The following is a 136,462-nucleotide window of genomic DNA, read 5'->3' on the forward strand; positions in this document are numbered from 1 at the left end:
CCGATAACTAAAAAATAAAAATATTAAAATTCTCTCTCTCTCTCTCTCCCTCTTTAAAAAAAAAATATAAAAAAGGGCTGCAGATGTGGCTCAGTGGTTAAGTGCCCCTGGGTTCAATCCTTGGTACCCTCCACCACCAAAAAAAAGGACTAGAGATGTAGCTCAGTAGTAGAGCATCCCTAGGTTCTGAAAAACCAGACTCTACCTCAGAGCAAAGCCTGTCCAAGGAAGGGACATGACCTTTGTCCTTGAAAGACCCACAGAGCATTCCTAGGCACATTCCCACCCTGCTAAGTGGTTTATCTTCAAATAACAGGAGAGATCTGCTGTGCCAGGTGTCCCTGACTCAGTCAGGCTAGGTGGGGATCCATAGCAACCCCCTAGCAGCCACCAATCAGCATGAGACAGGGAAATACCTGAGATGCCAGATGACCCTCCCAGTAGTTTATGGTGGTTGATAACGTGTTGGGAAATCATGTAATTCAGCATGAACATCCCCCTTGGCTTAAACCAATCAGTTCAAAAGAATACCCCTTTTATACTGACCAATCACCCTTACCCAACTTGTTCCTGCCAGTGAATGTGCTAATCATGTTTTAAGTTGTTATTTGATTTTCCTGCGGTGTGTGAAGATTTGCTAAGAGATGCTATGATGTATGTGGGGGTCTCTGCCTTCTCCAAAGAATGTATAAAATTGCTGCAAACCCTGGGCTTGGGGCCTCTTAGCATCACCAGTTGCTGTGTGCGCAGAGGACCAAGCTAGCTCGCAATAAACACCTCTTTGCTGCTTATATCGATCTTGGGTCTCTGGTGGTCTTTTGGGGATCCCGAATTCGAGCATAATAGTTCAATCCCTAGTACTGCAAAAGAAAAAAGAAAGTAAAATACAAAATTTTATATAATTTCCAAATTTTAAAAAATGCTATACAAACCAACTGAATGACAGAAGTACTTCTGTCCCAGTTGGCTCTGGCTGCCTTAACAGAATACCATGAGACCGGTGACTTCACAACACACACGTTTTTCTCTTGCTTCTGGAAGTTAGAAATCCAAAATCAGTGTGCTATCACAGTCAGATTCTTGGTGAGGGCCTTCCTTGGTGCTTGCACAAAAAAGGCGAGTGAGCTCTAGTCCTTTCATGACTAGACATGAATGGAAGCTGAGGATACAGCTCAGTAATATGGAGCTTGCCCTCATGGGTCTTCCCCTGTAGCATCCTCTAAACCTAATTACCTCCTAAAAGCCCTAAATCATAATACTACTCCACTGGAGTTGGAGGGGACATCTGGCACATGAATTCTGAGTTGACACAAATATATAATCTGTAACATTATCTTGAACCAGATTTATGCCATGGCATGTCCATTTGTTACCTCTGGGGTTAATGGATTTCTCTAAGCCATCTTCCTGCCCACCAGCACCCTGATATATTTCTGCCTTCTCAAGAAACTTGCTATATTGATCAATCCTTCCCATTTCTATACTTCAACCCCTTTTACTTGTTCCTTCTCATCAGCATTTTTATTTATTTATTTATGGTGCTGGGGATCAATCGTAGGGCCTCATGCATGCCAATCAAGCACTCTTCCACTGAGCTACATCCCCAGCCCTGTTAATAAACTTTTGCATTGTGTATGTGCTTTCTTAGGCCCATCTGACCCAATGGTAAATTTATAATAAAAAAAATTGCAAGGCACAGTGGTGCACACCTGTAATCCCAGCGGCTCAAGAGGCTGAGACAGGGGGATTGTGAGTTCAAAGCCAGCCTCAGCAAAAATCAAGGTGCTATAACAACTCAGTGTAGACCATGCCTCTAAATAAAATACAAAAAATAGGGCTGGAGATGTGGCTGAGTGATATGTGCCCCTGAGTTCAATTCCTGGTACCCCCCCAAAAATTAAAAATAAATAAATACTTCAGGGATAGCAATTAAGTGATACCAAGCATATTTAAGAGGCTTATGTGAACCTTTTCATAGGTGTACAATTGATTCACATTTGAAGCATATTGAGTATTGTGTGAATGTCAGCTTAGGAGAAAGTTAGATCAAATACTACTGATACAAAAAAAATTAAAAATAAAAATAAAATTGAAAAAGCAAATACACATAAAAATTCTACTGATGCAAACAGTAACTAAGGAATGATACTAACCATCAGGAATTTTGACTTAAGAAGCACAATATTCTGGGCTGTGAGTGTAGCTAAGTGGTAGAGTATTGGCCTAGTATATCCAAGGCCTTGGGTTCCATTACCAGCACCAAGAAACAAAACAAAATCCCAAACTCAATACCAATTATGTGTTCCTCAAAAAATTAAAATCAGAACTACCATATTACCAAGTGTGGTGATATAGCCTCTGATCCCTGCTATAGGAAAATCGAGGCAGGAGGATCACAAGTTCAAGGCCAGCCTGGGCAATTAATATAACTCTGTCTCAAAATTAAAACAACAACAAACTCCCCCTTCAAAAAAAAAAAAAAACACAAAACAACTTTTGGTACTTTCGCATTTCTCACAACTAAGACACTCCAAATGAACTGGGCTGCACGAAATAACCACACAAGAGAAAGAGATACCTTTTTCTGTGGGTCCTGTGGCAGCTCCTATGACAGCTCCTCTGACCTTAAGGGTCCACAGAAAGAGAGAGAGAGAGAGGGAGGGTCAGGTTTCAGGGGGTTGAGTCTAGCTTTGGGATGTCTGCTGACAGCAGGTTGACTGACATCTAGAAGGCCACGTCAGAGCCAGAGAAGGGGGACACACAAATGGCACTTCCATGGAACATTCTATCCTAAACAGGGCAAAGGGGTAGTATTACAAAGGAATAGGAGAGTATAGCTCCTGAAGACATGCCTTCTACTTCCTGGGCTGGGACAACGCCCAAGTCACCATGAAATGTAGTGATTGGTCAGAGCCTCCTGCTTCAGGATGAAAGGTTTGGGTCATTCAGAGTGGCTCCCCACATGGTACAATCCTAGAAATCTCATTTCTGGGTATATATCCAAAGAATTGAAAGCAGGGTCTCAGATATTTGTGTACCCATAACCCATGTTCCTAGCTGCATTGTTCACAATAGCCAGGAGTCCACTGACAGATGAATGGATAAGCTAAATGTGGTACACATACACAATACTATATTACTCATCCTTTTTTTTTTTTTTTTTGAGAAAGAGAGAGAGAGAGAGAGAATTTTTCAATATTTATTTTTTAGTTTTTGGCGGACACAACATCTTTGTTTGTATGTGGTGCTGAGGATCGAACCCGGGCCGCACTCATGCCAGGCGAGCGCGCTACCGCTTGAGCCACATCCCCAGCCATTACTCATCCTTAAAAAGGAAAGAAATCTAGTCACAGTCTACAACATGCATGGATGAAACTTTGAGGACATTAGGCTAAGTAAAATAAAGTCATGATGACTTGTATGAGGTATCTGGAGTTGTCAAATTCATAGAGGCTGGGGAAAGTGAGAGAGAAAAATGGGGAGTTATTGTGTAATAGGTACAGTTTCTTTCTTTCTTTTTTGGTAGTGGGGATTGAACCCAGGGGTATTTAACCACTGAGCCACATCCCCAGCACCCCCCCCCCACCTTTTTTTTTTTTAGAGAGAGAATTTTTTTAAATATTTATTTTTCAATTTTCGGTGGACACAACATCTTTATTTTATTTTTATGTGGTGCTGAGGATTGAACCCAGCGCCCCGTGCATACCAGGTGAGCGCATTACTGCTTGAGCCACATCCCCAGCCCCTCCCCAGCCCTTTTTAAAAATTTTGAGACAGGGTCTTGGTAAGTTCCTGAGTCTGTCCTAGAATTTGTGATCTCCTGCCTTAGCATCCCTGAGTTGCTGGGTTACAGGTGTGTGCTACCGAATCTGGCCCCTGTGAATGCACTTAATGCCACCAAATTGTACACTTAAGAATGGTTACCAGCGGGTGTGGTGGCACATGCCTGTAATTACAACAGCTCCTGAGGCTGAGGCAGGAAGAACACAAGTTCAAAGTCAACCTCAGCAAAAGCAAGGCTCTAAGCAACTCAGTGATAAAATAAAATAAAACACAAAATTGGGCTGAGGACATGGCTCAGCGTTCAAGTGTTTCTGAATTCAATCCTCCATATCGGTATGCCCTCCCAGCCCCCCCCCCCCAAAAAAAAAATAGGCTACCAACTGGAAATATAGCTCTGTGGAGGAGCAATTGTCTAGCATGGGAAAGGCCCTGGGTTTCATCTCCCCCTACCCCAGTTAAGATGGTAAATTGTATACTTTTTTACCATACCATTTTAAAAGCAATATCTGAGGTAATGAAACTCCACAACCAACTCAAGACTGTGCTGGAGGTGTCTTTCTGAAGCTGCTGGTATTCCAGATCTGGTAAGTGTGGGCACACTGCATATCTGTGGGTGCCAGATGCTTAAAGCTCTGTATCCTACACTTCAATCAACTCTACTGACATTATATGTTTTACTCATCAAAGATGCTTTTGAATCGCTTAGTAGGATACAGGTAAGCAGTTTTCATAATTTACCTCTTTAGAAAGATCCATATTTCCAATTCCCTTGGGGCCTGTCAGCATTATCTGGTCTGTGCAGCCTATTACCTGCTGTGGCAGGGAATTTTCAAAGAGCTGACCATTCCAGAACAATCAGTCATATTCCTCAGATCAAAATCCCTTTTACCGGCACGCTTGGGCAAGTGTTCTGCCAGTTCCAAAGCGCACAGCATTCAGATTGCATGGAGTCAGTGTTCAGTGATGAGAAGATGGCTTGGAATGAAAGGTCACAGGCAGAACAAACACTCTATCTTCGCTGGGGAACTAAGCGATGCAGCGCCTCTGGAAACATAGCTTTTTCTTTCTTTCTCTCTTTTTTTGGTGTGGTATGGGGATTGAACCCTGGGTCTTGTGCATGCAAGGCAAGCACTCTACCCAGCCCAAGACATAGCTTTTTAAGGGATTCTTATCTTTTGCTCTTTCCTGTTTATCCAAATGACTTAAGTAATTTATTGCGGGGAGCATGCCTCACTACACCCAAGGGCTGGAGGGGACCCGCCAGGAGATAACTCCAAGGAGTTATGCTGAAGCCCCTCACCCTCCCACCTGGCCTGAGCAGGATGAAGAGGACGCAGAGGCTTTTGAGTAGGCCCTGAGGACAGGGATGTGCGTCAGACTTGGGCTCCAGTTTCCCCTCGGTCATTTACATCGGTGTTACCTGGGGCCAATGGCTTATCCTTTTTTTTTTTTTTTTTTTCTCTTTGCTGCGTCCCGAAGCTAGGACCCGGAGCACGGTAGACAAGCACTCCTCCACCGAACTAAATCCTCCCTAAGTCGGGTTTCCTGTCTCCGGAATCGCTAATTTCTGCCCTCCCTACTTGGGGAGGTAGGCAGTGCAGGAAGGGGCGCCTAACACACTGAAAAACCTCCTGGGACAAATCCTGCCCGCAGAATCTCCATTGCTGAGCCAGGCCCCCACGCGCGCCGCCGCCGGCAGAAAGCCGCAAGGCACGTGACCACCCACCCGCGCCGGCGCTGCCTCGGCATCTGGGCGTGGCTTCGCGGACGACCTCGCGGCCATTGGCAGGGAGGCGGGGCCGACGGCGCGCGCTCCAAGAGAGAGAGGTTGGGGGCGTGGTCAGGAAGCCCGCAGACGGCTACGATTGGCCGGGGGCGCTCAGGGCGTGGCCGTGGACCAAGGGTTGCGGGTGGGGCAGCAGGCAGCTGGAGTCGCGGCTGCTGAGCGTGCACCTGAGATCTGACTCCTGGGTCACCTAAGCTGTGTGCAAACGGTCTCTGCCTCCATGAACCGCTTCAAGGTGTCCAAGTTCCGGCACATGGAGGCCCGGCTGCCCCGCCGCGAGGTGAGCCTGCTCCGCTGGCCCCGAGCCCATGCACCGGCCCCCTCGGGCCGCCCTCCCCCTGCGCCGGCCCCTCAGTGGACGACCCGGCTTGCCAAGTTTCCCAGCCCTACTTCCCCCGGGCTCTCCCTTCAGGCCCAGGCGCCCGGGCCTCCCCGTCGCTGCTAGGAGAGCAGACGTGGCCCCGCTGTTCGGTGATCCCGGCGGCCTGCCTGGCCCGCCTGCCTAGCTCCGGGACCTCTGAGGCGAAGTATCCCTTGCGACTGGGGCCAGGCTTGAGACTTTCGAGGCTGCCTCCCTTCCCTGCTTCCGGTCGGCCTCGTTGGGGAGCTGAGATCTGGAAGCTGCTGGAGCCTGCCCGCTCCTCCCTGCCGCCGTGGACCGTCTCTGCCCGGGGCCAGGCTGAGGGAGAGATGCGTCTCTTTCCCTGGCCTGGGCGAGTCCGAGTATGGCAGCTATAGAAGGGCGCCGTTGGCCAGAAGCGGGCCCTCCCTCGGGTTTCCGCCAGCGCTTCCTTCTTTCTCTGCTTCAAGCTCTTCCTTTACTCGTGGTGATGCTGCCAGAGCCTGGGTGGGGCCTGGGGAAGCCAGAGCAGGTGGAGCTCAGAGGAAGAGCTGAGCCCAGTGCTGTGTGTGGGGGTACCTCCGACCTCCGGCAGGGCAACAGGTCTGATGAGGGATGTGCTGCACGGATGATGCCAACCTTGGTCTGCTACTCCCCGTGTTATTTGGAAGGCCTGGGAGTGTCCTCGAATAATTGGGTTAGGCACTGATCTCTAGTGGCCCAATCACGGCCCAAAGCTAGCCAGGGCCATCGAAATGCAACCGAATTTCCCTTTCTCTCTTGGTCGCACTGATAGCCACATGAAGGAGATAGCCAGCAAGCAGAGAAACATATAAGGGCATTGCAGGTTTTGTTTGGGGGGAAGCGCGGGGTACTGGGGATTGAACTCAGGGGCACTGGACCACTGAGCCACATCCTCAGCCCTATTTTGTATTTTATTTAGAGATAGGGTTCTCACTGAGTTGCTTAAATCCTGGCTTTTGCTGAGGCTGGCTTTGAACTCCTCTTTCTTGCCTTATCCTCCTAAGCTTCTGGGATTACAGGCATGGACCACTGCACCTAGCCACATTGCAAGTTTTAATAAGTGCATTGAAGGACACTCATGAGGAGCAAAGATGGAGGGTGATGATGTGGGGGTTAATTTCAGTAGGGTGATGGGGAAGGCTGCCTGGATTTCAACTGAGGCTCAAAGGGTGAGAAGTGAGAAACAGTCTGGTGGAGGACTGAAAAGAAGGCAGGTGGATGGAGAGCAGTGATCAGGGAAGCTTAGTGACAATTAAGTGCAGAGCTGTTCTGCCAAGTCTGAGGGGCTGTGGAAGAAGTTGGGTTTTGTTCTCAGTGCAGTGGGGACCCTTTGAAAGGCAGAGGGAAATTTTTAGTGTTTAAACTTGCATTAAGACCATTGCTGGCAGTGCAGTAAGTGCTCCCCAGGGGGTCTGGAGAGTACTTGGCTGGCCCTGGTCCTGAGTGGGTCTCAGTCCAGCAAGGTAAAGTGCAGAAAGGGGTGCCTAATGGAACCATAGATTGCAGTGAAAACTTGAATTTATATTAGGGAGACAGGAGAACAGGCAGTCTGTTCTCCTTTTCAAAGAGACTGTCTGTCATTATGCTTGTATGGTAAACATGAATTGGGAGGGAAAAATAAAGATGGTACTGATATTCTACTGGTGGCAAGTGAAATTTGAAGTAAGAAATTTAGGTGTGATGCTGCAGGTGGTTGGACTGGGAAGTTGGGTGCTTTGTCATTGGAGCAGGAAGGAACAAGGAGCTATGTTTTGACACCAATAGAGGAAATATGAGGGCCTTGTTGATCTCGTTTCAAAAAAAGCACCCCATGCCTGTGGGGGTAAGGTGTTTACTCATTTAGGACACTTAATGGAAGGGCATATTCTGATAAGGCCAAGCCTCAGTTTTCCCTGTTGAGAGTGGGTGCTTTTCTCCCAGTGCTTAGAGGGGTCCTTGAATCCTGGCAGAGCCCTCAGCAGCACCATTGGGGAAGCTGAGCCATCTTCTGTCTTAGCTACTCACTCCTCCTCCTCCTGCCTCCCTCCCTGCTTCCCTTTTGAAAGAAATAGGCTTCCTTCTGACAGCTTCTTTATCCTTTTTAGGGAACTGACTTATAAGCAAAATCAGTCCCCTTAGTGACTTAGGTTATTTCAAGAACATTTTGCATTTCCTAAAGGACTGTGTGAATGGGAACAGGGTTTGATCTAAATAATGCATCTCTAATGCTGCAGCTTTAGAGTAGAGTTTCCTGAACTGTGGCCTTTGCCGACTGCTTTAGTCTTGAGTAGAAATCTGGCCTTTACCACACGTTTCTTATTCTTTATTTTCAGGCCTGGATCAATGACATTCGTGCAGGAACCACCCCCTCATGTGGGAACCAGATTAAATCAAGCTGTACCTTGATTGCCTTCAACTCTGACCGTCCAGGTATGGGGTGGGCTTGGTTACAGGGAGGACATGGGACTTGGCAGACCAGAGATTTGGAGTGTCTTGGGGTAAAAGGGCTCAGGTGAGTGCCTCACAGGGCCTTAGACACCTGTTTACTAGTTGGAATGCAGTAATCTGATCAATTTAAAAAAAATACCTTATTAGTTGTTGTTGACCTTTATTTTTATGATCTCAGTGTCTTACACATGCTAGGCTCTACTACTGAGCCATAACCCCAGCCCAATTTTTTTTCAAAATATTTTTTTAGTTATAGATGGACACACTATCTTTATTTTATTTTTTATGTGGTGCTGAGGATTGAACCCAGTGCCTCAGGCATGCAAGCGATCTGCCGCTGAGCTACAACCCCAGCCCTGATTGATTTTAATTAAGGTGTTCCTGTTGTTGTTTTAAGGTACTAGGAATTGATCCCAAGGGCACTTTACTACTGAACTGCATCCTCAGTTTTTTTTGTTTTTGGCCAGGGATTGAACCTAATGCCTTGTGCATGCTAGGCAAGCACTCTGCCAGCTGAGCTACTCCTCAACCCCTCCTTTTTATGTTTTATTTTGAGACAGGGTCACCCTAAGTTGCTTAGGGCCTTACTAAGTTGCTGAGACTGGCTTTGAACTTGTGATCTTCCTGCCTCAGCCTCCCAAGCCATTGGGATTACAAGTGTACGTTACTGCACCCGGCCATCCCCAGTCTTTTTTATTACTTATTTTTTAAAATTTTGATACAGGGCCTTGTTAAATTACTGAGGTTGGCCTTGAACTTGAGATCTTCCCAAGTCACTGGGATTATAAACTATTAATCCTGATAATACAGTGTACTTTTATATAAACCAGTGATTGTGGTCATCAAGAGTATGTCCAGGGGCTGGGGTTGTGGCTCAGTGGTAGAGCACTCACCTAGCACGTGTGAGTCCCTGGGTTTAATCCTTAGCACCACATACAAATAAATAAATAAAGTAAAGTTATTGTGTCCAACTGCTGCTAAAAAATAAATATTAAAAAAAAAAAAAAGAATATGCCCAGGAGGGTAGAAAGAGGACTGATGCTTCTGTTTCCCGCCCTCCCCATGGGGTACTTATTTCTTGTCTGTGGGCCTGGAGTAGCTGGGGTTAATAAGAGTGCAAAGATTTAAAAAGCCCTTGCATGAGTTGGGACACCCTTGGCTGTTTGTGATAACCTTTTTGGCTTGTCTGAGAATTCAGGAGCTTTAGGCAGAGCTGTATCCAAAGATTTATATATACTGTTAGCCTCAACCTCTCTCTTAGTCACTCAACACTTCTACTTTGGGGTATTGGTTTCTTTTCCAGGTAAAGGTGGAAGAGGTGGCAGCCAGTGGCCCCACACTGACCTTATTATTATTTTTTCTTTTTTTTTGTGGCACTGGGGATTAAACCATGAATGCTAGGCAAGTATTCTACCATTGAACAACATCTCCAGCCCAAAGCTGATCTTTTATATGGCTCACAATGTAAGAAAAAGAAAACCTCTTTTTTTCAATGGCATCTGTGTATCTGATGCACAGATGGTTCTTGTGTGGGGTGTAACCTAACTCTGGGCCACTATGTTCAAAGGGATATGAACTTATAGAGGCTCTGGAGAAGTCCTAGGCTGAGTTTTTGGTTTTTATCTTCTCTGGGAGCCCTGAGCAGGGAGGTAGGTAGTCCCCATTAGTCTCAGAGTCAAAGAGCCCTGTGTTTGCTTAACAGGTATGTTGGGCATCATGGCCTTGGAAGGCCAAGGAGAAGACAAGAGACATGTGGCCTACCTGGGCTGTCATTCAGGTGAGTGGGTGCTTGACCCAGGAAGCCTAGAACTGGCTCTTCCTAGGGTCAGGGATTGCTATACATGTGGTCCCATGGCCCCCTGGTCCCATAGCTTATAGTCCTCACTGTGTTCTGCAAAGTGGCTGGACACAGAAAGCTAGTTTAGAATTCTGGCCTAGGAAGAGAGGTGGGAAGCTGGACATTCCAGGTTTTCTAAACTGAAGGAGGGAGGTGTGCACTTCAGGGTCCAGGGTTAGGCTGGCTCTCTGTCACTGTGGATAGAGACACGATGTGGGGGATTTACTCCTGTGTGCCTCTTAGTCCTGTATCTTCTCCTGGAGCCCCGTGGGGCACCTCTCACTCCAGGCATCCTCTGCAGTCAGGCCACTCAGGGCCTTCCAAGGAGGTGGCCACGCTGGGCTGCTGGGTCAGAGGTAGGCCCTCACACAGAGTTGATGTCTGCTGCAGCTGCTTCTAGGGCGCTTGGCAGCCTGCCCATTTTGAGGAAACAGTTTACTTTCCTTAGAACAAGGCAACACTGGCCAGACTGGCTTTGTCTCCTCTGTCCAGCTGCAGCAGCTCTGGGCCCAAGCACTCTGCTTTGTTCCTGGAAGCCTATTGGGAGGCCTTGGGATGAGGGAAGTGGGGAAGATCCTTGATTCTTTGACTGGGTAGGCTGCTCACTGCAGGAATCCTGATAGTGACAATGAAGGCAGTTAATAGCCATAGCCAATATTTATCTAGAATACTAGGTGCTAAGTTGTCTGTGTTGTGTTTTGTTTTTGTTTTGTACTGGGGACTAAACCCAGGAGCACTTAACCACTGATCCACATCCCTAGCCTTTTTTGTATTGTACTTAGAGACAGAGTCTCACTAAGTTGCCTATGGCCTTGCTAAGGTGCTGAGGCTGGCTTTGGCCTTGTGATCCTCCTGTGTTAGCCTCTTGAGCTGCTGGGATTACGGAAATGCGCCACTGTGCCTAACTTCATCTGTGTTTTCTGATCTAAAATTTTTTTTTTAAATTTTTATTTATTTTTTTAGTTTTCGGCGGACACAACATCTTTGTTTTGTATGTGGTGCTGAGGATTGAACCTGGGCCGCATGCATGCCAGGCAAGTGCGCTACTGCTTGAGCCACATCCCCAGCCCTGATCTAAATTTTTAAAAAATATTTTTTCTAGTTGTAGATGGATAGAATACCTTTATTTAATTTATTTATCTTTTTATGTGGTGCTGAGGATTGAACCTGGGCCGCACGCATGCCAGGCGAGCGCGCTACCGCTTGAGCCACATCCCCAGCCCCTGATCTAAATTTTTAAAAACAACTATTGAGGCATCATTTACATACTATATAAACATTGCCTGTTTTAAGTGAATAATTGATGCTTTTTATCAAAGTTTTAGAATTATGTGTACCACAGTTCACTTTCAGAATGTTTGTATCCTCCCCCAGAAGATTCCTTTGGGGTCAATCTGCTTCCACCTTGGGCACCACAGCCTCAGGCCACCCTTGATCTACCTTCTGCCTCTGTAGCAGACGTTTGTACATTGTTGTCATATCCAGCCAGCCACCTGTTTTCATAAATAGTTTTATTGGAACATAGCCTTACCCGTTCACTGACTTGCAGTTTGGGCTACTTTCTTGTATTAACTATGGTGTTGAGTAGTTTTGCTTTGCTTTGTGCTGGGGATTGAACCCAGGGCCTTGGGCACACCAAATACCTGCTGTATCACCGAGTTACACCTCCTGCCTAGAGTGAAGTAATTGACAGAGACTGTATGGTCCTGAAATGCTAAAGTACGTAATACCCTACCTTTTTTCTTCCCCTCAGTCCTGGGGATTGAACCCAAGGACACTTTACTACTGAGCTACATCCCCAGCCCTTTTCATTTTTTTATCTTAAGACAGAGTCTTGCTAAGTTGCCCAAGATGGGATTACAGGCATTTGCCACTGTCTGGCATAAGGTCTTTTTTTTTTTTTTTTGTATCTTGCAATAATGACTAATAATAAACCAGTTCTCAGTACTGGAGTGATAAGAGCTAATCTAAAGATATCAGTAGAGACCGGACCATGAGGGCCAAGATTTTTTACATTTTTGTTTTTGTCCACATTGTAGATTTTGTTTTTGGGGGTTTTGGTTTTTTGTTTTGGCACTGGGGATTGAACTCAGGGGCGCTTAACCACTGGGCCACATCTCAATCCCTTTTTTGTATTTAGAGACAGGGCCTTGTTGAGTTGCTAAGTGTTTTGCTAAATTGCTGAGGCTGGCTATGAACTTGCAATCCTCCTGCCTCAGCCTCCTGAGTCTCTGGGATTATAGGTGTGCACTGTGCCTGGTTCAGGTTATAGCTTTTGATTGAGAACATTAGCAGTTTGTGATTTTTTTCCTCTACATTTCGGGGATTAAATAGCTCAACTAAGATGACTGAGTATATGGATTATGATTGCTCTGGTGCCCAGTTTTTCCCACTTATCTAACAGATGGACCAAGTGGATTCATGAGTCCTGCCCAGGTGCCATCATTTTCAGGATCACACATTTTCTACCTTGTTCATTTTATAGCATAACTTATCCTGTGTGTGTGTGTGTGTGTGTGTATTTGTTTTTTTGGTGGTACTTGGGTTCAAACCAAGGGGGTCTCATGCTAGACAGGTGCTGTATACTGAGCTGCATCTCTGGCCCTTCTTAAATTTTATTTTGAGACAGGTCTTTCTAAGTTGCTGAGCCTGTCCTTGAGTTTATGATATTCCTGCTTCAGCCTCCTCAGTAGCTGAGATTACAGGTGTGCACCACTGGACCTGGCTTCATGTTTATTTCTCGATGCTTTGTATCCCTGGTGGAGCCTCCCAAGTTGGTGGGTGATGTCTTTGAAAGGTGGTAAGCCCCGCCATCACTAGCATTCTATAAACAGATGCTGGACCACTCGTCTATGGGTGGGTGGTAGCATCATTGTGATGGCCATTCCTCAGAGCCTTTTCTTGCAAGAGCACCCCAAGAAGCTACCCTTGAGGGTAGCTGAGCTCCAGCTCTCTCAGAACCTGCCCTAGAAGGACCAGGTATCATTCACATAAGTGCCATTGGTAGGAGAGACTGGGCCCTGGCTGCTGCCCCGCCTCTGGGGGCTCCCCACTTGCAGAGGCTCTTCCATTTTCTCATCTCAGGGGCATGTCTGCCCTTAGCCCAGCAGCCAGTGAGGTGGGGCCACTGGGACACCTGCAGTGGTCCTGGGGTGTGGGTGGTGTGATAGAGGCTGGATCCTATACCTGCTCCAGCTGGGGTAAGACACTGTGACCTTCAGCCACACCTACGCCCTTGATAGCTGTGTTTCTCTGGGTGGTGATATCCTTATCCTCCAATTGGGGCGATGTTGCCTACTGCCTATAAAGAATTGATGAAGTCTGTGCAGGTGAGGACTCAGTGCAGATGCACTCAGACTACTTAGCTATGTTACCACATCCCTTTCCAGTGAGAGATGCCAGGCTGCCCACACCATCTGCTATCTGTGGCCTAACACCTGCCCTGCCCAGAGAGGAGCCCCAAGATCAGGGTAGCAGGGGTTCTTGCCTCTGGGCCCAGGGCTACTGTGGGCCTGCTGGCTGGGAATACAGGAAGGGCTGTCCAAGGGGTGCTTTTCCATAGCTATCCTCTCTTGTCTCTTCTGGCTATGAGGAAACTGTCTTGCTCAGCCCCACGGCAGGTAGCAGGGATGTTGGCCCACAGTCCTGTCCATCGTCCACCCTCCAGCTCCAACCCACATCACCAGCCTTGTTTCCCTTTTGGACTCTGGCTGACTTTGAGTGCCCCCATGTCCTGTACTAGCAACCTGAGACTAACTTCTGCTTGCTTCAGCCAAGGAAGTATTTGTTGGGTGACTTGGGACCTTTTGCAACTGAAGTCTGTGCTGCCTTGAGAGGCCTGGATTGGGCCACTATGTCCACACAGATGCCTGGTAACCTGAGGAGCTTCCTGCTCATTTTCCTGTGAGCCTCCTGATGCCTTTGACCACCCTGGGACAGCAGGGCTGTGGTGGACATGTGTCACAGGAGGGGCCTAGGGCATTTGCTCCCATGGTGTCTAGAAGGGCTCTCGCTTTTACCTCTGTCTGGGAAGAAGGTGTTACCTCCATAGTCTTGAGCTTTGGTTCCGGCCTGGGGTGGATCCTGCTGAGTTGGAAACAGGACATTACAGCAAGTTCATGTATTCTTCCCCCACAGACCTGGTAACTGACTTGGACTTCTCTCCCTTTGATGATTTCCTTCTGGGCACGAGCTCTGCTGACAGGACGGTGAGTGGAGCCATTTGGAGCAGCTAGTCAAGTCCAACCTACCCCAGCTTTCTGAACTCCCACAGGGTCTTCACTTGCTCCCCTTCCTCAGGCCCTTGGGCCCTGAGTACCTGCCCGCAGCTGTGGTGGTGAATAGCCTTTACACCATATTATTGCCCGAGGGAAGGAGTCTGGGTGATGTGAGAGACTGAAGGGGACAGCAGAGTCCCTGTCCCCACTCTGACCAGCCTTTGGTCACACCCTGTGAGCTCTGAACGGAGTTCCCTCCCTCCCCAGGACATAGAATATGCAGCCCCCAACCTGAACAGCTGAGGTGGGCGAGGTGCCCCTGACCAGCCAAAGGGTGTTTTCTTTGTGGACTGGCCTTGTTCAGCATGGGACCTCTCTGGGGCCAGGGGCAGCCCTGGTTTACAAACTCAATTCTTCCATAGGTGAAGCTGTGGCGGCTGCCAGGTCCTGGCCAGGCCCTCCCCTCAGTGCCTGGAGTGGTGCTGGGCCCTGAAGCGCTGCCAGTGGAAGTACTGCAATTTCACCCCACCACAGACGGCGTTCTGGCGAGTTCAGCCGGCAGAACCGTGAAGGTCTGGGACGCAGCCAAGCAGCAGTCTCTGACAGGTAGGGCCTCCCTGGTGCCCTGGATAGCCCTTCCTTTCCTTGTTGTTGTTTTATTTTTTTTTTTGGTATATCCCCATCCCCCGCCTTTTTAAAAAATTTTTGTAATAGTAGATAGACAGGGGCTGGGGATATAGCTCAGTAGGTAGAGTGCTTGCCTTGCATGCACAAGGCCCTGGGTTCCACACCCAGCACCAAAAAAAAAAAAAAAAAAAAAGTAGATAGAATGCCTTTATTTTATTTGTTTCATTTTTATGAGGTGCTAAGGATTGAACCCAGTGCCTCACACATCCAGCCCCCTCATCCCTTTTAAACCTTTTTTTTATAACTTTATTTTATTTATTTATTTATTTTTCTATGTGGTGCTGAGGATTGAACTCAGTGCCTCACGTGCTCTGCAAGTGCTTTTCCACTGACCTGCAACCCCAGATCCCCTTTTAATTTTTTGAGACAGTGTCTCACTAAGTTTCTTAGGGCCTTGCCAAATTGCTAAAGCTGGCTTTGAACTTGTGATCCTCCTGCTTTAGCCTCCCAAACTGCTGGGGTTACAGGTATGAACCACCATGCCTGGCATGTTGTTTCAATAATATGACTTTTAAAATTTGTATTAGGACCAGGCATGGTGGTGCAGTCCTGAAATTCCAACAACTTGGAGGCTAAGGCAGAAGGATGACAAGTTCAAGGCCAAACCTTGGCAACTTATCAAGACCCTCCCTCAAAATAAAATTTTAAAAAGGGCTAGGAATGGAGCTCAATAGTAGAGTGCCCCTAGGTTCAATCCCAAATACATAAAAAAAATTTTAAAAAGAAAAAAGTAGCAGGGTTGGTTGTTTAGCTCAGTGGCAGAGCACTTGCCTAACATACATGAAGGCCTGAGTTCCATCCTTAGCAACACACACACACACACACACACACACACACACACCCTAAATTTGCTAGGCGTGGTGGCACATGCCTATAATCCCAGAGTCTTGGGAGGCTGAGATGGGAGGATCGCAGGTTCTAAGCTAGCCTCAGAAACTTAGGCCCTAAGCAACTTAGCAAGACCCTGTCTCAAAAAAATGAAAAGGGGGCTGGGGTCATAGCTCAGTTGTAGAGCACTCGCCTAGCATGTGTGAGGCACTGGGTTTGATCCTCATAAAAATAAATAACTAAAATAAAGGTATTGTGTCCCTCCACAACTAAAAAACTTTTTAAAAAATGAAAAGGGCTGGGGATGTGGCTCAGTGGTGAAGCACCCCCTGGGTTCAATTCCTTGTATCAAAATATAAAAATAAAAATTAAAAGTATCAAAATAAAAAAGTTGCACATAGTGCAACTTCTGTAAGCCTTATGATAAGCATCTGTCCCTCTCCACATAGGCATCTGTTTTCATTTCTCAGCTATTTTATTTTCTGTTGTTTTCCTCCATTTTTCTACATAACTTCCTTATACTGTTATTGCTTGAAAAAAAATTTTATAAATATCTTTCTTTTTGAGTGTGTGTCAGGGGTAGAGGGTTGAACCCAGGGCCTCTTGCATGCCAGGCAAGCACTCAGCCGCACATTCCAACCCCTAGAACTGTTTTCAGTGTTGAAAACAAACCCCTGCCTTCCCACCTGGAAGCAAAGGTTTTTCTTTAAAGCACCCCTCCCATGGGTGCTTGTGTCTCCTCCCTCAATCCCCATGGAGAGGTCACAGTGCTGGGTCTGATTCCTCAGTGTTTAAGTGATGGTGATGTTGGTGGCCTGCAGCTGAGCCCTGTGATATGCCAGTGTTGGGAGTGGACTGAGCTCACCATAGAGAGCTGTCAGCACAGCCTGTGTCTTAGGGAGTCCTTTCTGATGCCTCAGTTACTGAAAATTCAGCCAGTGCCCACCATGAAGTCATTTTGTGCCATGGGGGAAAAGAAAAGTGAAATATAAAGTATAGGTCTTGCCCTGGTGAGCCCCTGGGGTGGCCTAGAAGACCAGCCTGACCCTGGAAGTGACAGTGGAGGTGATGAGGCCTGCCTCTTGTTAGGGAGCAACCGCGGCCATACTACCCCTCCCAGGCTCTTTTTGTGTGCCCGACATTGTGCTGAGGGCCTGCACATCTGTCTGCACAGCAGCTCCTTTGGAATGTGTCAGTTCCTGCTCAGGAGGTCAGATAACTTGGCCATGGCTGTGGCACTCGTGGGTAATAGAACTGGGATTAGTCCAGGGGAGGGAACCTTGGTGGTTATCTATTGCTTTGGAACAAATTACCCAAAACTAGATACTTAAAACAAATACAAGCATTTATTACCTCAGAGTCTTTGAGGGGCAGGGATGTGGGAGTGGCTAAGCCTGGCGGTTCTGGCTCGGTTCTCCTGAGGATACACTTGTCTGAAGGCTTGACCTGTGCTGGGGGAGCCACTTCCATGACAACTCACTCACAAGGTGCTGGCTGTGGACAGGAAGGCTCAGTTGCTCCCTTGTGGGTCCCTTGATGGCTGCTCGAGTGCCCTGAGGGAACAGAGAGGAAGCATAGTGCATTTTCTGACCTGACTTGGGACCCAGGTCACACACCAACATGCCTACCAGCTTCTCTATTTTGGAAGAGAGTCACTAAGTGCTCCTCACACTCAGAAGTGGAGGGTATTAGTGTCTAAGACTGCCAGTGTGAAGAACCACAAATGGGGTGGTGTAAAATATCAGGAGTTATTATCTAACAGTTCTGGGGTTTAGGAGGCAGATTGAGGTGTAGGCATGATCAGCACCTCACGAGGCTGTGGGAAGGTCTGTTCCAGGGCTTGCCTCTAGAGCTCCCTGATTTGTGGGTGTCTATCTTCCTTCTTTCCCTCCATTCGTGTTTGTCTTGTTCCCATTTTCCCATTCTCCCAAGTTCCCATTTTCATAAGCATACCAGTTATATTGCATTATAAAGAAACAATATTCCTTTTTCTTTTCTTTTTGGTGCTGGAGCTCTAACCCAGGGCTTCTCACCTGCTTAGCACAAGCTCTACCCCTGAGCTACCCCAACCCAAAAGAACCCAGTTTCAAATAATGTCACATTCACAGGTACTAGGACTTAGGACTTCAGCATCTTTTGCAGGGATACGATTCAACCCATGACAGGAAGAGTTTCAAAGAACATGTGGATGGATGTATTTGAAAACCCTTGCTAGGGGGAGAGAGTGGAGTTGGCAGGAGCAGAGGTCCAGGGCTACGGTGACCCAGTAGGGATGGCAGAGTAAGCGGAAGTAAGCCTGGTAGGAAGTGAGAGCCAGACCGAGGAACAAGGAGCCACAGGAGGTTGTTGAGTACAGATGCTACCCAACAAGGGCAGAGTTGTAGGCAGAAGCCCCTGGTATACATGCCTCTGACTGGAGGGAGCTGCTGCCTGTTACTTCCTAGCTGAGTGGGACCCTTTTGCTGCTGCTGCTGCTGCTGCTGCTGCTGCCTTAACCCTGGGAGTTACCCTACACCAGGCCTGCCCCAGGCCTGCCCCAGCCTGCTTCTCTGGTCCCCTTTGAGCTGGGGCCTGACTTTGGCTGCTTCTCTGCAGAGCTGGAGGCCCATGGGGACCTGGTGCAGAGTGTTGTCTGGAGCCGGGATGGAGCGCTTGTGGGCACGGCGTGCAAGGTAAGTAGGCAGTGAGTCTGTGGGCCTCTGCACAGGGCCAGCTGTGCCTGTACCTTGCAGGTGTGGCAGGATTTATGAAGCCAAAGGGCAATGAGATCAGGTGGGACATTTGTGAGCTCCCACCCCACTTGGGCTCTATCAGAATGGGCCTGAAGAGAGCCCCATGTTGCCCGTTGCTGGTGCCTGGCCTTTGCGATTTAGCTCCATCCTGTCCTCGAATCAACCTCACACTACTGCCTTAATGGTTTATCCAAACTCGAGGCTCATGTTTGGTGGCTTCCATATGCAGGGTTCTGTGGCAGCCCCATGCTGTTGGACATGGCCACCTTCCATGAAGGGTGGTACAGATGAACGGCAAGTTGTGACCTGGGATCTACCTCTGAAAGGGAAGTGGTACTTTGAGTTTGTCAGAGAGGCTGGGGAAGCTTGGCCTTAAACAGGGGCTGTGGAGCAGAGGTCTGGGGTGGGGAGTAATCCTGGGGCAGGTACCTGGCTGGACGCCAGGGGAGACAAGCACCCAGGCCTCAGGGGCAACAGGAAAGCATCAAAGCATTAAAAGTCAGAGGGCAGGGCCGGGGCTGTAGATCAGTGGTAGAGCACTTGCCTAGCATGTGTGAGGCACTGGATTCGATCCTCAGCACCACATGAAATAAAATAAAGGCATGCTGTACATTTACAACTAAGTCAGGGGGCAGTTGGTGGTGTGAGGTGAGCAGTTTTGTTTTGAGTGCTTTCCTGGCTGCTGTGTGGACAGAGCATGGCAGATGAGCAGTGTTCAACACTGGATGTTGGACAACTTTCTAAGGGATGGAAAGAATAATTCCTTAGCCGGGGGTGGTAGAAACCAGGGCAGACACGCACAGCCATAGGGAGGAGCGCTGAGTGCTAAGTGGTGGATTGTGTAAGGAGTGGACATCATGAGACTGGGTCCTGGGCTCCAGGAAGAGCCCCTGCACTGAGACCGGCATGTGCAGTAGGTGCCACAAGGTACCAGAAGGGCACCTTGTGTGGATGTTCTGGGCACCTCCCAGAGTGATTGTTGGTTGTTGAGCTTAAGTACCTGGAGCTGTGGGAGTAAAGCGTCACCTAAGTCTCTGGCCCTGGTGGTGCCCAGAGCTGAAGGTGGGAAATGGTGGGCATGGTTTATGTTCAGAGGCCAGGAGTGCCTCCAGAAGGAAATGACAGCTCATTGGAAGAAGGATCCAAAGCCTACAAGGAGAAGGTGGCAGGTAGAGAGCTAAGGCAGGGTGGTGCCTGGACCTAGGACAGAGGGTCCCTAGCATGGCCATGCACCAGGGTCCAGGAAGACCATGGGATCTGGGGATGTGGGTGGCCTTGGTGCTGTGCCGGACCTGAAGACACTATTAGAGAATGGGTAGGTAGCAAGGGCCTGGTGCCAGGGCCGGGAGGAAGGAGTGGAAGGGGTGGCAGGGATAGAGGTGACGGGAGTTCTCCTGAAGTAGAAGGCTCCCAGCAGTAGACTCCTCTAGGCCCATGGTTCACATTCGGAGGGACCCTATTCTCTGCCCTTTTGGAAGGTGAATTTCCTAGTCCTTACTGATTGTTTTTTTCTGGGTTGTTCATTAAGCAGTAGGTTCCAAACACTGAGAGGAAATCCAGTGGGGCTGCTGCCCCAGGAGTGCCCCTCTTCACTGCCTGCCTGAGGATCTCCTGGGGCCATGGTGAAGGGGCAGGTGGCCACTAGGGGGCACGCCAGCCCCTCGGATGGATGGCCTCTGCTGCCTGCGCCTGCACCTCCTTCACAAGTCTGCTCTTGCCCAGCCAGGACAGGGCCACTGCAGGGAGGCTGCATCCCCTGCAGGGCCAGCCCTTCAGGTCATACTATGGACTCCTGTTAGGACTTAGCCTAAAAGTACTGTTCCAGAGGGCTCAGGTGCCTCCATGGGGTGCTGTGCCCTGAGCCCCAGTAACCCACCTGTGAGTGGCACTGTTGTCCCATTGTCCTCATCCTCCTTCAGCAGGCTCAGGGCTTGCCCAAGTCACAGAGCTCATCAGTGGTTTGAACCCAGGCCCCTGCCTTTTCTCGCAGCACTGTGGGGTGGAGAGGTATTTCCCTTGACCTTCATCTCTGAGACCCGCTCTCCATCCTGTCCCATTTCCTGTGCCCTCTTTGTGTCCTTAATCTATAGTTGTCCTTGTCCCTGGATGTCTTCTTTGACTCTCACTGGCATTGTTTCTGTCTCGGTCCCTGACTGTCTTCTCTGCCTGTCCCTGGTTGCACCTTCTCTGCCCTGTGCTGTCTCTCATCCCCTTCATAAGTGTGGTCTACATATGTTACCACAGGACCCGTGGAGCCCAGGTTGTGGAGCACAGAGCTGAGAGGAGCTACTCCCTGGATCCTGCCTAGTGCTCACCCTGTGTATGGCAGTTGCTCAGTAAACTGCATCCGGGAAGGCTTTGCCAGGAATGGCACAAGCCCTTGGCCCCTTCCAAGTATGCCCACAAGGCCTGGCTTTGGAAGCCCTCTCGGCTGGTCCCTGCCTCAGCTGACTGTGCTCTCCTGTCCTACTCACTACCCCATGCACTCCATCATTATACCAGTACACTCCCACCTCCACATCATGCTCGGGTTCTTCCACCTTCCCCAAATGCCTTTCCCTTGCCAGAGTAAGAGAGCAAGTTCTGCTTGTCCTTTAGGGTTCAGCTCAGGTCTCAGTTCCTCCCCAAAGGTCCCTATGACTATTCTGCAGAGTACAGCCCTTGGCTACAAGTTTAGTGATGGCTGGGCTGTTTGCTCATCTTTCTACCCCCAGCACTCAATGGGGGCTGCTCACAGCAGGTATTCACTTGGTTTTCCCCTTCTTTCTTTTTCTCCCCTAGTACAAGGAATTGAACCCAAGGCCTTGTATATTAGGTATAGCACTTTACCAAATGAACTATTTCCCCAGCCCACTTATCTAAAATTTTGAGACAGGGTCTCACTAAGCTTCCCAAGCTGTCCTTGAACTCACAAGCCTCCTGCCTCAGCCTCCTAAATTGCTAAGATTACAGACTTTGCCACTGTGCCTGCCCCTAGTCCGTTTTAAAATTACTTTTTTTGGTACCAGAAATTGAACCCAAGCATGTTCAACCACTGAGCCACCTTCCCAGCCCTTATTACTTTTTATTTTGTGATGGGGTTTCAGTGAATTGCTTAGGGCCTCACTAATATGCTGATGCTGAACTCCAACTTACAAACCTCCTGCCTCAGCCCCCTGAGCCGCTAGGATTACAGATGTGGCTCAAAATTACTTTTATGTGGGCTGGGGATGTGGCTCAAGCGGTAGCGCGCTCGCCTGGCATGCGTGCGGCCTGGGTTCGATCCTCAGCACCACATACAAACAAAAGATGTTGTGTCTGCCGAGAACTAAAAAAAAAACACATAAATAAAAAAAAATTACTTTTATGTTGAAATGGGCTAGGGTTGTAGCTCAGTGGTAGAGCACTTGTCTAATACACATGAGGCACTGGGTTCGATCCTTAGCACCACATAAAAATAAATAAATAAATAAATAGGCAATGTGTCCATCTATAACTAATATTGTATTATTTTAAAAATATTTTAAATAGGGCTGGGGCTGTAGCTCAAAGGTAGGGCGCTTGCCTAACATGTGCAAGGCCCTGGGTTTGATCCTCCGCACTACATAAAAATAAATAAATAAACTAAAGGTATTGTGTCCAACCACAACTAAAAAATAAATATCGAAAAAATATTTTAAATAAAGAAATATTTTTAAAACAAGAAAAAAGAAACAGGGTCTTTCCTAAATTGCTAGTCTCAACTTGTGATCCTCCTGTGTCAGCCTCCCAGGTTGTTAGAATTATAGGCAATGCTGCTGTGCCCAGCAAGGATCTCGGCCTTTTTCATTTTATTTTGAGGCAGTCTCTCTGTTGCCCAAGCTGATCTCCAATTTGCCATGCTCCCACCTTGGCCTCTGAGTCACTGGGGTACCAGAAGTTTGCTCCCACCCAATTTATGGTTGAACCTTTAGTGTTCTCCTGATGTTATAGGCATAAATCATTTTTTTAAAATTGTCAATGGACCTTTACTTTGTTTATTGATTTATTTTTTTAAAATATTTATTTTTTAGTTGTAGTTGGACACAACACCTTTATTTCACTTGTTTGTTTGTTTGTTTTTATGTGGTGCTGAGGATCGAACCCAGGGTCTCACATGTGTGAGGCAAGCGCTCTACCGCTGAGCCACAACCCCGGCCCTTATTGATTTATTCATATGTGGTGCTGAGAATTGAATCAGTGCCTCACATATGCGAGGCAAGTGCTCTACCACTGAGCCACAACCCTAGCCCTAGGTATAAATTATCTGAAACAGGTATTTTGCAAATATTTTCTTGAGTCTGTGGCTTTGACTTTTGATCTTTCATTCTCTTGACAATGTCACAAAGCAGAAAAACAAATTTTCAGTATTTTTTCCCCAGTGTTGATGATCAAACCCAGGGTTTTGCACTTGCCAGGCAATCACTACACTGAGCGACAGTCCAGCCCAGAAATTTTCAATTTTAATGAAGTCCAATTTGTGAGATTTTTTCTCCCATGATCATACCTCTGGTGTTAGACCTAAAAAGTCATTGCTGTATCCAAGGCCACCTAGATTTTTCTTCTGTGATATGTAACAAAGGTTTTATGGTTGCATGTTCTGTGCTTAGTTCTGTAGTCCATTTTGAGTTAAACTTTTGTGAAAAAGGTAAGGTCTGTGTAGAGATTCTTTTTTCTTTTTTCCTGAGTTGTTCTAGCACCACTTGTTGAAAAGACTACCCTTTCTCCATGGTGTTGACTGGCTTCTTTTGTTTGTCAATGGATCTTTATTTTATTTATTTATTTATATGTAGTGCTGGGCCTTGAACCCAGTGCCTCACATATGCTAGGCGAGCACTCTACCACTGAGCCACAACCCCAGCCCTTGATTGGTTTTTGTCAAACATTAGTAGACTGTATTTGGGGGGATCTTTTCCAGGCTCCCTTGTCTGCTCCATCAATTTATTTCTCTTTTTAGTAAAATTGGGTTTGTTCTCCTTTATTATTGTGTTGATTATTCTGGGTCTTTAGCTTCTTCATGAGAATATAGAATCAGTTTGTCAATATTCACACAGCAACTTCTGGAACTTTGATTAGGATTGTTGTGTGGACTCTGTAGATCAAAGGTGGAAAGAACAGATCTCTCTATGATACTAAGTTTTAATATCCATACATTTCTTTGATCTTCCTTCTTTTTTTTTAATGGCACTTTTTTAAATATTTATTTATTTATTTATTTTAGTTTTCGGCGGACACAACATCTTTGTTTCTATGTGGTGCTGAGGATTGAACCCAGGCCGCACGCATGCCAGGCGAACGTGCTACCACTTGAGCCACATCCCCAGCCCCTTAAATGCACTTTAAAAAAATATGTTTTATTAGTTATTGAAGACCTGTATTTATTTATTTGCTCATATGTGGTGCTGAGAATTGAACCCAGTGCCTCACACATGCTGGGCAAGAGCTCTACCACTGAGCCACAACCTAACCCTTTCCTTCCCCCGCCCCATCTCTCTCTCTCTCATAATAGAGATGGAATCCAGGAGCACCTTCCACTGAGCTGCATCCCCAGTCCTGTTATTTATTTATTTTTCCAGATTTTGAGATAGATCTTGCTACACTGCCCAGGCTGGCCTTGATCTTGAAATCCTTCTGCCTCAGCCTTCTGAGTTGCTAGGATTATAGGTGGATGCCACTGTGCCCAGCCTTCTGCAGTTTTTTCCATCAGAGTTTTGTAGTTTTTCTCATATTTTGTCAATACATATTTTGTTAGATTTATAAGTGAACATTTCAACTTTTTGATTCTGATGCAAGTGGTAATGTTTTTAATTTTAAATTACACTTGTTTATTTTTTATAATATGAAAATAGGAATCTCTGAAACAGAAGTAGAGCTGCACTCAGACATAAAAAGGACCTGCTAATGAGCCCCCACTGCCCCACCCCTGGTATCCAGCATTGACACCCTTGCCTGTGTTGGCCAGGACCTTCATCCTTGCCCAGAGAATATCCCAAACATATGGGAACGTGGTCACACAAATAGAGATTTTTGTTTATTTTTGACCACAGTAGAATCACAGTGTGCCATGTTATTCTGCAACTTCCTTTTTGCACTTAACAATTTATTATGGACAGTTATGGCCAAGCCTATAAATAGGGACACAGAGTCTGCCCTTTCTCTGCACAGTTCTTTTTTTTTTCTTTTCTTTTTGTGGTGCTAGAAGTTGAGGGGGCCTCGTGCATGCTAGACAAGCACCCTACCACTGAACAGTATCCTCAGCCCTCTGCCCCAGTTGTCTATGTATATACACTTGGGTACACGTACAGATACACAGATTATTCCACAAAAATGACTTGAACGAGATCTGGGAGTTTTATTTCAATAGAGTTCTTTCTTTTTTTTTTGTTCATCTCTGCTCTCAGGTAGTATGGGTCAGTAACTAAGCTGGGTGAACTGTTAGAAGGTGTTAGCTCCATTTTCTGATTGGAAGTTCAGAAATGCCATCGTCCGAGGAGCCAGGACGCCTTGTGCAGGGCTGGACATGGCTGCAGAAGCCTCCTGCTGGTTCTGGGTCTGCATTCTCCTTTTCAAGGGTCCTATTGATGGCCCCACTCTATAAAGTCATTGGGGAGACAGGAGAGGGCGTGCCTGTGACATGCCTGGTTCATAGTAGGTGCTCAGGAAGGTGAGCGGTTGCCCCCACCAAATGTGGTCTTCTGGGGGAAGTGGGCAGGAAGCAGGACCGATCTATGACAAAGGAGGAACTGGGTTGGGGCATGTAATGCCAGCCCCGGGTACAGAGGCAGGGGCCAATCAGAATCTGGAGTGAAGAAACGGGCTGACTCTAATTGTATATTTTCTGTTTCCTCTTCTTTGCTTTTGCAGGACAAGCAGCTAAGGATCTTCGACCCCAGAGCAAAGCCTGAGGCCTCTCAGGTGAGTTGTAGGGGTGGTGGGGTGGGTGGACACCTCCATGCAGGATGAGGACCCAGAGGTTGCAGCAGGTGGAGGAGGGCGGGCAGGTTCCTGGTGCAGAGACCCATGGGCAGTGGCTGCTTCTGGTAGAGCTCTTCCTGGAAAGCCAGTTCTGGGTCCTGGGAGGGCCTGGCTTTGATCACAGGGTAGGAGCAGCCTGGCTGCCCACAGGCAGGCGGAGGAGGTATCCTGTGGCTTCAGGAAGGTAATTTGAGATTTCAGTTTCCTTCTTTCCTTTGTGACCCTCACCCCCCACCACACACACTCTCCTTCCCTGGCATGGTCAGAAGAGACCAGCAGAGAGTATCCCCCAAGTCTCCCACCCTCTGTGCTCCTCAGGCCTCACAGAGACCCCTGGGGTAGGGAGGGCCTATCAGACCTACAGGACTGAGGGTTTCTGCATGTTTTGGTTGCACATGTTTCTGCAAGTGTATATTGCATGGGGGCACGTATGGCCATTTGCATTCCACATAAGGAGGCTGGGACCTGGGTTCATGCAGCAGACACAGAGTCATTGGGAGTCATTAATTTATCCAACAGACCTAGAGGCAGCAGCCAGTGAGCCAGATACAGTGGCCCTGCCCTGGGTAGTACTGGGGGCTTCTCTTTGGGAATGGATTAGTGCTTCTCTGAGCAACTGACATTGGAGCTTCAGCCTAAGTTTCATTTCACCAGGGTGACATGCACAGATGTCCTGAGGTAGAATGAACTTGTCCCAGAAGTCTGCTGAGGGACCCAGAGGGGAGGCAGGCCATGTGAAGAGCCTGTTCCCTGGGCTTTGGAAAGCCCCTAGAGTGTTTAAGCAGGAAGTGAGATGAGTGGATTTACTCCCCGCCCCATAATTTTGTATGGTGCATTATAATTATACATAATGATGGGATTTATTATTACATATTCACACATGCATATACTATAAGAATATAATTTGGGGCTGGAGCTATAGCTCAGTAGTAGAGCACTTGCCTTGCATGTGTGAGGCACTGGGTTCAGTCCTCAGCACCACAAAAAAATAAGCAAATAAAATAAAGACATGCTATCCATTAAAAAAAAAAAAAAAAAAAAAAAATATATATATATATATATATATACACACATATTTATTTATTTAATATATGTGTGTGTGTGTGTGTGTATACACACACACACACACACACACACACACACACACATATATATAAAATTTGGCCAATATCATTCCCATTATTTCCCTTTCTTCCCCCTCCTCCCCTGGTCCCTGTTCTCTAGTAGTCCTCCTTCAGTTTTCATGAGATCCCCCACCTTTTTTTTTCCTTTTTCTTTCTACCTTCTGCACATAAGAGAAAACATATGACCCTTGACTTTTTGCATTTAGTTTATTTTACTTAACATAATGTTCTTAAGTTCCATCCATTTTCCTGCAAATAACCTAATTTCATTGGATTTAAGTTTCTGATTTCCAATTTGTGATCCTCCTGCCTTAGCCTCTTAAGTAGGTGGGAATTTTCTAGAAACTGAAGTCTTCTCCCTCAGGGAGATGAAGTGTAGGGTCCTACTGCCAGCTCTGGGGAGACGCTCCCTAGCAAAGGTACACACCCACACCCTGTCCCCATTTCAAGGGCTTAATGCCCACCTAGGGCCAAGAGTAGACCATAGCTCAAATCTGGTAGCCTGAAATTTGAGTTTTGGGGGGCCAAGATGGTACAGTCAGTTCCATTCTGGCTGAAGACAGAAAGGAAGCCCTATGTGACAGGTGAATTGAGATGAAAAGTAGTTTGGTTACATTCCGCCTCTGCATCCTGGAGGGGCTACCTGGCCTCCTCCACCCAAGGGGACATTTGTGTCTCAGAGAAGTGTGGGTGTGGACAATAGGCCTCACCTGGTAGTTTTCCTTAACTCACCTCTAAGCCTTTACCCAGAAAGGGGTCCAGGCTCTACTTGGAGGATAAATTGAATCCCCCCTTTCCCAGGTCGCCCTCTGCCCAGGGCCTCAGATGCTTGGCCTGGAGTGCCTGCACTCCTACCCGCTGGGCATGCCATGCCCAGCCTCTGGGCCAACCCTGGAGTGTTTCTTCCTTCTCTCCCCTCCACGCTAACTCCTTCCAGCCCCTGCCCTTCCTCCAGCAAGGCTGAGTGGGGGCTGAGGTGGAGCTGGAGTGGCTGCTGGCCAAGGGAGTCTGATTCCTAGTGGGTGAAGGTCTGTGCCTGGAGGAGCCTCTGAAGGGGCTGCAGCCAGGAGATCTGGGAGGAGCGAGGGCGGCTCCCTGACTGCAGAGACTGCGCCTGGCGCCTCGGCCCTGCTGGTGCCTTGCGGGGGCAGTGGGCCTGGAATGCCGCCCTCCGCCTGGCCCTGCCCCCCACTTCCGCCCAGGGCATCTGGCCCACACCTGGCTTCTATTAAGGAAACCACTGCTGGCTGCAGGGGTGGGCGTGAGCCAAGGGGCCAGCTTGGGAAGTCCTTCTAGGAGCACCTTCTCTGAGGGGGCATGGCTGGGGCTCCTGGAGGATAGCATCCTCCTCCATCCCATTTCTTCCCCTCACTATCCTCGGAGCCTGAAGGCTGTGCTGTGCAGGGACGAGTCCTCCCTTCACTGTCTGGACCCTGCTTTGGGCCACCTGAGCTTAAAGCAGAAACCTTTGGGTGCCTCCTTCCTATTTACATCCCTTTTTTGTTTTTACTTTTTATTTTCATGTATGTATACATGTATTTTTAAATTTGTTCTTATTAGTTACACATGATAGAATGTATTTTGACATACATGTATGGAGTACAACATTCTTCTGGTTGTACGTGATGTATAATTAATTACATTGGTCGTGTAATCATACATGTGCATGGATAGTAATGTCTGATTCATTCTACTGTCTTTCCTATTTCCGTTCTCCCTCCCTTCCCTTCATTCTCCTTTGTTTAATCCAAAGTACTTCTATTTTTCCCTATTGCCCCCTTATTGTGAGTTAGCATCTGTATATTAGAGAAAACATTTGGCCTTGGCTTTTTGAGATTGGCTTATTTCTCATGATAGTCTCCAGTTCCATCCATTTACCAGCAAATGCAATAATTTCATTCATCATTATGACAGAGTAATATTCCGTTGTGTGTGTATACCACATTTTCTTTATTCTGTAGGCATGTATTTTGTTTTGTATTTTTCAGTGCCAGGGTTTGAACCCATGGCTTTCCTCTTGCTTGGCAAGTTCTCTACCACTGGACTTTTCCCCAGCCTTTTTTTATTTTTTATTTTGAGATAGGGTCTTACTAAGTTGTTCAGGCTGATTTCCAATTTGTGATCCTCTTGCCTTAGCCTCGTAAGTAGGTGGGATTATAGGTGTATACCAACACAGTCTGCTCTATATCTTTTCAAGATGTGGTCTCCTTTTGCTGTCCAGGTTGGCCTTGAATGCCTAAGCTCAAGCATCTTTTTGCCTCATCCTGGGACTACAGGTGCATACCACTGTGTCTGGCTTCCTCCTTTGTTTTTCGATTATGTTTATGACCACTGTAGGACTTCCACCCTGATGGCCCCCCTAGAAAGCTGGCTCTTTGGATCTTTCTGAAGTCCAAGCCAGGACACCAGGGGTCAGGATGTTTCTTTCACTGCTCCAGGGCCACGAGTAGAAGAGCCAGGCCTGTTCTATCTGAGCCCCCAGGCCCCTTCTGCTGCTCCTTCATTGAACCAAAGCCCTGGATGGGGGTTGGTGAAGCCCTGAAGTCTTGACTGTCTCAGGGAAGCAGCACGCTGAGGCTGGGAGATGCTTGGGGAGCAGTGAGACCTCAAGATCCTCCCTAGGGACAGAAAGGGGCCCAGGATGAGCTATCTGACCTCTCTTTAGTGGGGGAGTATGTGCCTCCTGACCACCCCATGTGACAAAGCCTAGGGGGCTGAGCATCTGGAACCCAGCACTGAGCTTGGCTCAGGTGAGGGTCTACCACTGGAAAAAATCTCCTTGGCCTAGGAAGGAGCCCAGGGCTTCCTGATGAGCAGCCCTACCCCACACCGTTGTCATGGTAATCCAGAAGGGCTTTGGTTGCATTGCAGTGGAATGCTGGGTATGCACACACACACCCACACTCACTGGATGGGCTGGTGCTGCCTGCCTGGCTGCACCTCCTCCTCTCCTCTTCCTAAGGCCAGGGACTTTGGTCCAGAGACTGAGGGGCAGTGAAGCCCTCTTGAAGCTTCTCCATGAGCAGATACCCTGTTGCCTGTGGGGACAAAGGCCACCCCCAGGAGGACCTGCAGCCTCTTTGCTTCTAGGAGGGAATCTCCAGCCTGGCCTCTTGCGCCAGGGTAATAGGATGCCTGGGGCCCAGCTGCAGCCTTACCTGGGGCCCAGGAGATTGAGATGCTGAGGGCTCAGAGATAGGGCTTCTCTTTTGTGAGTCTTTCTGAGGTCAGCAAAGAACTTTCTATTTTTGAGATTGGAAATCACTCTAGTGATCTGGGGTTAGAGGTGGCTACTGACCTTCTTCCCAACCCATGTGGCTTCCTGTGGCCCTTGGGCCAACAGCTAGGTGCACCCATAATGGGGAGTGGCTCTCCGAGTACTTTTGCAGGCCTTAGTGCTGTGTGCCTGGAGGCCTGGTGCCCTCCCCAGGGTGAGCTAATCCAGGATGCTTGCTGGAAGCCAGAGGGCTTTTGGGGCAGTGGTCTTCTTGGGCTCCCCTAGCCCTCTCTCTGCTGCATTGCAAGTCTCTTCACCCCAGGTCTCATGTCCTCATGCGGAGTGAGATCATGGGACCAGCTCACAGGACTGGAGGCTCAGGTAGCCTCCAGCTGCATTGCTAGGTGACTGGGGAGAGGGCTTGCTTTCTCTAGGTCCTGGTTTCTGCACCTGTGAACAGAAGGTAGAAGATGCAGGCCAAGGTGCATTTTGCCTCAGCTGTGCCTCTGAATGAGAAATGCTTGGTGACAGCCTGGCCCTGCCTCACTCACCCACCTGTTGCCTACACCAGCCTCTCTGCTTCCATCTCCTGCTGTGTAGGTGTTAGTTCTGCTGTCTACCTCACACCTCTTTGCTCAAATGTTATTTTATAATGACTTCAGTTACACTCTGATTGTACACTGTTATCATCTTTAAAAATAGAGCATTTGAGGCTGGGTGTGGTGGTGCATTCTTGTAAGCCCATCTATTCAGGAGGCTGAGGCAGTAGGATTACAAGATTGAGGCCAGCCTCCATAACCCTGTCTCAAAACAAAATAATGGCCAGGGATGTAGCTTTGTGGTGGGCCACTTGCCTAGCATGCATGAGGCCCTCTATTCAATCCCTGGTACCCCACCTCATTTGATATGTGGCAGATTCTCCTGTGTTAATGTTCCTTATGGCAGTCTTCCAAAGGAGGTCCTGCTACGGTAGTTTTTACAGATAGGGAAACTGAGGCACTGACTTTGTGACTCATTCTGGGATAGGGCCCTTGGGCAGGTCTGGGGTTTCATTCAGGCAGTCTTGTCTCAGGTTGTTCCCTCACTTCCACTTGGCTGCTCTGTGGCGCTTAGAGTGATGTTGAAGGCATAGTTATTTCCATTTGGTCTGGTCTGCCTCCCAGTGTAGATATTCCGTGGGCTTGGGGACCTTGTCCATTCTGTTCACTGTGTCTCCAGCTCCTGGCACATTGTGTGGCTTGGATAATTGTATTATGAAAGAACAAATGAAGGAGCAGCTTGATTTCACTCACATTCTTAGTCCTCTGAAGACTGCCCACCCCCACTGCTGGCTTCCAGCTTGGTCCTTGGCCTGAGGGAGGCCTCACATGTTTGTTGAATGAATGAATAATGCGCAGACCAGTTGGAACCATCCGGTTTGCTTCTTACACAGGGATATTTGTACACTGATGAGAAGACAGGAGCCCAAATGACACTTCTCACCTATTCTGGGTGTCAGGGCCTGACCCTCTTCCTGACCTGAACCCCTCTTAGGTCAGGGAGAGGGGCGTGGGGCCCTGGTTCTCAGGCTCCAGCCCTGACTTCCTGTGCTGCTGTGGCTGGGTGGGAAGGGAGCAGTGAGAAAAGCCCCTGGAACAACGGGTGGGGGAGTGTTTCCAGGTCTCCCACGCTGGGGTCGCCTCTGTAGGCTGAGGAGGGGGCCCTGGGCCAGCTCCTTGCTGGCTGCTTCCCTCCCTCATTCATTCCCAAGGAGATCGTGGGAAGCTTGGAGGAGGCTGGCCATGGTTGGGGTGAGCTATTTTTGGTAACAGGGTCCTTGTCTCAGGCTCCAGGGGCCAGGGTGACTGGGAGAGAGCTGTTTGCATTTCCTCTGGCCCCCTCAGCCTCCCCCCACCAGGGCCCAGAGGGACAAGGCTGCCTGCCCGGGATGTGAACTTCTCTCTCCTTCCTGGGGGCCTTGAGCCTTCCTGCTGGCAGCTCTAACACCGTGGGAGGCCACGAGGGGCACTGCACTGCCCTCTCTAGGACTTCCCCAGAACTTGGCCCTAGGCCTACCCTCTGGCCCGCTGGCAGCTCCCAGAGGCAGTGGTAATCCTGCTAATCCTGCGATTTGCACAGTGCTTTGCTGAGGGCAGCATGGGTACCATGAGCCCTGTTTTACAAGAGAAAAATGAGATTTTGAGAGGGTGTGGGGTCCCCAGGGTCATATGGCTCAGGGGTGTGGGCAGGGTAAGGGATGGAGTCTCAGCCTCTTTTAGGCACCTGCTTTTAGTCCAGCCCTCCCAGGAGGTGAGGCATCCACCAGGGCCTATTGACACAGCTGTCCTGGTGGGGTTGGAAGTGGGCTTTGTCCTGTGTGTATGAGGTCTCTTTTGGCTTAGGTCAGCCATAGGAAATTCCAAGGTAAAGACCAATCTGTCCCTCTGTGGGTGCTCAGATGGGTGGGTAGCAGAACTACCCTAGTTGAGGCCCACTCCACACCTCCACCCCTTGTCTAGGGCTCCAGGGGCTAGTACAACTAGGAGAGAGCTGTGTGCATCTCCTCTGGCCCCCAAGGGGCCCTGATGGCTCAGTCCTGGTTTTGCATCCTGTAGAGCACAAAGGCCCACGAGAACAGCAGGGACAGCCGGCTGGCATGGACGGGTACGCAAGAGCACCTCGTGTCCACGGGACTCAACCAGGTAGGGACTTCTCCAGCGTGAGCAGGGCACTGTCACGTAAGTCCTAGTCTAAAGGACTAGGGCGTGTCTAGTCCTTTAGACTCCTGACCTAGGAAGGTGGGGTAAGGCTGGTGGGAGGTAGGGAGCTGATGTCCAGTTCCAGGCCTGTCCATATACGGCCTGCCTCTGCAGCTGGGTCTCAGAGCCCCAGGGGACTGAGGGCTGTGGAAAACTGGTGAATTCCATTTGCAATAGCTAAGCCTGACCTTGGGAGCTTTGGTGGCCCCACAGGGACCAGAGTCCATGGAGGGAACCGCCTCTGTCCTTTGTCACCTAGGGGTTGTTAAAGGAGCAGGACATGGAAACCCAGACTCTTTCTCCTGGCATGTCTTCCCCTGCTCTGCCCTGTACCAGGCATACCCTCAGGCATTGGGTTTCAGGAGGCCCTGAGGTAGGCAGGCCAGGACCCTCTGAGCCTCTCTCTGGCCCTCCCCACAGATGCGTGAGCAAGAAGTGAAGCTGTGGGACACCCGTTTCTTCTCCAGTGCCCTGGCCTCCCTCACCCTGGACACCTCACCCGGGTAGGAGCTGCAATAAGTTGGGGGTGGGGGCTGGGACCAGAGGACCAGATGAGTGCTGAGCCCAGGTCTGGTGCATTAGTCATTGGTAAGGGTCCTTAATCCAGCTGGGCAGTGAGTCAGGCTGGTCACCTGTTACCTGGCTGCAGGTGCCTGACTGGGCTGCAAGGTCTATGTAAAAGACTGCTCTCCAGGAGTCCCAAGTTTCAACAGCAGGGGCACTGAGGTAACCTCCAGTTAGCCAGTGAGCCTGACCTGCCCTGGTAGACCCTGGTGGCAGAGTGGGTGCTGGGTCATGGGATATGGCCTAGGGCTCACAGGTGTATTTTGACATTTGGGAAGGGGATTGTGACCTGGAAGATGCACTTGATTTTGTTGAAGATATTTGTGGGACTGAGGACCTGGGAGACCTAGAGGAAGATGGTTATGGGATGGACAGGTAGAGATGTTGGGAGTGATGAGCAGATTTAGAGGGGCCAGTGGCAGATAGGAGTGGGCTTGGATTCCACTGAGGTTTATGACATTCAGTCAGCACTTGCTACATGGCTGTCCCTGTCCGTCCCCAAGTGGGGCTGGTGCCCAGGAAGCATGGGGGAGGTCCAAATACACCTTTCCTTCCATCCCCACCAGAGTAAATGGAGGAAGGTTTGTGGAAACCCTGGTGGGGTCCCCAACCAGGCCGGCAGCTTTGTGCAGAGATGGCATTGGTCCACAGTGGCAGAGAGCCAGCCATCAGGAAGCCTGCAGTGAGCACTTACAAGGGAGCAGTCGTTTAGTCTGCACGACCACCCACATTATAGCTGAGGAAACCGAGGCTTGGGAAGGTTCACACTTAGCCAAGCAAGGATATGGGGGGAAGGGGCAAGGACTTGGTCCCTGTCCCAAACTCCAGCTGTGACTCATGGAGGGGCTGGCTTGTGCTCTTCCAGGCAAGGGGATTGTGGACTGCTAGAGTTAGGAAAGAACCTTCTTATATTAAAAAAACCGAGTCACAGAGGGGCAGAGACCAGGAGCAGCAAGGGCAATGTGTCTCCCTTGGATCTTCTAGAAGAGCCCTTGGCCAAGTGTTCCCTAGCTGAGAGTGCTTCCTAAAGAGGGGGGCTTGGTCAGGAAGACAGAGACCTTCCATCCCCTCCTCTCACACCTAGGGAGAGGGAGACTGGGACGCTGTTGGCATGGCCAGTTTTACAGGTGAGGAAGGCAAGGCTGAGTGAGACTCAGGACTTTCTTCAGCCTCCTGCTGCTCTAGGCCTGGGGGACAGGGGGTTCAGGAAGGAAGTCAGCAGAGCCCAGCCTGCCCTGGAGGAACTGGCACAGCTGGGCCACAGGGTCCTACACCCATCATCTGTTCCACGTACCCACCCCAGCCCTGAGGTTGCCTTGGTGCTGCCCTGGCATCTTGTCCTCCAGACTTTCCCAGACCAGTTGACCCCTTCCCCGCAGGCCCCCAGCAGAGGCGTTGTGGGTGTGAAGGGACCCAGCATCAGCAATCAAGTGCTCACCCGCCCACTGCTTCCTGCCTTCCAGACCCTGCCCTCAGTGATAGGTCCTCCATCCCCCCGCAGAGCAACTCCCACCCAGCCCCAGCATGGCCCCTGAAAGTTAACGATGCTCAGACCCCACGGTGCCACTGGCCAAGGCTGACCCTGTAATTACAGCAGTTAAGAATAGCCTGGAAGGACCAGCAAGGACTGGAGCTTCTCAAATCACTCCCAGATGGGTGTCCAGGCCAGTGTCTTGCCCCTCCATCCCCAGCCCTGGCCCTGCCAGAACCCTTAGCAAAAGAGCTAGCACTCTCAAGCTAGTGGATTCCAGGGACGCATGCCAGCCTCTAAACTGAGAGGCGGTGGGTCCCCTGCTCCCATGCACCCTGGAAGCCAGAGCCCCCCACTGACTGGAGATGGAAAGTGCACAGGGCGTCAGCTGTAGGCACAGCTGCAGGGAGGCTGGCAGCGGTGTGCACTCAGCTGCCCTCAGTTTCTTCTGTTTTACAGATTTTCCATCTTGGTTTGGGCAGAACAGAGTGTGCTCTTAAGAGTTATAGGAGCCAGGGGTCAGGCATTCACCCCACTTCCTCCTCCCCTGGGGCGGGAGGGGCTCTATTGTGGTTCCCATCTCTGTCCTTCCTGCCATTTGTGGAGCATCTTCACTGGAGCATGCCACAGTGGGAATAGTTGGGTGTACTGGGAAGCAGGCCAACCTCAGGCCGTGTGAAAGGCTAGCGGGAGGGGCAGGTACCTGGCACTTTTTGTGTGTAAGGCAGGCCCCATGCTTTGTGCCGGGTGGAGATGGGGGATATGAGAGGGACCAGCAGAGCTCAGTGTTCAAGAAGCAGCTTTTCCCTGGTCCAGGAGACATGCTTTTGGGTGTGAAATGGGAGGGGGTATGAGTGTGAGGGTGCTGGAGGAACCTATGCTCTATCCCCTATAGCAGCAGGGGTCATGGCCACCGAATCTTCCCCTGTGGCTGGCAGCCCCAGCTGGGCCAGGGAGCAGGTGGTGGGCTCATCTTGTTTGGCCGTGAGCAAGCTGCTGCTTCATCTGCCTGAGGTGCCAGGGACAGAAGCAGAGCCCATGCAGCCCAAATGAAACTACACTTGTGGCAGGAAGGACCCAGAATAGGGGGCTGGCATGTCCCCATGGCTGCCCCTGGTCCCTGGCTTAAAGCCACCCTGGGTGAGGTCTGTACCTTTCCTGGGCCCTGCCACCCCACCCAGCCAGTCCCATGGGCCAGGTTTGCTTTGCGGTGGAAACATTTCCTTAGCAGCTGCCGTACTCAGCAGCGGCCCACAGGCCCACAAAGGTGCCTCTGATGGGGCTGCTGAGGGCAGCCGCCTAGCCATGGCTGCTTCCTAATGGAGCCCAGGCCTACAGGAAATCCACCTGGGCTGCTGCTACCGCCACTGCTGCCTTAGGAGGAAGGGCCCCACCCAGGCCCACAGCCACCTCCTCTGCCACATGACTTACACCGCCTGCCTCCTCCTCCGCGTGCCAGAGCCCTCAGCAGCCACTAATTGAATCCAGAGCCTCGCGTGGCCAGGCCCGACTCTATGTTGACATCAACACCCCAAGCCTCTGGGCCTGGCTGTGCTTCCTTCTTACTGCTGGGGTGAGGCTAGGGACCAGGGCTGTGACCTGTGGGTGGACACTGGTGTGGGGCCTCTGGGAGGCTTGCTCCAGCTTTTGCTGGGCTTCTCACTGCCCTGGGACCCACTCACTGCCCCTCGCCCTCTGAGGGTAACAGGAAGAGATGGTGTACATCCGTCACTGTCCCCAAGCTGCCTTGGGGACAAGGCAAACCTGGCCTGTGGGACTGGCTGGGGTGGGGTGGCAGGGCCCAGGAAAGGTACAGACCTCACTCAGGGTGGCTTGGGACCCACTGCCCCTCACCCTCTGAGGGTAACAGGCAGAGATGGTGTACATCCGTCACTCTCCCAAACTCAGTCCGGGCTACAGCTCTCCTACACATCCCTGGCTCTGCCCCCATCTCAACCTGCAGTTTTGGGGGTTCTAGAGTAGCTGAGTACATCCCCAGTGCAGGGGGCAAAGGGACCCCATGGAGCCACCAAGCCTAGTGCCATCTGTAAACCAACAGCCCTTTCGGCCCTGTCTCTGACCTGCTCCGAACAGCTCTGGCTGGCCCCCTCCCTCTGTACCCATCAGAATTCTGGCCTTGGCTATCCACCCTCCCTCTACCCGTACCAAAACCCTCTTCACAGCTGGATCAGAGGGCAGAACAGGACTTCCCAGAAGAGCCTGTGGGACTGTGGGGAGGAGCTGGGGCCACACATACCACCTGGTCTCAGGACCAGACAGCCATGAGACCTGGAATAAGACATCTTAAGGCACCCCCTCCCTGGAGGTCAGATGGTGAACTGCCCATGAGACCTGCCCCTGAGGAGGGGATGACCTCCCCTGGGTCTCTCTGGGCCCCATATCTGCCACAAGCATCTCTCAGACTCAGGCACTATAGTTCCTGCTGGCAGAAAACTGGATCTGGCTAGGGTGAGGCTGCTCTAACTGGTCCCCTTTCCCAAAGACAGGTGGCCCTACCCCTGCCTGGGTCTCACTTCACTCCTGACCGGGCTTCCCTTCTGGCAAGACCCTCTGTGGCAGCCCTTGAAGCCCAGACCTGATGCCCTGTGGGGAGATGTCTGCAGCCTCCCACAGAGGCTAGCCTTCCCATCCTCCCTGAACCCAACCTGTGTACCCCAGGCCAAGCCTGAGAAGCACTTACTTCATTTTGTTTTTTATTTTTTACAAAAGGCCTTCATATCATCGTTTGTCTTATAAAAACCAAAGTCCTTGTCTCTGAGTTTGAAAAACATTTTCCCAGCATAAATGGGAAAGGATTGCTTATAAATACACTTTAAAAAATGAAACAACAGAAGCAAGTCCACATGTTCCCAGAGCACCTTCCTTTCCAGTTTCCTGTGTTCCTGTGCTTCTGGGGCTGAGGCTGGGGCCACAGGGCCCATCCCCACCCATGTTCTTTCTGAGGGCTTCCTTCACTAGCCCCCAGTCTCCTTGGGTTGGGTGAGCCCAGCAGGGCCCCAGCCGCATTACCAGCACACGGCAGAGCCTGCCAGGCCCCAGGATTGCACATTGAATAGGTGGAGCAGATGCCAACCTTATAAGCACTCAGGCTAGGGGGCTGTCAAAGCTCATTACCTGGGCCACAGCAACTCACAGAAGAGATCAAGGCAGAGAGGGGCAGGGACTAGGAGTGGTCACATAGCCCTACCCAGCACATGTGTCCCTGGGATATGCACTGAGAACTTTCTTGTGTGGCAGCAGAGGGTGCTGGCTGTGAACTCAGCCCATGGCTCTCCCTGAGGCTTAGATATAGGGTTTTGCAGGGAGGGCACCTTGGAGGCTGGGCCCTGGGTAGCCCATGAGCAGCACCTCACACTCAGGCCCACCTGGCAGGGCCTCCCCAGCACCCTCAGTTGCCTTGGGGCCTGGCTCCAAAGGGGCCTTGACACCTTCTAGCTCCAGGGGCCCTGCCCCTGGTCCCACCTGGCCCTTGCCCTGAGCCACAGCTGCTGCCCGTCCCCTCCGCACACAGTAGGCTGCCCCTACAGCAGCCAGCACAGCCAGGAGCACAGCAGCCAAGGCAGGTGCAATAAGAAGTGGCAGGTTGCCCTCTCGGGCCTGGGTGACTGGGGCATGGTTGGAGCGGACAGCTGGGGGTGTGCGGGCCTCCCCACAGGCCTCTCTGCCTTCAGGTACCCGCCCAGCTCCCAAGGGTGTGACGCAAATGGCATAGGTGGCGTTGGGTCGCAGCTGGGTGACCGTGTACTCTGTGAGTGAGGCAGGAAGTCGCAGAGTCACCAGCCGCTTGTCAGGGCCTGACAGGTTGCGGTAGGTGAGGCGGAGGCTCCTGAGCTGCAACGCGCTGCCCTGCAGGTAGCGCTGCAGTCCCACACGCAGGGAGGTGGGGCTCACTGGCTCAATGCTGAGGGGCAGGGGTTGGGGAGGCCCTGGTGTGTCAGGTGTGGGGCTGGACTGCGGCCCCTGCCCCACTCGGCTCTCACAGTACAAGCCCCTGAAGCCCACAGGGCACAGGCACTCCAGGTGCTGCCTTGGCCCTAGCTGGCAGGTGCCCCCGTTGAGGCAGGTAGATGCAGGACAGTCCTGGGCCCGGGAAGCAGGCCCTTTGGTTGGCAGGGCAGTGGATGGTGGGCTGGGGGCCTTGGTGGCTTGCTCAGTCAGGCTCAGCCAGGTAGGAGCCAAGCTGGAAGGTAAGAGTGTGGGCTCCCCCACTACTGGTCTTGTGGTAGGGGCTGTGGCAGTGGTGGTGGTGGCTGGGCAGCCAAAGTCAGCATAGTCGAGCTCCAGAAGCAGTCGGCCAGCATTCTTTGGTGGAAAATGGCAGCGTGTCTCTTCAGGGCTGGCCAGTGTGATGTGGCTGTCACGTACCCAGGAGCCGAACCAGCTCAAGGGGCACACGCAGTTGAAGGGATTGCGGGCAGCTGCCAGGAGCCGCAGTCGGGGGAAGAGGCCTGCAAGGTCACTTGGCAGGGCCTGCAGGCTCAGGTTGCTCAGGTCCAGCTCCTGCAGGGCGGCCAGGCCAGCCAGGTCCTCAGGCCGCAGCTGGGCAATGCGGGTGTTACCAGCCAGCCGCAGTCGTGTCAGGCCCCGCAGGACTCGGATCACAGGAGGAACGTGTTCTAGCTGGTTGTCAGACACATCCAGGTCATGCAAGTTGCGTAGGTGGCCAAAGAGCCCCTCGTCCAGCTGCTGCAGCCCCAGGCCAGCCAGCCGCAGTGCCTCCACGTTGGCAGTATCCAGGATCCCGGGCTCCAGGGCCGGGAGGTGGTTGTGGCTGAGGTCAAGCAGAAGCAGGCGGGGCAGGTGCAGTGGGGGCAGTGCCCGCAGCTCATTGTCCTGCAGCTTGAGCTCCAGGAGGCGATCTAGTGCATCGAAGGCGCCGGGCTGGATGTGGCGGATGCGGTTCTTGCCCAGGTAGAGGCGCTCAAGGCGCCGCAGACCACGGAAGGTCTCGTTGGTGATCTCACGCAGTTTGTTGGAGGTCAAATCCAGATTGCTGAGGTTGGTGAGTGGTTGAAAGATGCCACCAGGCAGGCTGGTGATTTGGTTCTGTGACAAGTCCAGGAGCTGCAGGCCTGGCAAGCTGGCAAAGCTGCTTGCATCAAGTGTGGTGATGCCGTTCTCAAAGACGTACAGGCCTGCCGTGTCAGGTGGCACGTCTCGGGGCACTGTGGTCCCCTGGCGGGCAGTGCAGAAGACTGTCTGTGGCTGGTTGCACTGACAGCCAGATGGGCACCCCTGCACCCTGGGCCCTGGGACCAGCAGTAGAAGCAGCAGCAGGGGCTGTGGCAGAGGACTCCTGGAGCGCATCTTCTGTCCCTGGGAGCAAAGAAGCCATGAGTCAGGGCTGAGAGATCAGCTACGCCAGGAAGGGCCAGAAGGGATTTCATCACTCCCCGCCCCCAAATGCAACAGAGCCCAGTGATTATGAGTCAGGTCCCCCGGCCCGGTTCCTGGCCCATCCCCATCACTCCCTTACCATGTGACCTTATCTTTTTTTTGCACTAGGGAGTGAACCCAGGGGCACTTTACCACCAAGCAACATCCCCATCTCTTTTTAGTTTTTGAGACAGTCACTGGGGTTATAGGTGTGTTCCACTGTGCCTATCTGACCTTACAGTTATGATTTTGGCTGTTGTGAGCACTCCGTAAGCTGATGTGTGCAGATGAGCACAGGGACTGAGGGCCACTGAGTACCCAGTGACCATGTACTCTTCCTCCTCCTGAACCCAGATCTCCTACCTCTTCCTACCTGTGGTAGAAAAAGGGAAGATCAGGGAAGGAGAGAGAATTGTGTGTCATGGAGTGGCAGTCCTTCCCAGCAGCATCTGGGAGAGACTGGGCAGGCAGTCAGCCCAGGCGCGTAAGCAGAGAAGCTGGCTGCCCCAGGCTGCTGGCCCCTGGGCCACGTTCTTCATCCCTCCCTCCTCCAAGACCGCAGCAGGAAGACTTCACATGGAAACTATGGGATTGGTGTTTTTCCATTTGTGCAGTCAGACCTGCCCAGGACAGGGGCTGTGGGCTGCCAGGATGTGGCTTAGGGGGAAAGTTCCTGGAGGAGGGGCAGGCTGGCTGCAGTCCTTGGCAGGTGTCTGCTTGTCCTCGGGAAATGGGGAAGCAGGGAGCCTGCCCCTTCAGACCCATTTCCAGACCAGGACAGAACTAGAGGTAAAGGGCCCCTTGAGGTTGGGTGGGGGGCACTGGTGTGAGGTGGCCACAGAGGCAATGCCAGGCTGTACTGAAGCCCCAGGTTCACTCCTGGGCATGACACTGAGAATAGTGGGCAGCAGCACCCCTCAGCAGTGGCAGTGTGCAGCCACTTCAGGGGAAGCTGCTCTTACCACTCCCAAAGGGACAAGAGGAAAGGGGGCCCTCAGAGGTGCCAGAAGGTCTGAGCTGTAGCCCAAGGCCTTAAGGGTCTACCCCAGGACAGGGTCCACACCTTCTTTTTCTTTTTTTTTTTTTTTTTTTTAGTTGTAGTTGTACACAATACTTTTTTATTTATTTGTATGTGATGCTGAGGATCAGACCCAGGTCCCCACACATGCTAGGCAAACGCTCCACCACTGAGCTACACTCAGCCCCAATGGTGTTCTTTTTTTTTTTTTTAATCTTTTTTTGGAACTTGGGGTTGAACCCAGGACTTTGTAAACGCAAGGAAAACACTTTGCCACTGAGCTACATCCCAGCCCAGTCCATACCCTCTAGATGAAGGATGCCGTGTCTTGACTCTTGCTCCTAACTGGAACAGCTGAGACAAGATGGTCCACAGCTTGCTCCCTTCCCATAATGTAGGCTCCCAGAACAGCCTGGGGCCATATCCAGGCATGGACCTCATACCATGGGTGCCTCTGAGACTGCTGAGTCTCATCTGGAGTGCCAGCCTCTCCCCAGAGGCAGTCCTGCCAGTGGTCAGTACCTGCTGATGCTCACTCACACAAGAGCCTTTTGTGCTGGAGCTGGGCCTCTCCTTCTCTCAAGTGGCCAAAGCAGGTAACAGGACCTCCCCACCCAGCCTGCCTGCCCCAGGCTGTGGGGAGGAGCCTATCCACAAGTTCCCCGTCATCCAGGTACATGGTCCCTGGACTGTAAGAAGGAAAAGGAGTCATCCCAGGCTAGATGAGTCAGATCCTTAGGGTCTTAGGCCAGCTCTAGGTGAAGAGGGAGCCCTTATCACCCGAGTTGGTCCTGTAGGCCCTGCTCATCTGCAATGTCCCTTTGCTAGGGAAGTCATCTCCCCAAGGAGCTTCCAGCTGGGAGCCCCTCACTAGTTAGCAATGATGAAGGCCCTTCAGAGCCCAGCTGTGAAAGCCTTCCCCAACCCCCTTGAGTGCCCCCATGGTGTGACCTAAGGCCCTGTGTGCCGCACCCCCAGCCCTGTCCCCCTCTTGAGACCTGCTCCGCCCTCACTGACTCAGGATGATGGGTGGGGCCTAACCTCCAGATGTGGGCCATGAGTGGCCCCCCCCAACTGTGCGTACATGTGGGGGGTGAGGTGCCGCCCCCTGAATCAACCCTCCCAGAGGGGCCAGGCTGGGGTCAGGCCGGAGGGGACCCTACACGTGGCCAGCCTGGCCGCATTGCTGCTTCAGCTCCCTGTGGGCCTCCTATAAGGTCACGGTTAAGATTTCTCACTCCTGGCAGGCAGCTCTATGCTGAGGTGTCCAAGCTGTAAGGCTAGACTCTTGTACCCACATTTTTCATGTATCTACCTCGGACATCTCAGGGCTGCAGAGGATAGGTGCATGTGGAGCACTTAGCACTGAGTGTCCAGACTGGCTTTCAGGGGCTTGGAGCATGGCCAGGGAGGAAGCCCCTACTCTGCAGGGAGGAGGGGGAATAGCTGTGGGCTCTGGGCTTCCTAATCTGTTGGGCTTTTAATCAGCAGCCACTGGATCTGGCTTCAAGATGGCCACCTGGCTTGACAGGTGACAAGAAGGTGCATTTCAATTGGTGGAGAGATAGTAAGCTCAGAACAGGAGGGACCAAGGAGACCCAGCAAGCAGTAGTTAACTGCTTCCTGTTCCCCAAACATGCAGGGCTGAGCTCCTTTGCCAGAGTCCCTGCTCTACCAGGCAAGGGGAAACAGGAGTTTGCACTGGGGCCTTGGAAAACTCCAAATTTTCCAAGCTGTGGTCTCATGGCCAGGGGGCTCCACCATGGGGTTCCTGGCACCAAGAGCAGATGGGGAAGGAACCTGGAGAGGGCAAAGGCTGACCCTGGAGGGGACAGGTGCAGAGCAGCATGAGACAAGAGTTCAGGCCCAAATTCTGGTGAAGTAGATCCCCAAGTCCTTTCATGACTGTGGGGTTCAGTCACTCACTTGCAGAGCCAGCATAAGCATCTCTGTCTCCTTTATCCTCTGGAGCATTGCTCTTTGTTTTTTTGTACTGGGGGTTGATCTAGGGGTGCTTTACCAGTCCTTTTTATTTTTTGAGACTGGGTCTCTCAATGTGCTCAAACTTGCAGTCACCCTGCTTCAGATTAAATGCTGAGATTACAGGTTTGATTTGCTGGGATTACCATCTTGTGCCACTTTGCCCAAAGCTGTTGTTTGTTTGTAAACAGGGATTCAGATGCATGCCTGATGTTTGTCCACTTGCGGGTGGGGATGGAGGTATCTCCTGGGGTCTCTGCCGCCCTGTGCTATCCAGTGATTACAGCCCTGGCCTGCGCTTTGAAATCTGATCTGCCAAGCTGAAGCAGAGTAGGGAAACCTTTCCCTCTGCTAAGGGTGGGGGAGGGTTCTGGAACAACCCTGAGCTCTAGGGTGCTGTGAGGAAGGGAGGGCTACAGTGAGGGCCCCGGCGTCATGACACCATGACCGGGTGTCAAGGTTCCACCACTTTTCTTTGTCCTCAGCACTTATCCGGTGGTCGGTGAACATTAGTTGTCAAGGGTGTTACCTGTATGCATGGAGTCCTGACCACCCCACTAGGGGGCAAGTTTCCTCAGGAGCCCACTGTGTATCTTTATGCCAACAGGAGTTCCCTGGACCCAGGTTCAAGGCCACCACAGCAAGGCTGCCTCCACTGTCAGGATGGTGGGAAGTGTGGTGGAGTGTCCTTAGTTTTAGAAATGGGAATGGGGGTGAGCTGTCCCTTGGCCAGCCCCCTGCTGCATATGACCTCTGGGAGGGGCTCTATGAGTAAGAAAGACTAAAGGCACTCGTCATCTCAGTACCCTGAGGGACCCAGAACGCTCCTCACAATGAGTGTGCGACACACTTGTGGGCAACCACTTACATGGAGGGACGGGAACATGGGTGGGGTAGAGTCTAGGCATTTGGGTGACCACATCAGCCCTGAAGCTGGTACACCACACTGCTCCTGGGGAAGGCCATGTACCCAACTGGGCAGAGGACATTTGGACAGACTGACAGATGACAGAGCTCACACTCCCCCTCCTCTTGTGCCAGATGCTTCAGAGAAGGTGTGGGGGATGGGTGCGTCTAATCTGACCCCATGGCTCTGGGCTATTGGCTCCTGGTGCTGGCCCGCCTGGGCCTGGGCTCCACACTGCAGGCCAGGCCTGGCAGCAGCCCAGCCCCAGGAGTCTGCCACCCCCGCCCCTCCTCCCCAGGCAGGCGGGACTATTCTGGCGGCCGCCAAAACGGCTGGCTCCGATTTCGCTGACGTGTCTGTGTCCAAGAAGGCTTACAGCCCCAGGCCTAAGTTGGGTCCACCCCATCTCCCCTTCTCTGGGACACAGCAGCCCTTGGCCCACAAAGCAGGGCAGAGAGGTCAGGGGTCTCTGATGTGGGTCCTCACACAAAGGGCAGAGGGGCTTGGTTTCCTCAGAGGCTGCTCCTCAGAATGCGACCCCTCTGCAGGGGCTGGGGGCTGTGGCCCCTGCTGGTGGTTAAGTCAGGGACTCTCAAGCTGGCTCTGTTTATTCTGTCTGCTCTGTGACCTCACTCCAGCTCCCCGACCTCTCTGTGCTTCCATCTCCACCTGTAACCCTTGGGGCTTTTCCATCCCAACTTTTAGGAAGCTTTTAAAAAATTCTGATACCCTGGGCCCATCCAATAAAAAAACCATCAAGTAAGAACTTCTGGAGGTGAGGCCCCGGCAGAGCTGTATTTTAGAAATACAGCTGAGGTGAATCCTCTGCACAGCCATAGGTTTGCAAAGGGGACAGCCAGGGACATCAGCGTGTCTACCTATCCAGGGAGGAGGTTCTGGATCCCCTCACAGGTGTGGACTGGCTGGCAGCTGGGCCCTCCCCCTCCTCCTCCTCTGTACCCAGAAGGCTGGCCTAGCCCCAAGTGGGTGACTTTAGTGGCAGCATGGGTGACCTGGCAGCTGCCAGACCTGTCAGCCCAGGGCAGGGAGACCAGTGACTAAGACTAGTCCCTGGCTCAAGTGAGCCCTCAGGGTGGCAGGACGTGCCATTTCAGTCAGGAGAGGTGCCACCTGTTAGGCAAGGACACCTGTGGCCCCTGGAGCTATGTGGTGGCTGTGGCCCAACTAGAAATGGGCCAGTCCAGATGCCACTGTTGGCACGTGGCAGATATGATGCTGCTTGGCCCAGACGCTGGGCCTCCTCACCACCCTGTCCCCACCCAGGGCCATGCACCTATGGATTAAGGCTCTAACCCAGCAATTAACCCTGAACTTGCTAGAAGAACACTTTAGTCACCAATGGAGGTTGCCAGCTTAAGGTGCCTGGAATCAGAAGGGGTCTTGCCTTTCTCATTCTTGCTGTGTCCTGGGGTTCTTGGCCACATTGGCACAAGCAGCCCTTCCTGGGATCTGGGGACTGCCAATGGGCAGGTGGGCCACAGTCACCAAGCCATAACCCTGCTCCACATGGCTGTCACTGTTGCTCAGTGACTGGGGGCCCAGGGCTAGCAGGGGCCTTGGCCCCTTCTCAGTGCAAGCCAGCTCCCTCCTCCTCCTTAATGAAATCTCTCAGGCAGCCTCCAGGAATGTCTGAGCCTTATTGCATTCCCCAGGAGGAGCCCCGTGGGGGGGGGGGGGCTGTCCCCAGTCTTGGAGAAGAATTGGCCCCTTGCCTTACCCCACCCCCCCCAAAACCGAGGTGGCCTGAGGGAGCCTCCCCCAGCCTCCTCACACCCAGGGAGGCTGGAATGAGGAAAAGCGGGGGAGGCCTGTGGGCCTGGACAGCCGCTGAGGGCTTGGGGAAAGCAACCCGGCTGCCTCTGGAATGTGGAAACCGATAAAAGGAAAGAGGCTAAGCCCCCAGCTCACCCTCCCCAGTACACACGACTCCCTGAAGCACCTCTGCCCGCCCTGAACACAGCACTGCTGCAGTCACGCGCAGAGGCACACACCCACGCCAGATACACACCCACTGGGCCGAGCTCCTACACACACACACACACACACACACACACACACACACACACCCTCCCCCTTCTCCAAGAACTCACGCAAATTCCACAGCAGTGAGGGGAGCTGGTTTTGGCAACACAGAGCCTTGGGCTCCCCAGCTCAGGGAGGGGCTCTGAGGGGGATCTGGGGGTAGGCACTAAGCCCCTTCCCATGGGCTTGTCCGTGGTCAGGAGTGCCTCTGTGGTCTCCAGGCCCAGTGCGACCCACTTTCCTGTCCCCTGTGCAGCCTAGGGGACCCACAGGGACTTAACTTGCTTTACCTGGGTCTTGTCCCAGTTCCCCCAGGGATGTAGGGGGGGTTAATAACAGAAGCTGTTGGAATTGTGGATCTATCTCCTATCTGGGCATTGCCCTGGCCCCAGGGCTGCCTGCCAGAGGGGCCTTCAGAGGAGAGCACAGGTCTGAGGCATGTCTGGGGGGCTCCTTGTGCTGACTTCCTCTTGCCCCATTTCCAGAGTCGGGAGCAAGTGATGTTATCTGGACAAATGTCCCGGGACACCAGCCCCCAAGCCATCCCCATCTGACCCACAGGTCTCAGATGGCTGTCTCAATGTGGCTGTCCCTCACCTCCTTGAGGTTGAGGGTGATAGGGGACAGGCAGTGCCCAGGCCTCCAGGCTGGCATGTATGCTACTGGGTCCTTCCTCCCTGGACTGGGAGAGGCTAGATAATGGTCTGGAGGAGATCCAGCTGGGCTGCTCATTACCAGAGCCCTCTTCCTGCCTCTGACACAGTGTTTACAGAAGCTCCAGGGGCCGATTCCCCTGGGAGAAGACAGTAAACTCAGGGGACTGCTTTCCCATCCCCCCACCAGCCTATCCCAGCTCTGCTGGGCTTTACCAATAGCAGCGCCCCTATTGGACTTCACTTGCCCACTGGGCCAACTCTAACAGTTGCCGGAGAGTGCCAGCCTAGCTACCCTCTGTGCACCCAACAGCCTAGCAGGAATGGACCTTGGAGATTGGTCCATTCCCCTGCCCTAGGGGCTCCTGGCCTGGGAAGGGGCTCTAGATTCTGGTGCCTCTCTGGAGCTTCACCTGCCCTTGGTGTAGAAAGCAAGCAGGGGGACACCTGGACTCTGAGGGCCTCTTTCAGGGTGCAGACCCCACCCCTGCACCCAAGCAGGAGAAGCTGTCAGCAACCCTAGTGTAATAGTTAACAAGGGGCAGTGAGGCAGTGGCTGGCACCAGTCAGCTGGACTGCCAGTGACCACAGGGGACCTCGGCAGTCCTCAAGCCTCAGTGCTGCCAGCCCTGGGGACACAAAAGACTAGGCTGGCTCTAGGCCATTGGGTTCACAGCACAAGCAAAGCCCCTTTCCTGGCAGAGGCAGATGGGGCACTCTGATACCTGGAGCACAAAGGCCCTGGCCAGCCGAAGTCCATCCCCCCACCTGGAGGGGATGGGTCAATAGTTATCTTCAGCCGCCCCTCTCCTTCTTGAGGGCTGCATGTCTGTGGCCCCCAGTTCTGGTGTAAGTGACAAGGCCCTGAGGACCCCAGTCAGCCTGCATGCACTGGGGCACCGAACCGTCAGACCCCAGGAATGAAATGTAACCAAAGAATAAGGCTGGGCCATCCCCTGAAAGGGGTTTGATTCATAAAACTGGTCATGCCGGAGGGCCCAGCCGTGGGAGGAGGAAGCGAGGGAGGGGGTGTTTATTTTGTCTGCTAGCAGCCTCGCCGGCCGGTGAACCATACACACTCATGCACCCTGGCCAGCCGTGGGGCTCCTGGAGCCCTGGGACGGCCGGGGGAGGGGCACAGGGAACCCACCCGCCGCGCGCGCCTGGGACCGCCCAGGTGACCATGCGGGGCTGGAAGCCACCGTCCTGCGAAAAAAGTGCGTGTGTGTGCAGCCGTGGTCTGTGCGCGTGCACGGCAAATGTGCGCAGCCAGCCCGGCGCCCCGCGACCCCCAGCTCCGCAGACACTCACCGGAGGCGGCGGCACCCGAGGGAGCCGGCCGGGCCGGGCCGCGGCCTCAATCCTTCGCGGCCGGCCGGGCCCGAGGGGGTCCTAGGTCCGCGCTCCCTGGACCTAGAAGCAGCGGCGTCGGCGTCCTCCAGCCCAGGCTCCGGAGTCGAATCGAGGGGGCGGGTCGCGCTTTAAGGGACGGGGGCGGGGCCTCTTTCTATTGGTCAGGGCGGGGCCAACGGGGAGCACGCCTCCTTTTCGCTGACGGGGTCATTGGCCTGGCCTGGCCCTTTCCCGCCTCCTCCCGACCTGGACGAGGAGAGACCTTTCCTAGACTCAAGTGTCAAGGGCCCTCCTCTCGTTCTAGTTTGCTGTATGACAATAGATAGGTTCTGCTTTCTGTGTATAAAGCAAGCAAATACTGATTGCCACCAAGGGTCACAACCCAGATGCCCGTGACACTAGGCAGGTGACAGATATATAAGAAGCAGACACCAGGACCTGTGGGGGTTGGTGAAGGTCTCGGCCCTTCACGACCAACCCACCCTGCTAGAGCTAAGGATCCCCCTGCTCCCATTTGGTACCAGGTGTTGAACCCAGGTGCACTTAACCATTAAGCCACATCCCCAGTACTTTTTAAATATTTTATTTAGAGACAGGGTCTCCCTAAGTTGCTTGAGACCTTGCTAAGTTGCTGAGGCTGGCTTTGAACTCCTTATCCTCCTGCCTCAGCCTGCTGAGCCGCTGGCACCACCATGCCCATCTAGCCTTTTTTGTTTTTTGAGACAGGATCTTGCTGAGTTGCTTAGTGCCTCACTGAGGCTGGCTTTGAACTTGTAATCCTCCTACCTCAGCCTTCTGAGCTGCTGGTATTACAGGTGTGCCACCACCCCTGACCAGAGTTAAGGCTTTTTCCTAATATTTTTTGTTGTTGTTTATTTATTTATTTATTTATTTATTTATTTATTTTACTGTGGTGATGGGGATTAAACCCAGGGCCTTATGCATGCTAGACAAGTGTTTTACCACCAGCTAAGGATTTTTTGAGACTAAAGTCCCGATTTTCAGGTGAACTCTCTGAAAGTGTTGCTGTTGTTAGCTAATTCCAATTTCAAAACCTCCTGGGAAAGCAGTACAAAGCACTTCAAGAGCATTCTAAGTACAGCCTCTGGTGCTGAGTTTGGGGTCCTTGTGTCCCATCATCGGGGTTTTGAGCATCCGTGGACCCTTTCCCCACAATTTAAGTGAAGGACTGAGACACAGGAAGGGAAGTGGTCATCTGCCCAAGGCCCAACAGTTACTGGCAGCTTCAGGTGCAAAATGTACTGGAGATGGGGGCTGGGATGGTGGGTTTGGGATCTCACCAACTGTGGGTGGGGCCTGAGCTTCAGTTGACAGTGTCCTTTGATTGGGCAGGAGAGAGTGGGTGCCAGGGCCTGGACTAGTCCAGAAAAATCCCCTGCCATGGAGTATTCCGGGAAAACGCTCTGCTCTCCTCCCCCACTGTGTCTGTGGTCAGAGTCACGCCTCAGAGCCTTTGGGGACCCTGCTCCGTTTTCAGCTTCTGGAGAGCCCCTGAATATCACCACCCCACCCCACCCCCACCTGGCCTGCAGCCAAGGCCTTTGCTGGATGGGTTTGAGTCTTTGGGGGACCTGAAGGTTTACCCTGGAGGCTGGGCAACACCAACTGGGGACTTGTGTGGTCTCTGGAGGACTCTAACTTCAGAAGGCAAGATGGCCTATGTCCAGTTGTTGTCAGGGTGTGACTGGGACAGTTGCCTTCTAGGTGTCCCCTCTAAGTTTCTTGGTTTCCACAGGGTCATCTCCCCAGGACAGGTGGGGCTCCTCATTCCATGTTTTCTTGTATTATGGATATGGGACATGCCTGCAAACCTCGGCCTGGGCAACGCTGACCCCTGGGTGTGATTCATTTGGCCTGTGTGGCATGTTTTAAACTTTGAAGGCTTTGCCAACATTGAGAAGTCAGATGGTTTTGCATTAAAATGGGACTTCCCAGCTTGCCTTGAACAGGAAGTCTCAGCTGCCCTCTTTGGCCAGGGCCAGAGCTCAGGCTCACGGTCACCCCAGTCCCCACTACTCCCTGTTGTCTCATGCCAGGCACTTCACTCATTTCCTGCCTGGCCCACAATCATCTGAATGTGCAATCAGTGCTGTGTGGCTTCTGGTCACACTGTCCCGATGCTACTTTCCTTGAGGCGTGTGTTCTCTAAGACCCTCAGGAATATCCACAGATGCTGCCCAACCCCACCCAGGAGGATCTGACAAACTCCAGCATGATTTCCCCCAAGGGACAGGACTTCCTGATGGCCTTTTGCTTCAGTGGCCAGCTTTGGATGATGAAGAGACCCCCTTCCCCCACCTAAAGTGTTTTCCCATCCTCTGGGCTCACACAGGGCCCTATCTACCAGGGGCTCAAGGCAGCTTCCAGTGGACCTTGCCAGTTTACCCAACTTTTCCTCATTGCTTTCAAGATACCACCCTATTCAGAGACTCTGAAAGGAGGGACCCAATGAGTGTGGGGCAGGCTTGGCCCAGGGGCCTTGGACTGCTCTGGACTAGGGGCAATGCCAAGATGTCTAGGTTAGGAGGAGGCCTGAAGGTGGAAAGATGAGTGGAGAGGAAAACTGGACATGTAGTCCTGGAGCTGCTTTTGCATGCACCCCATCCTTCCAACCATGAGCTCATTACAGGAGTGCTGGTGGCATTATCAGGGGGCTAGAGCCCTCCTTCGCAACCCAGTTGATGCCTCTGTTGTCCTATCTTTTAGGACTGGAAGGTGGAGACAGATGTGGGCCCTTGACCTTTTATGACTTTGAGTCTGGAGTAAATCCCTGAACCTGGGGTCAGAGTCAGAGCCCTTTGAGGTGGCAGACCCTGGGGCCATGACAGCCGGCAAGGTACTGATACAACTCACCACCTTTGACCCTCTGCCAAGCCAGGGATTACCTTCTGCAATCCAGACCCAGACCCAAGTTAGCTCTGTTTATGGGGCCCGGAGTCAGGCCCGTGCCAGCTGTTGGCCAACCCTTGGCTCTGGTTGCCGTGACCCCAGATCCTGGCCTGTGCTGTGCTGTAGACAGCAGGATGCTCCTGCCTGGCAGAGCTGCCCAGCTGGCTCTGCCTGAGGCAAGAAGGACTGGCTTGACCTGTTGGAAGAGCTAGCCCTGCCTGCTGTGACTTCCTGCCCCCGCATCCTGAGTGCCTGAGTCAGTAGGCAGGAGCTGATGGGGTAGGGGTGAGAGGCGGGCCAGACCTCTTCCCCTGACTCGCCCGGCAGCAAAGGACCCACGGGCAGCTCATTTGCTCTCAGCCTCTGCCTCATTCCCTCCTTCCCACTTTTACTGGCCTGTCTCTGCAGTAGCCGGCATAGCCCTGCCCAGCACCAACCTATCTCCCATTGCTTAAAACACACCATCAGCTTTTTGTCACCATGGTGCACTGGAGGCAGAACTTCCCTCCTGCCACAGGCTTGTTCTATCTGGCTCTGCCCACACTAGCCCAAGCCTCAGTCCCTCACCCTTTCTGCCTGGGCTACCAGGCCCATCGCCTTTCCCATTCCTGGAAGGGCTGCACTTCCGCCTACCACAGGGCCTTTGTACAAGCTGCATTCAATGTCCAGAACTCTCTCTGCGACGTATTTGACTTCCCTAACACTCGAGTGGTAGGGAACACCCTCTCCCCAATGGCCTAGGTAGGACCAAGTCACCCTGCCCCCTGCCACATGTCCTCAGAGGACCTTTCCTTCATCACTTTTAGTTGTGGAATTGTGTCTGCCTCTAGCACTAGGCTGTGGAGCTCCTCGAGGACTGGATGAGATCTGACTTACCTTGGTCTCATGTGCTGGCCGGGTGAGGACTGGGTAGGCCAGCTGCTCAAGGGAGTGAATGATCGTGAATGAACAAGTGAATGAAGTCCTGTGGGAGCCACTGAAGGGGACCTGGTGCCAGCCTCAGCATGGAGCACCCCAGGTCACACCAGCTCTGTCCCCACTCACCCCCTACCATCACAGCAGGCAGTGGTCAGGCCAGGTCTTGAAGGGCAGTGCTGGGCCTGTTTCACCCTGTTGGCCTGAGGTAATTAGGAGTCTGTGTTACTCACAGGTGACCCACTCGGGGCACTCCAGGAAGCTGTGGAGACACCCAGGTACCCACCCAGCTTCCCAGCCCACTGTGAGGCTCCTGGCAGGGTGGGGAGAGGAGGTGCACAGGGGTGGGGAAGGCTGGGCACCTTGTCATCTGGGTGAGGGACAGTGACAACTGCCACGGCCAAATTACGGCAGGGATAGGGTACAGTCTGGGGGTGAGGGTCCCCAGAGACCGGAAAGTGAGATCAAGAGCAAGAAACAGAAGGTGGCACCTTCCAGTTTCCCCTGGGTGCTTCCCTGAGTGCTGTGATCTAGAAGGCAGCCCTCACCCTGATGGCTGTAAAGGGCTTCCCCGAAGCCCAGGGAAGGGTGGTGCAGACCCCTGAGCAATGACAGGCACTTGGCCAAGGCTGAGCCTGGCACTCAGTGGGTAGGGGTCTGGGGCTTCTTGCCCACCCTCTGTATTCCCAGTGTTGCCCCTCCTGCCATGACCTCCACCTCAGGAGCAGAGGGCAAGGAGTATCCTAACCACTTGGCCTGGCACAGGACTTGGGATTGGCATGGAGAAGGATGTGCTTGGTTCTTGGGGAGTCTCTGCTTCTAGCTTCACCCCCTCTTCCTCCCTGGCAGTGCTGGTCTGATGTCTAGGTGACTGAGGGGTAGGGGAGAGGGGATGGAATCCATGTGGGGTCTTTTTGGAAAAGCCTGGAGTAGAGGTTGGATCTGAGGTGCCTAGGCCTAGCACAAGTCTGGCTGGGAACCAGGTGGACAGGTGGGGGACCCAGGGAAGGGTGGGTTGTGCTTGGTGTGTGGGCAACACATGGAGAGGAAGTGGAGGGTCCTACAGGACACAGCAGGAACAGCTAAATGGCTCCTAGTTACTGTGGCACCCTTCCAGGTACCCTGTCTGGGGTCATGAGGCACACAGCCCTCCTTCCTTCCCTTACCCATCAGTCTGCCCACTGGTCCTCTCTCTCCAGGTCTCTCATGCCCCTATTGGACCCAGACTCTGGGCTCCTGGTCCTGGCAGGAAAGGTGAGTAAGAAAGATACATCTGGGTTCTTCTGAAATTGTCCCTCACCCAGAGGGACACATTCTGGTCCCTGGGCTTATAAGGTCCACCTCGTTGTGTTGTCCCTGACAGAAGAGGAACTTGAGCTTGAACGCTGGCTCAGCCCTGAGGGTCCCCCTGCCAGGTGCATGTTCACCTGGGTTGCCAAGATGATGTCTCAGCATGCAGTCTATGTCCCATAAGTGTGTTGTACACTCCCAGTGTCACCACTGAAGGTGATGATGTGCAGATGAGGACAGTCTGCCAAGGGCTCAGCTTGACACCCAGCACATAGCAATCAATCTCCTAGATGGCCACCATGGGTCTGTGGCTCAGGTCCCTGGGGAGCAACAAGGGTGAGAGCCAGGTATGGTCAGTGAGAGGGTCTCAGGCTGGGCTTCTTTCAGGGCGAGCGTCAGCTGTACTGCTATGAGGTCACCCTGCAGCAGCCAGCACTGAGCCCAGGTGAGCTCATCTCTTCCCATTCTGCCACCCCCCTTCCTCTTCCCTCCCTGACTGTCTCCCGTGTTGTCCTTGACAGTGACCCAGTGTGTTCTGGAGAGTGTGCTACGGGGTGCAGCTCTTGCTCCCCGTCGGGCACTGGCTGTCATGAGCTGCGAGGTGCTCCGAGTCCTGCAGCTGAGCGACACAGCCATCATACCCATTAGCCACCATGTGCCCCGAAAGGTGAGGGGGTGCCCAGGCAAGGGACTTGGGCCTGGGACACTTGGGCCTCACTGGCTGCCTGCCTGTCCATCACCAGGCTGTGGAATTCCACGAGGACCTGTTCCCAGATACTGCCGGCTGTGTGCCTGCCTCTGACCCCCACACCTGGTGGGCCGGGAATAATCAGCAGGTAGGGCCATGCCTGATTCCACCAGCCCCTGGAAGCCCCTCAGTTTGGCTGGGCCCTGACTTGCTGGGCCTGTCAGTGACCCTTGAACCCAGTTGACCCCTCCAGAGATTGTATTCCCACCTGGCAGTCTATGCCCCCCGACTGTGGCCCATACCTACCACTACCTCAAATGCCAACCTCTCCACAGGTGCAGAAGGTCAGCCTCAACCCGGCCCATCTGCCCCACCCCAGATTCACTTCCCTCTTGGTGCCTGCTACGGAGGCCCCCCCTGACACAGTCCAGTTGGCAGAGGCGCCCAGGGCTGATGCAGACCCAGCTGTAAGTACCAGGCTGCTCCCGTCCCACAGCCAGCAGGGGGCTGCAGTGGGTGCCCAGGTGAAATAAGCACTAGGTGTGTTTGTTGTGTCTCCCTGTCTGGTGATCTTTATTGTCCTTTCTAATTATCAAGAATGACAGGAGGGCTGGGGATATAGCTCAGTTGACAAAGTGCTTGCCTCACACAAGACCCTGGGTTCAATCCCTAGTACCACCAAAAAAAAAAAGAATAACAGGAAAAAAAAATAAAAACAAGAACGACAGAGGATTGCTTGCTGCATAGATAGAAAACTTGAGCCGACACTGAAGAAGTGAGACTTCTCACACAAACTGGATTTCTGGCTTTTCTTGAAGCACTGGCAGCTCTAACTCACTGGCATATTCCCCCCACCCCACAAATCTGGGAGCCAGCAGCTGCCACCCGCTATCTTCATGGCCTAGAGCTTAGCCTGCCTCCTTTATCCATGTTACCCCAGCCTGTGCTCCCCCTGCCACTGTCCATGCCCACAGCAGTGCTTAGACCCAACCCAGTGTTCCACAGCCCAGAGGGCCTCCGAGCAGTGGCTCTGGAGTTGGGTGTCCCCTCTCTCTCTGGCTAGCATGCCCAGGGACCCGCTGGCTGATCTGGATCCTTCTCCCCAGGGGGGCTTCTCTTCCTCTCCCAGCTCCCTGACTTCACCCTCCACACCCTCCAGCCTGGGGCCCTCACTCTCCAGCAGCAGTGGCATTGGGACTAGCCCCAGTCAGAGATCGCTGCAGAGCCTGCTGGGTAAGCACATCAGGGTACTGACTCTGTCTACTCTGTCCCTACCCATTCTCTTCTGTCCCCCAACTCTGAAGGGAGGCCTTATGTGGGGCACCCAGACTTGCAGCTCCTAGCAGAATCAGTTGTCCTGTGAGCCACAGTAAAGCTGCTAAGGGTCATCTGTAAAACTAGAGGGTGGCCTGGAGCCCTGGATTCTGCTGAGATCCCTTTGGCTGCAGAGGAGCAAGGGCCAACTTTCCAGGCAAGCTGTGTGTGCTGTCTCTACAGAGGCCTCCCCTGGGCACATGATGGGCACCTTCCTATAGTGAGGGTGGCAAGCGGCCAGGAGCCACGGCGCAAGGTGTGCAGACATGGCATCCTTACGCAAAGCTCTGTGTCCCTGCCACCTGCCAGGACCCAGTTCCAAGTTCCGCCACACTCAGGGTAGCGTCTTGCACCGAGACAGCCACATCACCAACCTTAAGGGACTCAGCCTCACCACACCTGGCGAGAGTGATGGCTTCTGCGCCAACCAGCTGCATGTGGCTGTGCCCCTGCTCAGCAGCGGAGGACAGGTGGCCGTGCTTGAGGTGAGGGATTCCACTCCACCAGGGCTGCTCCCCAGGTCCCTGAAGGTGGCAAGGATGCTAAGGGCATTTGCGACTGTCAACTCGCTGAGCGCAGACCATGTATCAGGCTCCTGCCAGCATGTCCCTTAGTCTTCCCAGCTGCCCCAAGCAGTGTGTACCATTCTTGTCCTCATTTTACAGATGAGGGTGAAGAGGTACAGAGAGGTTTAGTGATCTATCCAGGTCACACAACAGCGTAAGTGGAGCTGGGTTTGAACCCAGGCCACCTAAGCCCCAGGCCTGAACTCTTTCCACCACTCTGCATTGCTGCTTTTCACTTTTTGGTGTCTCACACTTGGCATCGGGGGCTCAGAGCATGGGGTGGTTAAGGCAGAGAGCTTGGGTCACCGAGCAGTGGGGGCATCTGCTGCAGAGGGTGGGGACCCAGGCATGCTGTTGCTCTGCAGCACCTGGGACTGGCTCTCCTGCCTGGTTCTGATGGGCCATGGGGTGGGGCACCTCCCGCAGCTGAGGAAGCCTGGCCGCCTACCTGACACAGCACTGCCCACGCTGCAGAATGGGGCAGCCGTGACTGATCTGGCCTGGGACCCTTTTGATCCCCACCGCCTCGCTGTGGGTAAGGAGGCTGGTTGGCTGGGCTTGAGGGAAGGTACTGGCCCTGGATTCTGAGTGTTCTGGGGAGCCAGGGATCTTGGGCCCAGTAGTGAGGAGCTGCTGCTCTCTCTCCATAGCCGGGGAGGATGCCCGGATCAGACTATGGCGAGTGCCCCCAGGGGGCCTGGAGGACATGCTCACCACACCTGAGGCTGTGCTCACAGGTCAGGAGGGCCTGGGTTGGGCTGGGTGAGGCACTGGCTTCCAAGGGGCTCAGCCTCACCCCATTCCCCTTCCTCAGGTCACACAGAAAAGATCTACTCTTTGCGCTTCCACCCATTGGCAGCAGATATTCTGGCTTCCTCTTCCTATGACCTCACCATTCGCATCTGGGACCTTCAGGCCAGGGCTGAGCGGCTGAGGCTGCAGGGCCATCAGGACCAGGTAGGACAGCTGCAGGAATGGGGGCCTAACCATGGGGCAAGAGGCTGCCTCTCACGTCCCTGCCTGTCCCCAGATCTTTGGCCTGGCCTGGAGTCCTGATGGACAGCAGCTGGCCACTGTCTGCAAGGATGGGCATGTGCGGGTTTATGAGCCCCGGAGTGGCCCTGAGCCCCTGCAGGTAAGCAAGTATGCATGGCCTTTAGACCTGGTGTGAGGGACACTAGTTGTGCTTCATGTGCTGTATCTCAACAGGAAGGTCCAGGACCTGAAGGGGGCCGCGGAGCTCGCATTGTTTGGGTGTGTGATGGTCGCTGTCTATTGGTGTCTGGCTTTGACAGGTGAGGACTTAGAGACCACCATCCCCAGGCTCTAGGCACCTGAGTCTCCTTGCCCCAATGTAACAGGCCTGCAAAAATTGTTCCTGCCCCTCAGTTACCGGGTGATTGGGTGGGTAGTAGTAGAGGTTTGCATGGATGGATGGATAAATGGATGGGTGATGGTAGATGGGTAGGTGGGCGGGTGGGTGGAAGTGAAGGCTGGTAAGGGAAAAATGAGTCAAAACGGAAGCCAGGAGGTGAGAGCCAGGCCCAGGAGCCCAGGCCTGATGGGGACCAGCTAAAGCCAGTTAGAGAGCTCTGAGAGATGGTGCTTTGGAGGAAGGATCAGGAATGGTCTCCCAAGGGAGGTATCATTTGATCTGGGCTGCTGACCAAGATCTGGAAGACAGAGTATTTGAGCTCTGGGGAAAGGCCAGGAAGCTGCCCAGAATAGGGAGAAGCTACAGTCCTGGGAAGCTACAATCGCCTGTAACAGGTGCTGGGGTCAGCACTGTGCTGAAGAGGGACAGTGGTATAGCCGGGGATGAGGGGGGAGGCAGAGTGGCCACTTGGGACATTGCCGCCCTGGCCAGGCCAGTTCTGGGCTGGACTCAGCTTTCACATTGCCTAGAATCAGGGTCTCTGTGGAAGTCTTCGTCTTGCCCAGGCCCCTCCAACCCTAAGGGCCTGCCTCTGCCTCCTCTTTCAGCCAAAGTGAGCGCCAGCTCTTGCTGTATATGGCTGATGCCCTGGCAGGAGGCCCCTCAGCTGTGTTGGGTCTCGATGTAGCTCCCTCGACCCTCCTGCCCATCTACGACCCTGATACCAGCCTGGTGCTCCTCACTGGCAAGGTGGGCTGGAATGGTCAGGCAGGGTGTCGGGGAGGGGTGGTGAAGCTAGCTACCTGTCACCTGCCCCATCTACCCTCTGTCCCCCAGGGTGACACCCGGGTGTTCCTGTATGAGCTGCTCTCTGAGGCCCCTTTCTTCCTGGAGTGCAATAGCTTCACATCTCCTGACCCACACAAGGTGAGGCCATCCTTGTACCTGATTCATCTCCTGTCCCCAATGGGATCTTGGGGGCTTCTCCGCCCCCTGGTGGCCATGTGGGGAAGTTAAGGAGCCTGTGAGGTCAGAGCTGGTTATGAAATATCCAGGAATTTTGATAGCTTGCTGCTATACTCAGCCATTATTAAAAGTTAAACTATTTTAAAGTTAAATAATATGAACCTGCAATATAAACCTACAAAAAATATATTAAAAACCAAAAGGAAAAAAAAAATCAAAAGGATAGCCCGGTGCCTGGCACATGCCTATAATCCCAGTGACTCAGGGGGCTGAGTCAGTAGGATTCTAAGTTTGGGGCCAACCTGGGCAACTGAGTGAGACCCTATCTCAAAATGAACAAATAACTGGGTAGTAGTTTAATAGTAGAACTTTTGCCTAGCATGCTTGAGGCCTTGGGTGGAATCCCTAGTACCACTAAGGGAGGGAAAAATAAAGAAATAACTATTCTGATCACTTTCTAGTTATCATACTAGATTTTACTATTACTTGTGCCATTGATTATATCTGGGAGAGTTGAAATGTGCCATGATGGCATGCCACTATACATCGCTTCTCAACCCTGTATTTAATGAGTCAAGTTAGTAGCTTGAGATGGGCCATGGTGGGAGTTTGTACTCTGGAAACAGGCCAACCTTCATAGGGCCACCCGTCCACATTACCAGCACACCACTGTCCAGGGGGAGGCTGTGGTCCTACATAGGAATGTTGCCACACTGGGTGCCCAGGAGGAGCTTTTGGCTCTAGCTGTTACTCCTCTCCCCACAGGGCTTCATCCTCCTACCCAAGACGGAGTGTGATGTGCGGGAAGTGGAGTTTGCCCGATGCCTGCGGCTGCGCCAAACCTCCCTGGAGCCTATTGCTTTCCGGCTGCCCCGAGTCAGGGTGAGGTCGGGTCCAAGGATTCCAGCACCCAATGCCCTCTTCCCAGCACTGGCCAGGGACTTTAGTTCTATCTGACTGTGCTTCCAAACTTTCCTGCTCTCTGCTCTTTGGGGATACTGGCCCCTTATTTTGCTGCAATTTCAGAAGTTATGGATGCCCCAGCATGGGGGGTAAGGGTCACAGAGCTTGATATTGGTGTGTTCTAGGTCTTAGTCAATGTCTCAAGACAGTCCCTTCCTCCCCTGCAGAAAGAGTTCTTCCAGGATGATGTGTTCCCAGACACTGCTGTGAGCTGGGAGCCAGTGCTCAGTGCCGAGGCCTGGCTAGGAGGCACTAATGGACAGCCCCGACTACTCAGCCTGCAGCCCCCTGGCATGATCCCAGGTGGAGTAACTAGGGTTGGGGGGAGGAAGCAGGGGAGTCTGGGCAGGGCCTAGAGGAGGGGGCAGAGGCCCAAGTTCAATCTTTCATCATTGAGGGCACACAGGACCTCCAGCTCTCTCAGGGATGGAGTGACCGTGTATTGAGACCCAATCTCTGGAGGGTAGTACCTATGTTTCCATCCCACATCCTACCCAACACATACCCTGGTCCCTGGTGCCTAGGGCAGTCCTCCTAAACAGAAACTTCACTAGCTGTTTATGCCACCTATCCCCTAGGGGCTGGCATCAAGCAGCCCCCACACAGGGGACTCTCTGATACCTGTCCTTGCCTCATCTCAGTGAGCCAAGCCCCCCGTGAAGCGCCTGCCCGGCGAGCCCCATCCTCAGCACAGTACCTGGAAGAGAAGTCAGATCAACAGAAGAAGGAAGAGGTAGGCAAGGGAGAGGGCTAGCTCTGCAGAGCAGACGGGGTCCTAACTGTGTGTGGTCCTTCATATCTCTAGTCCTGATCAGATGGGAGTGGTATCACACTGATCTCTGTGTCAGAGCTTGGTGAGGAGACCTTTCAGAGCCCTGCTGCTGACCTCCTGCTGCCCCCAGGGTACAGGAAGCCAGGGAAGGTAGGGAGAGCCCCTCCAAGCCCCACCAGGCCTAATCCAACTAAAATTGGAGGTTGGAGAGCCAAGTCCATTTGGGCCCTGGTGTATGTTTGGGCTTTTTAGGGTATGTGTAGAGACAGCTGCACCTGAATCAAGTGCCACAGCCACAGTCTCTCTGTCTCTGATTCCCATCTCTTGTCTTTGTGTCTTCTTCAGTGAAAACCCATGAACTTTGCCACAGCTCTAATTAAAATGGCTCTTTTCACAACACTGTCAGGGTTAAAACCATGGGATCTGATGCTCTTGAGGTCTGGAAGTCCTATTCCTTTCAACGCTTCTCTGATCCACTCTTGCAGCTGCTGAATGCCATGGTGGCAAAGCTAGGGAACCGGGAGGACCCGCTGCCCCAGGACTCTTTTGAAGGGGTGGATGAGGATGAATGGGTAAGTGAGTGGCAAGGGAGACCAGCCTTCCTGACCAGCAGCACCATCCCTCCCACACACACAGCAGCACACACACCCTCCCTTCCCAGACCCTCTTAACTCTCTCCTACTTCTTGGTTTATCACCCCAGGACTAGCCTGCCTACCAGTTACTTCTGGCCTCATCTGCTGCTGCCACCTCCTAGAACCACCTGGTGCCCTTGCACACCTCACATCTCTTCAACCTGGAAGATACCTCTCTGGCCCTGGCATGCCCCATCTCAGAAGCCTTCGTTTATTGCAGACCTTGGGCACTTCCATGGTTGCTGGGCCTACTGCAACTCCCAGGGATTGTCTGTACTTCAGCTTACTTTGGGACCAGCTGCTTGTCCTCAACCACCTGCTAACATGTGGAACCAAAGGGCATGGTGTTGGGGTCAGTATCATGTCCCTGGGCAGGCCCTGGGCTCCCTGTCTCCCCTGCTCTTTCTGCTGACCTGGGCTGGTCCCAGCCTAGGCTGGTCTTAATCCAGCACCTTCAGGTACTACATGCCAACCCATCTTGCCTGCTGTCCTAGTTCCTATTAAGGGTGTTGGGGGCTGGCCCCCCACCAAGCCATTTGGAACAGCTCCAGCCTGAAGGACCTGGGACCAGTTGCCCTGCTTCCCAGGGTTCCAGGAGAAGGGGGCCTCACCAAATCGATGGCCCAATTAGGGTAGTGTGAATCCTGCAAGGACCAGCCTGCACATGCTTGGATGTTTTCAGCAATTAAACTTTTGTAAGCTGACCACCTCTTGTGCTATTCTTGTCTCTGGGATAGCTGGAAAGGGAAAGAGGACATGAATATGAGTGAGAGTGGTTGAATCTGTGCTCACCCTCATCCCAGCTCACTTTGTCCTTATGTCCTTTTAGCTGAAAGCTGCTGGGAGTTCATTCATTCAGCACTCAGATGCCCAGCAGTACTCTGATAGGTATTGAAACTGGAGAGCCCAGCAGGGTTGGGGTCTTTCAATGAGCTTAAACTTACTATAGCTTTGTTGTATAAGGGAAGTAGACTGTGCAGAAGAGCAATGTGAAAGGAGCCATGGAGAAGATAACTATGAAAAAAGAAGGCTGGGATACAGCTCAGTTGGTAGAGTGCTTGCCTCACATGCACAAGGCCTTGGGTTCATCCCCAGCACACACACACACACACACAAAAAAAAAAAAAAAAAGGAAGTGATTTGAATGCAGGGGCAAATAGGGTATTCAGAGGTCTGAGAATTTGACTCCCATTTAAGCTGACACCTGAAGGAGCTTGCCCCAGAGAATGTTACAAGAACATCTCTAACAAAAGGAAGGACAGCAGGGGTGCTGAAGGAAGAAGCAATTTTGAGAGCCTGAGGAAAGAAAGGGCAGTGCCAGAGCACAGTGTAGGCAGCCTGACTTCCATCTATTCTACAAATACTTGTGAGCACCTGCCACATGCCAGGCAGCCTTCCAGGTGGAGAAGAGATACACAGCTTGCCCCCTGGGAATTTGCCTTCTAGTGGGAGGGATCAGACTATAAGCAATAAAAATAAAGGAATTATTTGATACGGTAGAGGATGTAAAAGCTTCAGAGAAAAAAGGAGGTCAGGGGGATGGGGCTGGGGCTCAGTGGTAGTGTACTTGTGTTGCAGGTGTGAGGCACTGGGTTCGATTCTCAACACCACATATAAAAAATGAATAAAATAAAGGTCCATCAAACAATAAAAATATATATACATTTAAAAAAGTAAAGGGGATCAAGAGTGGAGGAATAAGCTGCTTATGGTAATACACACCTGTAATGCCAGTGACTCTGGAGGCTGAGGTGGGAGGATCGGAAGTTCAAGACCAGCCTCAGCAATTTAGCTGTCCATAGTTGCCCTAAGAAACTTAGCCTGACCTTGTCTCAAAAAGATAAAAAGGGATGGGGATATAGCTCAGTGATAAAGTGCCTCTGGGTTCAATCTGCAGTAACAAAAAAATGAAGGAATACCCAGCACCACCAAAAAAAAAAAAAAAAAAAAAAAAAAAAAAAAAGAAGGAATAAGCAATAAGTCAGTCACAAAAGGCACTTGTAGTATTGATTCCATTTTTGTGGAATGTCTTGAAGGGACAAATCCATAGGGACAAAATGCAGATGAATGGTTGTCAGGGCAGGGCGAGGATGACTGCTGGTGGGCATGAAACTAAATGGTGGTGATTGTTGCACAGCTCTGTGAATATGCTCAAAAGACACTGAATTGTGCACTTTAAAAGTGTGAGGTGTATGGTGTGTGAATTACATCTCAATAGAGAGAATGTAGGGCATGTCATAGTGGGGGACTCGGGGTGGGCTTCATTGAGAAGGTGGCATTTGAGCACAGATTTGGGGGAGGAAATCAGCCTCTCAGATTACCAAACAGAAGGAATCTGGACTGAAATCTATTTTGAAGTTCCCAGTTTTCTTAGATATTCCCGAAAATTTGGCATCCTACCTCATATTATATTCGTTTATTTCACATGACGTTTTCGTTTAAAATATTTTTGGCAAAACTAAGGGAAGAAACAGTCTTGGCGGCCCAGCTAGAGGGCCACCTGGAGGGGCTGGGACCTTCCATCGCCCGCCTGGTGATCCCCAGAGCCCAAGGAAGGTCCCGCCCACCGAAGGTCCCGCCCCTCCCGCCCCTCTTTCGTCACGACAGCGCTCCGTCGGGGCCGAGGTAACGCGCATGCCCAGCGCGGCCTCGCGCACGCGCTTTGCTGTCTCCTTTAACCTCTGACCCGCCGGCCGCCCTTGAGCCGGCGCGGCGGGGCCAGGAAGCGGGAGTCCGCGACCCCGAGGCAGAGCGGTCGCAATGGTGAGGCCCGGGACGCGCCGCCGGGACAGGGAGGCTGGGGAGGGTGATGGGGCTCCGGCCGTGCTGAGGGCGCGCGTGAGGCGGGAAGCTGGGGGTGGGGGCGGCCGGGAAACGCCGCCGGCGAAAGGCAGCGCACACCTGGCTGACGCACGCGCCGTTCCTTGCGGTCGCCGCCCGCTCAGCCGGGTGAGAGCGAGCCGCCGCGGAGGGGGCATGCGCACACCTGTTCCACGGAGGCCTCCCGGGAACTTTGAAAAGGCAGGTTCCTGAGTACCGTCCCTGGGGGTCGCGGAGTTGGTATCCGCCAGTCGATGACTTGAGGGACTCTATCCATAGGAAAGGAAAATGCTGTGGATAAGTATGATAGGAGGGGGCTGGGAAAGTTTCCCACCGGAGGTGGGCTGTTAGACGTCCAGCGCCTCCCGCAGGGCTGGGGTTTAGACAGTGTCAGGAGGGAAGATATTCAAAGTGGAGGAATTTGGAGCACGCGTGGAGAAGAAAAGTGTAAGAACTGATCTAGGAGTAGAGGGTGCATTTGCGTTATGGGGAGAGGTGAAGGGGAGAATAAGGTGGAGAAGTTAGTTGAGGCCAGATGGAGAGATGTGAATGCCAAGTGGAGAACGGTGTGTGTATTGGGCAATGGCCAGAGCCCTTCCCCAGCTGAGGGGTTAGGAGGCATTTGGAAACCTTGTCTGGGAGCATAGAGTATAAGACTCCAGCCTTGTCTGAAGCGCAGCTGAGGGTGGTGTGGTTAAGTGTCCATTCCTAGGCAGCCACATTCATTCGAATGCAGATTGGGCTCTGGGCCCCTGTGGTCCTGGCCTTTTTCCTGCCTAGCTGTGATACCAGCAGCTGTTTGTAGAGGCCCTGGGTGACCAGAGCCCCCTTGCTAGCTCAGCATGTCCTTGAGAAGGAAGTGAGTCTTAGTGGCAGTCTGCTCACCAACCTGAGGGCCTGCAGCTGTGCCTTGAAGGAATGTAGCACATTTGTCAGAAAGCTGAGCTCCTTTCTTGATGTACTTTTAGTGGGATAATCCTTATTTCTGAGTGTCTCCTTAATATTACTTGTGGTAATTTGCCCTAACTTCAGGGCTGTGGTCTTGTATTTGCCATGTTGCTTTACAGAAGAAAAAGCCTATGTGCTGCCCACTGTGGGTCCCAGGTTGGAGTCCTGTGGCTCTGACCTCTGCTGTCTGCCTACTGCTTGACCCGAAGTTGATTGCCAATGGTTGGTCTTCACTGGGACTTTCAGACCCAAGTATCAGTCAGTGTATTATGGGTTGTTTTAGGTCTTTCCAGGAGGGGCCTCATCCGGTGGCACTTTGGATCACCTGCAGTGGCTGCAGCTTCCAGAGCTTTGCCCACCATGAATCCCCAGCTGTGAGCATGGCCTGACCCATAGTCGGTGTTCAGGGAATGTTTGGGTTGGAATAGGTGGATGAGAATTGACAGCACCACCTGATTGCCAGACCATTAACACCAAACTGGGTCTGGTCTAGAAGTAAAGCCAGCTGTTGAACTCTTGCTTCGGCCTGCCACTGTATGTCCAGTTGGTTTTACATGCATTCCTTTATGGCTTTATGACTCTCCTATAAGGAATGTATTCTTTTCTTTTTGCACATAAGAAAACAGGGTTTAGAGAAGTTGAGTAACTTGCCCAGGGACACCCAGCTAGTGAGAAGCAAAGTTAGGTTTCCAGTCTAAGTATCTCCCTAACTGCTTCCTGGCTCCCTGGGGAATACAGCATTTTGCATCCTTCACCCCTGAGGAATCAAATGAACTGCTTTATTATAAACTTTGTTACTCCATACTGTCTAGCCATTGCCAAGTTTTGTGAAACAGCAGTAATTAATGAAAAGCAACACTTACTGATCACCTACTGTATTATTAAGGTCCATGCCAGACACATTATAGGCATTATATAATCTCTGTGACAGCTCTATCATTGTCCTCATTTTATAGGTGAGGAAATAGGCTCAGAGGGATTGAGATCTTTTCCAGGGCCACACAGCCAGGATTTGGCCACAGGTGATCCCAGAGCCTTCTGTAACCACTATACCATACTCCTTCCCCAGTGGTTTGTAGGAGGTGACCCTGCAGGAACTTTGGTGGTCTCCATCTGCCCTCTATCCAGCTCCCTCCACCAGCCAGGGTAGCTGCTGAAACTTTGTGGGCCAATCCTGCCTTCTCTACAGTTGTAGAGAGTTCTGGACAGTAGAACCACAGGCTACCACGCCACTTTGATTTATTTATTTTTTTCATTTTTCATTTTTGGTACTTGGATTTAACCAAGGAATACTAAACCACTGAGCTACATCCCCAGCCCTTTTTATTTTTTATTTCGAGACAAGTCTCACTAACATGTTTTGGGCCTTGCTAAATTGCTGAGGCTGGCCTTGAATTTATAATCCCTCTGTCCTCTGGGTCTCTGGTATTACAGGCATGTGCAATCATACCCAGCACAACTTTGATTTAAAACATGGAGGACATGGTTAGGGAAGTTTCCCAGTTACAGCCTTGGTGTTTTTGTTTTCTGTTTTCGGGTACTGGAGCTTGAACTCACGGTTTTGTGCATACTAACCAAGGACTCTATCACTGAGGTATAGCCAGCTGTCAGCCTTTTTTTTTTTTTTCTTAGTTGTAGATGGACATAATATCTTTATTTTTTATGTGGTGCTGAGGATCAAACCCAGTGCCTCACTCATGCAAGACAAGCGCTCTACCACTGAGCTACGATCCCAGCCCAGTCTTTCCTCTTAATGTGCATTATTTAGCAATGGTCATTGGCCTCAGCAGAAAAGTAACCAGTGATTACAAGACTATGTAAGCCTCTGGCAGCAGAGGACAGAGGCTTTGGGTGGGAGGTGAGATCACCTAAGGGGTTTTCCAGGCTCAGGGAACCTCTGGAGGTAGTGACTGCCCTGTCCTGCAAGGCCAGTATTCCACCTGAGAGCCTGTAGCTTTTAGGCAAGGAGGACAGAAGACAGGTGAGATTACACAGTCAGCAAGCACACTGCTATTCCTCGTACACCTCCAGTACAGCTGGCTGCACTCTTGCCTTTGGTTACATGAGGGTCTTCTTTAGGCTTTACTTTCTTGTATGAAATCCAGAACTTATGAAATTTCCACCTACTTGTGAAATGCAAACCAAATTCTGTTTATTCATTCCCCTGATGGCCCATAATCACATCCCTTCTGTTAGGGAAGGGCAAGGCCTTGAAAGCCAAACTAGGTCACTTCTGGAGTCCGAATTCCACTGGAATCTGACAGCCCCTGCCCCTCTTTGGCTTCTGGATCAGTTTGCTTAGTCACCCTGCCTTATCTTGGGATTTTTGTGAGGCAGCAGCCTGCAGTTACCTTGTCACATAGCGCCAGCTCTGGGTTCCTTCTCCCTCACTCAAGTACTAGCTGCCTGTCCTTGGTCACTAAGCCCTTTGAGTTATAGGGATTATATGGCACAAACAATAGAACATGTTTGGCACAGTGCCTGGCACACAAGCTCAATCAGTACTTGCTGACCAAGGGGAACTCTAACCACAGGAAAGTACAAAGAAGAAAGGGCAACTTACTTGATTCTGCCACATGAACACTGTTAACCCATTGTGAGCAGTCTCCTGTGTCCTCTGTGCAACCCTGTTTGTACCATTTCTTGGACACAGGATCATTTTTTATACGTGTTGCCTGTTATCTGCATGTCACAATATAGTCTATAAATTATATTTTCCCATGTCATATGCCTTTCTGTTCTTATCTCTGGCTGCTCCCAGGATGTATCTTATTCCCCTACCCTGTTCCTCTGCTTCAGAGTCCTAAGATTCCCATCACGATTCTATCTGCTCTTCAGAACCTAGCCCAGGAGAAGCACCATCTTCTCCCAGAACCTCTCTCATTCCTCAGTTTTCCCTCTACTGACTGAGTGTCTGGTTGTGTCTTAGTGAGGTATGTCTATGGCATGCTGAATCATAGTCTGGGGTCTGTATAACCTTGCTTTGCTGCAGTTGATTTCCATGCCAGGCCATGTAAGTATGTGGCCAGCTCAAGACAGGGACCAGGCTCCGTGTGTGCTGTGCAGTGGGTGGCGTAGACTCTGGCTAGTGTTTGAAGGAGTAGGCGAACCAGTGGCTGAACAAATGAACTAGCCCTACTCTTGATAATCAGAAGGTCCTTCCTGTGATTGTCTAACTACCCTCCTAATGGGCCTTTAGCTCCTAAAGCTGGAGACTGTATATTCTAAGTAGACCTGTGGTAACTTTTTTTGTATTGAATGGAATGAACTCCAAGTCATAGGACTTTATGGTTAGAATGGGTCTGAATTTCCCCACTGGTAAAAAGAAGGTTGGACCAGATAATCTGAGAAGCACAGGAAGAGTCATTGTCAGTTCTGGGATAGAGGGTGAATTGGTAACAGGTCTGGGACTGTCCCTGTGTTCTGGATCCCAGGTCACAGTGTTTCTTACTAATATCAGTGCCCTCCATCCCCTGTAGCCACATTGCTTTGGTTTTTCTCTGACTTTCCCGAAGGTCAAGGGGGACCAGTCTGCTTCTGGAGACTCCAGTAAGTATCTGAAGCCACCCCAAGCAGAAGCTTTTTATCAGGGCACTTTGGAGAAGGTGGCCTGTGGCTACAGTGCTATACCCCATACTCTCAGTTCCTCAGCAGCCATCTCCAGACTCCCCACTTTGTAGGCCCTGAGAATGCAGCCTTCTAACCAGATGCCTACTCTACCCACAGGCCAAGTACCTGGCCCAAATCATTGTGATGGGCGTACAGGTGGTAGGCAGAGCCTTTGCTCGGGCCCTGCGGCAGGAGTTTGCAGGTAAGCATGGGCCCCTCTCTCCTATGAGTTGAGAGCTTCTGCCCAGGTCAGATCTTCCTTGGTAGCTCAGCCTGGTCATGAATGCAGTGATTCCCTCCACGAGAAAGCATTCTGTGGCTTGGGTGGCTTGGGGCACTCTTTTGTGGTAGGGGGTAATGCCAGACTGGGATCTTCCCATGTGAGAGAGAGGTTTATGTCCAGTGAGACTTGGTTAACATGAACATCCTGGTCAGGAGCTGGCAAACTGGCCCACTTGACCATCTGTTTTTGTAAATTAAGTTTTCCTGGAACATAGCCACATCCTCTGGCTGCGATCAGGGAGAGCTGAGTAATTCCAATGCAGGTGAAATTGACCAAATTTAAAATATTTTTTATCTGACCCTGTAAAGAAATGTTTACTGGCTTCTGATTTTAGTGTCACTAGAGGCAAGCTTGCTTTGGTGGTCTGGGTGCTGGCTGGGCAGCCAGGTCCCAGCAGAACTATTGCTCCTCCCTTGGCCACAGCTTCACTCCACCTGGTCCCCATATCCTAAAGTGCCCCAATTTGCTCTGCCCCTGGGACCAGAGGTAGGGGGAGAAGAGGACTAGGTCAGCTCATGATCTAGTAGGGGACCATAACCCAGGCTCGATGGTCAGACCTTGTCCTCCAGTAAGGCTTGTCTGTCCTTACTTTCCTGCCCCCTCCCCCAAAAGAAACCAGTCCTGGAGAAGAGCTACTCCTGGCCACTTCTGTTCCTGTATGTCTCCTCTGTGCCACCTGGCAGGGGTGAGCCACCCATCCGGAAGGCTCAGGGGGAGCTTTGGGCCATGGAGGGCTGAGCGATCACCCATGTGTCCACACAGCCAGCCGAGCCGCAGCTGATGCCCGGGGACGAGCTGGGCACCAGTCTGCAGCTGCATCCAACCTCTCTGGCCTCAGTCTTCAGGAGGCCCAGCAGATTCTCAACATCTCCAAACTGAGTCCTGAGGAGGTCCAGAAGGTAAGGCCGTAAGACTGGGGTAGGGGAGGCTTGGCAGAAGTGGGTAAGTGCAGTGGGTCTGACTGAAGCCAGCTGGGACTCCCACTGAGGAAGCCACTGTTGCTTGTTAAGTTTTAGGCCCCAGGCAGGGCAGTTGCAGAGGCAGAGCTGTTGGTAGTAGCAGCCAAGTTGTCCCTCTATGGGCATCTGTCCTGTCTCTGCCCCTTTAGGTCATAGCAGCCTCCTGAGTTGCACAGTGTGGCATATGGGGTATAGAGGTCAGGCCCTTTAACTTCCCTTATCGTCAGCTTCTCCTGGTGTCTCATTCAGAGTTTGCAGTCTGCTCTCCGTCTCTTCTCCCCTGCAGAACTATGAACATCTATTTAAGGTGAATGATAAATCCGTGGGCGGCTCCTTCTACCTACAGTCCAAGGTAAGTGCTCTTTGATTCTTCAAGAAGGATAAGCCACATACCTCCTCTCCTCAGTTGGGACCCCTGGCAGTTAGGGAGTTGGCAGGTAGTAAGTGAGGTATGCCAGGCCTTTCCCTGGTGCCCTAGCCTCAGGACACCCACCCCCTCAAATTGCCACTCCTCTGGCTGCCCAGTTCTGTAGGGTTCAGCTGGGCTCAGCTGAAGGGACAGTGGCCCTCCCAGCATTCAGACCTTGAAGGAGCAGGAGCAGCCACTGGTGGTGTGTACCGGACCAACACTGGTCTACTGGTGCAGAAACCTAGCCTTCAGGGCTCCTGTGGAGGAGGGCTGCCCTCCAGAAAGGTAGCCTGAGCCACGAAATGAAGAATCCTGTCTATAGGTGAGGGGCAAAAGGTAGAGGCTCTGCTGAGCCCTGATTTTTCACCTCCTTCCAGGTTGTCCGGGCAAAGGAGCGCCTGGATGAGGAACTCAGAATCCAGGCCCAGGAAGAGAAAGAGAAAGAGCAGGTGCCCAGAACGTGACCATGCAGCTCTCCTCTCCCTGCCACCTCTTAACTTATAGCTTGGTAATAAATCTCTTCCATGTTTCTCCTGTGCATGTATCCCATTTCCAGGAGGCCAGTTGCTCTTCCTGCCTATTGTAGGGCTCTGCTGGGGACCCAGGAGGCAACAACTAACAGCCTCAGGAGCTGGGTTCAGGTGGTGAGATTGTTGAGCAGTCCCACCATGTAAGAGCCTGCCTGAGGGGTCACACAGCTGCTCCTGCTCCCATGGCACCTAGTTCCCCTCCCTCCCTTGCATCCTGCCAGATGGAAACCCATTACCATCCCACAGGTCTTTTCCTGCCCCACCCTCAGGGTGAAAGCCTCTGGCCCAGGCTTGGATATGATGTTTTTGGTGAGCTGGGCAGAATGCTCCCGTATATGACTGAGGGAGAACCTTGGCCAGCCTATCCCTGGACCAAGGCATGGCTCACCAGTCATAGTAGGTTAGGGACCTGAACCTTGTAATGCTTAGTCCAGAATCTTCCATCTCTGCTCCTCAGAACCCAACCCTCATGCTTCTTTCCTTCCAGTTCCCGGCTGGGCTGACCTGCTTTCAGCCTCACATTGAGGCTGGCACCTAAAGGCTGAAGAGAAACCCAGATCAGGGGCTTTAGGTAATATAGTTGGGAGGCCCCAAAGCTGAGCACAAGGCAGACAGTCTAAGGTCAGCCCCGTTCCTAGCATGTTCATGACACAGAAACCATCTTTGCAACTCACTTTTATTGTTTCTTTATAAACTTCCTCTCACATGGAGGAATATATTGTTATAGTCATTAGCTTATCTCTTTTTTTTAAACTCTATGCTAACAGCAATGGAGCCAAGAGGAGGAAAAACATAAGCTACAATAGAAAGGCACTTAGAACCTGTTAAAATACTGATATCCTGGAATGTGCAACAATAAACCAACAACAACAAAAAGTATACTGGCCTTCCAAGCCTGGTCTATCACCAAATCACATGCTGAGCTAATGTCACCTTCCAGTGCCCTATTCCTCTGCTCCTGGGCTTGAGTCAAACCATACATCCCCCAAGCTAGGGACTGAAGGCCTAGGGCCCTAACAGGGATGAGGGGGGTGCTTGGATCCAGGGTGGACCCAAAGAAAGGAGACCAGCTCCTTTCTACCTTGCTCACAGCCCCATCAAGGGGCAGAGCCAGCATGGCCAGGCCCTGTCAGGACTGGGGTTCTAAGACCAGCAGCAGGGACTGCCAGGTCAGGGTGACCCTTCTGGGACAGAAGGGCAGTCCAGGAAAGAGTGGGATCAGAACTGCTCAGAGGAACCATAGGGCTATGGAGGACCCCACTGCCATCTGGTGGCTCTTTTGTTCTATGGGTGGGGAATTGGAGAGGGTTGGCCATTTTGCAGTCCTCTAGAAGCCAGAGCTCCCAGCTGCTGGCAGGAAGGGAACAAAAGGCCCAGGGTTGGTTGGGTGGGACATGCTGGGATAGCTTAGCTTCTGGAGATTGGGCAGTGGGACCAATATCCTATATCCTTGGCATACTCTGGCCCCTGCATAGTAGCTAGACCCTAGGGGAGCTGGCTGAGTGGGAGTCTCTTAGGATCAGGCTCAACTGAGAAAAAGCCAGAGGCAACAACATCCCAAGTCCAGCTTCTTCTTCCAGCCAGCTCTTCCCAGGCAGAGGGGCTGGGCCTTCCCGTAGCCATGCTTGGCTGCCCAGTCTCCCACCGACCCAGGCCTCAGTCAATGGCCAGAAAGCTTCCTCCACTTCCTCCCCTGCATGCTGTCTTGGTGCCTTAAGACCAGAAGCTACCTCTTGCCTCAGTACCAGTGCCCTGTAGGCCTCTCTGTGAGGCCAGTCCCAGCTGGGATGACAAAGATGGAGCCTGGCCTGGCCCTGCCTGTTGGGCCTAGATTAAGTCCTAGCACCAGGACTGTCCATCTGACACCTTCCCTCCCTGGCTCCATGTTTCCCATACGCTCAGGATGCCTGAGTCGGATCATTCCAGGGTATAGGGGCAAGTGAGTAGTCAGCTGGCCCTTCACCTGGGAATGTTGCTGGCCCTCTGGCAGTACAGTCTGATTCAGGCTGAATGAGGGATGACGGCAGCTGACCAAGCAGGCCTCCCTTCTCTAGCGAGCAGGAAGGCACCTTGTCATAGGGGTGGGTGGGGAACAGCATGGCTTCTTCCTGTGGCTTAGCCAGGGTCTGCATCTTATCTTCTCTCCCTCCAGGGGGTAGGCCAGAGGGAAAGGGGTCTAGGGTGAGCCTGCAGGGGTGCTGTGGCCCCGTGGGGGCTCCTCACAGCTCATCACATGAAGTTGGGGGTGGTCCAGACCAGCAGGAGGGCAGATGCGACTTTGCCTGCTCCCAGTGTTGGGACACGGAAAGCAGTCACTGCTGGCCTCTGTGGCTGATAAGTGGGCAAGTGAGGGAAGACAACCTGCTCAGGTTGGCCCTGGGATGAAGGAGGCACCAGGGTGGGAAACCAAAGACTAAGGGTCTGGTGGAGGATGGGCAGAGGGCCTCAGCTGTGGGGCAGGGACCTGAGGGTGAGCAAGGCCTCAGCATCCAAGAGCATGGTCAGGGCCAAGTCCTCACTTGGGACCTGGGAAGGCAACAATGACCTTCTAGCACCATCCTTGCTGCCCAACTCATCTGGGACTGCAGCTTCCCAGGGAATACAGACCACCAGGCCCCAGGGCAGTAGGACATTATTGCTATTTCGCAGAAGAGTTTCTGTTCGTCAGGGTGGGGCCCAGAGCTGCTGGCTGAGCTGTCATAGCTGGTAGGTAGGTAAGCAGGCTCAGTTCACTACAGCTGGTTTGAGTAGCACAGAGCCTGGTGGGATGACCACCCAGCCAGGAGTTAGTGCCTCTGGGCTGCTGGCTGCTGAGTTGACGCCTGTGGACAGGTCCAGCACAGTGCCTGGAAGCAGGGGGAGTCCATCGGGGCTTGGCCGGGAGCGGCTGCTCTCCGTCCTTTCGAGGGGAGTCTTGCAGCCCTCTGTGCCCAGGGCCCTACTGGGCACTGACCCACGCCCTTTGTCCCCCTCTGCCTTGCCGCCAGCGGAGCCAGTGAGGAGGGAGACCACAGGCAGGCCCAGTCCACCAGCCCCAAAGGGAGAGGGCAGCAGTGGGTTCTTGGCCAGATTGAGGGGCAGAACAGGACCTGGCAGCCCAGGACCAATACCCCCACCACCCCCACCACCCCCGCCATTGCCACAGGCCAGGGCACTGAGGTCAAGGGGGCCAGGGGCCAGGGGCAGGGGCAGGCCAGGCAGGCTGGGACCTCCGAAGAGGGCAGCAGGGTTGGGAATGATGATCTGAGCCCCACTAACATAGGGGCTGCTGTCAGGGGTAGGCAGTGGTGGTTTAGGGGGTGGGCGTAGCTGCAGGAGCTCCTGCTGCTCATGAGACACGAAGTGGCCATGGGCTTTGATGTGCTTGCGCAGAGAGCTGGGGTCTGTGTAGCGCTTGTGGCAGCCAGGCATCTTGCAGTAGTAGGGTTTGTCCACGTAGTGGGTGCGAGTGTGCTTGAAGCGGTCACTCGAGTTGGAGTAGCGCTTGTTGCAGCCCTCATAGGGACAGACATAGGGCTTCTCACCTGCAGGGGTAGGCCACATAAGGGGATCTTGCCCTACTCTCAGGTATTCCCACCCACACCCTCAGCATTCCCCAGGCCCAGATCTCTCAGAGCCAGGACTGTGATTTAGGGGGCATCCCCAGCAATGTAGCACAAGAGCTGACTCAGTTGGCTGCTGCAGGCAGAACCCAACCTGGTTAAGCCCCAGCTCTACGAAGGCCTTGCTGTATACCATCAGGTTGCCCCACTGCAGCTGGTAAACTTAAGCAGGCAGAACTCCACCTTGGAGTTTATGTAGCTCTAGGTGGGTTCACTAGTGTGCCCTTTCATTTGGCCTTGTTCAAAATGGCTCCATATTTACTAAGCCTTTACCACTGCACTGGCTAGGACAGCAACCAGCTGACTGCTGTGCCTTTGAAATGCAGCTGGTCCAAGTAGAGATGTGCTGTGAGAGTGACTTACAGACCAGAAAAAGAAACACCACACTAGGTTTCAAAGACCGTCTGAAGTAAGGGTTTTCAGTGTCTTACTGATTTTTTTTTTTTTAAATTGAAATGATTTAAATGGTAACAGTTTAAATATATATATTGGGGCTGGGGATGTGGCTCAAGCGGTAACATGGTCGCCTGGCATGCGCGGGGCACTGGGTTCAATCCTCAGCTCCACATAAAGATAAAGATGTTGTGTCCACCAAAAACTAAAAAGTAAATAAATTTCTCTCTCTCTCTCTCTCTCTAAAATATATATATATATATTGGATTCAATTAAATATATAATTGGGGCTGGGGTAGTGGCTCAGCGGTAGAGCGCTCACCTGGCATATGCAAGGCCCTGGGTTCAATCCTCAGCACCAATAAAAATAAAAGTATTGTGTCCAAGTACAACTAAAAAATAAAAACTTAAAAATTAATGTCATCTATTTCTTTTCTTTTTAATGGTGATTAGACAATGTAAAACTAGTTCTGTGGTTCTGTGAATAAGAGTTGGCTGTGGCTCAGGGACTAGGGAGCAATGCAGACCCAGTCTCTGCTGTCCTGAGGTAGCAAGCTATTAGATCATACAGATAGGACACAGGAAGTTGTGTCCGTGCTCAGTATATGTTGGGGTCTGACCCATAGGAAGGGCTTCCCCAGCAAGTGGCCTTCTGAAAGGGTCATGATCAATAAGATTTGTTCCTCATTGCTAAGGCCCAGTCCTTCCTTCCTGCCTGCTGGGTGCCTGCCCTTTCTGTCCCCAGCCTGACCAGCTCTCCTATGTAGGAAAGACCCCCAACCAGGCCTCTTTACCTGTGTGGGACCGGTTGTGGATCTTCAGGTTCTCCAGGCGGGAAAAGCTCTTATTGCAGGTGGGGCAGCGGTGCGGCTTCTCGTTGGTATGCGTGCGGATGTGGATGAGCATCTTGTACCTGCTCCAGGGAGGGCACAGGGGCACGCTCAGCTTGCTGAAGACTAAGCCCCTTCCTCCCGCCCTTGCCCCTGCTCCCTCACCTGGCGTTGAAGCCACGGCCATGGCGGGCACAGCCCTCCCAGTGGCAGCAATACCCTGCGTCCTTCTCAGGCTTGACGTGATAGTCATTGACATGGTCCACCAGGTCTTGCAGGAGCTCGAAGAGCTGGTTACACTGTGGAGCCAGGCAGGGTTCTGAGCCTGTGTGGGGCCCCTGCCCTGGGCCCCATACCACTCTTCATGGCCCCCACTCACCTTGGCCCAGCGACACACCAGCTGCTTGGGCAGGGGCAGCTCTGGCGAGAGGCACTTGTCCTTGGAGGGTGTGAGGAAGGAGGAAGCAGGCAGATGCAGGGCCCCCCCAGAGCCCAAGGGTAGGAAGAACTGGAAGGAGCTGGGGACACTGTCCAAATATCGCAGTGGCTGGAAGTCCTTGGGAGTAAGGGCAAGGGGGAGAGCTGGTCAGTGCCTCCTGAGACCCCCTTGCAGACCCAGACCCCTTCTGTCCCCTTCTGGAATGGGCTGAATGTTGTCCCCAAAAAAGCTACATTCAAGTCCTAATCCCTGGTACCTGTGCTTGTGACCTTATTTGGAAATGGGGTCTTCACAAATGTAATCAAGTTAAAATGAGGTCCTGCTGGATTAGGGTAGCCTAAATTCAGTACCTGGTGTTTTTATAAAAGAAAAGAGAGGAAGATGAGGACACAGAAGCTCAGAGGGAAGAAGGCCATGTGAAGATGGGGCAGACTGAGGTGATAAGGGTACCAGACTAGGACTGCCAAGGAGGCAAGAAAGGATTGTTCCCTGAAGCTTTCAAGGAAACATGGCTCTGCCAACACTTTGTAGACTTAAGCTTCCAGAACTGTGGGAGAATAATGTTACAGAGCCCCAGGAAACCAATACACCTCTCCAAAATCCTCACCCTTCTTACCGGGGCAGTGGGCACTGGAGGCAGGTCCCCATTGCCCTGGCGCTCGGGGGAGAGTGAGCTGCTTCCATTCGGGGAGTCCAGTCCAGATGGTGGTGACAAGCTGAGGTCCACCAGAGGGGCTGCAGAAAAGCGTCCATCCACCTTCTCAGGAAACTTGGGGTTCAGCAGGAAGCCTAAGGGAAAGGCATGATTCAAGATGCTGGAGTCAAGAGTCCTGGTGGGCCAGGTCCTACCACCTCAGGATCCCCACTGTGACGCGGGGAGCAGATGTCAGCTAGGCCCCCCAGAGGACTGTGGGAGCAGCCTGCACATCTGACAGATGTAATGATACTTCGGCTGTTGGACTTTCATCACCCTGAGCACTCAGCCAACTGTGTAAGACAAAATGGGATGAAAGAGGAAGTACCCATTTTATAGAGGAGACTGGTCTGGCACACAGGATGAATAATAGAAAAGAACTTGAACTCACCTGGCTCCCTGGTTGACCAGCCTCAACACCTCAAAGCCCAGGTGAGATCTTGGGACCTATGCTACTACTTTTAGACCTCTGAAACCCCTTACCAAATTCTCCCAGGGCCCTCAGTTTGAACCCTGGCTCTATGTCTCAGCTCTCTGCTCCCTTCAAAACTGAACTGTTGGGAGGATGAATGGACAAACTTGTGGGTAGCACTCTAAACTGGTAGAAGCCAGGGGCTGTGGCTGTGCTCTGGTGGACACACCTTGGCTCTTCTTACTGTTGTCAATGCTCAGTCATGTGCAAGTCCCCCACCCTGCCTGGTGCAGTACCTGAGGGTGGGGAGCCTGGGGAGCCAGGTGTGGGGCTATCATCCACTAGGCCCAGCTCCCTGTGCAGAGTGCGGTGCCGGACCACACCCAGCACCCTCTCCCGCTTCTCTCTCGCCGCTCGGAGCTTGGTGATGCTCAGCTTCAGGTCAAGCGGCTCGTCCAAGGAGTGCATGGTGATTGGGTGCTGGCGTTGGAGGGGATAGCAGGCAGAAGAGGGCACCCAGCTGATCTTTAGGCAGGAACCTGGGGAAGGACAGAAGGTGTACTGTGACTCTGACCCCAGGCTCCTCCTCAAGCTATACCCATAAAAGCCCAAATGAGCAGAGAGGGAGCAATCTGGACCCTAGGTTCTTACGGAAAGAACCAACCACCTATTCAGAGGTTCCACGCCCACTTCCTCCAAGTTTTGGGAGAGGCTCAAGGCCTCCATTCTGCCATGAATGCTGAATTTTAGAGGTACTGCCTCAGGTCAAAGAGAAGTGGCAGAACTAGGAAACTCAAGGCCAGACCTCTGACTGGTCATTTCTTTTTTTTTTTTTTCTGGTGATGCTGGGAATTGAACCCAGAACCTTATTCATGCAAGGCAAGCACTCTACCATCTGAGCTATATTCCCAGCCCCCCCCCCCCCCCGCAGTCATTTCTTTGAGAGGGGGAGCCTGCCTGGTCTGGGTCTGAAGACCTAGAAGCAGGCTGTGGGCAAGGAGTGTCCTCAAGGTGCCAGTTGATATTCCTCACAATCAAATGTTAGTGCCCCCTCTATGCCCACCCTTGTCTATTCTCAGCAAGTAGCTCTGTCACCTCCAAGAGAGCCCAGCCCTGCTGATAGGGAAGTCTCAGGCAAGTAATGCAGAGTTTGGCCTCAAGGGACTGGGGACACTTCCCAGGTGGGGCCAGGAGAGGCATCCACAAGCCAATGGGAGCCACAGGGCTCTGGGCTGCCACCAGGGGGCAGATGGGGACTGTGGTCAGGCTGGCCAGAGCTGGGCTGGTGGAGCAGACCAGCTCAGTACATAAAAACCACATACAGTAAGGTGATAACGCTCTTCCATTATATGTCTCATGCTATAATTTTCATATAATTTCTCACTGGTGTAATTTTCACATAAATGGACTCAGGGTCCTCTGACCAAGCTGTCAGCTCATCCCTCCAAGTTCAACACTTTATTCTCCCAGCAGCAGTCTTTACACAGAGAAAACACTCCCACTGTTTCCTGGCCTTTGTTCATGAAGACTGATGCACCCTGTAAATCTCTACTAACATGAGATCCTGTCACTTGCTGTATTTAATACAAAAGGGTGGACATGGTGGGTGGGCCACCACCTGGAAAATTGCATCCAAATTTGTGTCCTGGGGAGGCAGGATGGTGGTGAGGCTAGTGCACATAGGGATTCAGAGCTGCTGGAACATTCTCAGGAATAGGACAGGGATGACAACCCCCAATGTCCCCTCTCATTCCTTCTCTAGACTAAGGCCCCTTGGCAACTTCACCCACTCGATGCAGTTCATCCTTCCCCTCTACCTCCTACAAATTCAAAGCTTATGCAGAGACTCCCCAAGCACACAGGAAATAGTCCCTTCCTTCACTTGAGACCCCCTACTTGCTGGGACAATCCCCAGATCCTACAATATATGCATGGCTAACATGGAGTCTCTGAGCATAGAGAAGTTGTCCACCCCTCCCAGGCCTGCATCATCAGAGCATGGGTGGGCCACTCTTGGCTTCAAGACCCAGGTCTGTGACTTGTCCCTGTTGGAGCTGTCAGATCTATGTGTGCCACATACCCCCTACCATACACAGATCAAGCATTCCCAACAATATAAAGGAGGTGGGACCAGAGCACCACCCTTCTCCTCAGTAGGCCTAGATCCCAGCTTGCAGGTGGGTAGGTGGCAGTGATGGATGACCTTGGGTCCCCTCCTCCATTTCCCTGAGCAGGGAGCTGTCCTCTGCCTGACCCCCACCTCCCTAGTTATGTCTCTCTGTCTGTGTCTGCCTGTCCTTCCACCTGTTTATTTTTAGACACAGGCCCAGTCCAACCTCCCCAAAGCTCCTCTGTGCTGAGAGCCTGGAAGGAGAGGAAGGAAGTAAATATTTATGCTGATTAAGAATTCAGGAGCCAGGAAGGGCTGGTGGCCTGGTCCCTCTGCTGGCCCAGGGCCACAGGCCTCCCCATACCCCCTGTCCTCACCTCCACCCCAACCCTTCCAAAGAAGGGAACCACAGGCATAATGTTTGGGGAGCTGGGAATCCAAGTGGATGCTGACTCTCGCTGGCAATGATGCCCAAGCAACATCTTTTGGCACCTGCCCCACTATCCCCTCCACCCCTCCCAGGGAGCTGTGGGAGGAGCCATGGCCCTGGGTCACCTTGTTCTTTGAACCTGCCTTAAAACTGGTTCCCTGTCTCAAAACTGGGGAGGTCCCAAGAAAAGCCAGCTCTATGGGGGGGGCACAGTCCCCCCATCAGCAGGCCCAGCCCCCCAGCCCCCCCCCCCCCCCGACCCCATCCTGGTGCTGAGTTCTACCCAGGGAGGCAAGGGTTCATTCCTATGGAAGCCAGAACTCAGCCCAGGCACCACCTCCTGCTCCTGGGAAAGGAAGGAGCCATTCCAAAGCCCTCACCTCCTAGCAATCCCATCCAAGACGAGCCTGCCTAGAATTTTCCCTCCGCAGGGACCTACCCCCTAGGGAGATGGCCTGTAACCCCACTCCTGCTCTGATCTTGGCCAACCTCAAAGTGTTCCCCCACCCCCATCCACAGGCACCGGCTTGGCTCTGCTCTTTGTTCCGAGGATGGGTGAAAAGGGCAGGAAGGAGAGCCCGGTTCCTGTTCTCTTTAATGCCTCGAGTCCCATCACCTCCTGCACTGGCCACACCATCACCTGATTTAAGGCATGGGGGGGCGGGGCGCGATGACCCTCGGAAGGGCGGAGCGCCGCCTGCCTTGCTCAGAGAAGACGAGCTTAGCCAGCGGTGGACCTAGGGCCGCTTTGTCCGCGAGGTCTCTCCATCGCGGTGGGGCGGTCCCGAGGCAGGAGCCCATCCCTCTTGGACAGGTGGCGAGGTGCAGGGCCCGATGTGGCGGGGTGGAGCGTGCCGACCCGCGGGTCACCTCCCTCCCGCGGAACCTCCCGGCGCGTTGGAAGGCGTGAGCCTCGCGCCCTGCTCCCGCGGCGTGGAGCTGCGATCAGCGACCCGCGGCCGCGGCTCGCAGCGCTAGCACAGGGCGGCCGGGGACGCGCGCGGCGCTCCCACGCCGATGTCCCGCGGGGTAGGCCGCGCGGCCCGGCCTTGCGCGGCTTCTCCAGCTGCAAAAGGAACTAATTAGAGCGGAGGGAGCCGGAGGAAGCGGCGGCGGCGAAGGAGGAAGCGCGCGGGGGCGGCGCAGGGACCACCGGGGCGGCGGGGGCTGTGGACGGCCCTCCCCCACCCTGGGGCGGGGGTCACCCGGAGGGTGGGCTGGGCGGGCCCCCCGCCGGCCGGGCCGAGACAATGGCTGCTATTGTGCGCCCGCGGCAGTCCTGAGCAGACGGCCCCCAGCTGCAGCGGCCCCCAGCTGCAGCGCCTGGCCGGGTAAACCCTACTGCCACCCCCAGAGGGCGGGTCTGGGTGCTTCCATCCCCACCCTCCCAACCGCAGGCCCCGACCCTGCTAGGGAAACTGAGGCTCAAGGTCACCAGGCTAACAGAAAACTGCTAGAACTGGCTCCTCCTGCCCTCAGCCTGGAGGGGCAGAAGTGCAGGGTGGGTTGGGGGTTATTTGTACTGGACAGAGTGGGGCTTGACAGATGAGGAACTACGAACTGACAAACAGCCTAACTTGACTAGTTTCCTTGGCAGAAGCAGAGAGGACAGAGCCCTCTGTTAAACTAGGGCAACCTCCCTACTCACCCTACAGCAGCGTAGGTCAGGTGAGTGACCACCAGTGTATTAGTGTTGCCAAGCGCAACTTGAGGGGTACTCCATATTCCTGGGATAGTCCTGATACTGTCCCTTTGGTCAGCTGTGGCAAGTCCAGCTTGGGCACCCTGTTCTTAACAGATGTTGAAATGGAAGGCCAGAGGGGAGGCACCTGTTACAGCAGGTGCTGTTTCATCCCCAGTTGGATGCAAAAACTGAGGCTCAGAGAAACTTAAGTGGCCTGTCCAGGGTCATGTGGCTTGTCAGTGACAAAACTTTCTCCTGTGCTCATGGATGTGGGAAGAAGTAGACCAAGAGCTTAGGCCAGGCACCCCCTCCCTGTCAAGGGGTTTGTGGGGTCTCAGTGCAGAGCCTGGGAGAAGGGGCGGCAGGGAAGGCAATGGGTGGGCACCTGGGGGAGCAGACCTGGGTGGGGAGGCCCACTGGAGGCAGAGATGCTGCCAAAGCAAACGGTCCCACAGCCCCACATTCCTGGGAACTGGCTGTGGCTCCCTGCTCTAGCCAAGAGCTCCACCCTAGTAGGCCGCCCAGCCACCTGGGCTGGAAGGCAGGGGCAGGGCCTCCCTTTCTGACAGGCAGAAGGCCATGGCTCCAAATATGGAGCAGACCACCTGGGACCCCAACCTGGCCTTGCTACTTCCTGCCCATGTCACCTGAGCCTCACATCCTCATGGATAAAGTGGAATGATAAAAGTAACAGGATCCCACCTGAGGTTTGGGGAGAAAGCAAGGCAATGCTACATATCCAATCCTGACTTGGTGCTTCCCATTAGTATGACATATTCAGCACCTAGAACAGGGCCAATCACGTAGTAGGTACTTAGTAAAACTTGTCATATGAATTGTCACCACTGCTGAGTACCCAGCCTTTGGCAGTCTAGAGCTGTAAGGTGCTCAAAGCAGGACTGGCTCTAGGCTCTATACCCACAGACAGTTGGGGGGAGAACCTAACCTGGGAGAATCTTGGCTTTGCCAAAGCTACTGGTTGATCTTTACCCCTCAAGAAAGCCTTGGGCCTCTGCTGTCCTGTGGGGTGACCACAGCAGGCCCTAGGCACCTTCCAGAGCCTGAGTACTGAAAGCCTGGATTAGCCAGAGCAGACCTCCTCCCAGGCCTAAGGGAGGGGCTTGTCCAGAGGCCGGGCCCAGCAAGTCCCAGGAGAGGGGCCAGGGAAGGCAGCACTTCCTGGAAGGCCCTGGGGTTAGCCTTCCCTGGGAAACCTCTGACTCTGCAGACAGCCCCTCCCTATCCCACAAGGGTACCCAGCCAGCAGCCCACCCCTGGGGATACAAGGGGTACCCAGGTGGCTCAGCCAAATCTGAACTCTGTCCTCTGTAATGGGGGCTTCAGGGAAGTGCCCAGCTAAGTAGCACCTGAAGACAGTGTGTGCCAGGAACCCTGAATGCTGCATGTTCATGTTCTTAAATCAAGACCGGAGTCAGGCTACCTGGTTGCAGCCCCCTGTGGCATCTCTGGCTGTGAAGCCTCAGACAGGTCCCTATCACTCTGAGTCTCAGTTTCCTGGTTGGTAACTCAAGAATCCCAATAATGGTCAAGCCTTGTCCCCCTGCTTGCCACTAACTAGTAACCCTGATGATTCTCATTCCCAGCCCTGAGCAGAGGGTGCCTCATGTAGTAACTGGGGAGCTACAGCTGGAAGGCATGCTGGCTGTCTCCCCTGTGCCCCTCACCAGCCTCACACCAGATGTACTTCCTCGTCCATTGCCAACTGGGAGGGTGATGCCAAGCCTAGGGGAGTCCCAGCACACACGTGCACCCTCATATAGACATGCTGCAGGGCCAGCCTGGCACAATGGCCTCACCATGTCCTGGTGGCTCAGGCTTCCATTGGTGGCCCCCACCCCCTGCTGCCTGCCCGCCTGCAGCCACCTTTGCACAACTATGTCTGGTATTTTCCTGTCTGCCCAGCTTGTGGGGGGTGCTTGGGGCTATGAGCACCGCCTGCACCTGGGCCTCAGCCAGAGGCAAGCTCGCCAAGCAGCCCCCACACCCGCCTGCCTGGCTGGGAAGGAAGGAGGGAGGGACAGCAGGGTTGGGCTAGGCTGCCCAAATCCCTGGGAGGGGCCAACACTAGGGGAGCCAGACACACACCCAACACGGCCAGGCATGGGCAGCACTGCAGCCTGGTGGGCGGGCTGAGTTGGGCCACTCACCAGAGCTCTTTGGGGCCAGCACAAACATTGAGCAGAATCCCATAGGAGGTGAATGGGAACAACACCCCCCGCCCCCGCCCCAGCCCCAGCCTTCAGACATACAGGCACATGCATATGTTACACCTGTGCACAAAGAGCACACACAATACATGAAGGTAACCTGCTCTAGTCTCAGAAATCAAGACTCAGGAGCCTCTGCTTAGGGTTAGGGGGTTGGAGGTCTGGTCCCCAGAGGAAATGAAACTGCTTCCCAAACCAAACCTGGCTGCAGGCAGACCCACCCCCAGGCACCTTGCAAGTCCCAGGCAATACCCCACCAATGCAGTGTTTGTGGCCCACCTCTCCCATCACCCCGGAGGCAGACCACTTTGAACAACTGCACCTGCCAACTTGGAGAGCAGAAAGCGGGTAAGGCAGTCTCTGGACTCTGGCCCTTCTCTCCCGCCTCATTTGTGCATTCCAAACCAGGCCCTCTGCTAGGTTCCAAGTGCCCCATGAGAAGTCAGATGGAACCAGGCCTTAAGGGCACCTGGACACATGGGCAGTGAAGAAACAGTATTGGGGTATGCTGCTCTGCTGAGGACTGGGGGCAGATCTGAGTCAGTCATGAATGTGGGGTGAGGAGTCTCGGGGCAGGAGTATGGGGTCCCTTGCCCTTGTTGGGGACCATCCTGGTTCATCCTGGAGGCCCCATGAATGAGGCAGTATTCTCTCCAATTTCCAAATGAACTGCCAAGGTCATAGAGAACACAGCAGTGCAGCAGGGAGTCACCTCCTCACTCCAGAGCCCAAGGAAAGGCAGCAGAGGAAGACGCCCATAAGAGAGGGCTGGACTGGGGAGCCATGAAGTGCTCTCTTTGTAGAGGAGAATGTCACCTGCCCTTTCATCCCAGAGTCTCCTGTCCTCTGGCTTGCCCCTTTAGCTCTTCCCTTTCTCAGTATCCTGGCCTCTCCAGAGCCTATGGCTGGCCTCTCAGGTGCCAGCTCCTGCTTCACAACTTCCAAGTCTCTAGCTGTCACTTCCTTCCTGCCTGTGTCCTCCAGGAAGTCTTCCCTGATTCACCCTCTCTGGCTTCAGCCTCTTCCCGTTGCCCAAGAGCCCCCTCAATGGGGATGTGCCCCTGTTGAAGGCAGGGTGCCTCACCCAACAGTGGCCCTCTGCTACTTGCTGCACACAGCTTGGGTCCAAGCACTTGCTAATGCATCACTAATGCCACAAAGTCACCAGCTCTTGAGCATGCTGAGTGTGCCTGGTTCTTGAAGTGTCCTGTGCACTGTCTCCTGACCCTTATCTTCAGGTATCCCCTCCCTGCATCTAACTTTCAGAACCTCCTTTTAAGAAGGAAGACTTGGAGTAGGTAGGTATATCTCTGGGGCCCTGGGCAGCTCCAAGTCCACTGAGGATGAAAAAGGGAAGACTTTAACCCATAAACTGCTGCCCCATTTCCCATGGCCCCTGCCCCCAGACTGAATTGGGCAGCAATATGAAATCCTTGGGATCCATGGTCGATAAACAGGCCTGATCTGGTGATGCAAGCCTGTTTCCCCATTTTGAAAGGATGGAGCTGGCCTGGAGTGGGACTGGCATTAGAACATCACAGTCACCCACCTCACATGACATCCTTGCACCTGCTCTTCCCTCTCCCAAGCACTTGGTCCTCAGTGGATGTTGGAGCAAATGAGTAGATTCATTTCTTGTCTCCCCATCAGGTGAAGCAGAAAGGTATGTGAGGGCTTGAGGCTCAAAGAGGGAAGTGGCTTCCCAAAGTCAAGGTTAGAAGCAGGGCCATGTCCCCTAACACGAATGTCTCTTCATTCTCTCTGGGGCAAGGGACCCAGGTAAATACCTAGACAAGGGGTAGGAAGAGATGATATGGATCACCCTGGTCAGCTGGGATGACTGGAAGGGCCTAGCTCCTCCATTTCATCTCCTGCCACTCCCAGCTGACCCTGGCCCAGAGCCCCAGATAGCCAGGCAAGACCAGGTACCACAGGGCACCAAACAACCTCAGGCTCCACCCCATGCTCTCCCTCCTCCCCTACTTGGGGTGGAAAGCAAATCCCATCCTTTTCCTTCCAAAGGGAAAAACATTAGGCAGGTCCCAAGGTCCATAAGACCAAGCAAGGCAACCAGTTTATGTCCTTGATGCATAGTTTGCAACACATAGTTTGTGCTGGGGTGGGCGGGAGGGACTTCTGAACAGGGAGGATGATGGAGGACCCTACAGCCTTAGGTAGGGGGCATCACAGCTGGGGTCAGTGTGCATGGAGGTGTGGCAGTGGACAGTGGGGCTCTGGATGAAAGAAGGCAAGGCCCAAGGAGAACTAGCCCAGGCAGTCTGGGATAAGGGAGTGACAGTATAATAGGGACAAGGGAATGACACTTCCTATGGACACATCTACCTCACATCAGGCCCTTGCAGTGAATTGGGGCAAGGAGTAGAGTTGGGGTCAAGGCCAAGTAGCCCTAGGCCCTCATTCCCCTCTGATCTTCCCTGACCTCATGTCACTTCAAGCCAACCCCCAAATTCCTAACGTCCTGAGTTTCCCCCACACACCTTTTACAGTGTCAGTGGGGCACACTGTGCCCATGTTGGACCTTGACCATAGGGCAGGACTGTTCTAGAGGCTCCCAGCTGTGGTCTGACTCAGTTGCCTCAAGGGTCTCCTGGGGCCTCCACTGGCTTCCCACCACCCTTAGCCACAGGAGGAGGGAATCAGGGACTGGGTATGAGGTCCTATCTGCCAAAGCCAGAGAACAGGTGCATACACATGTCCCACCAATAGGCTGGGCCCCTTCCCATATGGGTACTACACCTGGCTTCTTTGGGCAGCAAAGACAAAGGACATGGAAGGCCCACATAGCCACCCCCACAGTCAGGGCACTAGAAGACACCCAACCCCCACCAGGGCCAGATGGGAAGTCCCTCAACTGGAATCACTTTCCATTTTCATGCTTCTCAGGCCCCTCCCAACCTGCCACCAGCTAGTCAGAGCCTCCATTCCATCTGGGGTGGGAGAATGGACCCAGAGCCACGGCCTCGGAGACCGCCCAGCCTGGAGACCCTTAGAGGGAGGAATCACAGGACTGCAGAAGGGCCTCCCAGGTTGGACTTCTGGACTCCTTGGGGACCAACTGTAAAGGAGGCTCCCGGAGGCCTTGTCCTGGGAGGGTCCCTGAGCCGTGGGGTTGGGGATGAGACACCTCCAGGGGAAGGACAGGCTGGGGGACCAGGGCACACAGTCACCTGGTCAACCTCCCTCTAGAGCAAGGGCCCTGCTACTCCCAGACAGGGTAGCTAGCTGCCAGGATCCCTAGCCATAGCAGGCCCACATGCCCATTGCAGTTTTCCATCCTGAGCCTCAGTTTCCTCTGTTAACTGGGGATACGTGGGTCTCTCCACCAGGTTAACACGACAGCATCAGGTGAGGGATGCAGGCCCCAGCAAAGTTCACCAGGCCAGTGGAAGGCTTTTGTGGTGGTTGGATTTTTTCCAGGGATCTTTACAAGGTGTTCCCCCCACACAGTATACCACCTCCTGTCCTGCTTGGGAACCTAAGGATGAAACTTTATTAATTGGAGAGATAGCTGAGGCTTATCGGACCAAGTTGGAAGAGGACAGAAACCTGGGTCTGCCTAGGCTATGCCCCTGTGAAAGATTCCCCCACTCCACACCCATCATCGGTGAGTTCTTTCCTGTTCCTGGGATGGAAACAGTGGCTAGACTGTGGCCTATCAGCATTAGAGGTGCTTGTTGAAAATATCCAGTGCCCACCCTTGGCACATCTGAATTAGGATTTAGCAGGTGGGACCCTAGGCAGACATCTCAGAAACCCAGGGGCCAGCAGCCATGTCCCATGAGCCTTGCTAGGGCCATAGTCCCTACACCCAGGGCTAGCAACAGGCTAGAGCAGAGATGATGTCCCACCTCGATCTGGCTCTGGTGTCCCCTAGAATATGAACCCCCACGGGCTGAGGTTGTGGCTCAGAGGAAGAGTGCTCGCCTAGCATATGTGAGATACTGGGTTCGATCCTCAGCACACATAAAGATAAAATAAAGGGGGCTGGAGTTGTGGCTCAGTGGTGGAGCACTTGCCTCACAGGTATGGGGCTCTGAGTTCGATCCTAGCACCACACAAAAACAAATAAAGGCAATGAGTCCATATACAATTAAAAAAATTTTTTTTTTTAATTTAAAGGTAATGGGCTGGGGATGTGGCTCAAGTGGTGGCACGCTCGCCTGGCATGCGTGCGGCCCGGGTTCGATTCTCAGCACCACGTACAAACAGGGATGTTGTGTCTGCCGATAACTAAAAAATAAATATTAAAAAATTCTCTCTCTCTCTCTCTCTCTCTCTCTCTCTCTCTCTCTCTCCCTCCTCTCTCACTCTCTCTTTAAAAAAAAAAAATTAAAGGTATTGTGTCCACCTACAACTAAAATATAAATGTTTAAAAAAAAAAGATGAATCCCCAGTAGAAGTTGAGACCTTAGCAAATCTCTGGGGACCCTTCACAGCCTTGAGAGGAGGCAGTGAGGCAGAGGGAGGAATGCTGTATCTTTTCAGCTGGCTCCTGAGATCCCTTCATCATCTGGGAGAGCCAGGGAGGGTACTGAGAACTGAGGGGTACTCAACCACATCCCCACACCCCCAGCCCTATTTTGTATTTTATTTGGAGACAGAGTCTCACTGAGTTGCTTAGCGCCTCATCATTGCTGAGACTGGCTTTGAACTCATGATCCCCCTGCCTCAGCCTCTGGAGCTAAGATTACAGGCATGCACCACTGCACCCAGCTCGGGAAAGGCTCCTTTGTTGCTTAGCACATAGCCCTGACAACCAGGGAGGGCCCTCAACCCTGATACGGGCACTTTTGGGTGAAGGGAGGATCCCCCAGTACCTTCCAGGTGTCCCCTCTGGCCTCAGTCATCTGTGAAAGATAAAATAACCATAACCTGAGAAGAGGAGGGATCCAGGGGAGCTTTCTACAGTCTCAGAAAAGGCAGCACCCCCCACTCATCCCATCCAACTCAGGGCCTCTCCTTTAAAATCCGAATTTCCCACTTGGGTAAGGGGCATCTTGGCCTCCCCTAGGATGCAGAACCTATGGAGGCCTGTGGAGCTGCAGGGGCGAGCCAGGAGCGGCAGTCTTCCCCAGCACACCTACCAAAGAGTTCTGCAGGCCCCAGCCTCAACATCTGGTCCCCTAGTCACAGCTGCTGCCCCCCTCTCTCAGCTGGGATTGCCCAAAACTCTGCCCAGCACTGGTTCCGCCCTTCTCACCCAGTGGGAAATTCAGCCTGGTAGGTAGAAATGCACTTGGAAAAATGTTGTGGGGCAAACATTCTTTCTTCCATACCAAAGAGCAGACCCTGGAAGGGTTAGGTGGCCAGAATACCACCTAACCTGGAGCCAAGGCCAAGCCAGGAAAGGAGCTTGGGCAGGTAGAAGTAGGGTCTAGCCCCACTCCAGGGCCCAAGCAGGGGGCCTGGCAGAACTTTGTCTTCCAGCGGCCAGTTTACCCTCTGGCCCCCCACTTGTACTCCCTGCTAGGGGAGCCCAGGCAGAAGAAATGGCCATGGCTACCCGTTCACAGCTGGGCTTTTCAGAAACAAAAGCTTTGGGGGGGGGGGGAGCGGTTCACGGGATTGTTTAAAATGAGGTTTTGGGATGTCTGTGGCATCCAGTTATTCATACTGGCTCCACCCACGGATAATTGAGAGTTGGCTTTTGTTGGATTTATCCTTTCCTTTCTCCCCATACCTGCCTGCCCAGTTTTCTCTTGGACTCTGGAGCTCAGGAAGCTCACCTTGTCTGACCCCTCAGTTCTACAGATGAGGAAACTGAGGCCCAGAGTGGGGAGGAACCTGGGCCAAGGCCCCCGCAAATTGGTGACAGAGCCAAGACTTGAACCCAGAACATCAGACTCCCAGGCCAGGGGCTTTTCCCATTCACCCTACAGGCTGTGGCTTGACTCCAGCAAATCCCCAAAAGCCACTGACCCCAAAGCAGTGATGCCTGGAAGTGAGGTGACTCACTGTCTGGCTTCCCAGGGCACCCCCTCCCTATTGGTGAGGGAGGGACTGGCAGGTGTCCCTGCACTAAGAGCCAGGAGCAGGGAGAGGCCCCCCAGGGGGCCTGGGCCAGGGTCACTCAGGGGCTGAAGAGCCCCAGCTGGAGGGATTTAACACCAAAGGTCAAAGGTCACAGACAGGGAAGGGCGGGCAGGCATAGGGGGTCATGGGGTCAGCACTAATGGCAGCTCCGGAAAGGAGGGGGAGGGGAAAAGGCTAAGGAAAACAGGGCTGCTTCCAAGGGGTCCCCAACCCAAAAAAACAATGCTCTAACCCCATCACTGACTCCTGCTTGGCTGGCTGCAGACAGGGCTGAGAGGAGCTGGGGTTGGGTTGAGAAATGGGCTGGGCAGGGCTGGAGTGCCTCAAGGGGAGTGTACTGGGAAGGGCCCCCCAGGTGCAGCCCCTCCCCCAGTGTGGGTCAGGGCCAGCTGGGAGGCCCAGCCTGGGCCCAGAGGGGAGAAGGAGGAGCAGAGGGGGAGGGCTCCGAGGTCACCAGGGAGGGATGTGTGGGCTGGGCTGGGACAGCTGTGGTACTGTGGCACCAGAATGGGGCCTGGGAAGGGGTAGATGGGTGGGCAGGCTGAAGGGGCCACTTTCCATTTACTGAGCTGGGGATTTCAGAAAGCCCTCAAGGAGCACAGGGTCTCTATGCTGTCTTTCCCAAGCACCAGCTGGGCCCCACCTTCCCTCCAGGATGCCAGGACAGCAGGATGGCTGCCTACCACTCAGTGTGCCAGCTTCAAGCACCATGGCTCAGGCAGTATCCCTAGACCAGACAAAACCCACAGGAGCCCAGGCTTTGGCCAAGTCCCCTACTGGCCTGGCTGCCCCCTTGGTGTCAAGCTTTCCCTCCAGAGCCAAGATCCCAGTCTATGATGGCTGGGGGCCCAGGGCTCCTCCCAGTATCCCTTCCAGCTTCCCAGGCCCCAGGGCAGAGCCAGGCAGCTCTCTGTAACCATTGCTCCCAGGGCCACCCTCTGGCTGGGCTGGGCGGGCCCTCCTGGACAGGCAGACAGCCTGCATGCTGCACTGCTGTGGCCTGAGTACCCTGCTGAGCAGGGCAGTGTGCCAAGGCCTCCAGGTGCCAGCCAGGATTCCAGTCCCATCCCAGGGGGCCAGCAAGAAGCAGGCGCAGGCATCTCCCTCCCCGGGGATGCACCTGCCTCACCCCCCTCTTCCACCCCCTCTAGTACTTCTGGATACCCCTGCCCTCCCCACCCTGCCAGGCCCTCACCTGCTTCCACCCAGAGGGCAGAAGAGAACCAAGCACTAGACAGGATTTCAGCTCTCAGTGCTGACCCTCAGGGACGCCCCCATCCTGGCCCTTCCTGGGCGTGCTATAGACAGCAGAAGGGAGACTTTCCGGGACAAGGGAGGCACCTTCCAAACCCCTTACTAGCAACAGCTCGGACGCAGCCACGGGGAGGGGCGGCTGCCCTGCTGCCCCAGACAACTTCGTGCCCAGGGTCCGGGTGCCCACCTCTCACCTCGCAGCGCGCCCCCACCGTGTCCACCCAACTTCCCCGCTGAAGTTTGCGCCGGCCCCGGGCCCGGCCGCGGCTCGTCCGGGCCTCCAGACCGAGGGAGGGAAGGAGGGAGGAGAAAGACCGAAAGACCGAGGGACGGGGCCAGGGAGCCGGCGAGGGAGGGAGCGCGCGAGCCAGCGAGCAAGCGAATGCAGGGGCCTCGGCGAGGGCTCACAATGGCCCGGGGCGAGGCGTAGACGCGCGAGGGGGAGGCGACCCTCGAGGCCCGCGGGCCCCCCGGTCCCGCAGCCCCCGCGCGGCAGGCGAGCTCCCCACCCAGTCCTGTCCCCACCGCGCCGCGCTCGGGGGTTCCTACCTCGGTGGCGGGGGCGGTCGTGCTCCCGGCTGCGGGCTCCGGCGGTCGGGGGCGGTGGGGGGCGAGCGGGGGAGAGGCCGGGGCGGGCGGGGGCCGGGGCGCGAGGCTCACGGGGCGCGGGCTCCCCTGGCACGGCCGCCCGGCGCCCGGCCGCTCCGCCACATCTGCAGCTCGGGCAGGGAAGGTGGCCGCGGCGGCCGGGCTGTGCGGGGATGTCTTAGAGAGGGAGGGAGGAGGGAGGAGGGAGGCGGCGGGAGGAGGGACCGGCGGCCGCGGAGGAGGGCGAGGAGGAGGGGCGCGGGGGGCGGCCTCCCTCCCTCGCGCGCCGGCTCGCCCGCTCCCGCCCTCGCTGCAAACCCCTCTCGCCGCGGCGGCCCCAGGCCCGGGGCGCCAGCTGCCAGGCGGGGCGTGCGCGCCGGGGGGAGGGGGAGGCCGGCTGGGCCTGGGGAGGGGAGGAAGGGCGGGCGGCCGCGGGAGCGGGCACCGGGAGGGCGGGAGGCAGCCCGGGTCGCCGCCGAGACGTTCGTCCTGCTCGCCCCCCCCCGCGGCCCCGCCCCCGGCCCGAGGGCAGCGCTAGGACACGGCCCGGAGGTGGCCTGGGGGGGGCGGGAGAGACCGAGATATCCCGCCCTCGGGGAAGCCCGGGAGTGGGGCGGGCGCGTGGGCCCAGAGGAAAAGCCCCGAAGACCGGGAAGATGGAGAAGATCTCAGCGGCCGAGGGGGCGGGGACCCTTGCCGCCTCCTGCGGGGTCACCTTGGCCAGGCCCCCCGCGGCCTCGGGCAGCTGGGAAGGCGACAGGAATGCCTCTCCGCAGGCCCTGATTTCTCCGCCCAGCCCAGTTTCAGGAACGCACAAGCCAAGGCCGCTCCCGATTCCAAAGGACGCAAACCGGGTTCGAGGCTTTGCTCGGCCTGTCGCGCCCATGCGACGTGGAGGGTCCCTGCCTTCCCCTTGGCCTCAGTTTACTTCACGGTGGAATAAGGACAAGGCCCGGATCAGAACAATCCGGGCTTCCACTGTCTTGGTGACAGCAATTGGGACAACCTAGGTCCCCAGCCTCTGAACGCTGCGAGGTCCTCAATCCCGCCTGGACCTCTCTGTTAGTAAGTACCATGAGTGGACACACGCTAGTGAGAAAGCCTGCGCCCAGCCACTAAGCTGTTTTCTGTCCCCTCACGTTGAGCCTCAGACTTGTGTTCTTGAGTGTTTTGTTTGGGCTAATCCTGAGCCCCCGCCCAGTATCTTATTGCCACTGTCTTGTCTGGTGACAAATTGTGGTTCAAAAACAGCCCTCCTGCTGCTGCCCAACCCTGCTTCACAATTGGCCCTGAATAGACCAGAAGTCGAAAAGACACTTTAGATTCAGCATCCTGGTTGTAATTCTGCCTTCGTTGGTGCATTTGATGCCACTGTAGCCCGCCAGAGCCTGAAGCACCTGGGCATAGCACCAGGCATAGCGCTTGGCACATGCTCCTGACCTGGTTGGTGTGCAGGTGGGCACATCATAGGTGCTCATGACATGGTGAACAAACGGACACATAGTAGGTGTTCATAACTGGTTGGGTGCATTCATAATAGATGCTCATGTGTGTGCTAATAAACATACTAGGTAGGTGTTTATTACCTATTGTGTGAATGGACACGCAGTAGGTGCTGATGACCTGTTGGTAGATAAATGAAAGGGATTTAAGAAAGCCCATTTACCGGGAGCAATGGATGTAAGGCAGCTATTTGGAGGTGACCTCCCCCTGCCCCGCGTTTCCCAAGTGTGGATAATGTGGAGTGTGGCCGGGTTAAACATTAGCCGGCAGATGGACCCAGGGGAAGGCCAGCTTTGGGAACTAAAGCGTCTAGCCGGGGTACTACTGTTAAGGGCCGACTCGCGGTCAGCGGACTAGTCGGGAGGGGCCTAAACTGAGGGCCTCAGAGCGCCCCCTCCCGGCGTCGGGAACCTTCGCGATTCGACTGGGACAACGGCCCTAAACCCACCCGGTCACACAATATGGAATCTTAGCAACAGCCCCTCGGGAATCGAGGTGCACCGAAAAAGGTACACAGTAACTGGCTATCTTAAATCTGATAGCAAAGATGTTTATCAAGGGCTGGGGTTGTGGCTCAGTGTAGACCCCTTCCTAGTACTTGTGAGGCACAGGGTTCAATCCTCAGCACCACATAAAAATAAATAAATAGAAAAAAGGTATTGTGTCCATCTGCAACTAAAAATATTTTTTTTAAAAAATGTTTATTGAGGGCTAGGGTTGTGGCTCAGAGGTAGAGCACTCGTCTAGCATGTGCGAAGCACTGAGTTTGATCCTCAGCACTACATAAAAATAAAATAAAGGTATTGTGTCCACCTAAAACTAAAAAATAAATGTTTTTTTAAAATGTTTATTGAAGGGCTGAGGGTTTAACTCAGAGGAAGAATGCATGCTTAGCATGCAAGAGCCCTGAGTTCAATTGCCAACAGCATGGAGGATGCTTATCAGTGTTTGAAGGATGCTAGGTACTATGAAAGGGTGTGGATAAACCCAGCTGAGGGAGACTTGGCTACAAGAAACTTCATCCAGGGGTGAGTGTAATCCCAGTTATTTGGAGGCTGAGGAGGAGGACTGCAAGTTTGAGGCCAGCCTAAGCAATTTAGCAAGACCCTGTCTCAACATAAAAAAAAACTATGCAGCTCAGTGACAAAACATCCCTGGGTTCAATTCCCAGTAATACAAGGAAAGAGAGAGAGAGAGAGAGGGATAGAAAGAAAAAAGGGACTTTACCCTGGAGGGCATAACTTCAAGTCGGTTTTTTCTGTACTTGTTCCCAGGGAGAACTCTGACCTGGGATCCCCACTCTCTCTGGATACAGCATTTGGATGACAAATAATATAATACCTCCTTCTGAGGCAGTTGTGAAAACTGAGGTACACTCAATACAGGGTAGTAACCACTGCTACATGTTAGACTTGGCCCATGGCTTGGCCAACTCCAGAACCCAACTGGTGTTTCCTTAGCTACCAGAAAACCCCTAAATTTGTCTGTTTGGTTCCTATAAAACCAATAAGAGTAAAGAAAGAACTCAGTAGTGCTGACCCAACCAGAATCCCCTCATCCTCAGCCAGACCAATACTTTCTCTCTGTTGGACATTTTCATTATATTCCCAATAGCCCTTTATTATTCCCATTTCACAGAAGTGGAAACTGAGGCAGAAAGAAATTAAGGTAGCCATGGTTTTATACACCATTAGGAAGCATGGTGCAGATTATAATCTCAGATAACTGGCAAGGTGGGGGACACCCAAGAGGCTAGCCTCTGAACTGTTTTCTTAGAGTCCTCTGCCTGCTTAGTGAAAGGTGGGCAAGGAGGAATGCCTACCCTTCCTGCTGTCGCCCAGGGTTTTCTCTCTCCAGGGGTCCTTGCTGTGAGCATTCATCCTTCCTGTGTGCTCAGAACATGGCTGCTTGGCTGGAGGATGGTTTACCCTTTTAGACTGAGAGTTCCCCAAGGAAAAAGACTTAGGGACATTGCCCTGTCACTCCCCCTGCAGAGTCCTGCGCAGGACCTGGCACGTAGAAAAGCTTCCTAAATATCACTGAAAAGTATATTTGGTGGCTAAATTTGGTGCCCTAAACTTTTTCAACATTTACCGAAGGCGTACTGTGCACTAGGCTAGGCACCCCACTCATACCTTTGAGGAGATCTAGTGGTGACCCCTTACCTGTCAGTACCCAGAGGAAATGCCATTCACTCATCACACACATGTACCTGCCCAATGAAAGGAAAGTGTACTGTACAGGGTAGGAGCTTACAGTTGGTAGAGTGCATGCCTAGCCTGCACAAGGCCCTGGGTTCAATCCCCAGCACCGCCGCCCCCCCCCCCAAAAAAAAAAAAAAGTAGGAGCTTAGTAAATGGCTCTTAAGTAACACAGTGCTAGGTCCAACAGGAAATCAGAGGTGTAGGGACAGTTCCTATCTTTTCAGAGCCTGAGCTGAGCATGAAAGATACAAGGCAACAGTGAAGTGAGCCTTAAGACCCATGATGCAGACACAGACAAAGGAACCAGGATGGATAAATGGTAGCAGGTCTCATGTTCCAACTCTTGACCTTGGCCAAGCTCTCTGACCTTTCTGAGCCTCAGTTTCCCTAGCTGTGAAATATCAATTATTTTTTTTTAGGTGTAGTTGGACACATACCTTTATTTATTTATTTTCCTTTCATTGGGCTGAGGATCAAACCAAGGGCCTCACACGTGCTAGGCAAGCGCTCTACCACTGAGCTACAACCACAGCCCTGAAGTATCAATCTTCAGGGAGCCTACCACAGGGCTGTGTGAGGCTCGGTGCAGAATTCATTGAAAAAACTTCCACCAAGCCAGGTGCAATGGAGCATGCCTGTAATCCCAGCAGCTCCGGAGGCTGAGACCAGAGGATTTTGAGTTCAAAACCAGCCTCAGCAATGATGAGGCGCTAAGCAACTCAATGAGACCCTGTCTCTAAATAAAATACAAAATAGGACTGGGGATATGGCTCAGTGGCTAAGTGTCCCTGAGTTCATTCCCTGGTACCCCCCCCCCAAAAAAAAAATAAATAAATAAATAAAAGGCTTCACCATCATCTGGCAGGGAGATAAAGGAAGAAAAATGATAGCTATTATTGTTATGAATGAAGCTGCAATCCACAGCGAGCAGGGCCCAGGCACAGGAAGAGTGATGGAGGGAGTGAGGTCAGGATGACTTATTAACCTTGAGCTGGCGGCCTTGGGAGCTCTCTCTGTTGGTTGGTGCTGGCTTGTTGAGCCTGCAGGGCTGGGGCTGTCTATGGGTGGGGTGTTTATTCTGGGAATCAGCCCTGACTGCATCTCACGCCCTGCTCCAGGGAAAAAGGAGGTCTTCAAGGTTTGATCCAGGTGGGCTTGGTGTATACAATATAGCCTACTCACAGGACTCAGGCTGAAAAGAGCCTCTGCCCTGAGGGCCTGGCTGGGTCTTGTGGATTTGGGACATATCAACTTTGAGTGTCTCACCTGACCCCTAAGAAACTTGTCCTAGAGCCAGGCTTGGTAGCACAGGCCTGTAATCCCAGTGGCTCAAGAAGTTGAGGCAGGATGATCAAGAGTTCAAAGCCAGCCTCAGCAAAAGTGAGGTGCTAAGCAACTCAGTGAGACCCTGTCTCTAGAAAATAGGGTTGGGGATGTGGCTTAATGATGTAGTGCTCCTGAGTTCAATCCCTGGTACCCCCACCATGCAAAAAAAAAAAAAAAAAAAAAACCTGTTCTAGAGACTGAAATACTCAGTTTAGGGGAGACTGGAGACTGATCCCTGAGTGCCAAAGCAGGATGCAGCTTCTGGGCTCAGGGGAGAGTGACATCACAGAGAGGGAACATCCATGCAGACTGTACTGCCTTTGGAGTCCCTGGGCCCCTTCATCAGAGTTGGCTTCACAGACATGTGAACTGTGTAGGTGCACAGGGACAGGTAACATGTTCTGCTGTCACTGGGCTCCAGTGTTTGCATTTTGTATTAAGCAGCCTGTCTTGCCTCCTTGCTGCTTTCCTGTGAGTACCTTCTTCAGGGCATTGGGCCATTGAGACTCACCCCTCAGCCACACCCAGTAAGACCGGATGACCTTAGGGAAGCCTCTTTTCCTAAAGGGTGGTAGACTAGCACCAATCCCCTCTGAAAAGTCTGAGGCCAGCTGTGTGATTGTGGTCAAGTGACTAAATTGTTCTGATCTTCTAGATATAACAATATACATACTTCATTCAAATAGTTGGGAGGCTTAAAAGAGTTAGTTTCTATAAAGGGCACAGCGCCTGACACGGAATAAGGAATAAGCACTCAGATGCGCTCAGGAGCCAGCTGCAAGGGCGCAGGCCTGTAATCCCTGCTGCTGGGGATGGGGGCTGAGACAGGAGGATCGCCAGTTCAAAGCCAACCTCAGCAAAGGCGAGGCACTAAGCAACTCAGTGAGACCCTGTCTCTAAATAAAATACAAAATAGGGCTGGGGATGGGCTCAGTGGTCTAGTGCCCCTGAATTCAATCCCTGATACCGCCCCCCAAAAAAAGAAGAAAGAAAAGTGCTCAGGGAATTAGAACTATTATGTTTATAAAAAATGAGAATGAGGGCTGGGTCTGGGGCTCAGCAGTAACGCACCTGCCTGGCATGTGTGAGGCACGGGTTCAATTCTCAGCACCGCATATTAATAAATAAAACAAAGGTCTATCAACAACTAATATATATATATATATATATATATATATATATATATATATATATTTTTTTTTTTTTTTTAATATGGAACGCTTCACGAATTTGCGTGTCATCCTTGTGCAGGGGCCATGCTAATCTTCTCTTTATCGTTCCAATTTTAGTATATGTGCTGCCGAAGTGAGCACCTAAAAATATATTTTTAAAAAAAATGAGAATGAGGGCTGGGGTTGTGGCTCAGCAGTAGAGTACTCGCCTCGAATGTGTGAGGTCCTAGGTTCGATCCTCAGCACCACATAAAAATAAGTAAATAAAGGTATTGTGTCCAACTACAACTAAAAAATAAATATTTAAAAAATGAGAATGAGAGGGCTGGGGTTAAGGCTCAGTGGTAAAGCGGGGGCCTAAGACATAGAAAACGCTGGGTTTGATTCTCAGCACCACCACATAAAAATAAATAAATAAAGATATTGTGTCTATCTACAACTAAAAAATAATAAAAAATAAAAAAGGTATTATGTCCAACTACAAGTAAAAAAAATTTAAAAAAATAAAAAGGGTTGGGGATGTGGCTCAGTGGTAAAGCACCCTGGCTTCGATCCCTGGTTTAAAAAAAAAAAAAAAATGTGGCATGTGCCTGAAATCCAAGGACTAGGCTGAAGAAGGAGGATCACAAGTCCAAGGCCAGCCTCAGCAATTTAGTAAGACCCTCAGCAGTTAAGCAAGACTCTGTCTCAAAAATGGGGCGGGTGTGGTGGAGCAGGCCCGTAATTCCAGCAATTCAGAAGGTTAAGGAAGGAGGATCACAATTTGAGGCCAGTCTGGGCAGTTTAGGGAGACTGTCTCAAAATTAAAAAAAAAAGGGGGGGAGGGGCTGGGGATATAGCTCAGGGTTAGAGCGACCCTTGACTTAATCCCCAGTACCAAAAGATGATGATGATGATGATGATGATGATGAAGAAGAATGAGGATGGGGCTGGGCGCGGTGGAGCGCACCTGTAATCGCAGAGAAGAGACTCTGGGATTGAGGCAGGAGGACTGCAAATTCAAGCCCAGTCTCAGCAATTTAACGAGACCTATTTCAAAATTCAAAATTAGAAGGACTGGGGATGTAGCTCAGTGGTAAAGCCTCTTCCTCACGTGCGCGAGGCCCTGGGTTTAATCTCCAACACCAAAATTTTAAAAGGAAAAGAAAATGAGAATTTAGGCAGAGGCACCAACTTGAAGTGAGGGGAGGGGTCTGCTTCGCATCCTTACAGACCCACCCCCAGGAGGAGTCGTCCCTCACATGACTCCGCCCCTCCGGCCTTCAGAGGGAGGAGACCCCCACCCTCCCGGAGCAGGGACGTGAGGGTGGAGGAACGGGCGCGACACATTTTTGAGTCGTGACCAAGTGGAAACTCCCTCCCCAGGGCGGAAGCCGGGGGCGCCCCACTGGGGCCCGAGTCTCCGCCGGGGCGGGATCCCAGGCCCAGGGGCGGGGCGCCGCGGACCAGCATGGCCCCGCCCCTCACCCGCCTTATAAATATGAATGAGCCGACTGGGGAGCGGAAGTGCCCGGCGGCCTCGGCTAGGGTAGCCCCGCCTTCGCTGCGGGCTCTAGGGGCGTGGCCTGGTCCTAGCGCCCCGCCCCTCCCTCCCCCCGCGGGGCCTCCTTCCGGCCGGCGCGCCCCGGACGTGACCTCGCGGGTACGCGCTGCAGCCGCTTGGCGGGAGACGCCAGCAGCCTAGCGCAGGTGTCCCCGTGCTTTGTTTCTCCTGGATTCCCCGGGTTCCTCGGCTTCCAGACACGTCTGTGCTGTCGTCGTTCATCCCGGTGCTGGGGACTCACGAGTGAACAGTGGAACAGAGCTGTCCTCGGGGAGCTTGCGTTCCAGGCACCAGGCGCCACCTGCGAGACTAATAAATGAAACGTGTAGGCTCTCAGATAAGGGCCCAGGCAAGGAAGTAAGCAGGGGAGCGAGTCACTGGGAAAGCTGATTGAGTCAAGACCTGAAGGAAGCAACAGAGCCAGCCATACAGGGAACTAACGAATAGTTTCCAGAAAGAGCATTACGGGTTTAGGGAACCAGAGCAGCCGTGCTTTGAAACCTGCTGGTATGGCAGAGGTGGAGAAAAAGAGATGGGGAGTAAAAGAGGATGGAGTAATGATGATGATGGCCTACGGTTTTGAGCAGGTGCCAGGCAACATGCTAAGTGCATTGTACATCTTTTTTTATTTCATCCTGGGGATGGTGGGAGGTAGGCACTGCCATTATCTGGGAGGAAATCAGACTCAGGGTGGTTAAATAACTTCTCCAAGGTCACACAGCTTGGAAGTGGCCAGACCTGCATTGGAACCTAAAATGCCTATGAGACCGGGGTGGGACGACCTTGGCCAGGACCTGGTCCTCCCTTTCCTCCCAAAGGGTTGGGACTGACCTCCAGAGGTGAAGGATGGACTCGCAGGGCCTTTTTTTTGCTCTTGGGTACCCTCAGAGCTGGCCTGTACACTCTGAAAATCAGTACATAGAGCAAGGGCATGCAGAGCCTTTGCAAAGGTCTGTTCTCCCACTATATGATTTTGTTGTCTGAGAAAGTGTTTGTCACCTCTCCAGGCTCTGGAGCAGGTACTTTGGGGAGAGAGTGGAAGGGTAGGAGCCAGGAAGAGGATATGGATCAGGGAGCCTGGTATGGCTAGTATCCTGATATCTCTGAAGTAGTAACAAAGCAGTCTCAGCCAGTTTGGCTGTATCTGCCACCAGCAACTGCAGACAGGCAGTTCATCCTCCAGGCCTGGAGAGATGAAAACACAAAATCCACTGACTCCTCTCCTGCTGTCCTGAACGTGGAAGGGCCTCAGAGTGCCAGTCTGAGTGCTGATAGCTCTTCTGGCTTCTCTGCAGCAGGAGGGGAGGAAGAAGTGTTTTCCTCCTGTGAAGGTTGGTCTGTGCCTCTGAGATCACTAAAGGGCACAGGAATGGTGAGTCTTCTAGAATTCACTCCTTCCCCAGCCTGGTGCAGCTCCCTATCCTGGTCTTTAGGCTCTGATGTAAAACATGACTGAGTCAGGAGCAAGATTCAGCCCTCTTTGGGAGAAGTTGGGCTGTTATTTGAGCCCCTGCCTCAGGTCACCAGTAAGTCTGAGGTACTGATGGGACAGAACCAAAATGGAAATCATTATCAGGCTCATTTGAGAAAGAGACTCAGAGAAGTTATGTGTTTCTCCCAAGAGCACACAGCTTTGAAGTAGGAGGGATGGAGTTCAAATCCAAACTGTTTGACACTAGAGCACAAGCTTGGTGGGTCCCTTACTCACAGGCCTCTTTCTCCACTCCCCACACACACTGGGGAGTTGTAGAAATGGCAGATGGGGGGCAGTGACCAAAGGGGACAGGCACTTTCAGCTTTTCTCATCCACACAATACCTGGGCTTTGTATTTGAGGTGGGTCAGCCAGCCCCTCTCAAGAGTGGCACAAGTGTAACTGGAACCAGTAGCTGGGATTATAGACGTGGACACCGTGCCTGGCTGAAGTTTGGTCTTAAAGCTGAGCATGTTGGGCTCCTGACTCCAACTCCACCTGAGATCTCCCTGACCTTGAGCTGAAGGGGCAGCTAGAGTTATAGCACTATCCTGGTGCGTGATGAGTCGTGTGCTGGGGGTAGAGAGGTAGTGGGATCCCCAGGGGATCTCAGAGAGACCCAAGACCATACATATGAGTCTTGGAGAGAGGGGAGTGGAATGAGATGAGCAACTGGTGGGAAGTAGTTGAGCTGGGCATTGCTAAGCATTGAACTGTCTGTCTCCCTCTAAGGAGTCCCCACTTCTCTGGCGACATTCTGAGGCTTGGAGCCCCAGTGGGTCCTTGGACAGAGCATGGTGAAAGTCCAGAGCAGGACCCAGGGATCTGTGTTTTCAACAAGTTCCTCAAGTGATTACAGTGCACGTGGTCCTCTGAATAAACCTTCAAAACCATTGTCCTGGACCTCCCAGTCAGGCAGCCAGGAGAAACCCCTTCTGGAGCCTTCTAGCAGCAGGGAGCCTGGTGTGTGTAATTGTTTTCCGTGACTGAATTTAAACGCATTCCAATCTCTGCAGAGCACTGTCATCAGCCAGAGCTTCTCCTATGTTTAAAATAAATGTCTCAAGCCATGGCCCTGTCTCCAACCCTCCCCTGCCAAGTTTCTCAAAAGAGTAGGCCACCCCAGGTCACCCACTCACTGCTGAACTGTATGCTGGCTTTCTTCCTCTTGTGCTCTGTCCTAAACTGTCCCTTACTGTCCTTTTCACACTGTGACCTCCTCTCAGCTGAGGCCCCAGAGCAACTGGCTTTTCCTTTAAATTCCAGCTCCTCCTCTGCAGGTGGCCCTTGAAATCAAGTATCACTGATATCCTGGGACCTCCTTGTCTTTTCCTCTGTCAAAGGGGCAAAGTGTAGGCTGGGGTTGTGACTTAGCAGTACAGTGCTCGCCTAGCATGTGTGAGGCCCTGGGTTCACTCCTCAACACCACATAAAAATAAATAAATAAAGGAATTGTGTTCAAATACAACTAAAAAATAAATATTAAAAGGGGGAGGGCTGGGGTTGTGGCTCAGCAATAGAGCGCTTGCCTCGCATGTGCAAGGCCCTGGGTTCACTCTTCAGTACCACATAAAAATAAATAAATGAACAAAATAAAGGTATTGTTTCCAACTATAACTAAAAAATAAATATTAAAAGGGGGGAAAAAGTGTGGGGAACTCCCATCTTCAAGAGTCTCCAACATTTGTGCCTGAAGTTTGGGACACATTGTGCCTGCATTTTTAGGGGCTATATTGAATCTCCCCTGGGCTAGCCCTCTGGAGCCCTTCCAGATAAAGTCAGAGTCACAGAAATCTAAATCACCTGTCACCCTTGAAAGGCCCGGGGATCTGGGTTCTTCACTATTCTTGCTGAGAGAGAAAAGAGTACCATCCTTGAGGGACCAGGCTTCACTGCCAGGAACTTTTGAGGTATGATTTGTTTTCCCTGATAAAATTACATGTATTTTTGTCACGTTCCGCATCCCAGCACCTGAGCCCTTCCCTCCACTGGGTTCTGTCCCAGAGTCCTACAGCCTCAGGGTTGTCTCTTTCCAACCGCCACCCACACCTGGCCCACTCAACCTTCGCCTAAGAATACCTCAAGTCATTCCCTCTCTAGGGGTCTCAGAAACCCTGCGATGGCTGTCCCATTTTGCTGGGGCCCCACAATGGGCCAGGCACTGTGTCTAGGGCATGAGCTGGAGGGGTTGCGACTGACCCATCATCCTGGCTGTGACATGTCAGAGACCTACCTCTTGGCTTTCCTACACCTGTTAGTGTCCTCACAGCACTGGGCCGAAGCTCCTGTCCAGTGTGAGTGGTGGAGTTTGGTTCAGTTCTGGGTTTTGCCCCCACCAGCCTTAGGCCAGATTACTTGAGCCCTGGTGGGTCTGTTTCTTTTACACGCTGGCAATGGAACCCAAGGCCTTGAGCGCACTAGGCAAGTGCTCTGCCTCTGAACTGCAGCACCCCCAGGCCTGAGTTTTGGTTTCATAGTATCTGACATCACAGTTGGTCCTGTTTCATGTATTGTGAGGACCAACATGACATTAGGACATTATACGACCTGGTCCTTAAAAGTTGGCACAAAATATTGCATTTAATTCTCAAAACCTCTCTTTGAGGGATTGGGGATATAGCTCAGTTGGTAGAGTGTTTGCCTCACATGCACAGGCCCTGGGTTCAATCCCTAGCACCACCACACACACAAAAAAAATCTCTATTTAGGTAGATCATCAGGCCTCTTTGGCAGATGGCAAGAGGGAAACTCAGGGACACCAAGTGCTTTGAGTAGGAGCACACAGCTCTAATGTCACAGAGGTGGGTTTTGGGTCCAAACTGTTTCACTCCACTACCTGAGCTCCCAACCCCTATCTTAAAATCCTTTCTTTCTTTTTCTTTCTTTTTTTTTTTTTTTACCTTAACTTTATTTATTTTTATGTGGTGCTAAGGATCGAACCCAGCACCTTGCACATGCTAGGGGAGTGCTCTACCATTGAGCCACAGCCTCAGCACAATCCTTTCTTGATTGTCTCTTCCCACTGTCTCTTTTTCTTCTGTAGTGCTGGGAATTGAACCCAGGGCCTCACACATGCCAAGCAAGCACTTACCACTGAGCTACATTCCCTGTCCTGGTTCTCCTTACATTCTGTTCATACATTTGTTCAACAGATATCTGTGGCTTGCCTATTCCCTGGTGACGTAGGGGCGAACAAACAGGTGAAGCTGTGCCCTCATATCCTGACATTTAATGGGGGTCAGAGAGGAAGAGTTGTGTAGAAACTTGCCCAAGATACCCCTCTTCCTCTGTCTGCTCTTGTGAACACAGCAGGGAACCCTCCAGCTGGCTCCCCAGCTGCTCCTTTTACATGAAGGCCTTCAAGCAGCAGGCATTGCAGCAGTGGACCAGGTTTGGGCTTGCCCCCTGCAAAGGGGGAACTGGATCACTGAAGAACCAATGTAGGGTTTGGAGGCATTGGGGTCCTCGGCCAAGCGGGCAGTGTGGGCAGGGTTGGAATGGGGTTGCCGTTGGGCACCCTGACACACAAGCCAGTTTGAGAGCAGATGGATCACCTGGAAGAAGCCACCATGTTTTACTGGGCCTTAGGTCCCCCCCACCCAGGCCATATCAGACTCTCTAGAAGCACTCACAAGCTTGTCCTTACCAAGTTCCACTCCATTATCCACAGTTCACCTAGTTTGGGTTTGGAATGAAGAAGAGGGTTTGGGTAGTGTTTCTGAGGCCCAAAGATCCACGAACTTCCTCAGTTGACACTGGCCTCAGCACTGAGGTTCCTGAGGCAAACTGCAAACCAAAACCTCAGGGAGATGCCACTTCATACCCATGAGGATGGCTATAATAAAAACAAAAAAACAAGTGTTGCCGGGCCTGGTGGTACATGCCTGTAATCCCAGCAATTCAGGAGGCTGAGGCAGGAGGATGGCAAGTTCAAGGGCAACCTTGGCAATTTAGCGGAACTCTTTCTCAAAATAATTTTTAAAAAGGACTGGGGATGTAGCTAAATGGTAGAGTGTTTGCATGTGCATGGCCCAGAGCTCAATCCCCAGTAATGCAAAAACAAACAAGTGTTGTAAAGGATTTGGAGGGATTGCAACACTGACACACTTTGGGGAGGACATCCTAAGCCACTTCGAAACCTCTGACAGACCCTCAAAAGGTTACATAGGGGCCAGGGGTGTTGCTCAGTGGTAGAGACTTGCCTAGCAGGCATAAGGTCCTGGGTTCAATTCCCAGTACTGAGAAGAAGAAAAAAAAAAGTTTAAGCCTACTTACCAGATGACCCAGCAATTCTACTCCTAGGTGGAAATGAAAATATATATCCACACCAAAATGTGTATGGAAATACCTATTACAGCATTATTCCTAATAGCCAAAAAGCAGAAACAATGTCTATCAACTGATGAAGAGATAAACAAATTGAGGTCTGTTCTCACAGTGGAATATTATTTAGCCATAAAAAGAAACGAAGCACTGATTTATGTTACATGCTGAAGAAAAGAAGCCAGCTACAAAGAACTAGGTATTGTGTGATTTTTTTAATATGTAATGTCCAGAATATGAAAATCCATAAAGACAGAAAATAGATTAGGGTCTGGTGGGGCCCCTAATCTATAGGGAGTGACTCTAAGCAGGGTTGTTTTTGGTTTTTTTTTGATGATGAAATATTCTGAAATTGATTGTCGTGATAGATGCACAACATCATGAATATACTGAAAATCACTGAACTATATACTGAGGCATAATCAAAGTCTGAATTATTCCCGTGGCTTGGGAGGTTGAGGCAGGAGGATCCCAAGTTTGAAGCCAGCCTCAGCAACATAGGACCTAAGCAACTCTTCGAGACCTTGTGTCACAATAAACAATAAAAAAAATTGGGGGTGTAGCTCAATGGGTTAAGCACCCCTGGGTGAGGAGGAGGAGGAGGAAAGAAACAAACAAAAAGAACTTCCTATGTGCTGGGAGGCAGTACATAGGGGTAATACTGCAATGGTTCTCCTGAAAGGATCACCAAGAAGTGGCTGGAAGGAGGAGGTTTCTTTTCATCCTTCAGGGTCTCAACTCACATGGCATGTCCCCAATCAAGACAGGCCTCACCACCCATAGCATAACCCTCCCTTTGTCACTTTGTCCTCTGTTGGCCAGTTTCTTCTCCCTTAGAATTCTTTTCTGTCTGTGGACTTGGTTTTGCGTGACTCTCTTACTCAACTGAGCTCCATGAGGTTGTGCTTGTTTGTATCTTGTTCCCCAAGTGGTAGGTGCTCAATAAATACCTGCTGAATGAATGAACCCATGTATATTGATAACAGCTGTGAGTACACTGGTCCAGGGGTCAGTGGCTGGTGTTAGGGAAGCAGCCTATAGGCCCAGAGTTTCTCTGGCCCAGCAGCATGCTCTCTGCGGGTTCCAGTGCCAGTAGAATGTCTCTGGAAAGGAAGCCCACAGCCTGGTCTGGCTGGGAAACAGCAAGAGGGGAGGGGGTGCTGGGCTGCCAGGCCTGGGGAGGAAGTCTGCAGCCCCAGGCTGCCTCGGGCGGGCGTGGCGTCTGTGTTTGCACCTTTGGAATGTGGCTGATTCACTCTGGGGGGAGCCATGTGCCGCTGCTGCTGCTGCCTTGGATCTGACATCTGGAGACTGAATTCCAGGAGGAGAGAGATAGATTCCTACAAGCAGATGCCAACTTTGAAGGTCAAATGGAAACATAGAATTGCCTTAAGAGGGGGCTGAGAGGATCTATCACCTACTTCCAGGGCCTAAGAGAGAGGTGCAGACCCAGCTGTAGCCTTGACCCAGCTCTGGAACTACAGTAGCCTCTATGGGTATAGCCTGGGGCAGGGAAAGGGGCGGGAGCTCAGCAGTCAGACCTGGGTTCAAAGACAGTTACTTAAACACATCCTGTAATTGCGATGGCTAAGGGCTAGCTGGGTCTGGGATGCTGACACTGGCTTGCATCTCTCAGCCAAGTTTCCTCTGCATTCCCTTTACTTTCAGGCCAGCACCTCCTAAGGGGAGACTATGACATTATAGGCCGGTGACTTCCCAGCCTACTTTTCTCATGGGTTCCAGCAAGATCCTAAGTTTGTCTCTCCTTGACCAGAGTTGGGTACCAGCTCATTTCTGAAAGGATCATCATGCAGCTGATAGGATAGGTGTGGGTCAGGAACCCACCCCAGATAAGGTTGGCACCCTGGGAGTTGTATGCAGAAATAGGAGTGGGGACCCCAGAGGAACAATACTGTAGCTCTGCTGCTGCCCACCTGGGACTGGTTACTGGGACTTGTACCTGGCATTGAGCCTGGCTTTATGGGATTTTACCTATCAGTGTGTACCTTTGGTTAAGTCTCTGCCTTAAGCTCTGAAGCTCATTTTCTTCATCTATGAAATCTCCCGTTCTTTTAAGAATTGAATAAGACAATGCTTGAAAATCCCTTGGCACATGGCTGATCCCAAGGAGGTACAGCCAGTGATAACTATCATCCAGTCCTTTTCTCTTGGGTTCTATATGATATGCAAGGATGCTGTGTGTGCCTGCGCCTGTGTGTGTGTGTGTGTGTGTGTCTGTGTGTGTGTGTATGTGTGTGTACAGCCCCCTTTCTGATCCCTGAGGTGTGCTATATTGTTTGACATGTTCCCCACCCCGCCCCCCAGGAGGCTGGGGGCAATGCAGGATGGAGGCTGGGGGCAAAGAGGGTGGAAGGAGAGAAACACAGTCCAGTCCCAGTGTGCGTGCCCCAGCTGCAGGGCCTGCAGGCTCAGGCCTGCCTCTGGGAGTCACCTCCCCCACCTTCAGCCTGCTGGTGGCTGGAGGAGGGGCCCTGGAGACCTCAGCTCCAAGGAGCTGCTGTCCCTGTGCCTCCCCTGCTACATCAGGAGAATGTCTGGCCATCTGACATTGGAAGGTCCCTGGATCAGTCTTGCAGGACATCTCTGTTCTCCTGGGCTTCAGGAGTTTCTGGGAGGTGGAGGGCAGGCCTCCTCTGACCTTTTGCTGCTGTTTGTGAATCACTGGAGCAAAGCACCTATTGGAACTCGCTTGGGGCAGCATGTTAGAACCAGCGTGCCATCCCCAGCTCAGTGACCTCTATTGCTGCCAGCTTTGCTCGCTGTCACACCTCTAAGCTGCCCCAGGCTGTGGTGCTGACCTGTCCCTGGCTCCACCCAAGTTCTTCCCAGTCTGGATTCCAGTTCCATTCCCACCTCCTCAAAGAAGTTTTTCTGGATAGCCTTTCAAACCCCTGGTAATTCTCATCTTCATGACTGGTCTTGGGTTCAATGTGTCAACACCATGGTCAGTGGCTTCTGTATGACTGCACAGCCATCTGGTCACTCGTCCATATCCTGCAGACACAGAACATGCTTGCAACTCCTTGGCTTTGCCAGGTTCTTGCTACTCAGCCCTTTCTTTCTTTCTTTTTTTTTCTCTTTTGGTGGTACTGGGAATTGAACCCAGAGAAATTCTACCTGTGAGCTACATCCCCACATCCCCAGTCCTTTTTATTTTTTGAGACAGGGTCTCATTAAATTGCCCAGGCTGGCCTCAATCCTGTCTCAGTCTTCTGAATCAATGGGATTACAGACATGTGCTACCATAGCTCACTTCTTTAAAAAAAAAAAATTATTTTTTTTTGAGGGGAGGGGGCAGAGATCAAACCCAAGCACACTTAACCACTGAGCAATATCCCAGGTTTTTTTTAAGTTGTAGATGGACATTATTTATTTATTTATCTATCTATTTATTTATTTTTATGTGATGCTGAGAATCAAACCCAGTGACTCATACATGCTACGTAAGTGCTCTACCACTGTGCCACATCCCCAGCCTTTTTTATTTTTTATTTTGAAACAGAGTCTCATTAAGTTGCTTAGGGCCTTGCTAAGTTGCTGAGGCTGGTTTTGACTTTTCGATCCTCCTGCCTCAGCCTCCAGAGTCACTGGGATCATAGGGGCATGCCATCACACCCTGCTCAAATGTTTTTTTAAATGTGTTCACCTGGTTTCTTCTGTTATGTGACCTATTCCCTGAAGCTAAAGGATAGTTACATTTTTTTTTTTTTAAGGATACTAGGGATGGAACCCAGGAGTGCTCTACCACGGAGCTACATCCCCAGGTCTTTTTGTTTCTTATTTTGAGATAGTGTCTTTCTAAGTTGCCCAGGCTGGCCTCAAACTTGTGATCCTCCTGCCTCAGCCTTCTAAGTAGCTGGAATTACAGGTTTGTGCCACAGATTCCTCCTTATTCCTTTTAACTCTGAATAATATCCCATTGTAGCTCCTTTGTCAGCCATCAATAGACATTAGGGTTGCTTCTATCTTTGGCTGTTATGAATAACCTAGCTATGAATATGTATGTGTGAACTTTTGTATGGATGTAGATTTTCAATTTTCTTTTCTTTTCTTTTTTTGTGGTGCTGGGGATTGAACCCAGGGCTTTGTACTTGTGAGGGAAGTACTCTACCAACTGAACTATATCCCCAGCCCTAGGTTTTCAATTAAAAAAAAAATGTTTAGTTGTAGAGGGACACAATACCTTTATTTTATTTATTTATTTGGTGTTGAGGATTGAACCCAGCCCACACATGTGAGGCAAGAGCTCTACCACTGAGCCCCAACCCCAGCCCCTTAGGTTTTCAATTTTAAGACCTCTTTTTTTTTTCTCCCCTGTCCTGGGGGGATGGAACCCAAGGGCCTAGCAGGTGCTAGGCCTTAGCCCCTCCCCCTTTATTCTTTTTTTTTTTTTTAAAGAGAGAGAGAGAGAGAATTTTATTATTTATTTATTTTATTTTATTTTTTTTTTTAGTTTTCGGTGGACACAACATCTTTGTTTGTATGTGGTGCTGAGGCTCGAACCCCGGCCGCACACATGCCAGGCGAGCGCGCTACCGTATGAGCCACATCCCCAGCCCCCCCCTTTATTCTTTAAGGACACTCTGACAAAGACCTCACTTAACCTTCACAGTGACCCTGCAGGGTCATTCCTGGCATCCTCTCCCTTCTTCAGACAGGGAAACCGAGGTTCTGAGAGCTGAGACGAGGCCAGGCTCAGGTTGGAGCTTGGACTGTCTGGCTCCCTGTGGCTGTGATGCCTCCAGAGTCATTCCTGGTCCTCGTTTACGCTGCCTCGTGGAGTGCTCCTCTCCCCAAATGTTGCTGACTCTTCAAACAGGCTGTGCAAGCCTCAAACCTCAGAAACCTCCGTGACCTGTCTAGTTGAGCACCCAGCAGTGGTCTGTGGCCCAGAGGATGCTCCTCTGGGGATTAAGGCAGTCCCTCCTGCTGCTGCAGAATCCCTGTCCCCTCACTTCCTTGGGGTGCTGTTCTTAGCCTGACCCCCTCAGGGGATGGCAGTCCCAAAAGCTGCTGGCCCTTTTGTTTGTTGTGGACCACTTCCTTTGGGTCCCAGGGCTGTGTTCCATTTCTTGCTTTCTGCGGGTTTGGCACACAGACCTTTGCTAACCTGGTAATGAACTTCTTCCATCTCTCCCCATGGCATGGTGGGTCTGAGTCTAGCTATAGACAAGTCCAGGTTCAAGTCAGCTGTCTCATTTTCTGGCAGTGTGGCTTTCAGGAAATTTTCTGAACCTGTGAGCCCCGGTTCACTGGGGGTCACAATAATAGTAGATACTCACAGGATAGCTGGGGTATTGACTAAGAGAATGGCTCGTGGCCCAGCACCTCACATCTCTTAGCTGGCCCTTGCTGCGTGTCTGTGGTCCTTGTTCAATGGCAGCCTTGCATCTCTTGCTGGCCTTGAGCAGTAGGAGCCTGGGTCGCCTGGGAGGCTTCCCGTGGTCAGTTCTGAGTGAGGTGGGCGAAGTCGAGGTTGGGACCCTGCTGCCTGGCAGCTGAAGGGTTTGGATGATGACCAGGCACCACCCTGTGTGGGTGCCACAGCTCCCAGCCTGAGGCAGGAGGGGCAGCCACAGGGCGGGGACCTGAGCCAAGGAAAGGAGGTCCAGGCAGCCTGCTCTGGCTCCTGCCAGGGAAACCCTCTCCTCTTGCTGTTGCTCCTGCTCGCTCAGCCTTCCCAGCCCTGCCCCTGGCGTCCTGCTTCTCACATTTCAGCTTCTGAGTTACTGGCAGCCTGTGCTCTTGCTGCTACTGCCCAGGCGGTTGCACCAGGAGATGTTAACCCCCCTGTGTGCTGGGAGCAGCGGCGGCGCTGCTGGGAAGGGCTGCAGGCCTGAAGGCTTGAGCCGGCACAGAGCCATCCTAAGACCAGTTCCTCTGCCCTCCACATGCTACAGTGCTTATCTTTCCTCCTGCCTGCCTGTCTGTGGAAACCTGAAGCTGAACACTACAAATTGTCCTTCCCTTTAGATGGCAGAGCTTAGATTATATATCACCTTTTAATTGACCTTGTCATTTTATGCATGGCCATGATTCTCCCTCCGTATCCCTCACTGCCCCCAGCAGGACTCTCCTCTGGCACCCAGCTTACTTGGCCAGGACTGGGCCACCAGGGCCAGGTGAGCTCTTTTGAGTTCAGTGGTCAATGTGGGAGCCACCCTCCAGGGCAGCTCACAGGGTGACTGGAAGGAGCCTGAAAGACTCTGAGCCCTAGCACTAATTAGCCATGATGATTATGGGCAAGTCCCTAGAGTGCAAGGATAGCACTTGAGGTGTGTAGTGAGGATGAAACAAGTAAGTCCTCTGGAGCGGCCCTCACACACAGCAGGCCCATGGATGCTACTGCCCACATGCGCATGTACCGCTGAGGCTGCCCCTCCCCAGGGAAAGCGGCTCCCTTCCCTGGCTTCGGCTTCCACCTTGCAGCCCTACAGGTCTGGTTTCCAACTAGAGCAGTCCAGCTCTTTATTTTTCTAAATTTTATTTTATTTTTCTGGTGGTGCTAGTGATTGAGCCAGGGGTGCTCTACCATTGAGCTACATCCCCAGCTCCTATTATTTTATTTTGAGACAGGTTCTCACTAAGTTGTTAAGGCTGTCCTCTAACTTGCAATCCTCCTGCCTCAGCCTCTGGAGTCACTGGGATTACAGGGATGCACCACTGCTCCTGGCAGTTCCAGCCCTTTCTTTTCCAATCTGAAAAGGGAATTGGCTCCAGTAACAAAATAAGTAATTAAATAATATAATAAAAAGGAATGGGTTGGGGAGTAACTCAGTGGTAGAGCACATGCCTAGCTAGCATGCCTGAAGCCCTGCATTCAATCCCTAGCAACAGAAAAAAAAAAATATTAAAAAGGGACTTAGTATTCTGCTGTTTTTCACCCACCTCTGTCCACTCAGTGGAGATCAGCTAGCTGACCCCCAACCCTGATACTAGAGACGGAGACGGCACTTCCTAGTTCTCTCCAGTCTCCCTCTGTTCCCTATCTTTCTCTTGAACCTCAAACCCTCCCTCTTAGTTCCTCCTGAGCCTCCTCCAACCCTTGGCCCCCTCCAGTCACATTCCCTCAGCCCCTTGGCTGGTTATTCTTTTATAAGAATAACTGGACACCTGAGACTCTGTCCTCCCTACCTCCTTTGCTCCTGGTGAAAGCGCTCTGCTGGGCAGCAGGTGCCTCTGATCTGGTTCAATCTTCTCTACTAATTTTTCGAGGGTCTTCCATGTCCACATGCCTCGGGCTGCTGGTCTATGGGATTGGATTATTATAATTGTCCTCACTGCCTTACAGAGAATCAATTTAGGAAGCAGTTAGACAGCTTTTCTGTCTGAAAAAGAAATAGTACATCTGCACAGCTACCACTTGAGTGTTTATAAAAGGGGACAGCCCAATTGACACAGCCAAGGCTCTGGGTTCCTTCTGTCACACATTGAGAAGCAGAGAGATGCTTCCCTCAGGGACAATCCTTAACCAGCTGAGGTGGGAGGAAGCAGAGGAGCTACATGTTGAAAAGAAGGACCAGGGGCTGGGATTGTGGCTTAGCGGTACAGCACTCGCCTAGCACAGGCGGGACCCAGGTTGGATCCTCAGCACCACATAAAAATAAAGGCATTGTGTTGTGTCCATCTACACCTAAAAAATAATATTAAAAAAAGAAGGATCCGCAGGGAAGAGGGAGACAAGGGCAGGTGCCCACCACATTGGAGCAGAGGGTAGGGGACAAGGGTAGACTCCCTTCATTTGAACACCTTGTTTTTAGTAGCTTGCTTATGACTGAAGTGAATTAGATGGGGGCAGGTGAAGGAGGTGGGCATTCAGAGGTCAGGCCCTTTGAGCTCTTAGATTGCTTGGCACCACCTGGATCTGCAGGGCTTTGGGAGCATGAAGAGTCCAGCCTCCACCTCCACCCCAATACTGCCTCGATTTCCCCAACTGTGTTCAGCTACTGCTTGCCCACAGAGCAGCATGTGTGCGCTGAGCGCCCCCTAGTGTTTGGGGGTCTCAGTCTGGTTGGTCCAGAGCTCTTCATGAGCACAGAGCAGGAGAGGGGACCAGGGCATCTGGTCATATTAGACGACAGTCTAATGTGACTTGGCCCTGTGGCCCTGTGGCCCCACCCTCATTCTGCCTTCATGGGAACACTCCAGTTCCTTCCCCAGGCAGGAACCTTTTGCTTCTATGGTTCTCATCCTGTTGCTGTCCTCTGATATCTGTCCACCCCTCCTCACCCCTGCCCAGCCCCCAGCAGGTTCTGGTTCCCCACATGCACCAAAGCATATCAGGACAAAAGCCATCTGGTCCATCCACTGCTCCTGGAATATGTGTGTACAAGAAAAAGCCTCAAATTAAGTTTTGGGACATAGATTCCTGTTAGATTCCATTTCTAGTTCTCTGTATGTCCTCCTTGCTCTAATCCTCCTTCATGTTCCCCCCATCTTTGGTAGTACAATTCTCTGTGATCTCCAGTGACCCTCAGCCTGGTGTAATCCTTTCCAGTTGAGTGAATATATATTTTAGAAATATATATTCATATATAGTTTAGAAATGAGAAAAATCTATCCCCTCTCCACACGGGTGCTGCTTGTAGAGTCAAAATCTGCAGCCAGGCCAGGAGTGTGGCACGTTGGAGGGGTGCTTGCCTACCATGTGCAGAGCCCCGGGTTGGATCCCCAGCACCACACACACAAAATACAACCTGCAGCAGCCCCCTTGCTGACAGCGCCCCCTTGTGGCTACAGTTCTTGATTCCACATTTCTCAATCAGCAATTCCCAACCAGCCTAAAAGGAGGGTGTTGTCAGGGCTAAGAAGGGCTGCTGGAACCCTCAAAGCAGCCAGGACCCCAGGCCAGGGAGGACTTCTGTTTTTAAATAGCAGCTCTGGGGGCTGGGGATGTGGCTCAAGCAGTAGTGCGCTCGCCTGGCATGCGTGCGGCCTGGGTTTGATCCTCAGCACCACATACAAACAAAGATGTTGTGTACGCCAAAAACTGAAAAATAAATATTGAAATTCTCTCTCCCCATATCTCTCTCTAAAAAAAAAAAAAAAAAAAAAATAGCAGCTCTGTAGCCTGGGGGTTTAGCTAGTGGTAGAGCATATGCTTAGCATGTGCAAGGCCCTGGGTTTGATCCACAGAGCTGGGAGGAAGAAAGAAACTTGCCAAAAATAGCTTTATTAGATATAATTCACATGCTACATAATTCACCCATTTAAGTTATAAAATTCAGTGGTTTCTAGTGTATCAACAGAGTTGTGCAACTGTCACTAATTTTAGAACACTTTCATCACCCAAACATAAACCCTATGCCCACTGGCATTCATCCCCTTATCCTCCAACCCCCATACCCTAGCACCACTAATCCACTTTCTGCCTCTATGGATGTAACTGTTCTAGACAGTTCATAGAAACAGAATCACAGGACATATGACCTTTTCTGTCCCCCTGCCCCCACTTAACATGTTTTCAAGATTCATCCATGTTGTAGCTTTTTTTTTTTTTTGGGGGGGTACCAAGGATTGAACTCAGGGGCGCTCACTCACTGAGTCACATTCCCAGCCCTATTTTGTATTTTATTTAAAGACAGGGTCTCACTGAGTTGCTTAGCACCTTGCTTTTGCTGAGGCTGTCTTTGAATTCTCAATCCTCCTGCCTCAGCCTCCTGAGTCACTGGAATTACAGGTGTACACCACCGCACCGCGGCCATGTTGTAGCTTTTTTTAAAAAGCTTTTTTTTTTTTTTTTTTTTAGTTGTCAGTGGAGGGGTCCTGGCTGCTATTTTTATTTATTTATTTATATGTGGTACTGAAAATCAAACCCAGTGCCTCACACATGCTAAGCAAGCACTCTACAGCTGTGCTACGACTCCAGCCCTTTTGGCTATGGTAAATAATATGAACATGAACGTGTTGTGAACATGGGCATACAATGGTCCACAAACTAAAAACTATATATATATATATATATATATATATATATATATATATATATATATAAAAGAAACCCTCATGAAAAGAAAGAAAAAAAAAAAAAAGAAGAAGAGAAAGGATGATGTGGCAGACAGAATAAGCCCCCTCAGATGTTCACCTTAACCTTCAGGATATATGGGAACGTTATTTCACATGGCAAAGGTGAAGATGCCACCAAGGGCTTTGCCATCAGGAGGTTTTTCTGGGTATCTGGGTGGGCTCAAGGTCATCACAAGTAGGAGGCAAGAAGGTGAGACTTAGGGATATGAGGACAGAAGCAGAGGTTGAAAGGGTGTACCTTAAAGATGGAAGATGTGGGAAAAGGCAGGAAAACACCTCCTAGAACTTTCTGGAGGAATGCAGCCCTGCTAATACCTGAATTCAGCCAAACAATAAATTTGGCACTTTTTGCTTTTGTTTCTGGTGATCAAACCCAGGGTCTCATCTTGTGCTATACCAGCTTTCTGCCCTGAGTCACACCCTCAGCCCTACCCCACCTTTGTGGAGACAAGATCTTGCTGTTTCCCAGGCTGACCTTGAACAATCCTCTGATCTTAGCTTCCTGAGTACTTTTGGCTACTTACAGTGGCCCAAACAATGGTTTTAGGAGTTGGGAAGAGGTTTTGACTGAGGGATGCACAGAACCTCAAAGGAGCAGAATCTGGGGACTCCTTATGTTACTGCTGGAAAAGGGACAAGTGATGGAAGGGGGTTAGGGAGGAGGAGTGGTGTCCAGTGATGGTATTTCAGTTTGGGGATAGAACTGGGCTGCACAAGATAAGGAGTGTTTGGATTTGCACTTCTGAGACATGGGAGAGCACTGAAAGAAAGGGCCTTAGCAGAAATGGTGAAGCCACTGAGCTCGGTGGTGCATGCCTGTAATCCCAGCAGCTTGTGAGGCTGAGGCAGGAGGTTCATGAGTTCAAAGCCAGCCTTAGCAACTTAGCAAGACCATAAGCAACTCAGTGAGACTAAATAAAATAGAAAATAAGGTTGGGGGGCTGGGGCTGTAGTTCAGTTGCAGGGCGCTTGCCAAGCATGCATGAGGCACTGGGTTCAATCCTCAGTACCACATAAAAGTAAACTAATAAAATAAAAGGCATTCTGACCATCTATAAATACAAAAAAAAAAAAAAAATTAAAAAAATAAGGCTGGGGATATGGCTCAGTGGTTAAATGCCCCTGAGTTCAATCCCCAGTACCTGCCCTCCCCCCCCCCAAAAAAAAAAAAAAAAAAGAAATGGTGAAGCCATTCCCAGTGTGCCCTCTGGGAACTAGGCTTAGTCAAAAGAATAGGGACATGTGTGCTTCTTCCAGCTGTCATTCATTCCAAGCACTGGAGAAATTGCTCAGTGTATAGTTACGTGGCCCAGTATTGTATGTGTCCCCAAATGTGGTCATTTCCTAAGCACATTCTCTGTCACCACAAGAAGGCTGTGAACTCTTTGAATGCAGTTTGTGTGCTTTGACCTCTGTCTTGCCAATTCAGGGTTTGTCACCTGTTAAGGCAGGGAGAAGCAGCAAGAACAGGAATTCTCCAAGGTTGGGCAAAGGTTTCCCACCTTCCTCTGCAGAGCTGTAAAAATGATATCCATGTCCAGACCCAGAGAGGATGTAGGGGATTTGGTGGGGAGCCCTGACCTTGCTGCTTCTTACCTTGGTCATTGTGAACCACTTCACTCAGCAGAAGAGGGGACTGTCATACAGCAGGACTCACGGGAGACCAGTGGGACACTTGGATGAAGGACAAAACATAGCAGGCACCAAAAACTCAGTAATCAAGGAACAAAAAAAAAAATTTTTTTTTTTTTGTACCAGGGATTGAATCCTGGGGCGCAGAACCACTCAGCCACACCCCCAGCTCTTTTTATTTTTTGAGATGGGGTCTCACTAAGTTGCTGAAGGCCCCTGCTAAGTTGCTGAGTTTGGCTTTGAAATTCTGATCTTCCTGCCTCAGCCTCCTGAGCTGCTGTGATTACAGGCATGCACCACTGTGCCTGGCAAGAGAAACGATTTTTAATGCAATCAATTAAAAATATTTTTATTTTTATTTATTTTAAATTTTTTTATTATTTATATTTGGTACCAGGGATTGAATCCAGGGGCACTTAACCACTGAACCACATACCCAGCCCTTTTTCGTATTTTATTTATAGGACAGAGTCTCACTGAATTGCTTAGGGCCTTCCTAAGTTGTTGCCGCTGGCTTTGAACTTGCAATCCTCTTGCCTCAGATACCTGAGCCTCTGGGATCCTAGGTATGTACCACTGTGCCCGGCAAGAATCAAAATTAAAGCAAAAGAAAAAATTCAATAAACAAAATATCTTTCTTTCTTTTTTTTTTTTTTTTTGTGGTGCTGGGGATCAAACCCAGGACTTAATGCATGCTAGGCAAGTGCTCTACCATTGAGCTATATCCCCAACCCAAACTATCATAATTTTGGGGGGATGCTAGGGATTGAACTCAGAGGCACTCGGCCACTGAGCCACATCCCCAACCCTATTATGTATTTTATTTTGAGAAAGGGTCTCACTGAGTTGCTTAATGCCTCACTTTTTTTTTGCTGAGGCTGGCTTTGAACTCGAGATCCTCCTGCCTCAGCCTCCTGAGCCACTGGAATTACAGATGTGTGCCACTATGCCCATCTCAAACTATCATAATTTTAAAGAATGGCTATATTCCAGGGGTTGGGGTTGTGGCTCATGGTAGAGTGCTTGCCTAGCATGTGTGAGGCACTGGGTTGGATTCTCAGCACCACATAAAAAAAAAATAAATAAAGAGCTACTAACAACTAATAAGAAAGAAAGAAAGAAAGGCTATATTCCAGAGCTATGCAAGACTGTATTGAAGCCTGAAGGAAAAAGAAAAATCATAATATTGAATCTTCCATTTAGACGTGAGCATTTTGCCCATCATAAATTTTGGGCAGTGATTTTTAAATTTTAATTAATATTTTGGAACTGGGGATTGAACCCAGGAGTGCTTAACCATTGAGCCACATCTCCAGCCCTCTTTTTTTGTTCCTTTGCTAGGGCCTCACTAAGTTGCTGAGGCTGGCTGTGACCTTGCAATCCTCCAGCCTTAGCCGCCTGTCTCTGGGATTACAGATGTACAACACCTACCAGGTGATTTTGAAAAAAAAAAAAAGAAGAAGAAGAAGAAGAAAAAAATGCTGCTTGGTGGCGCTAGCCTGTAATCCCAGTGGCTCAGGAGGCTGAGGCAGGAGGATCCAGAGTTCTAAGCCAGCCTCAGCAGAAGGAAGGAGCTAAGCAATTCAGTGAGACCCTGTCTCAAAATAAAATACAGAAAAGGGTTGGGGATGTGGCTTAGTGGTTGAGTGCCTCTGAGTTCAATCCCTAGTATCCCCATCCCAAATAAAGTTATGAAGACATGATTTTTTTTGAATGTCAGATTTTTTTTTTTTTTGATTCCTAAGTTTTGCTATTTCATTGCATTCCAAGGTGTCTGTGTGGTCTTGGAAACGACTCCCAAGAGAAACAAAAAAAGTAGTCCCATGTTTCCTCTGTACCTTCAGGCCCTGGAATGCTACCTCTTTGATTAGAAAGGGTCAAAGTACAGTCCCTGTTCTCTGGGAGACAAAACTGGACCAGGTAGACATCTAGAGATGACTTTAAAGCTACATTTAACATGACAGGAGGGAGCACCCCTGTACATAAGCAAATCTCAGTACAAAACAAGTCCCCAGTCACAGTGTTGGAGGGGTGGTGGGGTATAAAAGGCATGGGCTTAGGAGGTTCTAGTGAGTATTAGTCTTCTTAGGTGCAAAATGGTATAGCAAAGAGACAGTGATGCATCAGAATATCCTGCTCCAAGGGGAGTAAAAGATGAACTTCCCCAGCAGCACCCAGCCCATTCAATACCCCTGAGGTAGATAGAGTTCAAGGTTGCTACATTTACTGGCAGCCTGTAATCTCAGCGGTTTGGGAGGCTGGGGCAAGAGGATTGTGAGTTCAAAGCCAGCCTCAGCAACTTAGTGGGGACTTATTTAAAAAATAAATAAAAAATAAAGGGCTGGGGATGTGGTTCAGTGGTTAAGCTTCTGGGTTCAATCCTCGCAATCCTCGGTATGGGTGGGGGAAGGACTGTTAACATTGTCAATTAAGCCTCCTAGGGATTCTGGAATCAGTATCTAGAGAAACTGCCTTAACAGGTTGTTTTGAGTACTGGAGAATATGTCTGCAAAACTGGCATCTACACAGCGTTGTCAATACGTAATAACAATAATGTTTCCTAATAATAATTGTAACAATTGTTATTAGTAGGAGCATTTCAATTAGGAAGCGCGATTTGGGCGGAACCTGGAAGGCGGATGGGATTGGGAAAGGCGGTGGGCAGGAGTGAGGACATTCCAAGGCAGGCGTGGGCTTCCTGAACCAGGGGAGGGACTGTGGCCGGAAGGTGGGGGGTGGGGGCGGAGGACGGAAACTGGCCGCTACAGTGTCCCCCTCAAGGCACTATGCCATTACCCCCTTGTACAGAGCGCACCCTAGCGGAGGAGCAAGTTCCGTCCATGCTTCACTTTGTTGTGTGAAACTGCAGTGTTCCGCCCGCAGAGGAGGAATGTGGGGGGAGACCCGGCAGCAATGATCAGACCTCCGGGCTGCGCTGGCTGCCTGTCCCAAGGCGCCGCCGCCGTTCTGCCCCCGCTCCCTGCCCCCGAGACTTCCCAGGGCAGCTGTAGCATCCCAGGTGCCCAGCTCGCTGCCTTCGCGGTCCCCTCCCTGACTCCGGGATTCCTAGGCTCTGGAGCTGTCCGGGCAGCCAGCAGGGCAGGGACGGAGGGGGGAGGCTGCTTGGCCTCCTGAGTCAGCCCCAAGTTACAAGTGGGAAGAGGCGGCTGTGACGCAAGTTTCCAGGGGGCCCTGGGTCGGCTCGGAGGGAGCGCGCCAGAGTGGCTCCACTCCGTGTAGTTGCAATCGTGAAAAAGCGAAAGCCCAAGCACGCATCCCAGGCCGCCTTCCCGCTGCCGCGGCAAGCGGAACCCAATCGCGTCCCCCATCCTGATCCAGGGCCCTGGTGAGCGTAGACCCTGCATTGGGCAGTCCCCAGCGGACCCCGAGCGGCAAAGACTGGGCTCCCTCACAGAGGCTGGCCTTTTTTTTTTTTTTTTGCAATGCTTGCCAACCTGTCAGCTGATGGACCTCATCACCCATAGTGGCGCATGTAGCTGGGCCGCAGCTCGCTCAATTCACGCAGCGTTTCCCCAGCGGGTCCGCAGCCCTGGGCCCCCTGCACCGTCGGAGAGGTCTGCAGACACTGGTGGCAGGCGGCCCCCGGGGGCCCATGCCCCTCTCGCCTCGGCCTTGCGCCGCCCGGGGGACTCTGCAAATAGTCCTTTGTTTACATGCAATTCCTTACTCCGCGGAAGGAGGCCGGGGGAGTGCTGAGTTTTCACCAGCTGTTTCCCGCCTTGAAACAGACATCTGATCAGCTGCAAACACACACACACATACACACGCCCGGGGAGGCAGGCCGGAGAGACCTCCCTCCCGCCCCTCCCGCCCGCCTCCCTCCCCTCGCTGCCGCCGCCGCCGCCAGCATCTGGGACCGGCCGATTCTGCACCTCCGTCCGGCGCTGCCCTTTGATTCGGATTTCCATCTTGCATTCTCCGGCGGACCGCGGGACCCAGCTCGTGCAGAGGAGGGGGGCCGATCGCTATGGAGTATTTCATGGTGCCCACTCAGAAGGTGCCCTCTTTGCAACATTTCAGGAAAACAGAGAAAGAAGTGATAGGAGGACTCTGTAGGTGTGTACTCCTCCTACCCCCACCCCTTCCTACCATTGCAGCCCCTGGTCAGCCCGCCCGGGCGGGCGCGCGTGTGCGCACGCATGGCCCGCGCTGCCGACCCTGCTCTCCTTTCTTAGCCACCGGGGTGGCTGCAGCCCCGTGCCGTGGGCTTGAGCCGCCTGGGGACCTTCTTTTCTCAGAACGTGGGGACCCCGAGCGGCCCCAGCCACTTTTGTCCGCTGCAGGCGGGCGAGTCGCGACGTTTGTAAATTGCAAACAGACCCACGTGGTTCTGCAGCAGTCCCGGCCATGCTTGGTGCTGGTGTCTTTACCCCCTCGCTTCCTCCCCCCTTCTCGCGGCTGCTTCCTTCCTTTCCCTTCCTTGTGCTCTCAGAGCCCCCCTCCAAGGGAACTGGAGGGGTCCCAGGCGCGCGTGGAGCCCCGGCGAGGGTAGCTACAATGCAGCCATGCCGCGGATCCGGACGCGGGGGGGGGGTGCGGGGAGCCGGGTGGTGTGCCTGTTTGCAGAGAGCGGAGTTGCTTCGGGGTCGGGGGCATGCTTGTGTGGGGCTGCGGGGATGGGCGGGCCCAGAGGGGCAGCGCGGCGGGCAGGAGCGCCGCGGCCCTGGACATCTCGGTTACTGCTGGGTCGCTCGCTTGCCCGCCCGCGCCCGGGCGCTGTTTACTAGCGAGGCCTGGACGTGACTCTGCAGCCCTCTTGGAGTAGGCGGGCCTGTGCGCGCGTGGCCTCGCGGGAGCTGTAGTTCTCCGCGCGCGGCTGTTGCGGCATTGTGGGACTTGTAGGCACTCTCAGGCCACGCTTTCCCCGCACAAAGCTCTGCCTCTGCTTACAGTGGGGGCAAGGCAGGCCAGGTGGGGAGGCCTTTTAGGTACGCGGCACCTGAGGGTGGCCTTGCGCAGCCTTCTCCGCACGTGAACTTTCCCATCCCAGCATCCTTCCCTCAGCGGTAAACCGAAATCGCTCGTCTGGTCACAGCCGAGTGGATGGCCCAGGGTTCTCAGCCTTCCATAGAAGCCGCTTTGCAAGCTTGGCTCTGGGTGGCCCCAGATCTATCCTTTACCAAGGGTGATGGATTCGCTGGCCACTAGCAGTGGAAACACCCTGGATACGTTAGAATGCACAAGCCTGTACTCTGATGGTAGGGCCGGGACATCTGCTTATTGTCGACCCCGAGTGGCCAGCCACGGGTGCGCGCAGAGATGGGGAGTTTCTCCAGTGCGCACAAGTTTGGGACCTGCAGTCTTTTTCTTGCCGTGCTGCTCCAGAAGCGAAATGGCTCCCCAAAGCTGGAGCCACGTGCTCTGCCGCCCCGGGCAGGCGGGGCGGGGTGTTAGGGAGGAGGAGCCCACATGGTGTATCCCAGGCCGGTGGACTCCACTGCACAGGCACACACCCCGCCTCAGGCCTCCCATCTTTGTCAAGTTCACAGTCAATACCAGTTAATAGGTCTGGTAGCTGGCAGGGCCACCTTGAAGGGTGGCCTTAGAAAAGGTCCAGCAGTAATAAGTCGCTTTGCTAGGGTTTTCTCATTGAGTTGTCATAGTCTTCCTCTGAGACTCCTTGTCTTCTGATTCCTTTGTAAAGATGAGGACACGGAGCCTGGCTAGACCAAGTGGTGGAGGTGGGTCTGCAACACCGATCCCAGAGGCCTGTCCTTCCACTTGCTGTTGGTAGCTGGGCTGGGCAGTGGAGGTGGGATTGAATTCCAAACTATTGAGAGGACTCCTTTGGCCTCTGACCTGTGCAGTCTTGGGCAGTGAGACCCTCTGACTGTCATGCTTGGGCTTTGGTTGAGACTTTTGGGGCCTTTTAAGACTCTGGCTTCATTCCATCTCTGTCCCAAGTCCCCCTTTGAAGGAGGCCAGCAGACCACCAGGAGATATGAGCCTTGGCAGACCCAGTGCTTGAGGTAGCAGGGCCTGCCTCCTGGTGCACAAGTCCTCAGCCTGACCCTCTTCTAGGCAGTTCCAGCTGTGCACTGGGCCAAGAGTCAAGGCCTCTAAGGTTTGTTCATTTTCACCTGGGGCCACAGGGTGACATGGGAATACTGACCTTCTGGCTGGGTGAATTTGCTTCTCTGGGTTGTCTCAGGCTGGAGGACTTCACTTCATCTCTGTCTAGCTGAGCCTTCCCTGCCCCTCTCCTCTGTCTCCCAGGCCAAATGGAGAGAGAGGGTTGTAGGGTACAGTGCTGCCTGGAGGTTTTGGACCTGTTGTCTAATGGTCCTCAGCTTTGAAAAAAGGGAACACCTCTGAGAAAGTGTCTGGAAGCTGTTACAGTGTCATTCAGACTCTGAAGAGCAGGTGGCCTTATCTTTGTAAGCTCTTTAAAAAAGTGCTGGTAAAAAGGGAGTTAGAAGGCTGGGGTTGTGGCTTGGTAGCAGAGCACTTGCCTAGCATGTGTGAGGCACTGGCTTCAATCCTCAGCACCACATAAAAATAAATAAATAAAGTAAATGCTCCTAATTTAAAAAAAAAAAAAAAAAAAAGAGGAGGGGTGGGGAGTTAGAGAATATTAAAGGCTTTGGATTATGGAGTCCCTGATCCTATATTTAGAAACACCAGCTAGATGCTGGAACTGAGGATACAGCAGTGAATAAGACCTGACCACTGGTGCTAAAGGGTCCTTTCGGCCCCTGAGAGAGCCACGGGGTGTTCTGGACACCTGGGTGCAAACCCTGGGAAACAGGGAATCCTGTTATCCTCCTATTATGTTCTCTCTCATTTATTTATTTATTCATTCATTCTGGGGATTGAACCCAGGGGTCTACCACTGATCAGCACCCTGATCTCTTGAGAAAGGTCTTGTAAGTTACCTGCAATTCTTCTGCCTCAGCCTCCTGAGTTGCTGGGATTACAGGTGTCTGCCACCATACTTCTCTCTATCTTCTTTCTTTTTTTTTTTTGCTACTGGGGATTGGGTGCCTAACCACGGAGCCACATCCCTGGCCCTTTTTATTTTTTGAGACAGGGTCTCGCCAAGTTGCTGAGGGCCTCTCTGAGTTGCTGAGGCTGGCTTTGAACTTGGCGATCCTCCTGCCCCAGCCTCACCAGTTGCTGGTATTCCAGGCATGTGCCACCATGCCCAGCTCTCTCTCGTTTACATTTTACCATGACCCTGTGAAATGAGGCAGTATTTCCACGTTTTACAGGAGGGGGAGACAGAGGCTGTATGTGCTGTATGAGAGACACAGTGGCACAGCTTGTGGTTCCACAGCCAGCAGGTGGCTAGGCTGAAGTTGACACTTGAACCCAATGCAGGGTTCCCTCTGATGGGCTGGAGGAGCTGGAGGGAGGTGAGGTGGGGACACAATGTCTGCCTGGAGCAGCTTGGGCATCCTGTGTTCTGGAACCCAGGAGGGTGGCGGACTGGCTGTGGTAGGTTGGAGAGGGGTGTATGGCTAGAGGCAGTGGGACCTGTGCAGACAGAGAAGTAAGAGTGCCTTGGGCATCCTTGGTGGGCAGATTCTCCCCGCTTCCTGTTTTTTGTGTGGACTTCCTCACCTTTGTGTGGATGTTTAAGTGACTCTGGGATGTATGAGTTGAGGGGATTGTGAAATGAGAGTTCTCAGTGACCAGTTGGAGGTAGGAACTGGGCAGTCAGGTTGAGGGGATAGGAGATTCTTGGTCTTAGGCTGGGCAGGAGGAGCACGTACTGGTCAGGAATCTAGGTGTGCAGAGTATACCATTGTCCCTGAACATCTGTTTGGGTTGCTGCTCGTCTTCCTAGATTTCTAAGGATGCTGTTGTAGGAGGGATAGCAGCCCTGCCCTTGACACCCAAGCCTGCTGCCCAAATTTTACACCTTGACTCTTTGGCTGCCCAGTGTTCTGCCTTATTCCTGAAGCTAAGCAAGCCCTGGTCAGCCCCAGCAGACTGGCTGTCAGAGGACAGAGAGGTGAGGGGGAGAAGAAGCCAGAGCTACCTGCTGCCAGTGGCCTCTAGTCCCTTCTCTGCCCACCTGGAGGAGTAGAAGTTGGGGAGGGTAGTGGGACTTTTTTTAAAAAATATATTTTTTAGCTGTTGATGTACTTTTATTATTTATTTATTTATATGTGGGTGCTGAGGATCGAACCCAGTGCTTCACACATGCTGGGCAACCTGAGCCTCAACCCTACCCGGTAGTGGGACTTGTACCATATGGTTGGTTACTGTGAATGGAGTTTACTTCTGCAACACACAGAAAAAGCTGTAAGGAACTTTCAGGTAGTTGTAGGAAGATCCACTTTATGCAGTGCATATCTCTTGGAAATGACAGTTAACTATCTTTCATCAGTAGGAACCTTGAGTTGGTCAGTATTTAGAAGCCCTGATTGGTCAGCATTCCACCAGTTAGCATTCCTGGTTAGATAACACTCCACAAATCAGAACTTCTGGTTAGCAAGTAGTCCATTGGACAGTTCTAAACTGGTACTTTTGGTGCTGTTCAGATGAGTTATAATTGAGAGTCTTGGTGGCAAATTCAGGTCTACATGAAGAGCTGTAGCTGAGGGGAAGTCTCTTTTCTTGGAGTTAAGTTAAGCAGCTGGTTCCCAAGTCAGGGGGCTGGACTGATGGGTTTGGAGGGAGTGGGCAGGATGGGACATTCGCAGGAGCTGGGCTGGTAGCTTCTGGTGCAGAGGAGGGGCTGACATGGGCCATGGCTCTCAGGGTCTCTTCCTTCTGGAATTTTGGGGTTGGGCCTTTCAGGACCAGGGCTCTATGGGTTCCTTTGAGCTCCCAGTTAGGAGGCATCCTGCGGGGGTGGCATAGAGAGGCTGAGGGTCAGCTCCCTTGGCTGAGTTTCATAGTGAGACTTGGGCAGGGAGTCGCAGGAACATACATTCCACTGCACCATGCTTCATCCTCTGCCAGGTGTGACCTTGGGCAAGTCACTTCTTGAGGGCCTAACCCCTCATTGTGGGAGGGCAGGAATACAAGCACTGTTCTTGCAGCTACACCCCTTATGCTGAGCTGCCCTGGGCTGGGTGTGAACAGTCCATAGAGGGTACCAGCAGCTGGTGGGGTGTCTGCAGGAGCCTGCTGTGCCTTGGTCTGGCTGTTTGATCCTGGGCATATCCAACACGTAACCCTCTACATGGATGACTGCTCCCTGTTGGTCAGTGGGGATAATGCAGATCTGTTCTGCCCCATGGCTCCATACCTGCTTGGGGTCCCAGCTCCACCACTTGCAGTAACTTGTCCCTTTCCAAGACTCTGTGTCTTCCTCTTTATATGGGAACCATCAGGCCACCTGACTCAGGAAGATTGTGACAATTCAATGAAGAAATGCTAGCAAAGTGTGTCCAGCACATTACATGAAGAATACAGAACATATTTTACTCATTCCTCTATTCTAAGCCCTCCAGGGGCCAGGCTCTGAGGGCAGTTGAGCCTCAGCTTCTGCACTGTTCTTTTCCTTTTTGCAGACACCCTGTCACTCCCATTATGGGGCAGAAAATTGAGAAAAAGGGAGGCACCCTGGCCTGAAGACAGGGAGGGAGATGGATGTTCAGCTGTCTGATCTAAAACTGTGGCTTTCCAGACTCTGGACACTGAGTGAAGGGGAACGTCATCTGAAAAGGGAGGGATGTGGTTCCCTTTCTAGTGCAGACATTCCCAGGCCTGGTGAAGGATCTGCACCCTGGGGCTCTGGGTAGGTCCCAGCCCTGGCCTTTGGGCATTGATGTGTGTGTGGGGGAGCCTTGGCTTGGTGAAGCAGGAAGGGGCTGATTTGCCTCCAGACCCAGCAGCAGCTGATGGGGAGCTAACTCCTAGCTGGCCACCCTCTGTTGGGAGGGGAAGCTGAGGCCTAGGAAGGGGAGGGATGTGTCCAGAGGCCCTCAAGGAGCTGAGGTGGGACAAAAGGGGCAGGTTGGGTGGGGCAGAACAGGCCTTGACTGTTTCCATCTGTTCCTCTGTGTTCTCCCCTGGGCTGCTGTGTAGCTCCTTTTCTTTTGGGGATAAGGACAGAGGCCAAGTCACAGCAAAGGAGTTAGACCAGGCTCCTCCTTGACCTTGATGAGTGCTGCACAGAGACCTTTCCCCATTCCCCCGTCCCAGGAGCACAAGCTTCCTTGGCTAAGACCTGAAACAGGTCACCCTGGGAGGGCCCCTCAGGAAGAGGCCAGGCTGTGGCTTTGGGTGGGGCTGGCGGCCTCTGCTAGGAGCTCAGCATCTGGAAGCCATCAGGCCAAGGCGGGGTGGGGGAGTTGCAGGGGAGGGCCGGGAAGTGGGGCATGCCTCCTCCAGGCCACACACAGGCCCACCCCTCGGGAGCAGCGGGGAGCCACGGGGAGCAGTGGCGCAGGCCCACAGGCTCCCCTGCTGCCTTGCCTCCTCCAGTGCCTGCAGCCTCGCCCCCTTCCTGGCTGCCTTCTCTCTCACCCTACTGGCTACTGCTCCTGCACCAGGCAGTAACGTCGCCCACAGCCTGCGGGGAGTCTCACTTCTCTGGCACAGAGTGGGCCTGCCTTTTGGAGTAGGTGGGCTCTGTGGAGAACTCTCCTAGGGATTGTTGGCTTGGTGTCCCCTCTGTGGAATGAGTGGTACCCATCTTATCTTTTGTGAAGTCTTAGTCTGCGGGGCTGGGGCTGGACTGGGGTGTTAGGGGAGTGTAGCTGGAGACACGGCTGTAGGGGTAGGAAGGGAGGAGGAGGAACATTTTCTCAGTTCTGGGATGGCAAAGGCTGAGTCTGAAAGAGATGGTCCAGATGCACGGCTTGGAGCTCAGACATGTCCCAGGAGTGTCTCTGATTGTGGCCTGGGGTCCACCTGCTCACAATCACAGGGAACAGCCATGGAGGCTACAGGGCCTCACCCAGACCTAGTTAGATACTGGAGCCAGCATCTGGGGCTCTGTAGTATATAAACTCCTGTGTAGTAGTGTGTGTGTGTGTGTGTGTGTGTGTGTGTGTGCTGCTCGAGCATAGGGCTTGGTGAGCACTCTACCATTGAGCTACATCCCTACGTAGCCCTTTTTTAAAATTTGATTTTGAGACAGCATCTGGCTATGTTGCCTTGGCTGGCCTCAAACTTGTGATCTTCTTGCTTCAGCCTCTGGAATAGCTGGGATTACAGGTGTGTGCTTCCTCACTCGGATTCCTGGGTGTTTCTGATACCCAGACGTGTCTGGGAGCCTCTGATCTGGAGGACACCTCTTTCCAGGAAGAAAGCCAAGGAAGGGTTAGGTTTGGAGCAGACTGCCCTTGCCTGAAGCCAGCTGTCCAGGGAGCACTTCTCTTTCATCTTAGGTGATCTGCTGGGGTGTAGGCATCAGTGTGATCTGGTCTCTTTTTGCAGCAGGGCAGAGATGCAGGTTACACCCAGGGCCCTCAGGAGATGAATTTGAAGATAGGTCCACTGGGGGTGGGGTTCATACTGCACCTAGCCTGAACCTGTCCCCGTCCTTCCTTGCAGCCTTGCCAACATTCCACTGACCCCCGAGACCCAGCGGGACCAGGAGCGGCGAATTCGGCGAGAGATTGCCAACAGCAACGAGCGGAGGCGCATGCAGAGCATCAACGCAGGCTTCCAGTCCCTCAAGACCCTCATCCCCCACACAGATGGAGAGAAGCTCAGCAAGGTGAGCAGGGAGGGCTTCCTGGAGTCCGTGGCAGGCTGTGGTTGGGAAGGGAAGTGGGCTTGGGCAAATACCACAGCGACTTTGTTCCCTCTTGCCTTCAGGCAGCTATTCTCCAGCAGACAGCAGAGTACATCTTCTCCCTGGAGCAGGAGAAGACCAGGCTCCTGCAGCAAAACACACAGCTCAAGCGTTTCATTCAGGTACCCAGAGGGGGCCTCCTTTCCTCAGCACCCTCCTCCTGGCTCCCTCACCTCAGCATGGCCAGGCCTGGACCCAGCCACTGGCCTGGGATGCAGATGCAGCAGCAGGTCCCATTTTGTCCACCAACCTGCCTACTTCACACACTTGCCTTCCTGCCAGGGCCTCAGTTTCCCGTTTTGTGTGGTGGAGTAGACTCTGGAAGGCATTTGGCCAGTTTGTTGGGTTTGCAAAATGGGCTCCCTAGGTGGGTCCATCTCTGTTGGGCAGCTCCATGGGGTTTGCAGTGGAGCCCATCTCCATGGTGGTGTTCGTGGTATGGGGGTGTCAGCACACTCACCAACCCCTTGGGGTCCGTAGGAGCTAAGTGGCTCATCTCCGAAGCGGCGGCGGGCAGAGGACAAGGACGAGGGCATTGGCTCCCCGGACATCTGGGAGGATGAGAAGGCGGAGGACCTGCGGCGGGAGATGATTGAGCTGCGGCAGCAGCTGGACAAGGAGCGCTCGGTGCGCATGATGCTGGAGGAGCAGGTGAGGCAGTGCCCTCTGCCGGCCGGGCGCGGTGCCGCGGGCGCGGAGGATGGATTCTGTGGTCTCTTCTGCCCTGGCGCCTTCTGTTTAGCAGGTATTTACGGGCGCACCTGCTTTGTGCCAGTGTTAGGAATGGAGAACAGCCAGATAGGGTCCTACCCTCCAGGGCCACCTTTTGCGTGGGAGCGAGGGGAATCAGTCATAGTCTGGAACCGAGGGCTGGGGTATAGATCAGTGACAGCACAAGTGTTTAGCATATAAAGCTCTGGGTTCAGACCCGGCGCCAAAACCAAAAAAAAAAAAAAAAAGAAGAAGAAGAGCTGTGCCATCAGGAGGGGATTGACCTACTTCTCCAGGGGTACTCCGCGGTTCTACATGGAAACCAACTAATCAGACACAGAAAGGAGAAGGGTGCTCCAGGTGGAGGGAAGGCCCAAGGGCTGGTGGGTCTCTGGTGAGGACTTTGGTCTTCACGCTGAGGAGGGCCAGGATTTTGGGTTGGGGCATGCTCTGTGCTTGGGCCTGAGGGTTGAGTGAATGGCTTGCTTTGCTGCTGGTTTGGCCTGCTCTTGACTGTGTGTGCTCCACCTGCAGGTGCGCTCGCTTGAGGCCCACATGTACCCGGAAAAACTCAAGGTGATTGCCCAGCAGGTGCAGCTACAGCAGCAGCAGGAGCAGGTGCGGCTGCTGCACCAGGAGAAGTTGGAGCGGGAACAGCAGCACCTGCGGACCCAGGTGAGCAGGAGGCTCTGGGAGGGGGCCCCCTGAAAACTGCCCTGGGGTTCCACTATCTTCTTCAAGGGCATCTCCCCCACCCAGTAACTTATAGACCCCCACTAGAGCCCACACCACCTTGCCGTAGTGCCACGCCAGGGACCACATAGATCTTTGGCAGGGGGCAAATAAGACCCAGACTACAGGACCCCCCATGAGTAAGGGAGGGTGATGGGCTGGAAGGGCCTTTGGAGAGACTGAGGGCTTCTGTTTTGCAGCTCTTGCCCCCTCCGGCCCCTACGCACCACCCCACAGTGATTGTGCCAGCACCAGCCCCCCCCCACTCCCACCACATCAATGTTGTCACCATGGGCCCCTCCTCAGTCATCAACTCTGTGTCCACTTCCCGGCAAAATCTGGACACCATTGTGCAGGTACCTGGGCTTGGGGAAGGGGCAGCTTGTGGGAGGGACCTCTGGGAAGAGACTTTTTAGGGGAGTTAGAGAAAATGGAAGAGGAGCCAGAGGGGCTTGGGTTGGGTGAAGTCTGGATGCCCCTGGGGAGGTCTCCTCCCTGTGTCTCTGGGGACAGAGAACTGGAGAGTGGCCTGGCAAAAAAGAACTGTGTTCTTTTCCTTGTCGTGGGTTTTGCTGAGAGGCTCCTTTGGGCTCAGAGCCTCCTGGTTACCAAGCTCCTGCAGTTTTTGAGTTGATCCAGAACTTTCTTTCACTTCCATTTCCCAGAACTTGGGATAGAGGTGGAGGTAACAGTGGCTGGGTAGGTTGTCCTCACACCTTTTATAAGTCTGTGGGCAGCATAAGGAAATTAGTTAATTAATAATGAAATAATCTAAAAAAGCCCAAACAGGAAAAAACCCTTCTGTCCCCCCAGACCTTTAGTTGCCTATAAACCCAGCACACTGAATAATGCAATAGTAACAAAGGCCTTTAATGAGCTAGCAGGCAGACTTTAGAATGCATAAATATGTGAGAGATGCTCATTTCTGGGCAGCACTGGGACTGTGGGTTCTGGGAAGGGGTTCTTCAACTTAACGGAGGTGGGGGTTTCTAAAGTTTGTTCCTCCTGGACTCTGGCAGCACTCCCCTCTGCCAGGTTTATTTCTGGACAGTTCTGGGGTATGTGTTTTGGGAGAGGTTATGGCTAGCTGAGGTCTGCCCTTGTCTCCTGGCTGGCTGGCATCTCCAGCAGAGCTTCTTCAGTGGCCTGTTTCTGCACAGGCAATCCAGCACATCGAGGGCACCCAGGAGAAGCAGGAGCTGGAGGAGGAGCAGCGGCGAGCTGTCATTGTGAAGCCAGTCCGCAGCTGCCCGGAGGCCCATACCTCTGACACAGCCTCTGATTCGGAGGCCTCAGACAGTGATGCCATGGACCAGAGCCGGGAGGAGCCGTTAGGGGATGGGGAGCTTCCCTGACCACCCCCAGCCCTCCTCTCCCTTGTGGGGGCTGGAGGGGGCCGGGGCAGCAACAGGGAGAAATGTGGGTGAATGAGTGAGAAATTTTTACAAAATTATGATGTCATTTGGGTCTCTTTTATGACCTCTTTTTTCAATACTGTAAATCAACCTTTGAATGACGCCACCCAAGCCAAGGTCCCGGGGCTGGGGTGGTGCAAAGCGTGTGGGAGCATTGGGACCCCAGGGTTGGGCCTCGGCCCTGGGGGCTGGGGGACGCTGACACTGAGGTGCCTGGCCTCTCTCCGCCAAAAAACATTTTTTCATTTGAACGTGTTTTTAAGAACAGGGAAAATCAAACGAAACCCCAAGGTATTTCCTCCCTCCCCAGAGCCTGTCAGTCTCAATCCTTCCCTCTGTTTGTTTTTCATATTTCTTCCTTAAGCACTTACATGGGTTGGGGGTCAGACTGGGTCGGGCTTTCTGGGGGCCCGGGGGTCTGTGTTGCTTCTTGGTTGGGGTTTGCTGCTGCCCTTCTCCCTTCCCCCTCCCCATCTCAGCACCAGGACTCTCCATCCCCCAGCCCACCTCTCCCTCCAGGTCCCATCCTCAACCCCAGAATGTCTTTGTCTCTCTTTCTTTGTTTTGTTTGTTGTTGGTTTTATTTTGGTTTAAGTTTTGTTTTTGTTTTTTTTTAAACAATTTTGAGGTCTTTGTGTCCAAGGAGAAGCTATTATATTTTGTTAAAAAGTGGGGAAAAAACCAAGAGGCCACTGTGCCTTTGTAAAGAAACAAATAAAGTTTGTACTTTGTTTTTTAGATTCTGTGTCTCTTGGGGTGCACTGTCTTGAGGACCTAGACAAGGCTACCTGACCAGTAGTAGGACCCCCAACTCCAGAGGGGACTGTGAATATAATACCCACATTGTGTGTGGGTTGTGATGAGAAATTGGGATCCCCATATTCCCTGGGTATTCTGCAAAGATGGAGGGTGGTGTTGTGGATAAGGGGAAAGAGCAAGTGAGCCACAGTTTCCTAACTTCTGGAGAACACGGGTGTTCAGGGGTCCTACTTCCTAGGCTTGTGTAATTCCATTGAACCTCAGTCTCCTCATCTGTAGAAGGGAATGGAACATGCTCTTATGGTGTGGTGTGTGTGTGCCCAGATCCTAGCCTTGGTCTGCCAGTACTCAGCGTTCTGCCTCAGACAAGCCACCTCCTCTAAGTCTGTTTCCTTTTTGAAAATTAGAGGTAATGATATCCCAAGGGCTTTATATATTGACAACGTTACACAACCTACCAAGTTCCCAAACTCCAAAACTCCAGAAGTAATCCATTATCTGTTAAGCGGTCACTTCCCATTCCCTCTCCTCCTGGCCCCTGCAGCACCAGTCTCAGATTTTTAGTTTTGTGGTGCTGAGGCTTAAACGCAGGGGCATTACCATAAAATACATAAAGATACATCTGTAACCTTGTTTATTTGTATTTTGAGACAGGGTCTCCTAAATTGCTCAGGCTGGCCTCCCACTTGCTGTCCTGCCTCAGCCTCCCAGAGAGCTGGGATTATAGGCATGCGCTACTGGTCCCAGCTTCGTTTTAGTTTAAAAAAATTAAAAGTATAATTACATTCGGTAAAATTAACATTTTAGGTTTTGGTTTTGCGAGTTCTGACAAGTGGTGTTCAGTTGGATGTGGATAGGTCGCTCATCCCCAGGGTTCCCCCAGGCCCTTCTGTGACCAACACAGCGGGGCACCCCCTCTGATCTATTCTCTACTGGTACAGTTTTATCTTTTCCAAAAATGACATATAAAGAGAAATATACAGTATGTAAGCTTTTGAGCCTGGCTTCCTGCACTCTTTGACTGCATTCAGCCTAGTTTATATGAAGTAGGAGCGCCCCTGAGGGATGGGGCTTAGCTGGGACCCGGGCGGGCACGCCCCTTCCTAAGGCGGGTGGAGAGACCTTTTCCAGCCAGGTGTGAGGCAGCAGACCCAATGGGTCCACGCAGCTCCTGAGAGGACCAACAGAGGGCGCTGTGGGTCCAGGATGCCCGGACCGGGCCAGGACAGAGGCTCCGCCTCCTTCCGGTCCCTGTGGGCCGCTCAGACAGGAGACGGGGCTTGGGGCGGGGTCAATGAAATTCCTCCCCGACCAGTCGCCGCGCGTCCCAGCAGGCAACGGAAGTCGAGGGCGCGGTTGAGGCCCCGCCCTTTCCCGGAATAGCTCCTCCCCGACCCCGCCAACGCGCACGCCTTTGACGCCGGAGCGGGGTTTCCTGAGCGCGTTCCTGCCAGCACGCTCTTCTGGCCCCGCCCCCGCGCCCGGCGCCGGTGCTCTCACGCAAGTCCGGCCCGTGGACGCCCGGGAGCACCCAAGCGCGCTGTATCCCAGCTTCTTGCGCCCAAGGGTGTTTCCGGGCAGCGGGCGCGCTTTCTCACGTGTGACAGAGTTTTCCGTAAGTCACCGTAAAACAGTCAAGAAACAGGTGACACGGTTTTCATAAGACACCTAGTTCGTCCGGAGTATCCGGCGCGGTTACCTCGGCGTGTGGCGAGAGTCCGAACGTAGCCGTCGGGGCGCCTTCCCTTTCCTGGAGTGTGGGCGTGGCAGCGGCCGACGCGGGCCACCGAGTTGTGCCGGGAAGCGCGGGTTTTATGCCTTCGGGCGGGGGAGCTGGGGTAGGAGTGACGTGACCAGTGCAACTTTGAGCAGCACCCAGTTTTTTTTTTTTTTTTTGGTGTGCTGGGGATTGGACCCAGGGCCTGGCGCATGCTCAGGACGCCCTACCCCCGAGCCCCAGCACCTGTTTAAAAGCGTCCCTGTGGGTGAACTGTGTACCGTGTTCAGAGTTGGACGCTTAGGAATTTTCACAAATCGGACACACACACGACTGTAGCGAGAGTCCCATCAAAGCCCTAGAAGCCCTCTTCCTTCTTCCTGCCACTGTTTCGCAAATGCCTTTTCTTTTAAACGTTTCGTACTTTGAAATGATTAGCCACGTACGGGGTGGGGGGGTCCTGCGCAACTTCACCCGGCTCCCTCCGGGGCGGACATTCATGCTGTGCTGTACAGAAGCCACGTGACTGGCTTTAGCGCCGTCCGCTGGTTTTATGCATACACCTGCAACGTAGGAGGGTTCTAGTGGGTTGGTATTCTCACCGGCACTTAGGGTTGTCAGATCACGACAGTGACTTCAGGCATTCTGGTAGGTATAGTGGGATGTCAAGATGATTATAATTTCTGTCAACATGTATTAATTTTGTCTATCTTAAGACTTTATATAAACCATGCTTTTTGTTTGTTTTCTTTTACCCAACATAATGTCACTGAGATTCATTTGTGTTTTTGTGTATAATCAGCAGTTTTTTGAGCAGTACTATTGAACCCAGGGGTGCTCTAGCAGGGAGCTGTTTCTGGCACATTCCCCCCTCCCCTTACCTACTGAACCACATCCCTAGCACTTTTTATTTTTTATTTTGAGACAGTTCTGAGTTGCAGGGATTAAATGTGTGTGCCACTGCGTCCAGCAACAATTTTTTTTTTTTTTTTTTTTTTTGGTACTGGGGATTGAACCCAGGGCCTCACACATGCTAGGCAAGTGCTCTGCCACTGAACAACCTCTTTTACTTTGTTTTGAGACAGAGTCTTGCTAAGTTTTTGAGTCTGTCCTTGAACTTCCTGTCCTCCTGCCTCAGCCTCTAGAATTGTTGGGATTCCAGGCATGCACTTTGAGCCCAGCATCGTTTTTTTGTTCATTTTTATTGCCAAATACTATTCCATTGTATGAATGTTCCACAGTTTGCTTGTCCATTCACCTAGTGATGGGCATTTGAATTGTTTATAACTTATGGCTATTATTACTCCATTTTAGTAAATATTGTCCCTCAAATGGCTTGTGTCGGTTTTTTTCTCCTACACACAACATATGAATTGGTTTAAGAGGCAATTCAGATTGTCCCTGAGCGTGCGCTTGACCCTCTTTGGTGTGTTTCTTTGGGAGAGGGGCTGGAATTCTTGTTCCTGGTGTCCTACCAAGCCTACTTTAGGGTCTCTGTTAGGGATACGCTTCAGGGGAAATGTGTTGTGTCTCCTGAGAATGTTGTCAAGGAGTGTTACATGTCCTCTTTACAACAATTCTTTTTTTTTTTTTTTTTTTTTTTTTATACTGGGCATCGAACCCATGGCTCCATGCATGTTGGCTAAATGCTGTACTACTGAGCTACTTCCCTAACCTTTTTAATTTTATTTTGAGATAGGGTCTTGCTAAATTGCCTAAGCTGGCCTCAAACTTGCAGTCCTCCTGTCTCTGCCTCCCAAGCAGTTGGATTTACAGGAGCGTGCCATCACATCTGGCCATCTCAGGATATCTTTGTTTTTTTTTTTAATTTAAGAAATTTGTTCTAATTAGTTATACATGACAGCAGAATGCATTTTGATTCATTGAATACAAATGGAGCACAACTTTTCATTTTTCTGGTTGTACACAATGTAGAGTGGCACTACATGTGCAATGATACATGTACCTAGGGTAATGATGTTATCTCATTCCACATTTTTCCTACCCCCATGCCTCCTCCTCTTTCCTTCTTCCCCTTGAAATCTTTGTTCTTATTTTTAAGAACGTTGGGCATTGGGCAAATGGTCAAATTACATACATGTGAGGGACTTAAATATATAGTGTCATTTATTTTTCCACTAGGCTTACTAATGTTTCCATTTTCTGTCCGTCCTGTTTCTCTTCTGCTTCTTCCAATTCATGCTTGCACACTGTATTTTGTGAATTCTTGGGATCTATCTTTATACATTTTTGGTATAGCATAAAGACTCTTGTACCATGATTTGGTATTGTCTTTGGCCATGCAGGAGAGCAATGCCCCAGCTCTGTTAGATGTTTGAAGGAAGAGGATGCTGGTGGAAGAGGGGTCCCTTCCTATGACCTTGGGCCTCCTTAGTGCTGACTACTTACCTGGCTCAAGACCAGTATGTAGAGCACATGAAATCCTGAAGCAGCCTCTTGGAGCTGGCTGCTTTGCTGTCCTTAGCCCATCCTACTGTCCCTCCTGTACCCAGCTGCTTCTGTGTGCTTCCTTGATGCTGTTGGCAACGTAGCATTTGCCTTTTTCACACTCGAGTTCTGCTTGCCCTGACCAAGTCCTGGGGTTGGGGTGAGGTTCATCCCTCCGCTTTAGTCTCTACTCTTTTCTTGCCCTGTTGAATCGCAAGTTTCTTCTGTTGATTGACCAGAACGTGTGCTAAGAGGAGGGGGTAGGACTGGTGGCTGCAAGAAAGACAAACCCTAAATCTGGCAACTGTACAAAGGAGTGAGTTCCTCAGGCTGACTCTCCTCACCATATCCCTAGTGTTGAAAAGGAGCTAGGAGTGACAGCTGCAAAGTTTCCTGAATTAGAGGGTCCGAGTTAAGGGGTCCTTCAGGGAGTTGCCTATCTTAGTGGACTTTCTCAAGAAAGGCAACAGGCAAATGATCGGATAAGGTTGCAGGTGCTCTGAGCACCTCAGAGCTTGGCTGTTTCCACATGTCTCTCCTATTATCATCTGTCCTGTAGGAGGCAATGACTTCTTGAATATTCTGGATTCAAAGAGAATTAACAAATATTGGGTATTCTTTATTTGGTACCAGGGATTGAACTCTGGCACTTTACCACTGAGCTACATCTCTAACCCTTTTTTTTTTTCCCTTTTTATATTTATTTATTTTGGTACTGAGGATTGAACCCAGGGACACCTAACCACTGAGCCACATCCCCTTTTTATTTTTTATTTTGAGATAGGGTCTGGCTGTGTTGCTTGGGGCCTCATCAAGTTGCCGAAGCTGGTCTCCAACTTGGAATTCTCTTGCCTCAGCCTCAAGTCACTGGAATTATAGGCATGTGCCACCATGCCTGTTGTATTTTTTATTTTGAGATGAGGTCTTGCTAAGTTGCTGAGACTGGCCTTGAACTTTGAATCCTCTTG

At 52.3% G+C, this 136,462-nt stretch overlaps 5 protein-coding genes and 1 non-coding gene across 9 annotated transcripts; 3 read left to right on the forward strand and 3 right to left on the reverse strand.

Moving 5' to 3' along the window:
• The first annotated feature begins 5,716 nt into the window (after positions 1-5,716).
• Coro7 (coronin 7) lies at positions 5,717-61,156 on the forward strand. Its single transcript, XM_076839767.1, has 28 exons — positions 5,717-5,849; positions 8,246-8,342; positions 10,063-10,137; positions 14,335-14,405; positions 14,837-15,020; positions 18,525-18,601; positions 25,523-25,573; positions 32,569-32,655; positions 33,133-33,215; positions 53,123-53,177; positions 53,601-53,658; positions 53,735-53,880; positions 53,957-54,049; positions 54,237-54,368; positions 55,008-55,134; positions 55,525-55,700; positions 56,208-56,316; positions 56,432-56,518; positions 56,596-56,738; positions 56,812-56,916; positions 56,991-57,076; positions 57,765-57,906; positions 57,994-58,083; positions 58,888-59,004; positions 59,253-59,388; positions 59,727-59,818; positions 60,343-60,429; positions 60,560-61,156. The coding sequence occupies exons 1-28, from the start codon at positions 5,790-5,792 to the stop codon at positions 60,563-60,565; spliced, it is 2,772 nt and encodes a 923-aa protein (XP_076695882.1). The 5' UTR covers positions 5,717-5,789; the 3' UTR covers positions 60,566-61,156.
• Vasn (vasorin) lies at positions 37,483-48,183 on the reverse strand. Its single transcript, XM_076840104.1, has 2 exons — positions 48,057-48,183; positions 37,483-40,084 (listed from the first exon to the last, which is right to left on the reverse strand). Exon 2 carries the CDS (start codon positions 40,073-40,075, stop codon positions 38,051-38,053), a length of 2,025 nt encoding a protein of 674 aa, XP_076696219.1. The 5' UTR covers positions 40,076-40,084; positions 48,057-48,183; the 3' UTR covers positions 37,483-38,050.
• Positions 61,157-63,127: 1,971 nt separating the features above from the next.
• On the forward strand, positions 63,128-70,928 carry Pam16 (presequence translocase associated motor 16). 3 transcript variants are annotated; one of them, XM_076839771.1, is made up of 6 exons: positions 63,128-63,254; positions 67,986-68,070; positions 68,914-69,050; positions 69,397-69,462; positions 69,897-70,027; positions 70,537-70,928. In XM_076839771.1, exons 1-5 carry the CDS (start codon positions 63,252-63,254, stop codon positions 69,981-69,983), a joined length of 378 nt encoding a protein of 125 aa, XP_076695886.1. In that variant the 5' UTR covers positions 63,128-63,251; the 3' UTR covers positions 69,984-70,027; positions 70,537-70,928. The 3 variants fall into 3 exon arrangements, with proteins under 3 accessions (XP_076695886.1, XP_076695887.1, XP_076695885.1); XM_076839772.1 differs by having other exon boundaries at positions 70,817-70,928; XM_076839770.1 differs by lacking the exon at positions 70,537-70,928 and having other exon boundaries at positions 63,129-63,254; positions 69,897-70,049.
• On the reverse strand, positions 70,720-90,907 carry Glis2 (GLIS family zinc finger 2). Of its 2 annotated transcripts, none has more exons than XM_076839769.1 (7): positions 90,729-90,907; positions 76,716-76,958; positions 75,930-76,102; positions 75,254-75,430; positions 75,040-75,173; positions 74,839-74,957; positions 70,720-73,573 (listed from the first exon to the last, which is right to left on the reverse strand). In XM_076839769.1, the coding sequence occupies exons 2-7, from the start codon at positions 76,885-76,887 to the stop codon at positions 72,774-72,776; spliced, it is 1,575 nt and encodes a 524-aa protein (XP_076695884.1). In that variant the 5' UTR covers positions 76,888-76,958; positions 90,729-90,907; the 3' UTR covers positions 70,720-72,773. The 2 variants fall into 2 exon arrangements, with proteins under 2 accessions (XP_076695884.1, XP_076695883.1); XM_076839768.1 differs by having other exon boundaries at positions 74,839-74,960.
• Positions 90,908-97,006: 6,099 nt separating this feature from the next.
• Positions 97,007-97,113, reverse strand: LOC143385520 (U6 spliceosomal RNA). Its single transcript, XR_013089475.1, has one exon. It is a non-coding gene; the product is annotated as a U6 spliceosomal RNA (small nuclear RNA).
• Positions 97,114-119,758: 22,645 nt separating this feature from the next.
• Positions 119,759-131,308, forward strand: Tfap4 (transcription factor AP-4). The gene is made up of 7 exons (XM_076840097.1): positions 119,759-120,067; positions 127,469-127,634; positions 127,736-127,834; positions 128,193-128,363; positions 128,958-129,098; positions 129,356-129,511; positions 130,316-131,308. The coding sequence occupies exons 1-7, from the start codon at positions 119,979-119,981 to the stop codon at positions 130,508-130,510; spliced, it is 1,017 nt and encodes a 338-aa protein (XP_076696212.1). The 5' UTR covers positions 119,759-119,978; the 3' UTR covers positions 130,511-131,308.
• The last annotated feature ends 5,154 nt before the right edge of the window (positions 131,309-136,462 follow it).

The sequence above is a fragment of the Callospermophilus lateralis genome, chromosome 19 (assembly GCF_048772815.1).
Source record: "Callospermophilus lateralis isolate mCalLat2 chromosome 19, mCalLat2.hap1, whole genome shotgun sequence".
Lineage (NCBI taxonomy): Eukaryota > Metazoa > Chordata > Mammalia > Rodentia > Sciuridae > Callospermophilus > Callospermophilus lateralis.

What these genes read in the sequence shown, in the direction of transcription:
- Coro7 (XM_076839767.1), top strand. Translation starts at nt 5,790, where the DNA reads ATGAACCGCTTCAAGGTGTCCAAGTTCCGGCACATGGAGGCCCGGCTG. An exon ending in CTACCTGGGCTGTCATTCAG is followed by an intron (nt 10,138 to 14,334) that starts GTGAGTGGGTGC and finishes CTTCCCCCACAG; the next exon opens with ACCTGGTAACTGACTTGGAC. An exon ending in TGCAGGGCCATCAGGACCAG is followed by an intron (nt 56,739 to 56,811) that starts GTAGGACAGCTG and finishes GCCTGTCCCCAG; the next exon opens with ATCTTTGGCCTGGCCTGGAG.
- Tfap4 (XM_076840097.1), top strand. Translation starts at nt 119,979, where the DNA reads ATGGAGTATTTCATGGTGCCCACTCAGAAGGTGCCCTCTTTGCAACAT. An exon ending in GTGATAGGAGGACTCTGTAG is followed by an intron (nt 120,068 to 127,468) that starts GTGTGTACTCCT and finishes CCTTCCTTGCAG; the next exon opens with CCTTGCCAACATTCCACTGA. An exon ending in ATCTGGACACCATTGTGCAG is followed by an intron (nt 129,512 to 130,315) that starts GTACCTGGGCTT and finishes GTTTCTGCACAG; the next exon opens with GCAATCCAGCACATCGAGGG.
- Glis2 (XM_076839768.1), bottom strand. Translation starts at nt 76,887, where the DNA reads ATGCACTCCTTGGACGAGCCGCTTGACCTGAAGCTGAGCATCACCAAG. An exon ending in CCCAGGCTCCCCACCCTCAG is followed by an intron (nt 76,103 to 76,715) that starts GTACTGCACCAG and finishes CCTTTCCCTTAG; the next exon opens with GCTTCCTGCTGAACCCCAAG. An exon ending in TGGTGTGTCGCTGGGCCAAG is followed by an intron (nt 75,174 to 75,253) that starts GTGAGTGGGGGC and finishes CTGGCTCCACAG; the next exon opens with TGTAACCAGCTCTTCGAGCT.
- Pam16 (XM_076839771.1), top strand. An exon ending in CCTGCGGCAGGAGTTTGCAG is followed by an intron (nt 68,071 to 68,913) that starts GTAAGCATGGGC and finishes GTGTCCACACAG; the next exon opens with CCAGCCGAGCCGCAGCTGAT. An exon ending in GTCCTGAGGAGGTCCAGAAG is followed by an intron (nt 69,051 to 69,396) that starts GTAAGGCCGTAA and finishes TCTCCCCTGCAG; the next exon opens with AACTATGAACATCTATTTAA.
- Vasn (XM_076840104.1), bottom strand. Translation starts at nt 40,075, where the DNA reads ATGCGCTCCAGGAGTCCTCTGCCACAGCCCCTGCTGCTGCTTCTACTG.